Genomic DNA, 144179 nt, shown 5'->3' on the forward strand with positions numbered 1-144179 from the left:
CAAGTTCTATTACAAAATGGTAGTAATTAATACAGTATGGTACTGGCATAAAAATAGACACATCGATCAAGAGAATAGAACAGAAAACCCAGAAATAAACCATTGATCATGTGGTCAATTAATCTTCAACAAAGGAGGAATGGATCTACAATGGGTGCAATGGTGTGGGGAAACTGGACAGCTACATGCAAAAGAATGAAACTGGACCACATTCTTTCACCATACACAAAAATAAACCCACAACAGATTAATGACCTAAATGTGAGACCTGAAACCATAAAAATCCTTGAAGAGAACACAGGCAGTAATCTCTGTGACGTTGGCCATAGCAACATTTTCCTAGGTATGTCTCCTGCAGCAAGGGAAATAAAGGTAAAAATAAACTGTTGGGACCACATCAAAATAAAAAGCTTCTGCACAGCAAAGGAACCAGTCAATAAAACTAAAAGGCAACCTATAGAACGTGAGTAGATATTTGCAAATTCTATATCTAGTAGAGGGTTAGTATCCAAAATATATAAAGACTTGATACAACTCCGTACGCAATAAACAAATAATCCAATCAAGAAATGGGTAGAATGGGGTACCTGGGTGGCTCAGTCAATTAAACGTCTGGCTCTTGATTTAGGCTCAGGTCATGATCTCACAGTTTGTGAGATCAAGCCATGTGTCAGCCTCTATGTGCTGACAGTGTAAATAAACATTAAACAAAAAGGGCAGAAGATATGAACAGACATTTCTCTAAAGATATGCAGACAGCCAATAGACACATGGAAAGATGATCAACATCACTCATCATCAGGGAAATGCAAATCAAAACTACAATAAGATGTCACTTCATACCTGTCAGAATGGCTAAAATAAAAAAACACAAGAAACAATAAGTGTTGGTGAGAATGTGGAGAAAAAGGAACCCTTTTGCACCATCGCAGGAATGCAAATTCTGCAGCCACTGCAGAAAACAGTATGGAGGTTCCTCAAAAAGTTAAAAATAGAACTATCCTATAATCCAAGAATTGCATTACTGCGTATTTACTCTGCTAATTCGAGGGGATACATGACCCCTATGTTTATTGCATCATTATTTACAATAGCCAAACTGGAAGCAGCCCAAGTGTTCATCGACTGATGAATAAAGAAGATGTGGCATATATATAATATATAATATATAACATATAAGATGTAATATATATAAATGAATGAATGAAAGGAAGATTATTCAGCCATAAAAAGGAATGAAATCTTGCAACAATATGGTAGAGGTAGAGAGTAAGAGAAGTAAGTTATTCAGAGAAAGACAAATGCCATATGATCTAATTTATATGTGGAATTTAAGAAACAAAACAAGCAAAAGGGGAAAAAAGGAGAGAGAGAGGGACGAACCAAGCAACAGACTTTTAACTATAGAGAACAAACTGATGGTCACCAGAGGCGAGGTGGGGGGGGGGGGAATTAAAAAAATAAGTTATGATTGTAATACAACAAGTGTTAATAAGAAGGAATCAGAGGTGTTAAGAGAGACTATTTTAGGGGTGCCTGGGTAGCTCAGTTGGTTGAATGTCTGACTCATGATTTCAGCTCAGGTCATGATCCCAAGGTTATGGGATCCAGCCTCGTGTCAGGCTCTGTGATGAGCATGGAACCTGCTTAAGATTTTTATCTCTCTCTCCTGCTGCACCTCTCCCCTGCACAATCAATCAATCAATGAATAAAACAGACTGTTTCAGGGGGACATAACTGAGGCTGGATTATGGGATGCTGGTTATCAGGCTGAGCCCTGAAAGTGGATGGATGGACTTTGGGGGACAAGGGAAAGCCTGGAGGGAGGAGCACAGTCTTAGCTAGTGGGAGGAGCCTGTTGAAGTAAGATGCTGAAGGGAGGAGGTTAGATACTGAAGAACAGAGAGCAAAAAGAGAGTGGTCAAAGAAGGGATCAAATCATGTATGGCTTCTAAGTCTTGTGGAAAATTTTGGACTTTGAAGCAATAAGAAGTAATTGTAAGTCATTTCAAACATGGAATGACATAATCAGATATGTTTCTTAAAAAATCATGGAGGCCATTCCATGGATATAATAGATGGTCCAAAATATTCAATGGGCTTATGAAATTTAGAGAATATCTTAAAGGTGCTATTTGTTACAATAGCAAAAACATTGAGCAATTTAAAACTCTTGTTGAGCCAAGATCATCTTTTTAAGATCTTTTTGATATCATTATTTATGCTCAGACACAAAGCTGTCTGTTGGATAGTTTGAAAAATATATTTAAAAATAAGTTTTCCTCAGGGGTGCCTGGGTTGCTCAGTCGTTTAGGTGTCCAACGTCTGCTCAGGTCACGATCTCGTGGTTCACGAATTCAAGCCCCGCGTCAGGCTCTGTGCTAACAGCTCAGAGCCTGGAGCCTGCTTCAGATTCTGTGTCTCCCTCTGTCTCTATCCCTCCCATGCCATATTCTCTCTCTCTCTCTCTCTCTCTCTCTCTCTCTCTCTCTGTCTCAAAAATAAATAAAAACATTTAAAAAATAAAAAAGTAAGTTTTCCTCAACTTAAGCAGTAGTTTAGAAAATTTTAAAACCTTTATTATACTTTGGAAAAGTAATCCCAATAATTTTAATTTTTAAAGGTTTCATTAGTGAAATAGGTAGGAAAGGTGGAGTGGAAACAAAATGAGAATAGACTTTGGAGTCAAACAAACCTGAATTTGAAGTCACATTGGCCACTTATGAGGAAAGTACCTTTACATGTTTTATTTTGAAGGTTTCTTATTGACATTTTATGAAGATTTGGAGTAGTGGTTAAAGCAGGAATTTGGAATTCAAAGGAGAATTGGAATGCTAATTCCATTCTTTATTATAAGCATGAACCTTGAGGCAAATCACTTGCCCTTCCTAAGCCTCAGTTTTTTCAACTATAAAATGGGAAAGCTAGTATCTTTCACAAAAAGTTTTTATTCATAGAAGTTGTCAGAAAACATTGCATGTTGTAAGGTTCTTGGCAAATGTTAGCTATAATGATAGTATTGTGTTTCTGGGGTCTTGGCGTATTAGGAAAAGGATTACGAGAGTTTAATATGTTTTTACCTTTTAAAATATAATAGATTTAGTGCTCGCTTCAGCAGCACATACACTAAAATGTCACAGATTTGGGTTTAGTCATGAATAACTGATATGAAGTGCCTGTTGTGTACTAGACTCTGTTGTAGGTGCTTTAGAACTGTTGTGTAATTTCATTTCCACAGTGAATTTCAAAACAGGGGGTTGTGCTCCCCATAGTGCAGATGAGGACACAGGTGCACCCCGTTAACATGTTTTGCCCCATGCCATGGTGTAACTGAGAGATTATCCAACACTGAGCCTTGTTTTGTGTGATTTCAAAGCCATTGCTATTGCTTTTATTCATGCAATCTCATTTTTCTCTATATCTACTGATGAAAGTATATTTTGATTATAGGGCAATTTCACATTTAGCTTTAAGCTAATTGTCCCCTACCAAAGCCCAATGGCAAAGGGTCTGTTGTATTGCACATGCCCCAGTAATAAAAATATGGCTGTATTATATCCATATTGTTTACATAAATAATCCTCAGTAGTCCATTTTTATATTTAAGATTCCAGCATTTAGAAAACATTTTGGACAAATGCTGTAAAAGTTATTTCATCTCTACCCACATAACAAATTTTCTCTTAACAGAAAACATATTCCTACCCACATAACAAATTTTCTCTTAACAGAAAACACCTGTAGTCTCTTTTGAATCATTTAAAGATGGATTACAGCCCATTTTATAGTTCTTATTTTGACTCCATATATTATTCATGTTTATAAGTTTTCTTGCTCATATTGTCATAAAAATTATAGACTTAATTAGCCTCATGACCACTCTAAGAAGTCAATAATAAATAACCCACATTTAATAGATGACACAAGGAAGTTAACTGATGGCTGTGAGAAGCCACTTTGAATAAACCCAGTATTTAAAAAAAATTTTTTTTATTATTGAAGTATATTTGGCATACAGTGTTATATTAATTTCAGTGTATATTAATACAACACAGTGATTTGACAATTCTTACATTATCTAGTGCTTACCTTGGTCGGTGTAGATGCCATCTGTCACCATACAGCATTATTACAGTATTATTGATTTATTATTGATTATATTCCCTAACTTGTACTTTTCATCCTTGTGACTTACTCATTTTATAATTTGAAGTTTTTACCTCTTAATCCCCTTCATCTATTTCACCATTCCAGTACTCTTGACTTTTATTTATGACTGCCCTATTGATCTTGGTAGAAAATAAGAAGAGTAGACTTTCCAAGGTGATTTCTCCATTAAAAATGGCGAAACATTAACACACTTCAGTAGATGAACTTGTATAAGATTTTGATTTGGGGCTAGGTTACCTGGGGACCATATTATTGGAAACATTTTCTTTTCTCCAAGAATGTGTTTGACTCTCTCCAGGAGCTCATAATCCTTTAAAAATCACACACTCATACAGACTTCCACTTTATCTTTCACCAAAATAACATCCATTTTTAAGGCATATCTCCCAGAAGCCAGTATTTCTTCTTAGGTGATAGCTTTCCTCCCTCCCTCCAAACATCTGTCATTAGATAGAAAATGGGGTCAGAAAGATTTAACTAACAGCCTTTAAAGGACTGTGAGCATTATTATTCTGGGTATGGAACCACTCCTTTTCTGCTCACAATTACCCTTGGTGAGGATGGTCAAAATACATGACAAAGCATATGACTCAGGAATTTGATAGTTTTCCCCCCTACAGAAACAACTCTTTAAAGTTTACTGTTTAGTTACTTCCTATGTTTAAAATGACCTTAATTAAACACTTTTATAATTAAAATTAATAGAGAAAAATTCTAATTAAAATGCTATTTAAAGAAATGTAATGTAGCCCTAGGAATATATCGATGGTTTTCCTTTCACTTTTATTTACTGGTTGTTACCAATTCTTTAAAAAAAATTTTTTTGAGTAGAGTTGACACATAATGTTACATTAGTTTCAGGTGTATAACATAATGATTCGATTTCTCAATACATTATGCTATGCTCACGACAAGTGTAGCTACCATCTGTCACCATAAAATGCTATTGCAATATCATTGACTATATTCCCTATGCTGGACCTTTTATTCCTGTGAGTTGGTTGTTAACTAATTCTTTATTAGATTGCCAGTTTATTCTGAGTATTTTGAGAAGCTGTAAACTTTCCTTGATTATGGTAGGAGCTTTTATGTTACACACACACACACACACACACACACACACACACACCTTTTTTTTTAATACTTGGAATAATGAAGTATCATGAACTGTAAATTTGAATGGTGAGCCTTCTCAGATACCACAGACTTTATCTGTATTTTTCCTTCTAATCCAAGGACCTGGACTGTCTTTTCTTTACTACTTTTCTTTTCCTATGTGTTTAAAAATAATTATTGTGACACCACACGCCAGTTTGTCTTTTCAGCTGTAAGAAAGTTCCTGAAGAACTAGGATATGAGGTATACATCTGCTATTACCTTTGGTGTGCTCTACCAAGCTAGTTGAGATTTACCCAAGAAACAAAGACATTTCCCTGGTTACTCTGCTTGCACTTAGTTCTTTTGGCTTTATACTGCTTTAGTATAAAATGAAATGTCTCCAGTGTTGCTAAGTAGGTAATTTTTCATGTTCCAGCTTTAGGTGCCCTTTCTTTTTTAGTATTGTAGAATATAACAATTGGACACTGTTTAATATATAGATGGATACTGGATATTTGGCCCCTTTCTAATTGCTCCAAAATCATCTGACAGTGGTTATTGACAAAGGTACAGAACCAATCTTTGAAAAGGCAACTTAATGATGAATATATCCAGGCTCAATATTATAATGCTTTTTGGCCCACACTGGTAAATTCTTGGGTTTCAAAGCAGAAAGGAACGATTAAGTGTTATCTAGTGAGTTAACTCCACGTTATAGATGAAGAAAATTGTTAATTAGTAACATTCATTCATTCATTCATTCATTCATTCACATAGCAAACATTAGATAAAGAGCCCTTACCCTGTGTGGGTCCTAGAATTATTAATTCTAAATAGTGTCCATTGGAAGAGGAAGATTGACAAATAATTAGCATATCCAGTGAAAACTTACATCATAAAGACACACTTAAAGTACTCTGAGGCCACACCTTTGACTGTAGAAGTGTTGACATATGCAATAGGAGTTTCATTGTAAAGAATGAGTAAGTATCTACCAGGCAGGCCAGGGAGAGAAGGCATCTGGGCAGAGCAAACAGAAGTCAGGGAAGAGCACAGTTACTATGACAAATGCTTAGTGTGTTAGTGTGACTGGAACATAGGACTTTACAATGAGGGGTGGTGAAGAATAGCCAAGTTATCACTGTGGGGCAGTGTTATTGGGAACAGCTCATACAGAGCTAGACATTCTGTCAGGACAAGAGGGATGGCTTTGTGAGTTGTGAAGCAATTGAAATACTTCCAAACTGGTTGATAAATAGCCACTGATCTGAGACTCCACCTCCCAGAAGTCCTCACATCCAGTGATTCATCAGTTAAAGAGTTGGCAACTTACAGGAGGTCTCTAGGACCCCTCCAGTACTAAGGTTAGTTAGGTAGTGCTGATTGTTCTTCTTCTTTTTTTTTTTTTTTAAATTTTGGATAAAAGAGAGCATGCATGTGAGCCAGGAAGAGAGAGAGGGAGAGAGAGAAAGAGAAAGGGAGGGAGGGAGGGAGGGAGGGAGGGAGGATCTTAAGCAGGCTTACACCCACCTCGGAGCCCTACCCAGTGCTCCAACTCACGAACCCATGAGATCATGACCTGAACTGAAATCAAGAGTCCGATGCTTAACTGACTGAGTCTCCCAGGCACCCCTGCTTGTTCATTTTTTGAGCATCTCTTCTCTTGTATGCCATAGTAAAGAATGTGAACTTTATCCTATAGGGTAGGACTTAAAAATTCAGATGCTTCCAGGGGGTCAGGCAGGCTACATAAAAATGAATAAAGCAAGTAGGTACATATAACAGGGAGAGATGAGGACTGTAGTGAATTGGAGGCATCAAAATTAATTTTTAAAGAACTCTGCATCAATAAACACAGAGTTTGGTGATTTTGACAGATGGGCTGCCAATGCTAAATTCTGCACTATAAGTAATAGGAAAACCTCAGTAGGGTTTCTTTTTTGATTTTCCTTTTAAACTAGGGGAGTGATATAAGCTTTATTTTTTTTAGAAAAATTGCCTAGAGGCTTTGATAGACAGAGATTACAAAAGAAAGAGATATGAGACCCAGAACATGGGCTGTTACATTTGCAACAACGTGGATGGTTCTCACTCATGCGGAATTTGAGAAACTTAACAGAAGACCATGGGGGAAGGGAAGGAAAAAAGTAGTTAGAAATTGAGAGGGAGCCAAACCATAAGAGACTCTTAAATACAAAGAAAAAACTGAGGGTTGATGGGGGGGCAGGGGTGAGGGGAAAATGGGTGATGGGCATTGGGGGCACTTGTTTTGATGAGCACTGGGTGTTGTATGTAAGTAATGAATCATGGGAATCTATGCTGAAGTTAAGAGCACATTGTATACTCTGTATATAAGCTAACTTGACAATGAATTATATGTATAAAAAATTATCCTATGGACGTAGAATAAAAGGCTGGTTATCTTTGGGTGATGGAGACTATGCCTTATTACCTCTTTTATTTTTGCTTATCTTTTTTCCCTAAAATTTCTAAAATAAACCTATTTTGTGGGGAAAAAAAAAAGAACAGAGGCTGTTACTAGTTCAAAGATTGGATGAGAAAACCCTGGCTTAAATTAAAAGATTTTGGATTGAATATGAAAATAAAGTTTTCTTTGTGTAATAAAACAATAGAAAGGATTATTAAGGAAAATATGCAATCTCCATCTTAAAACGTTTCAAGTACTGAAAGACAGTGTTAGAAGCTAAACCCCGTGATTTCTCAGGGAACTTTCTAGGTCTGTGATCATCTGAAGCACAACTGAGGCACAATGTTTGTGGAGGAAAAACAAACAAAAACTGTGTGGGTGGTGAAATGGAGTGGAAGAAATGCTGAAAGAACCCTTTTATAATACCCTGCAGGGGATTTGTGTGGTGATGTTAAGATGTTTTCAACAATTCTGAGGTCTATTCATCAATTTAGTGAATTTGAGTACACACTTTATGCTACACACTGTTCAAGGCACAATATTAAATAGCACTCATTAGTTCATTTCTTGAGAATTGACTACATATTTAGCACACTTCTAGACATTGTGGATAAGCTAGGGAATAAAACCTACAGTCCCTGCCCTCTAGGAATATCTATTCTAGGGGAGGAGACAGACAATAGACCTGATTGAAGGTCAGGTTATGGTGAGCAAACCTCAAGGGATGGATTGAGGCTGGAGAAGATTTGAGACGGAAACCAACTAGGTATGTAATATCTGGGAAGATTAGAGTGTAGGAAAAGTGATCACTCTACAAACATAATGGAAGAGTCTTAATAGACCTAAAGCTAGCAGAACTTGGAATGTAAGGAATGTAAGGGAGCAGAGGTGAAGAGAGAAAGTCACAGTTGTGAGTCTAGGGTGTTGAACCCTTATAGTAGCAAAAGTTATGTGCTAGTTTTGACGGCTGAATTTGAGATTTTGGTGAGACCCCCAAGTGTAGCTCTTTCCTCAGATCAGCATCTCTCAAACTTTGGTGTGTGTCAGAGTCACCTGAGAAACTTGACAAAAATAAAAAGATCCAGGGTGTATTCCTTCAACCAGTCTGAGACTCTTTTCTTTTTTAAATTAGATTACCAGGTTATTCTCCCACAAAGTTTGTGAACCACTAGCTTAGATAACCAGGGATACAAACCTGTATAGAGGGATTGAGCTAAGGGCTGGAGATGTATATTTTGTATACAAAAATGTTGAGCCTTATTGGATGGATCAACTCTCCCAGGTGATGAGTATTGTTTATTGATGAATCAATGCATGTATGAATGGCTATTACAAAAACTAAAAAAAAAAAAAAAAAAAAAAAAAAAAGCTAGAAGGGAAATTTTAGGAGAAGGTAGGCAATCCTATCAATTGCAGTAGCCTGAGGTCAAGAAGCCTGAAATATACAGGAGTGCTGGTAGACTGAGTCAGAAGGAAGCTATTGCTATAGAAGAGATGGGGTAGTTAAGCACAATCAGTGAATTTAGGCTCTGCCATCATTTATAGCATTCATCCTGAGCTGTTGATGAGCATTGTTAGGGCAATAAGATATATATAAATATTCACACACATATATATACATATATAACATATATATATACACACACATATATATACATATATATGTATATATATGTGTGTGTATATATATACACACACATATATATATGTGTGTGTATATATATACACACACATATATATGTACAATATATATACACACACATATATATACATATATATGTATATATACATATATATACATATATATGTGTGTGTATATATATACACACAATACACATACATATGTATATGAATTTATGTATATGTTTGTGTGCATGCATGTGTATAAAAGTATAGATGTTTAGCTCTAGAATCTTCGTTGTGCCCTGTTGCTATGTTGATGTCCTTATAGCCCCCTCCTTCAGGTTGTGAATCTTGTGGGAAGGAAGGTCTCTCAGGAATCTTGCAGGCTGTAGAGGGATGTCTTGGGGAGGCTGGAACACAGACAAAGGCAACCAGATGCGAGGATCATGTCTCCAATAAGCTGCATACTCCACTTGCCACTCTGTTTTGCAGTGGTTCTTTGCTCCCCAAGAATATAAATGATTTCTAGAAATCGCACAAAAATATAAAATCTTACTTTAAGATCTGTTAAAAGCTTTTTAATTCCAGGCACACATCTCCTTTGAATGGATAAATCTTTGTGTCATGAAGCAGAGATGCTTATTAGCCTGCTCACTGGGATCTGCAGGTTCGTAGATGAAGCATCCAACCTTTCTTGTATTTTGAAATGTCATGTTCAACTGCCTCTTAATGAAGATTCATTTATCCTTTTCACATTGTTAAGTATGGTCTATGGGGATAGACTTCTCTCAGTCCACATGAATAGAGCCCATTACTGCTGATGGAAGTTTTGCACATGCCTGAGTAGGTGAATAGGCATTGAAATAATCTACATTTAGATTTCCACAGTCATTTTTATTTAGCTACTTTCAGACTTCAATGATGATCTCTTTTTGTCTCCAAATGTTGTTTGACATTGATTATAGGTTATCTGGTAATGGGTCTGAGGTTGTTACTTTAATAGGTGTAAGTATTTCTTTCCTCTGTTTCAGCTGAGAAGTTTTGAGAGTGAACTATTCACAGCCATTAAGAGATCTCCAATTTAATTTGTCATCAAATTAAAAACTATTCTGTAGTTCACATTAAGTCCAGAGTACTGAAAGAACTGAACAAGTGGACTTGTAGACATCAGATAGCTGGCCATGGTGTTGGCCATGGCGTCCCAGGATGGTCAGAACTTCTTCCAGCCTCTCTCTTCCTGGATATCTCGGGTTTATGAAGCTCTCCAGCAAGCAGGAGATATGTTATCTGCTTCGCTGGTTAACTTAAACAAGCAAGACTCTAAATTAAGTGAAAAGCTAGACCAGGACTTAGATGATATTCAGATTCAGGAAACTTACTTTGAAGATGAAGAACAAGGCAATGATTGGCATCAAGAGGATGAAAATCCCTTGTTTCTTGAAGTGGATCATTTCTCCTGTTGTAATAGTGATTTGCAGGACTCTGCTCAAAGTTCAAGCCCCAGACTTAGCCATCCTGAAAAGGACTCCTGTTCCATAATGTCCCAGTGGCCCAGTCAGACCCTTGATGACCAAAAGCCACCACATATGCTCTCTTCTATTGCTGAGGAACAACGTCACCTTGAAAAGCAAAGAAGTGGTCTTCAGCACAGCTTTGACAGCCAGCTCTCTGGTATTTTAGAAAATGTTAATGGAAAAATGCAAGGTAAGGTAGCCAGTGATTATTTTCTCTGGGTTCTGCCAAAGGACATTTCTACTAATTTTATTTTGACTTGTTTTAGTTATCATATGAATTTTATTTTTCTCTCTCTTTAAACGTTTCCACATACTGGCTTCTTATTGAGAGATATACTCCTTAGGAATATTTTCAATGTATAAAACGTTGGGAGATCTGTATTTGTGGGTTCCATACTCCAGAACAATAGTTCAGAGCAAGCAAAATGGTGAAAACAAGTTTGTGGGCTCTGTTTGAGAAGCCCTTGTGCATATGTTATGCTTTTAAAACGATCTTTTAAAATGTTCTCTTTTTTTCACTTGGTTAGGAATCTCTAGATGTTACTATATTATTCGGTGTGAAATCCTGTGCAAAAAGCCATACTTGTTGCAAAATTTTTAGTTGATAACACTCCAAGAACACTTTTCACAGTGTTTCACTGAGACATGATGTGAGATGACAGTAGATAGGAAATCTCTGAAATAAGAATAGCTTGATTTTCTTTAAGCCCTGAGTGGAAAGGACACATTTACAACAAACTGTCTTTAGAGCTTTATCCTGTCAGATATGTTGAATATAGTGAAAATGTAATTAACTCTGTAAAAGTAGCTATAGTATGTCCTGGCATGAATTTCTCATGTTTCTAACGCTCTAAGCCTGAAGTAAGAACATTCGACTTGGTTGAGGGACAGAGGTACCTGACAGGCCAAGAAAGGTGTTGGGTGTGTATATGTGATGTGTGCTTGTAATGCATACATATATCACCAAGATTCTTGGATCTCTTATGTGACTTAAAGGTGATGTCACTAATTCCTTTCTTTTTGGGGGAAGCAGACTCTTCTGGAATACTTCACAGCCTCTTTATCCATTTTCAGTGATTCCTCTTAGTTTATCTTTTTAAGGAAACATTTTATCCAGATACATGAAATCTTAGAAAATGAGGAAACATAATTTCATATTCTTTTTATAGTACTTTCTTGATACTCTTACTTAAATTAATGTTGAAATGCTAGAATAAATTGGTAAAAACAAGGGAGGCTGATATTCTTTCTGAATATGACAAACTTATAAATAAATTCAATTTCAAGCTTTTAAAAATTATCTGTAGAGATAATTTTAGAAACATCTGGGCAACCAATAGGATTTCTTAGATTTGACTTGAAATTTCTATTCCTAATTTAGAAAATTCTTGCTAAAGTTGAACTGTATTTAAAATGATTAACATGAATTTGGCTTAATAGTTGCTTGAAATTGGATTTTTAAAATTTGTGTAATTGTTGTAATAATCTAATGGCAGTAAAACAATTTATTGGTTTATTCAGGGGATGTTTATTCTGTGGATCATAGCCTCCCAGAAGGCAGGAGCCACATCATAGATTAATTTTTGTATCCCTAACTTCAAGCATAATGCTAGGTGTATAATAGGACACCAAATAATAATTAATGATGGAACATCATTACAACAAGGTAAGCTAACAACTCTAAGACATAGATACTATTATTTTTCTCACATCACAGTTGAGAAGATTATGCTTAGAGAACTTGAGAATATACCCAAGATCCATATTTAGAAAGAGGCACAGCTCAGGAAGTCCAATTTGAGAGTTTATACATATTATTTCTCTTTTTTTCCTCTCCCTTTTTCAAGTTATAATTTGCATATAGTAAAATTCATCCTTGTTAGTATATGGCTCTGTTTTAATACACAGTCTTGTAACCACTGCCACAACTGAGGTATAAACCATTCCATCACCTCAAAAAAAATTCCCCCAAGTCCCTTTGTAGTCATTTCTCTACCACCAGCTCCGGGAAATTGCTGGTACATTTTCTTTCTATCATTTTGTCTTCTCCAGAATGCTATATAAATGGAAATATGCAGATGGTAGCCTTTTGAATCTGGCTTCTTTTATTATGTGCCTACAGTAATGCATTTGAGATTCATCCATGTTGCTGTGTGTTTCAGTAGTTTGCTGCTTCTTTTTTTTTTTAATTGCTGAGTAGTATTCCACTGCATGAATGCACCACAGTTTGTTGATCCATTCATCAGTTGAGGGATATTTGGGTTGTTTCCAGTTTTTAGCAATGTAAATAAAGCTGCTGTAAACATTTGCGAAACAGGTTTGGGTGCAAATGTAAGTTTTCATTTCAACGAGGTAAATACCTAGGAGTAGGTCATATGGGAAGTATACGTTTAATTTTAAGAAATTCTGCTGTTAGCTGAATACCACTTCACATTCCCAAAATTAATGCAGTCACTCATTTTCACTTTACCACAGTGTTATCATAAAATGTTTTTCAGCCATTCTCACAGGTGTGTACTGATAGCTCTTATTGGGAGATCACTCTCCTCTGGTCTCCACTCTGTCCTATGAGCAAAGTCACAAACCGCCTCTTATTTTAGACTATCTTTTCTTTTTTTTTTTTTTTCTTTTTTTTCTTTTTTTTTTCTTTTTATTATTTTTTTTTTCTGAAATTTATTGACAAATTGGTTTCCATACAACACCCAGTGCTCATCCCAAAAGGTGCCCTCCTCAATACCCATCACCCACCCTCTCCTCCCTCCCACCCCCCATCAACCCTCAGTTTGTTCTCAGTTTTTAACAGTCTCTTATGCTTTGGCTCTCTCCCATTCTAACCTCTTTTTTTTTTTCCTTCCCCTCCCCCATGGGTTCCTGTTAAGTTTCTCAGGATCCACATAAGAGTGAGACCATATGGTATCTTAGACTATCTTTTCAAGGATGTTTGTATGACAAAGAGCCTTGGAAGATAGAGATAGCATCTCTCTTCAGAGCAGAGAGAAGATTTGTTTGCCTTTCAGTCTAATAAAGATAATGTCTCTCTTCAGGGCAAAGCTTAGGCAGATTTGCTTGCAAATGGTAGAGATTTCACAAGCTGGGTCTTCCTTGGCTGTGACATGGCTTCCATGCTGGGCATCTATCTGAGCCTGCCTCTGCATCGCCCCCGTAGTACTTGGAGAGTGGGGGACTGACGTGAATGTGATGTTCATGTTGTATGTGGTGCTGTAATAAAACATCCTTTGTCTCTGACTCAAGTCTTATGTCTTCTGCCAACATCCATAAAAATTGTAGCAGGCAAAGTTGTTAGTGTGCAAGTAGGATAAAATCTCAAGGCCTTTCATAGGTTTTAACTCTTGTTTTGATTTTAATTTTCATTTCCCCAATAACTAATGACTTCGAGCATCTTTTCATGCAGTTATCTATCATCTGTGTGGCTTCTTTAGTAAAGTCTTCAAATCTTTTGCCCACTGTTATAGAACTGCTTTTTAATCTTCAAGACTTGAGTGTTATGTTTATATTCTGAGTATGAGATACTTTTCTGGATCTTTTCTATTGGTCTACAATTTACAAATATTCTCTCCCTGTTTTGTGGCTTGTCTTTTCCTTCTCTTAATGGTGTCCCTTGAAGAACAGAGATTCTTAATTACATGAAATCCATCTCATCAAGTTTTTTATTTTTATGAATTGTGCTTTTGTTATCATATTTAAGAAATCTTTGTATAGCCTAAGGTTACAAAGACATTTTTCTGTGTTTTATTCTGGAAATTTTAGAGATATGGGCTTTACATTTAGGGGTATACATTTTGAGGTAATTTTTAAATATGATATGAAGTATGGATGAAAGTGTTTCCCTCCCACCCTCAATATAGATGTCCATTATTCCTATCTCATTTGTTGAAAGGATTATCCTTTTTCCATTATGTGCTTTGGGATCTTTGTCAGAAATATATTATCTATACATGAGTGGGTCTATTGCTGGACTCTATATTTTCCGAATAATCTATATTTGTATTCTTTCTCTAATATCACACTGTCCTGATTCCTATAACTTTTTTTTTTTAATTTTAGAGAAAGCGTGTGAGCAGGGGAGAGCGGCAGAGAGGAGGAGGAGGGAGGGGGAGAGAGAGAGAGAGAGAGAGAGAGAGAGAGAGAAAGAGAGAGAGAGAGAATGAATCTTAAGCAGGCTCCATGCCCAGTGTGGAGCCCCATGTGGGGCTCAATCGCATGACCCTTGGATCATGATCTGAGCTGAAATCAAGAGTCAGATGCTTAACTGACTGAGCCACTCAGGCACCCTTGATTCCTATAGCTTTATAATAGGTCTGGAAATCAGGTAGTGTGGGCCCTCCAACTTTATTATTTTAAAACATTGTTTTGATTATATTTGCTTCTCCATTTAATTTTTATTTTTTTATCATTTTAATTTAGATTTTAGTTAGTTAACATATAGTGTAATATTGGTTTCAGGAGTAGATTTTAGTGATTCATCACTTATATATAACTTCCAGTGCTCATCCTAACAAGTGCCCTCCTTAATACCCATAACTTATTTAGCTCATCCCCTTACCCACCTCCCCTTTGAGCAACCCTCAGTTTGTTCTCTATCATTAAGAGTCTTTTGTGGTTTGATTCCTATATACATTTTAGAATAAACTTTTGATTAAAAAATTATGCTGGGAATTTGATTGGAATTGTGTTGAATCCACAGATCAGTTTGGAGGGAATTATATGTTGATAATATTTGTTTTTCAATTCATGAACATGGTATATTGCTTTATTTAGTGCTTGGATTTTTTTTCCATCTGTTTTGTAGTTTCCAGCATAAAGGGTCTCATACATATTCTGTTAGATTTATACCTAAGTATTTCCTCTTTGGGGATGCTTTTGTAAAGAATACTTTTAAAACTTTAAATTTAAAACTGCTGCTTGCTAGTATGTAAAAATGCCATTGACTTTTGTATAATGGCCTTATATTTTGCAATCTCTCTAAACCCACTGTTAGTTCTAATTGTTTTATATAGGTATTTTGGGATTTTCTACATAGAAAATAATACAATTAGTGGGAAAAAGGACAGTTTTATTTCTTCCTTCCCAATATCCCTTTCTGTTATTGATTTATCTTAACTGATTGTGCTCTATTGAGCACTCTGTTGAATAAGAGTGATGAAAATGGATATCTTTGCCTTGATCTTGAGCTTACTAGAAAAACTTTGTCTTTCACTATTACTTAGTATTTAGGTGTAGGTATCTGTAGATGCTCTTTATTTTATTGAAGAAGTTCCCTTCTATAGGTTTGCTATGAGTTTTTATCAAAAAGAAGTTCTGTAAAATGATGTTTTGCAAATATTGAGATGATTATGTGATCTTTCTTGGTTAGTCTGTTGAAATGAATTACACTGATTAATTTTTGAGTGTTGAAGTTGTCTTGCATACCCAGGATAAAATCCACTTGATCATGGTACTGTTCTTTTCATGTATTGCTGGATTTGTTTTGCCATTGTTTTGTTGAGGATTTTGTTTTCCTTCTGTTTTCATTAGGGATAGTAGGCTGTAGTTTTCTTTTCTTGTACTCTTTGTGTAGTTTTGGTATCTGGATAATGTTGGCCTCACAATGAATTCACAATGAATTCTGAAACATTTTTCCTTTCCTGTAGTCTAGAAAAATTTGAATTAAACAAGCATTATTTGTTTCTCAGAAGTTTTCAATAGTTTTCCAGCGAACCCATCTGAACCAGGAATTTTGTGTGTTGAGAAGTAGGGATGGGGAGGGGGAATATTTTCAACTACAAATTCAGTTTCTTTAGTATGTATAGGATTATTCAAGTTATATGTCTTTTTTCTTGAGTGATTTTATGCAGTTTGTGTTTTTCAAGAATTTTTAAAATGTCATCTATGTTGTTAAATTTATAGACATAGTATTTCCTTGCTATCTTTTAAATGTTTTAAATTTCCTGATATTGGTGATTTTTGTCTTCATATTTTGCAGAGGGTGTGGTCTGTCTGAGTAAATTATTATCTAATTTATATATCTTTTTTTCCAAAGAACTAGTTTTTGGTTTTATTAATTTTTCTCGATTGTTTCTCTGTTCCTGATTTTATTGCTTTCTACTATTATCTTTATTATTTTCTTCTGCTTGCTTTCGTTATAATTTGTTCTTACTTTTTTCTAATATAATTATTAAATGTATACATTTCCCTATAAGAACTGCTTTATGTGCATCCAATAATTATTAATAACTTGTCATTAGAAAATATTTTCTAGGGGCGCCTGGGTGGCGCAGTCGGTTAAGCGTCAATTTCAGCCAGGTCACGATCTCGCGGTCCGTGAGTTCGAGCCCCGCGTCGGGCTCTGGGCTGATGGCTCAGAGCCTGGAGCCTGTTTCCGATTCTGTGTCTCCCTTTCTCTCTGCCCCTCCCCCGTTCATGCTTTGTCTCCTTCTGTCCCAAAAATAAATAAACGTTGAAAAAAAAAATTAAAAAAAAAAAAAAAAAAGAAAATATTTTCTAGTTTCCCTTTGACTTTTTTTGATACGTGGTTTACTTAAAAGTATGTTGGTTATGTTCCAAATATTGGAAATATTTTAGATAACTTTCTGTTACTAATTTCTAGTTTAATTCAATATGGTCTAAGTATATATTTTATATAATTTTGTGGGTTTTTTTAATTAGTTAAAGTTTGTTTTATCGTTCTGAATATGTTCTGACTTGTTGAATGTTTCCTTTGTACTTGAAAAAGACTATGTATTTTGCTGTTGTTGGGCACAGTGTTCTATAAATTACTTCACGTTTTTTGAGGATGTTTTTCTCAGATTTTTTTTTATATACTTATTTTATCCACTGATTTTGCCAACTGATTTTGTTTTGTTGATTACTGAGAGAAAAGTATTGCAGTTTCTAACTCTTCTTGTGGATTTGGCTATTTTTCTTTCCAGTTCTAGCAGTTTTTGCTTCATGTAGTTTGAAGCCCTGTTATTAATTCCATATACATTGTAGAAATATGTGCTTCCTTGATGAATTGACTTTTTGCTCATTATGTAATACACCTTTTTTATCCCTGAAGTCTATTTTGATATTAATATGACTATTCCAGCTCTTTCTTTTTTTAAATGTTTGTTTGTTTATTTATTTATTTATTTATTTATTTATTTATTTATGTGTTGAGAGAGAGAGAGAGAGAGAGAAGCATAGAGAGGAAGAGGAAGCAGGCTTCGTGCTGTCAGCAGGGAGCCTGATGTGAGGCTTGATCTTACCAACCGTGAGATCATGACCTGAGCCAGAATCAAGAGTACAATATTTGGGGCGCCTGGGTGGCTCCATCTATTAAGCTTCCGATTTCAGCTCAGGTCATGATCTCTTGGTTCATGGGTTCAAGCAAACATTAAAAAAAAAAGAGAATATGATACTTAACCAACTGAGCCACCCAGGTGCCCCTCCAGTGTTCTTTTTTTGTTTTAATTTTTAAAAAATGTTTGGTAATATTTGAGAGAGAGAGACAGAGTATGAGCAGGGGAGGGGCAGAGAGAGAGACAGAATCTGAAGCAGGCTCCAGGCTCTGAGCTGTCAGCATGGAGCCTGATGTGGGGCCCAAATTCAGGAGCTGTGAGATCATGACCTGAGCTCAACCGGCTGGGCCACCCAGGAGCCTCCCAATATTCTTTTGATTAGTGTTGACATGTATATTCATTAACTTTAAATTTATTTTTATATTTATAGTGGTATTCTTGTGCATGGCATAAAATTGGGTCTTTTTTTTTTTCATCCAATCTAACAAATTTTCAGTTAATTGGTCTTTTTTTTCACTGTTTCGTTGGTCTTAATTGTTTATATTTAATGTAATTTTTGATATTGTTGAAATAAAATCTGTCATTAGATTATTCCTATTTGTTTCACCTATTCTTCATTTCTTTCATCCTATTTTTTTTTCTGCCTTCTTTTGAATTGACTATTTTTAAGATTCCATTTCCTCTCCACTCTGGGCTCATTATTTATATCTCTTTTTTTTAATTAAAAAATTATGTATCTTTTTAAAAAATGTCTAATGGTCATGCTAGGATTTACAACATATATCTTTAATTGCACTCTACCTTGAAAAAATGTTTTACTGCTTTAGGTATAGTTTAGTGATGCTACAACAGTATATTCCCAATTTTTCCCTCAAGTCCTTTGTTTTATTGTGATACATTTTACTTTTATACATGAAAGAAATACTCAATACATTGATGCTGTTTTGCTTTAGATGGTTGTCTCTAGATTGGTTGTCTCTCTGATTAAAATAAGAATGTTTGCCTCATTTATGCTATTTGAAGTCTTTAGCTTAGGCGTATATGCTGCTAATGAATTATCTTAGTTGTTTGTCTGAAAAATATTTATTTTTGAAATAGATTTCAGCTAAGTATGGAATTCTGAGTTGACAGTTATTTTTTTCCCCAGCACTTTAAGGTTGTCATTTCACTGTCTCATGGCTTGCATAGTTTTCATATAAGAAGTATGCTGTAATTCTTACTTTTGTTCTTCTGCATGTAATGTGTCTTTTTTTTCTATTGGATACCTTCAAGATTTTGTGTTTATCTGTGGTTTTCAGCAGCTATATCTAGGGGTGTGTGTGCATGTGTCCGTATGGTGTTTATTTGTCTTGGTGTTCTCTGATCTTTTTGTGTCTGTAGTTTAGTGAGTTTCATTACTTCTGGAAAATTCTTGGCCACCATCTCTACAAATATTGCTTCTAATACATTCTTTTTGCTCCTCTCTCTAGTATTCCAATTGCACAAATATTAGACATTTTGATAACGTCTCACAGCTCTTGAATGTTCTTTTTCCTTCACTCTTTTTTCCCTTTTTGTACTTCAGTTTAGGTGGTACAATCCAATGACATCTACAAGTTTACTTTCTTTGTGTCAAGTCTGATGACGAGTCCACTGAAAGTCTGACGATGAGTTCATCTCTGTTACCATATATTTTTATTTCTAGCATTCTGATTTGACTTTAAAAAATAATTTCAGGGGCACCTTGTGGCTCAGTCGGTTGAGCATCCGACTTCAGCTCATATCATGATCTCACGGTCAGTGGGTTTGAGCCCTGCGTCAGGCTCTGTGCTGACAACTCAGAGCCTGGAGCCTGCTTCAGATTCTGTGTCTCCTTCTCTCTCTGCCCCTACCCCGCTCACACTTTGTCTCACTCTGTTTCTCAAAAAATAAATAAATGTAAAAAAAATTTTTTTTAAATAATTTCAGTCTTCTTTGCTGAAATTTCATATGAGTTTATGCATGTTCCCCCTTTTCCCACTATGACTTTTAATATGTTAATTATAGTTACTTTAACTTTCCTGTCTGGTAGTTCCAACATCTGAGTCATCTCTGAGTTTGGGTTTTTTGATTGCTTTGTCTCTCGATGGTATATTTTTCCTTTCTTTTTATTTTGCTTGTCTTGTAATTTTTGATTCAAATCAAACATCATAGGTAGGGAAAGGAAATAGTATTTCCATCTGGAAGTAAGATTAGCCTTTTCTTAAGCCATACAGAGAAAGACAGATACCATATGTTTTCACTCTTATGTGGATCCTGAGAAACTTAACAGAAACCCATGGGGGAGGGGAAGGAAAAAAAAAAAGAGGTTAGAGTGGGAGAGATCCAAAGCATAAGAGACTCTTAAAAACTGAGAACAAACTAAGGGTTGATGGGAGGTGGGAGGGAGGGGAGGGTGGGTGATGGGTATTGAGGAGGGCACCTTTTGGGATGAGCACTGGGTGTTGTATGGAAACCAATTTGACAAGAAATTTCATATATTGAAAAAAATATTAGCCTTTTCTAATGCTGGGAGAAGGTTGGGTCAATTTAGTCAGAATTTGATCTGGGTATGGGTTTTGCTGTTATTGTTAACCTCAGTGTTACATAGGCTTCAAAATTCTCTATTATTACATTGTGTTTAGGGTAGGGGCTTGTTTTCTACAGATTTTTGTGAAAATCTGCTCTATCTTAAGCCTTGGGTCTCCTCTTTTTGCCTGTGCCTCAGAAAGGGTCTCTCTCTTTAGGCTTTTGTCCCTCTCCTTAAGGAGACTTCTTTCTTCTATATTACTTGGTATTTGCTAATGTGGTGTGGTTGTGTTGGAAATTTCTGTTTTCTGCTGTTTTGGAGCAGCCTATTTTAGGCAGTTCTTATGTCCCTGTGTCACAGGGTTAGGGCCTTCTCAATAATTTTGCCCCTCCCCTGATGGTATGACCCTAAGAATTCTTTCTGCCCTTTTCCTAAGGTGGAATTTTTAATTTTGTTTCATTCACTCATGTTAATGTGTTTTTATCTGTGGTTTAGGAGTGACAAAATTTGCTTCCCTTCCCCAAGTAGCTTAAAGCCTTTGTTCCATAATGTAAATATCATAGAAGAATTTTGGCAAGACTTCTTACCTCTCCTATAGTAGCCACTCTTCCCCTCTTCCAGGACTGCACTATGAGAGAAACTTTCTTTACTCCTGTTGTGCCCTGCCTCCAGTCTTTCTCATGAATTTTGTGGAGAAGAGCTTCTAAATGGGTTTCGATTTTCCTTGGATTTGTGACTCCTATGAGTTCTGTACACTTGTGCTTGTCCATAGTTGGCCTTTAGAAATTCCTTGAAAATATTAGCTTCTTCTTACCATCTTGCATAAATCCAGCATCTGCCCCTAGCAAGGCAATGCTTGAGTCCTTTATTCCTTTGAAATAAGTTTTCTTTTTTTTGCTTTTGGACTAGTTGTTTATATTATGACTAGAGCTCTCTGATGAGTTTAAGAAATGTGTCATTTTACAAATACCTATATTTTATTGTTTTTGTTGTGAAAGAGTGGGAGCATTATTTCCAATGTTCTACATCCTAAGTAGAAACTGAGACTTAGAAAATACACACTTAAAACTATATTCTAAAATTGAATTGGACATTCTTATTAATAGAGTAGCATGTTTGGGCTGGGAGATAAATGTACAACTAAGATATTGGTTTTCCTATAATGAGTTGTGTAATGCCTAAGAGTTACTCATATGTAATGAGTCCTATAAAAAAGTTTGTGTAAAGTGACAACAACTAGGTACATGGTAACTCTTGAGATAATTTTATCAGAGATGGTCAGAAAAGGTTTCACAAAGCAGGTGATATAGGACTACAAACTGTAAGCATGAGTCAGAATTTAACAGGTGGATGGAGGGAGAAAAGCATTCCTTTTAGAGGAATGGCATGAACACAGATATGTGGACAAGCCTGACATTTTCAGGGATGGAAAATGAGGCTAGAGCTTAGGTTGCAACCGGGAAGGTCTTTGTTTTTTCTGTGTTAGGGATTTAGCTTTTATTTTGTAAGCAGTTGGGAATCTCAAAAAGATCATAATCATAAGTGACACCCACAGAGCCTTGTTTTAGAAGGATAACTCTAGCATCAGTTTGGAGGCTAAATTGAAGGGAAGAATGTATGTTGTCTCTCTAGGGAGCTACTGTAAGAAGAAATGGTATCTAAAACAGTATGAATACATATAGAGAAATAGTTATCATTATTTTCATGACACAGTGAAGTCATCAAAAAGGCATCTCAGAAGGAGAGTCTTTGACAGGGCTCTGAGAGAGCAATGGGGGCATTGGCTTATTAGTGGAGGCAGAAGTCCAGGTTTCCCTCTTGGCCTCCTTAACTCTTGAAGGGGTGGTCCTCATTAATGTTGGGTGAGGATGGGAGTTCTATCTTCCCATGTGAGTTCCACTAACACTGAGTTGAGGGTAGCCTTAATACTGTTGGGTGATGGTGAAAATCTTGTCTCCACTAGAGCTCCTCTGTTACCCCCCAAGTTGGGAGGGGCAGGAATGCCTCAATTCAAGTCTGGGTCCAAGTTCCTCATGTGGCGTATTCTGATAGAGATAGAGGATGCTTATTATTGGCTATCAAAAATGAAATTCCTGGATCCCTACTTTGCCTTCTTTGGCACCCTCTGGTGGGGATATTGATCAGGGTGCCTCATTATAGCCTGGTGAGGATGGGAATGTAGGCTCCCCATTTGGACTTTGCTGGCATGGATGAGGGTAGGGAATAGTTTTTTTCTTTCTCTTTTTCTTTTCTTTTTTTATTTTTTTACTGTGCTGTTTAGCTAGAGTAGAACATTGATTATCTGAGTTTTCTGTTTTGCTAGGCTGCCCCTTCCCTGGTCCTTTGCATAGAAAGAGCGGGCTTTTCTTGGGAACTTTTTTGTCTGTGCCTGTTGGCATTTATGGGTTTCCAGCTTCTTCGGCTTCATGTCTGGGCTATGTGTGACAAAACAACCCAAGAAACTCACCACCATGCTGTTCCTTGAATTTCATGGTCCCTGGCCATTCTACCATCTTCTCTGTACCTTTTAGTCTTCCTATCTTTGTTTTATATACAGTGTCTAGGGTTTTTGATTGTACTTAGGGGGAAGAATAGGGAAAAGTACATCTATTCTATCTTCCTGGAAGTGAAAGTCTTCCATTTAGTCCATAACAGTATTATGACTAAATCTCACTCACTTTTTTTGATTTCACAGTGAAACTAAGAGCAATAGAATATGACAAAGGGAGGCGTGAATGTATAGGTCAATATGGGGAGAAAAATTTCTCTAAAAAGAGAGGTTTTGTATGATGGCTTTTCTCACTTAATCAAATGCTTATTGAATGTCTACCATGTATACAAAGCACTATGGGGAGTGGACAAGTATACACACGTATAGATCATGAGCCCCTCCTTCAGATTATTGCAAAGCGTATGCCATTTGTTTAATATGTTCCAGAAGATGCACAAATGCTTTCAATGTCCTGGCTGTTGGTGGTGGTGGGAGTTGGGAATGCAGTAGAGACCTAAAATGAGACAGTCTCATTGGCCCAACTCACTCATGACTTTATAGGTGGGGGAGCTTTACTAAGTTGCCTTTAGGGAGTTTCCATCTTTGTCTCTCTTCCTGATGTGATATAGCCCACTAATTTACTTCAAATGCCTCTTAACCAGTGAACAAAGACTCTTGTTCCTCTTTCCTCAAAATATGTACATACCCTGAGCCCTCTATGAAACCAGGATAAGGGACTGGACTCTCAGCTGTATGACTATTAAACACTTGGTTTTTTTGGGTCTACCTGCTGGCTAGCAGTCTTAAATTATCATCAGTGCTCAGTTTTCTTTTTATTCCACCGGATCACGGCAGCTGCAGTACATGGCTGCTTTGCAGTCTATTAAAGAGATGTATTTGGAGATACACTAGGAAAAGGCGGCATTTTAATCAGTGATTTATATGCACTTTTTAAAAAGCCTTGTCAAGTCTGCTTTTCCCATTTAACCTTGAATTCTTTTCATAACATTGTATCTTGATTTTATGTTCCTTAATGTGCCATATTTTTTCTCTACAATAGATTTTAAGCTAAATTGGCCCAAAACAAGAGGGATGCTGAATGCTTTTTGTAACCATGGAAACATTTCTGGGCACTTACTGAGGATCTGGTTGCCAATAGTAATGTAACAGAGAAAAGAGATACACTTCATTTAGCAGTTGCCTATGATTAAGAGGCAGATAGACTCCTTATAGTGATATCTCAAGATAGGTTTTTTTGGTTTAAAGACCCAAATCCAAAACACCAACTTCTCAGTCAAGAAGCAGTTATGACACTTTGATATGTGATGGGAAAGAGTTCTAATTGCATTGAAAATCATCTTTGTTTTCAGTTTTTCACCTCATACTTTTTTTTTTTGAGACTGTTTTTTAACCACATGTATTTGTTTCCAAGAAATATGCTCACTATTTCCTGAAATAGCCTGCTAATGGAATTAATGTGTTCCAAGTACACTGGCATATAGAACTTTAGATACACTCTTTGGCTAGATGGAATGAATTAAAAAAAATAGAACAGCAGGCTTTGAAATCATGGTGACATAATTTGACTTTTTGGTCAGATTATGAGGCTAATATAACATGAAAGGGAAAATCCTACAGTGTTCTTAGTTACTGGTTGGTCTCAAGATTTTATGGATTGGGGGTATTTTGTTCTGTCAATGTTGTTAGGATTGCTTGTGGCAATTGAGACTAAATGGCATCAGGTAATATAATGCAATTGATTTATAAATCATATGGGCTTTATTTCTTTTCTGTAGGACATGTTATGGCACATGAGATGTTGCATCCTGCCTTTCCTTTGTTTGCAATACTTGAACTTTGCTTTTGCATTGACAAAGTGCTTTCTTGAAAGTAAACTTATCTCTAGTTAAATTTGTCTTCATTCATTAGTCCTTCATTTGATAGCATATGCCATCACATTCCTTGGTTATCAAGAATTGGTCATAAAAAAGTTTAGTATTCTGCAAAATCTTCAGAATTTGTTTTCTAAAAACTTTTTGAGGTTAATTTTCTTGATATGTTGACTTGCATGTTTTAGAAAAAGTAGGTATTAATGAACATGCTAGGAGCTGATGTACGGTATTCAGAGTCTTGACATTGAAGGCAAGGAGACTTATTGCTACTGCAATGTATTTTGCAATTTTGTGTCATTTTTAAAGGAAATTTTAGGCATGTAACAAATTCCTGCATGGACGGAGTTGGAACGTATGACTTATTCAAATGGTCAGAATGTGGATTAAATTTTTACCTTGATTTCTGGGTATTATAATAGAATGCTTGAACATTTTTAAGGGCAGCTTTAAAATGAGGAAATAAAGTCCTTTTTTTCTTTTCCTATTCTTACCATCATTAGGAATGGATTAGAGAGATAGGAGGTAAATTATACTACAAATGAGCTTAAGTTCCATTTTTCCAATTCCCAAGGAACGAGGAATTTTTCTTTAATAATGGAATTACTTGATAATGAAAAAGCTCAGGGGTCTTCTCTGCCCTGAGACTCAGACAGTAATAGAGCCAGGTGATTCTTTTTTGCAATTATCTATCCTATTAGGGTAGAAGCTGGAGCCAGGTAGGAAGTACAAACTTAATAAGACCTTTTCTTCATTTACTATCTGGTTTTCTCTTGCTGAGCGAGATTTTTACCTGTGTGTTTGTGTGTTGTTTATTCATCTTTTAAAATGCCATAGAGATACTATCTTTTTTTTCCCTCTTGTATTCTCCTTCCTTTGGGAAATCCCCCTTCTCCCTCCCCTGGTATTCTTGTTAGATATCCACCTCTGAGGAGAAATGGTCTTGTTTCTGAAAAGGAGCCTTATAAATAATGGAGTTTCTGATTTGTGATGATGAGTTCCTTTTCCCTTTGAGCTCTTGTTAAGTGTGCTCAGGGGTGGTCTAGGCCACTGCTAATGGAGTTTTTAGTGCCCTTTACATTTCCTAGTTTTTAAATTTATGAAACATTTCAAAACACAGAAAAGTATAGCATGATATAACAAACATCCACAAATCCACCACTTAACTCTGCCACATCTTAAAGTTTTGCCACATTGAACTCCAATTTATTTTAAAGACGCCATCCAGGACCAATATGATTGGAACCCTCTGTGAACTCCTCCTTGTTTTCTTTCTCTTCTCTCCTCTAGGAGTAAAACAAGTCTAAATTTGGGGGCGTGATTCCCAGCGTGTTTTTATTCTTTTGCTGCAAGTATTTGTATCTGTAAATTTCACACAACATAATTTTGCATGTTGGAAAGCTATCCAAATGATATGATATTAACCATGTTATTCTGCAACCTGTTTCTGTTTACCTCTCAATGCTATGCTTTTGAATGATTCAGACCCATGTAGATTTAGTTTATTTTAACTGATGTATAATAGTCCACTGTATTAAATAACATGCCATTTATCCATTTACATGTTGATCCAATTTATCCATTCTTATTAACACCTAATTTATTTCCAGTTTTTCACAATAATGAATAATTCTGCCATGTAAACTTATCTATGAGCACATATACCAGAGTTTCTTTAGATGTCATATATGAAAGAGACAGTGCCATTTTGAGCCCCTTGCTTTAACTAGGTAATTTCTTCCTGGGTCGAGTCACCTTGAATAGATTCCTTGGTCCTCCCCCAGTTTTTCTTGAGGTGGTTCCAATTGGTTCTGTAACCAAGAGAGTTATAACCAATGGTGTGCTGAAGGCATTAAAAGAATCTAAGAGTTGTCTGTGCTTTCCATAGCAAGTTTAAATAATGAATGAAAACATGGGCAGTGACACCAAATTTTAGGGGACTTACAGGCTCCTTTGAAACTTTAACAAAAGTTATGAACTACTTTTTCAGAAAACACATGCAGGATATACCAAAAAATTTTTATAATGAAATTTCATGGGTTCATGGACCACCCAAAGTATATCTATGATATTTTAGATTAAAGTCTACAAGGTGTACAAAAACAGCTAGTGATGATACAGTCAGGAGTCAACCACTGTACCGTTTCATTTTAAATTTGACTTTTTTCCTAAGAAAATAAAATTGGAGAAATACATTAAGATCTCCATTGGTCTTCAGGTATTCTCTCTCTGCTCACGTCTATTCTGCTTTGTCCTGCTTTGTATGTTGAGGCTGGTATTCTGCAAACTACAGTTTTCTTTTGCCAGGGGTATTCTCCTATGTTGTGCCAAAAGGAGCAGTGGAGGGATACTGGAAGATGGAAGGAAGAAAGAAAGGAATTCCTTTTTCCTGCTTTTCCTTACTGTTCTGTTACAGGCACCACAGTAGAGCCTTCCTTATTGCTACCAGCAGTCTGGGTTCCAGTATCCACTTTCTTTCAGCATTCCAAAACCAACCTCATGGCCTCCCACTTAGAGGTGACTACCCTGTCTAGGAAATTTTCCCTCCCCAGAGTCTAGACTCCGTAGAGCTCCTCTTCTGACACCCTGAACCACCACCAGCAGCCTGACCCACTGTCTGAGCCTCATATTCTTGAAGCCTTGTTTCTGAGCTTCTGGTTTCGATAATCTTCATTGCTTCCCTTTGCTTCTCCAGCTTGAGGGGTGGTCGCTGCTTCCTGCAGTTACAGTCTCTTAGTTACTTCCTGTTCCTCTTTCTATTCATTCAGTACCCAATAGCTGTAGAACCAATTTTCTATATTAAATTCCCTCTATTGAAATACCTATTGTGGTTTTTGGTCTTCTGATTGGATCTTGACGAATATAGTAATGAAAGTGTTGTCCAAGCAGTTGTATAGATTTTGAAGTGGTCCAGACTAATTGTGGAAGAGCTAGAACGTCCATGTGGACTGAGGCTTTCTGGAGGAGATAGGTAACTGGTAAAATGGGCATCTAATTCTTACCCATATTTGATATTCACCAGGCAAACAAATGTGATATGACAGGTAATAAGTACCATGAGGAAAATTAAGCAGGTTAGGGGGGTAAAAATTAATCAGGTGAGTGGAATTTTATATAGGATGGTCTTAGATCTTATATACAATGATCTGTATTTTACATAGGTGGTTTTATACTTTGTATATGTGGTGCTATATTTTATATACTATGACCTCTCCAAGAAGGCAGCAGTTAAGCAGAGCTGTGAAGGAAGTGAGGGAGTGGGCTATGCAAAAAAATGAGGGAAGAGCATTGTCAACAGACGGAGAAGTAATTGGGCAAGCCATGGTATGGGGTGAGAAGTGTGTTTGGCAGATTGATTTTAATCTTTGTTTATTTTGAAGGGAGAGAGATTCACAGAGTATGAGCACGGAAAGAGCAGAGAGAGAGGGAGACAAGAGAATCTGAAGCAGGCTCCAGGCTCTGAGCTGTCAGCACAGGACTTGATGTGGGGCTTGAACCATGAGATCATGACCTGAGCTGAAGTCAGACACTTAACCTACTGAGCCACCCAGGCACCACTGGCAGATTGATTTTGAAATGTGGCTTTGCCCAAGCTTATCAGCATCTGGCCATTGGTAATACTGTCCATTTGTTACTCCAGAATTTTTGCTGTTTGTGAAATTTTCTGATGTTTCATAAATCTTTTGCTTAAAGAGGTCAAGTATGAGATTTTCTTAGGACACATTCTTGTTCACAGAAAGACTTCAAAAACTTTTATATCATCTCAAAAATCAGTTTATTTTCAGGGAGAAGGTAGGAAGAAACATGAAGTTGAAATTTTAAGCATTATCTTCTTAAGCTGTAATGTAAGAGCATATTTCAAAACCAAATTCAAACTTCAGGTTTTCCTGTTTTTTATTGTGTTTTGATCTTGCAATAAAGTAGTCACTGCTAAGCTTATGTGTGGATAGTTGGAAAATTGTTCTCTTGCTTTTAGACCCATAATGACACACAGTTATTTTTTTTAAGTATGTTTATTTATTTTGAGAGAGAGAGAGAGAGAGAGAGAGAGAGAGAGAGAGAGAGAGAGAGAATGAGCAGGAAAGGGGCAGCCAGAGAGGGAGAGAGAGAATCCCAAGGAAGCTCTGCAGTGTCAATGCAGAGCCCGATGTGGAGCTCCTTCTCACAAACTGTGAAATCATGAACTGAGCCACAATCAAGAGTCTGACATTTAACTTACTGAGCTTCCCAGGCACCCCCACACAGTCATTTTTATGTGATCACTTTGCATATAAACCATTTCTGACCCTTTATACTTCCCTTTGCAAGGCTGGACTTCCTCTTAACCATAAAATGGCATTGAGGCAATATTGCTTGTGTCCCAGAAACCATGCTATTTACATAATTGAACCAAATTAAAGTTATACTGGGAATTTCTCAATTTCTTACAAGCAAAGAAAAAGAGGGAGTGAACTCAAGTAACTGATAAATTTGGGAGTAAATCTGGCTTTCTGAGTTCTATCCAGGAGTTTAGATGTTATCTTTGGGACCTGATTTTTCTTCCTCTACCTCTGGTCTTGTGTCTCTGTCTCCATCTGGGCTCCATCTTTGACTCCCTGTGTAGTGATATGGTTGTCAGAAGCTCCAGGTTTGTATCTTCGTAGGTTGTAATCTAGTGGAAAAATAAATTCCCCTTCCTGGCAACTTGAAAAAGAGTTTTGGGGTTAGCACTAATTGGTTTGATTTGCTTGTCTTGTCTTGGCTGGGCTGGAATTATGTGGCAAATCTTCGCAATCACTTAGAAATCAGGGACGTGTGATGCTCTGATTGGACAGACTTATGTCACATGTCACTCCTGAAGTTGGTAGAGAGAGACCTTTACCAGAAAAATGGTCTGAGCATGGAGGAAAGTGGTTTACCAGAAGAAAAATCAGAATTCCAGAAGTTGGAAGAATAGATGATGGATGGCCAAACAAACAAAAACCCAAGAGCTTTATTACAGGAGTCAGTGTCTTATGGATCTTTCCACTGTCTGTATATTGTACATAGATTCCTTTCATCACCACATATGCCTTATGTCACCACAGGTGCTGTGGATACCTGCTTCTCAGTGCTTAGGGATGCATGTCTGCTTCAAGTCAGAAAAAAAAACACAATTTTTCATTTGATACTTCTTTTTTTTATTTAATACTTTATTTTTATGTTTATTTATTTTTTAGAGAAAGCGAGAGAGCACATAAGCAGGTGATGAGCATAGAGAGAGGGGACACAGAATCTGAAAAAGGCTCCAGACTCTGAGCTGTCAGTGCAGAGCCCAACACTGAGATTGAACCCATGAACCATGAGATCATGACCTGAACTGAAGTTGGATGCTTAACCGATTAAGCCACCCAGGCGCCCCTTTCATTTGATACTTCTGAACGAGATCATGGCTCCTCTCCTGGATGTTAGCAGATCTTCCTAACTCACACTTTTAGATTGGCTTAGCTACACAATTAACTGTATGGGATCTGTATTCGTTATCCATTGCTACATAATAAATTATCACAGACTTAGTGTCTTAAAATGACATGCATTTATTATTTCAGGTTCTATGGTTTAGGGATCCAGATATAGGTTAGATGTGTCCTCTGCTCAGGGTCTCACAGGCTCAAAATGTCAGATGGGCTACATTCTCATTTGGACGTTGGACCTGGGAAAAATCCACTTCCTAGCTTTCTCACGTCATTGGCAAAATTGGTTTCCTTGCAGATGTAAAACTGAGGGCCCCAGTTTTATGCTGGCTGTTGGTTGAAAGCTGCTTTAGTTCCTAGAGGCCATTCCTGGTTCTTTGCTACATGGGCTTCCCCGTTGTGGTTGCTTACTACATCAAGCTAGCAAGGAAAGCCTCATGGCAAAGGAATCTTATATTATGCAGTGTCATTATGAGTGTGACATTCCATCACGTTTGTCATACTCTACTGGTTAGAGGCACATCACAAGTTGCAGCCATACTGAAGGGGAGGGGATCATACAAAGGTATGAACACTAGGAGGCAGGGATGGGGGTATAGATGACCACCATTTGGGTCTGACCCACCACAGGATCCTAGGTTGGCTATTTAAATAAAATAGAGAAATTACACAAAAGGTGGGAAATACTTACATGCCTTCTTTTGAGTTATTTGAACTTATGTATTTTTTTCAAATGGGGAAATTGTATTTTTATCTTAAAAGGCAACTGTTCCTTTCTCTTGGCTGCTCTGCAAATGGTTCATCCAGGAATTGTTCATAAAAAGATTTTGGTTAGAAGCTAAATCTGTAGACCTGAATTGATTTTGAAATGGTGAAGAGTGTAAAGGGGATGCAGACTTTGCAGGAAAACTCTCCACTGGCACATATTCTCTCATGGGAAGTGCCCAAGATACCTTGCCAAGAGTCTTTATTGATTTTGTAGATCACCCCAGGTGAAGAGTTTCTTGGTTGCTAATATCAATAATAATAAATGTAACAGTTATAGGTATTCAGTGAAGTATAATCTTGACTATGGGTTAGATATTTTATAAACATTGTATCTCATAGTCATCATTTTGTGAAATATGTCTGTGGGTGGGTAGGTGGATGGATTATTATTATTTTTAAAGAAAAGACAAGACTTCAAAGGAGGCTCAGTTACTTCTTAAATGTCCCTAGCCTGTAAAGAAGCTCAGATTCCAAACTGCACATGTTAACTGAAAACATCAAGTTTCTTTCCTCATGTAGCCACTGTCCCAAAGTAGGTCGAAGTGCTCTTACTTCCATCTCACACCTCCAGCCCCACATCAGTGACTGGCAGCAAATCCCTGGGCATTACAGTTTCTGACAGTGGACTCCTAAGTTGAGCTGAAGGAATTAATGGGAGAACAGGCTATACTTGAGTCTCCATTTCCCTGGCTTCTGCTTTCTTTTTTACTCACTGCAGTTTGCCTTCCACTCTACCACTGCAACGAACATGCCCTTAGTTATATAAGCAGCACCTCCCCTCTCCATTCATAAGTCAAAATAATAATTTGACTTATTTTGGCTGTGAACATTGCTAGATATTCCTCCCTTGAAACTCATTCTTCACCTAGGTTCTGGATTCCATGTGTTCCTTTTCTTCTTACTACATCTAGTCACTCCTTTTCTTTCACCTTCCTCTGCCTGTCCCTAGAGTATTGGTTTCCCTCCTAACACAGTCCTCCACGACTTCCACTTCAGATCTGTGTCTCTAGTCTGGACCTTTCTCTCTTGAGCTCTGGGCTCATATATCTAACTGCCTTCACCTGAATGGTATCAAACATCCCAAATTCAACATGTTGAAAAACATGACTAATCATCTTCCTTTGTTATCTAATTTATGGAAAGCTAATCATAAAAGTAAGATAGAAGTTTCTCTCAGTTCCTTATCCCTCTCAGCTCCCCTAACCGACTTGTATTTTTTTCAGTATGTACTAAATCCTATTGATTCTATTTCCAACTTCTCTTGTGTCTGTCCAGCTCTTCTCTATCCATCTACCTTAATTCAGATATATAGCCTCTTCTGCTTGGTTTATTTCTTTTATTTTTTTTTTACATTTATATGTTATTTCTTCTCTGTGAACCTGTCTTCGTTGATAATTTTTAGGCACATGATACATAATCACAGACCGCAGAACTAAATGAAAAATTAGGCAACAGTGAGAGCCAAGTTCATGAGTAAATATTTGCACATTGACCCTACTCTATCTTCCTCTTCTTGATCAGTTATTCATTTTCAGGTGTATGAAGTTTTGCAATAAGAATTGGAATTTTTTTGTCAGTCATTCATAAATTTTAATATTTTGCCCATGTGGAATCCTGGAGTTGTTGTTAATAATGGCAGGGACTAAACACCTGAATTTGAACTAATGTGATATAGTAATGCTTTTATTTCTAGTCAATTCACGCAAACTCTGCTGAAGACTGTGTAATGTTTGTGGGTTGTTCACTCTTGAGCAATGAATAGATCACTGGTTAGGTAAAAAGAATTGACCTCTTACCGCCAGTCATTCCTGGATTCCGTTATCTAAGAACAATCTTTCCATTCTAGAGAAGGAGACATTTGCTTTCAGTTACCAGATCCGGAACTAGATGCCTTTTTAACAAAAATCTGTTAATAAAGATAGCCAAATATCTGTTATTATTGGACTTACTCTTCAGTACAAACTTTCCTCTAATTTTATTTTATTTTTTTATTTTTATTTTTTCTAAACCAGACCATTTGAATATATTGCTAAAATGCAGATTTGTGATTTGAGAACACATTTTGTCATGTTGAATAACAATGATGAAGCATTGTAACTTATCATGCTTGGTCTATTTCAATAATGTGGTAACTGACCTTTCTGTTTCTATGTTCTTTCCATCTCTCTCTATTCTCAGGGTTCCCCTCTGGATGTTCATTCTGGACTCTGCATCAGATTTTACACCTTCTTATACAAAAAGCCTTCCAGGACAATTTCTTTCCTTTGAAAGATGCTTAGTTTTCAGGGATTTGGGCCCACTGTCTTCCAGCTTCTGGAAACACTAAGTCCATTTCACACCTAAACATTTGGTTTCTTTCTCCCTACTCTTATGCCTGCTTAGTGAACATTTCTTGTCTTTCAAGAGCTATCTCAAGTATCATTTTCTCTAGGCAGCTCTCTTAGTCCATTCAGGCTGCTATACACAAAATACTATAGACTGAGTGGCTTAAACAATATTTACTTCTCACAGTTTCAGATGCTGGGGAGTCCAAGTTTAAGGCACCAGCAGATTCTGTCTGACAGGGAACTTTCTGGTTTATAGATAGCCATCTCCTTGCTGTGTCCTCACATTACAGACTCTCTGGTCTCTTTGCTAAGGGCACAAATACCATTCTGAGGGCTCTACTCTCATGAGCTTATCACCTCCCAGTGGCCCCACCTCCTAATACTATCACATTGAGGGGTTAGGATTTCAATAGAAGGATTGAGGGGAGTGGCACGAACCTTTAGTTCAGAAATGAATCCTTCTATTCTAAATTCTGTTCTATATTCCCCACACTACCTCCCCCCTGTGCCCCTGCTCCCTACCTTTTTTCTGGCAGTTAGCTGCTTCCTCATCTGTGTTCCAATAGCTTATTGCACTTGTCATTAATATAGGCTTTATATTATATGTAACTTTAAAACAAATAACTGTACTCATCAGAGTCTATAGGCTCTTTGATGGCAAAGCTTTTTAAAATCTTTACATTTGTAGGGGCGCCTGGGTGGTGCAGTCGGTTAAGCATCCGACTTCAGCCAGGTCACGATCTAGCGGTCTGTGGGTTCGAGCCCCGCGTCGGGCTCTGGGCTGATGGCTCAGAGCCTGGAGCCTGTTTCCGATTCTGTGTCTCCCTCTCTCTCTGCCCCTCCCCCGTTCATGCTCTGTCTCTCTCTGTCCCAAAAATAAAATAAAAAACGTTGAAAAAAAATTAAAATCTTTACATTTGTAGCAGTTAGCACACATCAGTTTCATCAAATGAAAAAAAAATGATCTAATTATTGAACATAAGCCTAATCGTAGCGGTCACTACCACATCTCTTTACCTTCAGGAAAATGATCAGCCTGTAACTATCCTACCATTAACTATTGATGACATATTTTTGGAAGACTATAGTCACTGACACCCTCTAGGTTTCTTAACACTTTTGACACTGTATTGAGAGATACAGGCAAAAAGACAGTATCTCAAGATTTGCCTTGACCTTCTCCATCCATCATTAATGTAAGTGAATGCCTTTCACAAGGCAAGTGAAAATGAATTCCAAATGTTATTGTGTTAGCCTTCACTTGTAGTTGTTCGTTGTTTCTCTGAGATATAAGGCAGGACCCATGAGCCGTGCCTCTGCAATCGAAGTAGGGAGCTCTAGGGAGGCTACTATGGCATCATCATGCAAAGCAGCTGTGAATGGACTGGCTCAGACAACTTGGCAGTAGTAAAGCCATTACAATGGACAGCCAACTGATATGTCCTGGCAGCATCTTCTGAGCACGCACCAGGGACAGAAGATCAAAGAAGCACCAGCTCTTCTCTGGCACTCCAGCTGTGGAAATGAAGTCATGCCATTTCAGTTCTCACTGGCATGGGCCCAAGTCACTTTCATAAGAGGTGTCTTCTTGTCAAAAGATTTTTAGCTAAGATGAGAGAGATGTTATATATATATATATATATATATATATATATATCATACATATGTACATATAACATACATATGTATATATATGTTATATATGTATATATATGTTATATATATATAGTTCATTCAGTATTAGTAAAGAAGAATATTTATTTTGCTGGTTATGAGCTGAGTCTGAAATATTTCAATTATATTTTTGGTTTATAGTTATGGCATTGAGGACAATGGAATTCTTGTTGAACTGTAAGAATTTGACCTGCAAATGTTTTTTCTGAAACTGCTGTGATTTTGTCCACGTTAACATTCTATCATTATTCTGATATCATGCTTGGGACCTTCCACTAGACTGTAAATTCTTTAGAACTTGGACCATGTATTAATCATTCCTGTATCCCATCAGGACTATATTCAGTGCTGTGACTTGCATATTCTAAAGTCCCAATAAATGTTTCACAATTAAGTTAGTGGAGATGTTAAACTTTGCCAAGGTTCTGGCATAGCTTTGCAGGCAAAATAAAAGACTCTGGGGGGACACGTTGAAAGAATTCTTAGTGACTTTATCTTTTGGTCTGTTCCATGTTCAGAAATTTTTTAAATGTTGGGATTTTAAAAAAGAAAATTGTGGAAAACTGATATTCATCAAACACCTGTCTTATTAATGATTCTTTAAAGATCCAAAAATTACATTGTTGGTGTAGGAATGTAAGTGCTTCCTTCTACTTGACTGGCTGGTTTCTCTTCATCTCCTTGATCTTCAAAATCTCCCTGACATCTAAATGTCATGATCCAGGGCTGAGTCTTTGGACTTTTCTCTCTTCCTAATCTCATCATATCTCAAGGTTTTAAATAACATTCATATGCTAATCAGCCTACACTCTAGTCTTGAACTATCTAAGTGCTTGCTTGCAACTCTACTTTGAGTCTAATGGACATCTCAAATCTAATACATCCAAATCTGAATTTCTGGTCTCCTCTCAAAATCTGGTACTTCCCACAACATTGCCTGTCTCTAAATAGCAGCTTCATCATTCCAGTTTCTCAGGCCAGAAATCTTGTAGTCCTCATTCACACCTTTCTCTCCTTTCCTACATATCATCCATCAGCAAATCCTATTGGTTCTACAATAAAAATATATCTAGAATCCGGCTGTTTCTTCCTACCATCATTGCTACCATGGTGATTTAAGCAGCCATTATCTGTGTTACTGAGTTTATATCCTGATTTCTCTGTATGCAGCTTTCCTCTCCCATGGCCTGTTTTCAACACAGTGCTCAGTGTTCCTTTTAAAACTTAAGTTTCCATCTGATTTAGAGTGAAAGCCAGAGCCTTTTCAGTGGCTACATTGTCCTTAGGAATCTAGACCCATGCTATCTCTCTGACTTACATTTCACTATTTCCCCCCTTGTTTACTCTGTCCCAGCAACTCTGGACCCTCAGATCTTCTTCTAAGACACCAAGTGTGCTGCTACTTCAAGGCTTTTTCATGAGCTGTTTCCTCTGCTTGGAAGGCCTATCCCCCAGGCCCATCCTCCATCATGTTTGGTCCCTCATTTCACCCAGGTCTTTACTCACATGGCCCCTCTCAGAAGCCTCTCTGACCACGTGAATGTAGTCTGTACCCATCCTCTTTTCTATGCTATTTTTTTTTCTTCACAGCATTCTTCACTCTTTGACCTGCTTTGCTTATTTGTCTCCATGAGGACAAGCATTTTTATCCATTTCATTCACTGATGTATCCCCTTTATCTAGAAGTGCTTGTCTTATGGTGGTAAGAAGATGAATACTTGTCAAATAAATGGATGAATACTTTGTGTGTGTGTTTGGCATACCCTCTTTTCAAATAGTTTGTTCTGACAGCATTCACAAATTGAGTGGTAGAATTTGGTATGAGATGCTTTTAGATTTGTAACAGGTGGAATAATAAGCTATTGAAATGTAAGGATTATAGTTTTTATTCAGTTTTTATAAGTATTAGAAAGAAGTAAGCTAAAACTTTAACAACAGAAATAACACTGTATAATATAAAGACTTTATTGTGAGGCTTACATTTTTAACAGACCATCAAGAAGAATTAGAATGTGCTTATTTCTTTTTTTTAATGTTTTATTTTATTTTTGAGACAGAGAGAGACACAGCATGAGCGGAGGAGGGGCAGAGAGAGAGACACGCACACACAGAATCCAAAGCAGGCTACAGGCTCTGAACTGTCAGTACAGAGCCTGACACGGGGTTTGAACTCGTCAACCGCGAGATCATGACCTGAGCCGAAGTCAGACACTCAACCGACTGAGCCACCAAGTGCCCTTGAATATGCTTAATTCTTAAAAGAATCTAGGAACATGGAAAAAACACACAAATGAAGATATTTTATACCTTTATCCTCATGAAAAAAATCAGTTCCATTTTCTGAATTATCACATTGAGCTGTGTCTGAAGACTTTGGTCTTGAACCATTTGGGTTCAAATGTCAAACTGCTACTTCCGTGTGTAAGAAGGAAAGATTACTTAACCTAAGGAGGACCTTTTTTTTTTTCATCTGTAACAGGGGAATGCAGTATCTAGTTAAATGTGAGAACTCACACAAGACCAGGCACAGAGTTGGCCATGTAACAATTTTCTTTTTCTCAAATATTCTTCTCTTCTCTCTCTCTCTCTCTCTCTCTCTCTCTCTCTCAACCTCTCTCTCTCTCTCTTTTGGTCTCTTTATGATCTTTTTCAAATAGAATCTTGGAGGAGATACTCCATTCTTCCACGTGTTCATTTCATGTGATACATTTGCAAACACAGTGAGTCCTCTTTTGCTAGCTGGCGATGTAATCAGGCAGTATAAGGAATAGAATCTAAGTCATGGGAAACACCCTTGTTTGGTCTTTGGGAGGAGCATGCCAAGAAGAAGGGACATTAGCCTTTTTTTCCTGGGGCCCCTGTTGAAGATGAGCTGCCAATTGCATCATTTCAAAGTGCTGGTCCAACACTGTATTCTAAATGGTAGTCAGATCATAATCCCATCAAAGACTGTTATTGCAGTGTTTGAAACCTTGGAAATAGGATGCAGTGAAAATTAGTAAAGGGAATTCTTTTTTTTTTAATAAAGAAAACCTTTTACTTTTTCACCCCTAACTTATTAGTTAGAGAATACACTTGGATTAGCAAAGGCAGTTGGTTTTATCTGGGTCATTTCATAAATCAAACTTAATGGTTCCTAAGGAAATTGGCCTGACAATCTTGGCATTCTTGTATTGAATTCTGAAGATTTCTTTACTTTGCGATTCTTTATTTTATCAGGCTGGAAAGAGCTTACAGATTCTAAGACCTTTAAAACCCTCACTGCTGTCATTTTCTTAAAGAGTTTTTCCTTCTACCTAGTAGATAGGTAAAAGTAAATTAACATAAGATCTCACTCAAGTTTGCATATTTTTTTCTCTATTCCTATTACCTTATTTCTTTTTTAGGAGGGTAGCTATAATTAAAAAAAAAAAAGAAGCTACAACACTAGCACCTCTCTCTAAAATGAAAATGAAAACAAAAACACTTCATTCTGGGGAGCCTGGGTGGCTCAGTTGGTTAAGTGTCTGACTTCAGCTCAGGTCATGATCTCGTGGTCCAGAAGTCAAGCCCCACTTTATGCTGACAGCTCAGAGCCTGGAGCCTGCTTCAGATTCTATGTCTCCCTCTCTCTCTGACTCTCCCCTGCTCATTCTCTGTCTCTCTTTCTCTCAAAAATAAGTAAACGTTAAAAATAATTTTAAAATTAAATTAAAAATTTTAAAACAAAAAAATAAAAAGAATTTAAAAAACCCACTTCATTCTATTCTTCTTTGGAGAGTTCTGAACTATACCTATAAATCTGCCAAGGAAATGTTGAATTGAATTTAGAGAGCTCACTTTCAAAGCTGTCCACATTTTATAAGGGATAAGGCAGGCAGGAAGTAATTGAGATTCCATGTCATCTCCCAAAAGCCTCCATGTTTTTTTTTCCCCTCTACAATTCATTTTCACCAACCAGCATCCCTGGCTCTCAGCAGGAACCTCAGACCCCAGCCTTCCTGGTGGTGGGTGCATCCACCCTGAACGATTTTTTGTTCAAGCACACAGAGTCTCTGCAAAACTTAGCTGAAATTCCCAGTGAGCACCAGGAACCTCCCAGGATTATCCTGGACATCACTAAATGAGCTGGGAATTTGGTCCTCATAGGTTCAGCAGCTAAGAGGGCCATCATGCTGATTAGGGAAACCCATATCCGCAGAGCCTGTGTGTGTAGCTTGCATCTTTTGGTGGTGGCCCCAGGTGCAGAAATTCATGTGGACATGGCCAAGGAGGGTTTTTGCTGGAAACTCTAGTCCAGAGTTCTCAGGCTACAGGTGGTAAAAGAAAAAAAGAAAAGTTGTGAAGGTTCACACTCATAGGAAGTGGCGTTTTGTTCTTTCTTGGAGTGTGAACTGTTCGATTTTTTTTTATTTATTTTTAATTTTTTTAAACATTTATTTATTTTTGAGAGAGGGAGAGAGAGAGAGGGAGAGAGAGAGAGAATGAGAATGGGAGAGGGCCAGAAAGAGGGAGAGAGAAGTTCCCAAGCAGGCTCTGCACAGTGAGCATGGAGTCCCATGGGGGCGTGGGGTCTCCAACTCAGAAACAGTGAGATAATGACCTGAGCCAAAATCAAGAGTTGGCGGCTTAACCGACTGAGTCACCCAGGAACCCCTGATTTCTAAAAACTTGTCTACTGACAGTCCACATAGATGCCCTTCCGGTGGTTTTATTCTTTGTTGGGGGTTTTCTTCTTAAGTCATCCCCTCCTAAGAACTCATCCTGTCATAACTGTTACACTTTTGTCATATTTTGCAAATACTTTTCTAATATGCTTTTATACAATGTCAGTTGGCCATTTTGGGGGAGGTGCCTGTTAATTGTTTTTGTGTTCAGTATCATCAAGAAGGAAGAATAAAATCCCAAATCAGTTTTATGTAAAATCCTGTTTTTAAAGTTATCATTCTGAGGCAGGAAGTTGCCATGGCATTTCACCGTCTGAATTTGAATTCTGGTCCAATCATTTATTTCTTGTGTGATGCTGGGTCTGTGTTACCTCCTAGTTGTATTTTGTGGGGGCTGTGTGCAAAGCATTTACGGTGGTTCTGACCTGCATTAAGTTCTTAATAAACATTAACCATTTGAAGTTCTGTCAGCTGAATATTTACCTACATTTTCTTTCAGCCTCTTTGTCCATGGTTGGTGGGAAGGGGGTTGTTTTTCATTTAACTTTGTGATCCCTTAGGAGTTCGTTTTGGTATATAATATAAGGTGAAGTTCTAACTTTAGGCTTTTCTGATGGGCAATATATATATCAAATATATATTTATATTTTCTGATGGGCTGTATAGTTCGTTGAGCAATTTCTTACTTCCCTGTTGATTTTTGTTTTTGTTTTTTCTTCAAGCTTATTTATTTTGAGAGAGAGAGAGAGGGAGAGAGAGCATGTGTTCACAAGCAGGGTAGGGGCAGAGAGAGAGGGGGGAGAGAGAGAATCCCAAGCAGGCTTGGAACTGTCAGCGCAGAGCCCAATGTGGGGCTCATGACCTGAGCTGAAATCAAGAGTCAAATGCTTAACCAGCTGAGCCTCCCAGGCACCCCTATTGATATTTGTAAAGTTAACTCCCTTTATCATTTATCACATTCTGTCTGTTAATTTGTTTTAGGGATGCCTTATCTAGTCCATAAGCTGTTTGTCAACTCTTGTTCTAGTATTGAGGGTTTCAATTTTTTAAAAAGTTTGTCTTTTTATTTACTCTTTTATTGAGGTATAACTTATATCCAATGAGGTGCATGTGTCTTGAAGGAGGTTTATTTATGTTTCCACTCTTGTAATTGCCATACACATCAAATCAGAGACCCCAGACAGCTCCCTCATGCCTGTCCCTAAGGCAACCACTGTTGTGATATCTATCACCATAGATTAAGGAAATCTCTGTCTATTCCTACTTTGTTTAGGGAGAGGACAGGAGATAAATTTTATTACATGCTTATTCTGCATCTATTGAAATAACTACATGATTTTCTTTCCTTCTTTATTCATTATTGGGTAGATTATGTTGGTTGATTTTCAAATGTTAAACTAACTTTGCATGTTTTGAATAAATCCTACCTGGTTATGATATATATAAATTTTAAATATCAAGGGATTTGAATTTCAAATATTTTGGCTATGGTTTCTACATCTTTGTTCATGAAAAATATAGACCTAACATTTTCCTTTCTCGTAATGTCCTTTTCAGGTTTTAGTTTCAGGGTTATACCTGTCTCATCACATGATTTGGGCAATGTTTACCTCTTTTTCTTTTCTCTTATTGTGCAAGTTTGGTATTATTTCTTCTTTAAAGTTAGTCAGATTTCACCAGTGAAGCCATCTGGAACTGCAGTTTCTTTATAAAAAGAAATCAAATAATTGATTAAATTTCTTTAATAATGAACCTTAAAATTTTTCATCTTCTGTGACATCTTTTCTAACATATAACTTTTTTTTCTTAGTTTAAATTTTAGTTAATATACAGTGTAATATTGGTTTCAGGAGTAGAATTTAGTGATTCATTATTTACATACAACATCCAGTGCTCATCACAATAAATGCCCTCCTTAATACCCATCACCCATCTATCCCATCCCCCCACCCACTTCCCCTCCATCAACCGTCAGTTTGTTCCCTTTCATTAAGAGTCTCTTATGGTTTATTTCCCTCTCCCCCCCACCACCACATGTTCATTTGTTTTGCTTCTTAAATTCCACATATGAGTAAAATCATATGGTATTTGTCTTTCTTGATTGACTTATTTCACTTAGCATAATACATTCTAACTCCATCCACATCATTGCAAATGACAAGATTTCATTCTTTTTGATGGCTAAGTAATATTCCATTGTATAGATATACCACATCTTCTTGATCCATTCATCAGTTGATGGATATTTGGGCCATTGGCCATGGTTTGACTATTGTTGATAATGCTGCTATAAACATTGGTGTTAATGTACTCCTTTGAATCTATATTTTTGTATCCTTTGGGCAAATACATAGTAGTGCAATTGCTGAGTCATAGGGTAGTTCTATTTTTAAATTTTTGAGGAAACTCCATACTGTTTTTGAGAGTGGCTGCACCAGTTTGCATTCCCAATAGTGCAAAAGGGTTCCCCTTTCTCTGCGTCCTTGCCAATACCTGTTGTTTCTTGTGTTGTTAATTTTAGCCATTCTGACAGATGTGAGGTGGTATCTCATCATGGTTTTGATTTGTACATCCCTGATAAAGGGTGATTATATAACTTTCTTATCATATATGCATATAAAGTTATGCTTCCTTAAAAACACTATGTTAGCTACCTCTCACAGGTTTAGTATGTTGTATTTTGCTTCTAATTAAGCTCAATATATTTTCTAATTTGACCTAAAATGTCTTCCTGGTTATCTTTCTTTTGTTGATTTCTAGTTTAATTGCCCTGTGGTTAGAGAATATACCCTTGTGATTTCAGTCCTTTGAAATTAGAAAATTTGTGATGCTTTCTTTATGGCACAGCATATAGTCTATTTTTTTGGATATGGTCCATTTTTGGTAAATATCCCATGTAAATGTGAAAAGAATGTATATCATGAAGGTGTGTGTGATACATATATATGTGTATATCCTATATTAGGGTGATTTATTTAATCATGTTCTATTTTTATATACTCTTATTTATTTTCAGTTCTATCAGTTTTAGAAGAATGTTAAAATCACGAAATAAAATTACAGATCTTTTTCTTTATATAATTTAAAATTATTTAGGGTTGCTATGTCTTCCTATTAAATTGACCATTTTATTATGAAATATTGTTTCTTATTTTGAATACTTCTTGCTCAAAGTGTTCACTCTGTTTGATATTAGTACAACTGCACCATATTATTTTTGGTTATTATATACCTGCTACATCTTTTTCCCCCCACTTTTATCAGATTTAAAGTGGGCCTCTTATAAACAGATACAGTTGGGTTTCCTTTATGTTTATCTAGTATGATGATATTTATATTTTAAGTGGAGTATTCAGCCCATTTACATTTCATGTAGTTATTGATACAGTTGGATATAAGGCCTCCTCCTCTTTGTTTTCTGTCCTTTTCCTATCTGTTCTTTGTTTCGTTATTTTTTTCCTTGCCTTTGGATTAATCAAACACTTGCATTAGTCTAGTTTTCTTTAGCTTTTTTAGTTATATATTGTTTTATTCTTTAGGTGGTTACTCTAGAGATTATAATATTCATCATTGACTGTATAAAATCTACTCTAAATGAGTACTTTTATCACTTCCTGAAAAATGCAAAAACTTTATAACATTTTAATTTCACATATACCCACCTTTGTACTTTTGTGTTTCTGTTGTTGTGTCTTTTATTTCTACACATATTTTAAATTCCCAAGGGATTTTAATTAATTTTGTTTTTTAAAGTGTAATTTAAATGTCTTTCTTAGACTAACTGACTTTGCTTAGCATAATACACTCTAGCTCAATCCATGTTGTTGCATGTGGTTGTGTTTTAAACTAAGTGAAATAAGTCAGTCAGAGGAAGATATGATTTCACTCATATGGGGAATTTAAGATACAAAACAGATGAACATAGGGGATGGAAAAAAAAGAGAAGGAGGCAAACCATAAGAGGCTCTTAGTTATAGAGAACAAACTAAAGGTTGATGGAGGGAGGTGGGTGGGGAATGGGCTAGAGGGGTGATGGGCATTAAGGAGGGCACTTGTGATAGGCACCGTGTGTTATGTGTAAGTGATGAATCATTATATTCTACTCCTCAAACTAATGTTGTACTGTATGTTACTAACATATGTTAGTTGAATATGAACATAACTTGAATATGTATGTTCCTATTTACTTCCTCTTACCATTCATCATCATTTTGCTTTAACATATATTCGGAATACCCAAGATATTGTTATTATTTTTGCTTTAGACAGCTATATTTTAAAAAATTAGAAATAAGGAAATGAATTTTTAAATATCCCTTCATTGATGTCACTTCCAGTACTCTTCATTTCTTTATATAAGTTCAAGTTTCTATCTGTATTTACAGTTCTTTACTCTGAAGAACTCAGTCTTTAGTACAGGTATGCAGCAAATGATTTCTCTGTTTGACAATGTCTGTATTTCTATTTCATTTTTGGTAGCTATTTTCATTGTTTGGTAGTTTTGTTTGGTTTTGTCTTTTCTCTCCACACTTAGATGCCATTCCCATTGTCTACAGCTACATAGTTTTTAACAAAGAATCTGTCAAAATTTTTATCTCTGTTCCCCCGTATGTAATGTGTCCCTTTCTCTCTAAGCATTGGCAAGAAATTTGTTTAACCTTGTTCTTCAGCAATTTGAATATGAGATGTGTGTGTGTGTGTGTGTGTGTGTGTGTGTGTGTATGTATTTCATTTATCTGGATTCATGTTTTTTAGGCTTCTTGGATCAGTGTGTGGATGTCTCTTGTGCCCTAGGGGAGATAGAAAGGAAGAATCTGCATGGACTTTTCCACAGTGGCTGCTCTTTGCTTCCAACAAGATTGCACCAACAAAGAGGCTTTCTCTAGTTTCTCCCTCTGCCTCCAGTCTTTCTTATAGGACTTGATAACCATAGTTAAGAAGGGCCTCTGAGTGGGTGTAAATACCTTTTGTGTCTGCAGCTCCTAGAGGTTGTAGGCTCCCATGCTAGCTCGTACTTGGTTTTTAGCGATTTGTTAAAAGTTTTAGCTGAATTATTCATAATGGTTTGATTGGGATTCAATGTCTATCTCAGGTAAGCAAGTTTTGGTCTCTTGAATCTTTTTGGAGGTTCCTGTCTTTCCTTTGTCAGTTGGATTAGTTGGTTGTCCTGAAAGATAAGCTCTCTTTAATGGATTCAAGAAAAGTTGTAATTTTGCGTTGTCTTTTTTTTTTTTTTTGCAGGAGTAGGGAAGAATCTATTCTAGTGGAAAGAATATTGTAGTATTATAGTTATTGTCAAAGAGGCAAAATTTATTCACCCATTCCTTTGTTTTTAATTCCTCTCCATCTCCGTAATTCCATATAAGATCATTTGCCTTTAGCTTTAAGAATTTCATTTAGTATTTATTACAGTGCCAGTTCACTGGTCATGAATTTTTCAGAATTTATGTATTTGAAATGTATTTTCCTTTCTTTTTGAAGTTTATTTTCATTGGAGATAAAACTCTAAATTGGTGTTTCTTTTAATTTTAGTACTTTAAATATGTCATTCTGTTGTCAGCTTTCAATTTTATTTTTTAATGTTTAGACTTTAGGGGTGCCTGGCTGGCTCATTTGGTATATAGCATGTAAATCTTGATCTCAGGGTTTTAAGTTTGAGCACCCAACCTTAGTCTTAATGTTTCTCCTTTGAAGCTAATATGTTTTTCTCTGACTGCTTTTATGAGTTTATTTGCAATTTTACTACGATATGTTTAGTTGTGGTTTGCTTTTTCTTTATTCTGCTTAGTGTATAGAAGGCTTCTTGAATATGCGGTTTGATGTCTTTCATCCATTTTGGAGGATTTTGAGCATTATTTCTTCATATATTGTTTCTGCAATATTCTTCTTCTAGGATTTCAGTTACATATATATACATACATACATGGTATGCATTATATATATAAATAAACAAATAGCATATATATATATATATATATATATATATATATATATATATGGTACTTTGACTTTTATTTTGTATTTCCAGTCTATTTCTCTATGTGTTTCAATATAGGTATTTTCAATTCACCTCTGTTTTGCTTTGTCCAGTCTGCTATTGAGCTCATCAATTGAATTCTTAATTTTAGTTCAAATTCAAGTTCTAGATTTCCCATTTCATTCGCTTTTTTTTTTCAAGATTTTTCTTAAGTTTTTTTATTTTGTGAGAGAGAAAGAGAGAGACACAGAGAGAGAGCAGGCAGGGAGGCAGGGAGAAGGGAGAGACAGAATCCCAAGCAGGCTCTGCACAGTGCAGAGCCCAACATGGGGCTTGAACTCATGAACAATGAGATCATCACCTGAGCCAAAATCAAGAGTTGGACGCTTAACTGATTGAGCTACCCAGACACCCCCTATTTGACTCACTTTTTAAAGAAACAGATTTCAGGTCTCTGTCTAAATATTTAACCTTCATATTCTCAGGCATATAACCTTAAACATTTTAAATTTCTTGTTTGATAATTCCATGATCAGAATCACTTGTGGTTCTGTATCTATGAACTGATTTTCTCTTTGTTTTGGTGTCATTTGGTTTTGTATGTTGTATTTTAGTAAACCAGATAGGAACTGAATACCAAAATTATGGATCCAAAATTGTAGAGACTCTGGATAATTTTGTTTTCTTCCAAAAAAGGCACATTTTTCTGCTGTCAGGCAGCTAGAGTACTGGTGGATCATCTTGATATTTGTAAGAATTTATTTTCAGGCATTGGGAGACAGGTTTTTCAGTCTTAACTTTACTTCTTGGAATGTTTCTTATTCCTAATCTGTACTGCCTCTAAGGTCTCACTAAAAAGAGTGTTTATCAAGTTTACTCTGCCTTCATGGAGCTTGATCTCCAACCTCTGTCTCTCCTAAAACATGAAGCTGCTAAAAATCTATGTCTAGCTTTTTAACCTCCAAGCTATAAGCTGTCTTAAGTGCATGTACAGCTTAGAAATTGGCCAACAACTTGAGGAGAATTTTTTACACAGATTCTTCTGAGACTAGTTTCTCCCTAGGATTTTGCCCCAGAGCCTCAGCTGCTTTTGGCTGCTCTAAATCCTGACTTTTTTCTTTCCCTCTAGTTCCCAATCCTGGGATTTTGAAAAGTACTCTCAAGGAGGTAATAGAGGTGAATGTGTAGTTCACCTTCAATGTGTCCTTACTTTCGAGAATCATAGACCCTAATCCTACCTATGTTGGTTGTTCTTGAAGAACTTCAAACATTTGTTCAAACAGTTGTTTTATGTGCATATTTGTTCATCTTTTGTAGATGGTTTTTGATTAGCAAACTATTCCTTTCCCTTAAGTCTCACATAGTGTATAGGGGGCAGACACTCCATTGACTCATGTTTTTCTTATAAGGAGGTATATTTCAAACTGTATTATAATTACTCATTATTTTCTCTTCCTTTCACAAGCTCTGTGAGAACTCTGTGGAGGCAGGCATCCTATCTGCCTTGTTTACTTCCGTAACACCAGAACTAGCACACAGCCTGGCATGTCGTAGGTGCCAGATAAAACTTGATGAACAAATAATCTTTATTTCCTTCTAAGAATGTGTTAGGGTTTTCCTTCAGGACCAATTATATGATCTGTTGTAAGTTCTTTATTGACATTCTAAAATAAGGTGTCTGTTCTGCTTTTAAGATGTGGTGTTTGATGTATGTGGAGTTACATTCATAGTTTTGACTACTTTTTGCTTGCTTGATCTGTTAAAGACTGGGAAGTGTTTTTCATCTGTATATTAAAATATTTTTTACTTAAATGCTGTGTGTTCTCTACAGCATTGTTCATAATGGTGATGTCTTCATTGTAGATTTCCTCTTTTATCATTTGTAAAACTAACTTCTCTGTCCATTTAATGCTCTTTGCCCGAAACTCATCTTTTCCTGAAATTAACCTGTAATTTATTTCATTAAAAAATCTGTGGGAAAAATGGAGAAAGTTCCCTGAGAGTGTGTTGAGCATTTTACTTTTCCTGTTTTCTCTTCTAGTGTCTGACTTTATCCATAAGATGCAGTACACTGCTTCATATACCAACACAGCCTTGGCCATGTTGCATTCTTTTTGGAATGAATATAGACCTAATGGTATCAATGTGGGACCAGGAAAGAGAAATGATTTTAGTCACCTCAAAAGTACAGCCCAGGTTGTCCAGTTTGTTGGCATATAATTTTTCATAGTATTCTCTAATAACAGAAGACCATGGGGGAAGGAAAAGGGAAAAAATAGTTTCAAACAGAGAGGGAGGCAAATCATAAGAGACTCTTAGATATAGAGAACAAACTGAGGGTTGTGAGGGGTGAGGGAGAGGGGAAAATAGGTAATGGGCATTGAGGAGGGCACTTGTTGGGGTGAGCACTGAATGTTGTATGTAAGTAGTGAATCATAGGAATCTACCCCCAAAACCAACAGCACACTGTGTATACTGTATGTTAACCAACTTGACAATAAATAATATTTAATAAAATAAAATATACTTGAATAATAAAATATGTAGAGCCCAAGAAGGGGGGACTGTGGTCTGAACTGGAGAGAGAACTTCTTTTCTGGTTGGTGGTTCTAGACCTGTGTTTCCTAAGAGTACATGGCAGGGATGGGTAGAAGAGCTTTACAGCCAGAGATCCCTCTGATTGGTTGGTGCCAATGTCTTATTGTCTGTTAAAAATGTTCAAAATCCTTCTTTCACTGTAATATTCTGCTTTTTTTTAGTTTGAAGCATGAGTTTGCCATCCATTGTATTTCAATCCAGCCTTACATGTACTGAATTAATACTCCCAGAGGTAACATTTCACTGATCACTGTCCTTTGATTCCTGCAGTGTCATGACCTTGCATGTTTGATGTTATGTTGGGAGTTGATTTCTCTATGACCTTCCCATTGAGTCAGGCTTGGGTACCTGATTGGAAACACAACTCGGAAGTCTCAAGACAGCCATGTTAGAGTCTTCTGTTCCTTCTGTTACCTCCCCCAAACTGCAGAAAAGGAGCCTTTGTATTTCAGAGGGAATTTTATACTTTATGCAGTCAGTGCATCCCTGAAAAGTTGCTCATCTTTATTGCAGACTTCTTCACTGTTGGGGTTATAAAATGTGCAATATTACTCCTTAGGTAGGAGAAATCTCCGGGTTTTGTGATTTTTTTTTTACACCAAAAAATGTTGCTGTATCCTCCTTGTCACTGAAAGCTTTGATGTTCCACCTGAACGTCTTTTTGTTTAGGGACCATGCCTGTGCTGTTTGTCTCCTGGTGGGGCTTTGGAAGGTAGAATTTGCTCAATCAGGGGGCATCTTGGTGGCTCATTTGATTAAGTGTCCAACTCTTGGTTTCAGCTCAGGTCATGATCTCATGGTTTGTGAGATTGAGCCCCATGTGGGCTCCATGCTGACAGCACAGAGCCTGATTGGGATTCTTTCTTTCCTCTTTCTCTTCTCTTCTCTTCTCTTCTCTCTCTCTCTCTCTCTCTCTCTCTCTCTCTTTCCCCACCCCCCAAAATAAATATATAAAATTTTAAAAAAAGAATTTGCTCAATCGGCTTGTGCCACCATGCCATGCCCTGAATAGTCATTTATGTTTTGCCTCTGCCTTCAACTGGTTGTCTTGAAACTGTTTGATCAGAGCCTCAGATAAATGGATTACACACTTATTAGACAGGTGATGATGGTGATTAAATAGATATCATTTCCCGAACGCTCACTGTGTGCCAAGCAGTTCTAAGTGCTTTAAACATATAATTCTATACGTACTATTATTGACTCTACTTGACAAAAGAGAAAACTGAGGCACAGAGGATTTTAAACCCAGAGTCATATAGCTAGTATGTGGCAGAGGAGAATTTGAACACAGGCATTCTGACTCTTAACCACAATGTTATGCTACCTCTATAAATAGTTAACCCATAGCATCTCTCTGTTTAAACTTTTAGGTAAGTTGGAGGATATGTTATAGGAATGCTCACATTAATTATTGTCAAAATAGAATTAAGAATTACTTGAAAGGACTGATTAAGAGCAGATTTTATTATTGAAAAGTCACCAAAGCATAGACATCTGAATGGCTGAAGTCTTATGTTATAATTACAACCAGTGTTGAAATATGTGTGTATGTGTATTGCAGTGAATTACACTAATATTTTCAACTGAGCTTAAAAGGCAATTTTAAAAGGGAACTTGAAAATTTATAAATGCAAATTTGAAAGTACTAAGTATATAGACAGTACCTTGAAGTATAATCAAGGAAAAGAAGCAGGTGAAACTTAGTGGAATTTACTAGTATAATAAAAAAAACCATAAAACCTTTCAATATCAAACTCTGGGAATTATTTCTTTAAAGCAAAAGTAGCTATGTCTATTCCTCAGTGAAAAATTCAGGGGCCAGAGTTTCAGGCAGCATGTGATGCTTTGCACAATTACCTTTCATCTGAGTGGCTCCCATAGGGACAGTCTGAATATCACAATTAGGAATGAAGTGGCCCTTTTAGAGCAAAGTCTTGGTTGAATGTGAGGTGAAAAGGAGATACAAAGAGCATCTATCACAGTCTTCCAGTACTTGTGGCAGCCATAGTTCACACGAGGAACAGACGTCAGACTTCTCTGCTGCACCTGTGAGAACAAATAGTGATGCCCACCAGTGGTTTTACCATGATTGTGAAGATTCTTGATGAGTGTATGGAGATCATGTGGAACTCTAAAAATGATATGTTACACTCCCTTTCGGGAATGCTATTCCCAGAATAGCACAGTTCTTTGAAATCCTCATTTGAATAAGCTTCATGATTTGTGGAAGGTGAGAATGCTCACACCTGCTTTGCAAATTGATAAGCTATGCATGAGTTTGTAACAGGTGGTTTGCTTGAAGTCGGTGATGAGTCATCAGTGGGACTACCAACAGAATCCAATTATTCTGTTACCCGACGACTCTCTGATCTCCCTTTTAATTACTGTTAGGGTAATTAGGGGGAAAAAAGCTTAGTAATAGGGTTGTTGGTTTATCAACTTGAGGGCATTGCATTTCTGTGTGTGTACACACTGGTGTGTTTGTGTGTGTTTCTGTGTTTGCCTGTGTTTTCTGAAACATTTTTGCCAAGTGGTATCTTCTTCCCACTTCCCAGATGGTAGTTGTGATTTTTTTTTCTTTTGGAAATTGCTCACAAATCAGGACGCTTCATTTGCCAGTTGACAGATTTTAACAGCAGCTGGTAGGTGACCACCCTCCACCACAACTTCCTACCCTCCTCCATGGCTAGGCATCAGCAGTTAGCACAGAAAAGCTAGGGGATGTTTAGCTCCTTTAGGGAGGTTTGGACAGTGGGAAAGTTTGACCATTATTGAAAAGACTTAATACAGAGTCAAACTGAAGTGTATCTTTCTACTCAGATTAAGACCATTTTTGCCAATCTCTCTTTCTTTTTAAATCTATTTTCTTAACAATAGAATGGTAGCTTTTTCCACTTTATATTGTGCTGCTCAGGGGAAAAGGAATTTTGAAAGTGTTATAAACAGAATCTTCTCATATAATATTGAAGATTCACCCATGGCATAAAGTGATGAATACCTTGCATAGAAATAATTTTGAAATGCTTCTGATTGATGAGTTGTACGAGACCAGTGTGAGTCTGATTTACCTTAATTTGTTGGAAAATAAAAGATCCACAGAGGCCATCTCCATACTAGTTCAAGTGCTGTCTTGTTTGGTAGACAAGTGCTGTAAATTCTTTTTTTTTCCTCTCACTTTCTCTTTCACAGTTACAGTTGAACTACCTGTTTCACTTCCTTTCCAGGAACAAAATGTAGCTTTGATCAGTCTGCAACAAGGTTACAGAGATTTTAATTTTGCTATTTGTTAGTCAGATTCAAAGGTGGCTTGAACCTTTCTCTCAGTTAGTGAATAGAGTGTTTTATCATTGATTGAAGCCAAGCATAGATGAAAGAACATGGATTTTTAGACAGCGGCCTTTTGTATTAAAAAAATGAAAAGCTGCAAAAAAAAAAAAAAGAGAACTAAGGCCATGATTTATCTATTGCATTTGGTTATTAATAACCATCAGAGATGCCGTATCACTTGATTTCAAGTTGAACTTGTGATGTGGAATCAAGCCTAGGTGATTTTAGGCATGATAACCTATCACCTCTGTGCCTTAGTTTTCTTATCTATAAAATGGGGGAAATAGTAGTACCTGCCTCATAACCTTGTTGTGAGAATATCATGAAATACTGAAAAGCATTCAAGCTACATAGACAAGATTTTCTTGAACTATTAACACCTACGTAGTTTAATATTTTAAAAGTTTGCTTTAAAGCCCCTTTGAAAATATATTCCATGTGTTAAAAGATGGAAGGTTTGCACAATGTGCAAATAAATACATGCCTTCCTGTATTAAACACAACTGTGTCCTCAAAACCGACTCCTGTTCAGTTGAGTTCAGAGAAAGAGACGTGCCGATTTGGGTTTCGAGTGAGCTACACTGCATTAATTTGCAGGTCTATTCACATTTAGCACAAACACTATAGTTAGAAAAACACTGTGGAGCTGTTCAGAAATGGAGATGATGTTCACAGTATATTTTGAAGGTGGGAAAAAATAGTTCAACCTCATTTGAAAGGCAAATGGCTACTAATCTACATGAACAGGTAGTTGAACTTTTGGGCATCTTTTCTACTAATCATGAAACCAGGAAAGGCAAATGTGAGCTTGCAAGTGAAAAGAATGGTAGTGAATTAAGGCTAAAAGTGACTTAGAAACCAGAAGAGTCCCCTTATGTCACAGTCCAGGAAACAGACCTGGAGGATATAGTGAACTTGCTCTAAATCACATGAAGAGGTGGTGACAGGGGACACATGTCATGACCCATGCAATGATTCAGTATCAAAATTGCCTCCCTGGGTAAATTGGAAAATCTTGATAAAGTGGTAACTTCTAATTCAGTGATCCTTGACATCAGGAAGCCAGCCCCCATACTGAAGATACGAGTATGTGAGATACTTCTGTGTAGCCTGAAGAGGAAGGCTTTGGATTTATCTGGCACTAAAAGACTGTTAGGACATGAGGAAAGACCTATATAGGAAAGATGGACCTCATCTGAACCCTAAAAGCAAGAGACTGCAGACAATAAAATCTGAAAAAGGCAGCAGCATGATTTTCAAATGATAAAAATGGAAGGGAATTTAATGTAGTGTAGAATAGCAGGTGAATTACCTTGGCAATGGCTGAAGAAGTTAGAAGGGACTTTGGTGGTTTGGATGAATAAAGCAGGAGTGACAAGATAGTTGACCCAGTAAGCTGAAAGAAAGGTAAGCATCGGAAGTAGAAGAAAGTCAACGTACAAAAGAAACATGGTAGAAACCTAAAAATAAAGAGGGTGAGTGTTGGCATTATTGCTAGCAACTGAACATCTTAATAAAACTGAAAATTTCATAGAAATATAGGATGCTGGGGCGCCTGGGTGGTGCAGTCGGTTAAGCTTCTGACTTCAGCCAGGTCACTATCTCGCGGTCCGTGAGTTCGAGCCCCGCGTCAGGCTCTGGGCTGATGGCTCGGAGCCTGGAGCCTGTTTCCGATTCTGTGTCTCCCTCTCTCTCTGCCCCTCCCCCGTTCATGCTCTGTCTCTCTCTGTCCCAAAAAATAAATAAAAAACGTTGAAAAAAAATTTAAAAAAAAAGAAATATAGGATGCTATTAAGATGACTTGTCATTTTCTTTATTATGTAAAAACAATTTAATCTTTCTGGGTTTTAATTACTTTTTCTGTAAGATAAGAATTAAAATAACATGCCATCCTAAAGTTCCGTTTTTCTAGGACATTTAGAAGAACCAAGGATCGTTTATTTAAAAATTCCTTCAAATAGCTATAATTTCAATTCTTTTGTAATACCTATTGGCTTGAGATGCTTTTGTTTATCCAATATATAGCAAATTCTAATGAATTCTTAAATATTTATGTATTTGAGTTTATAAAAATGAATCTACATAGGATAATGATATTGAATCTATATAGGATAATGATCTTTTGGCTCTAAATTCCTGTTTGGTTTGCAAGCAATGCTCTTATTCTTATCCAGAAGTTTTGAAAATCTGATTAAACATAACATTGATGGATTCAGAAGCTTCTAAACTTAGTAAAAAAAAATTAAGATACATGTATCTTAATGATATATGATATATGCATCAAAAAATTTAAAAACATTTCATTGAGGGGCTCCTGGGTGGCTCAGTCAGTTAAGTGTCCAACTTCAGCTCAGGTCATGATCTCACAGTTTGTGAGTTCAAGCCTCATGTCCAGCTCTGTGCTGACAGCTCAGAGCCTAGAGCCTGTTTCAGATTCTCTGTCTCCCTCTTTTTCTGCCCCTCCCCTTCTCATGTTCTCTCTCCCTCTCTCTCTCTCTCTCTCTCTCTCTCTCTCTCTCTCTCTCTCTCAAAAATAAATAAACATTAAAAAATTTAAAAAGCATTTAATTGAGGAATGTTGCAAGTGGGGGTGGTTGATGGTTTTCTCAGGAAAAGAATATTTTGGTAAACAGAAAATTTTAAGCCCAATTACCTAATGAAAGTGTCATTTCAATGGATGAAATATTTGTCACTAATTATTTCAGGTGTACTCATATAAGTTGGTTCATTTTGAATTCTGTAGTTTTAGAAATACACCAATTAAATATGAATCTAATTCTAGATCACAAATTAAGCACAACCCTTGACAGATATTACATTTCGTGAAATAAAAGTGTGTATGATGTAAAATTAGCATCATGAACTTAAGAAAAATACTTTTCTATAAATATTTTATTTGAAAATATTGAGGCAAAAGTACATCTCAAAAACCATGGGGCAATTGAAAAGTAGGTGCCGTGAGACATTTTATGAAATCAGAGATAAAAATACATCTTCAGATTCTGTTACTAATGAAATAAGTTGAAATTTCTCCTTGTGCACATCAAAAATAGAAGTAAAATGTTTGACAATATGAAGAATATACTAAGTATAAGTTTTGGTTATCAAAATTTGTGCCCCAATGCGCAAAGCATAGAAACTAGCATAGCGTACCTCACTTTTTAATTTTCAAAGTAAAGACACACATTCTGGAAGAAATTTAACAATCCTGTGTCAACTGAATTGTTTAACAAGAACAAGTTCATTAGCCATTATACAAAAAGAGTGTATTACAGCATGAGCAAAGTGGAAAATAAAAGATGTCGAGACACATTGTAAGCTGTAAATATACAACTAACATCCAATTAAAAAACAAAACTAACGTATAACTCTAAATGGGTCATAGACATAACTGTAAAGCCCAAACTATAAAACTCTTGGAAAAAAACCTGGGAATAAATCTTAGGATGTTGGTTTAGCCAAAGTCCTATTAGATATGATACTAATATCTAATTAGATTAGAAGTGACACACGCATAAACTAAATGCATTAGATTTCATAAAATGAAAAACTTCTGTGCTTCAAGTGATATCATCAACAAAATGAAAAGACATCCTAAAGGATGAGAGTAAGTACTTGCAAATTGTATATTTGGTAAGGGACTTATATCTAGAATATATGAAGAACTCTTACAACTCTTACAATTCAATAAAATGAAAATATCCCACTTAAAAATGGGCAGGGACCTAAATAAGCATTTCTTCAGAGAGGATGTATAAATCGCCATCAGCGCATGAAAGGATGCTCAACATCATTAGCCATCAGGGAAATGCAAATTAAAATCACAATAAGACACCACCTCACACCCCCAGAATTGGCTATAATAAAAAAAATAGGTAATAACAAGTCTTGGTGAGGACATGAAGAAATTGGGACCCTCATACACTGCTGGTGGGAACGCAGAATGGTGCAGCCTCTTTGGTAACGGGGAGTTGTTAGCCTATGACCCAGCAATCCCACTGCTAGGCATGTATCCAGTGGAAGTGAAAACATATCTCCACACAAAATCTGACCCTTGAATGTTCATAACAGCATTATTTGTAACAGCTAAAAAGTGAAAACAACCTAAATGTCCATCAACTGAATAGATAAACAAATGTGGTATAGTCATACAGTGGAATATATTTGGGCATAATGAAGTACTAATTCATGCTACAACAGAGTTAAACCTTGAAAACATTATGCTGATGGAAAGAAAGCAGTCACAAAAAACACATATTATATGGCTCCCTTTATATGAAATGTCTGGAACAGGCCAATCCATAGAGACAGAAACTAGATAAATGGCTGGCTAGGGTTGGGGAGAATAAGGTGATTGGTGGTGGAAGGGTGATGGGAAAGAGAGTGAAGGTTTTCTCTTGGGATGTTGAAAATGATCTAAAATTGTGATGGTTGCACAGCTCTGTGAACCCCTGAACTGCACACTTAAAGTTGGTGGATTATGTGTTATGTGAATTATATCTTTGTAAAGTTGTGTAAAAAATAACCTTTCTCACAAACAAAATAAAATGAAAACTACTCCACATAGACATCTTCTGGCAAATGACAAAAGTTTTACTGTCAACGGTGGGATTGACTGAACGTCATACCTGCAGACCACAGGTTTTTTCAGTTTGCCTTGAGGCAATTCCTTTTTCAGCAATGACAGATGCAATGTTTTTTGAAGTGTCCTGTGTGTGTGTGTGTGTGTGTGTGTGTGTGCATGTGTGTGCGCACACATGCATGCACATGTGCTTTTCTTGTGTAGACAGTGGGTAATTTTTGATTTGAGGATCAAATCTTCAAGGGCACTTTTGGCATCTGGTTCCCCATGCAGGTTATTCTGCATATTGCTAGACGTGGTAGTCTCCTCAAATCCAATTTGCATCATGATCAGTTTTAGCATATGTTCTAGAACTCAGCATTAAGTAGTTCCAAGGGCCCATAACCCAAATTCTTCAGTATCTTACTTTTGAAAATATGAATTCTTTCCATTTGTGCTGTACACAGCCTTGATTTTTACCTTGTCGTAATTATTTAGTCAGATGATTCTGTTCATTTTTTAAATCACATAATAGATACTAATAAGGTTGAATCCATTTAATTAAGAAAACACCCATGAAGATAAAGAAAGGAAGGACAGAATACAGGGAAGAAATAATGAGAGAAAATATTTGCAATTCCATTAAAGATACAAGTAGCTGTCCATTGACAGGTTTAGTGAAAAATTATTTTTTTTAATGTTTACTTATTTTTGAGACAGAGAGAGACAGGGCATGAACAGGGGAGGTGCAGAGGGAGACACGGAATCTGAAGCAGGCTCTAGGCCCTGAGCTGTCAGCACAGAGCGCAACGCGGGGCTCAAACTCAGGAACTGTGACATCATGACCTGAGCTGAAGTCGGACGTTTAACCAACTGAGCCACTCAGGCGCCCTGGTTTAGTGAAAAATTAAAATAGATTAATAGAAGCTAACTTTTATAAACAGTGTGTCCCTATTGTACATACGGCTCCCACTTCCCAAGGAGGTGTGTTCCAAGGGGGCCTTTGTAAGCTGTTTGGAACCTGAGAGACATTTTCCTTTAAAAGTTGGGGCTCGGGGTGCCTGGGTGGCGCAGTCGGTTAAGCGTCCGACTTCAGCCAGGTCACGATCTCGCGGTCCGTGAGTTCGAGCCCCGCGTCGGGCTCTGGGCTGATGGCTCAGAGCCTGGAGCCTGTTTCCGTTTCTGTGTCTCCCTCTCTCTCTGCCCCTCGTCCGTTCATGCTCTGTCTCTCTCTGTCCCCAAAATAAATAAACATTGAAAAAAAAATTAAAAGTTGGGGCTCAAGTCCAGATCACAAAAGCTCATTTAATCAATACAAGACAGAGTCCTATAAATGCTAATAAAATATACAACTGATTCATTCAGCACATCTGTGTTAAGCACCCACTCTGTGCCTGATTATGGTGATAGGTGCTTTTGGGGTTCCAACTCCCCCCCCCCACAGCAGTGGGATGGGGCTAATTAATTACTGCTCTCAATCAGTAAATAGTTATTGAGCAGTTGTTTTGGGCCTAACCCTACACTGTCATGGTTCTGAGGATGCAGACATAGGGACTCTGCTCCCACTTTTAAGGAGGCATCAGGCTGGACGGAGCACATACAAGTAAATGGAGAGTTTGAAATGATTTTGAGAAGTGCTTCCATAGGGGTAAGCATGGAGGGCAAGGAGAGCAAGAATAAGAGAAAGGTTCAGATTTGTCTTTTGCGGGGTGGGAAATAGATCCTGCAGGATATGAAGCCGGAAGCACTTTGAAGAATGAGGTTGAATTGGGCATCAAAGTTGGGGGCAGGCAGAGGTCATTGTGGGCACAGAGGCAGAAGGTTGAGAATAAAGGAAAAAGATAACAGATTGGGGAAGACGCAAGCAGGATGGGCAGGGCAGGGGTTGTGGGGAAAGCCGGCCTAGAGGCGGATGTTGAGTACGTTAATGTAGAGCTAGTAAAGAGGGCTGACGGAGGTGTTTTACTGGTCATCATTGTGGATGTGGTAGCTGCAGCTATGGGGGGTTTGCAGGGATAGCATGTGTACTGAGCAAAGTGCTCAGGTGGAACCCTAAATACTGGTGCCCCAGAGATGAGCAGGAAGGACCAGGGTGGAGGGTGGGGGTCTTGGGGCTGCTTTGCTGTGGAAGACTAGGGAAGGAATGTCCTCAGTGGTGTCACATTCTGTGGGGGAGTAGTCAAGTAGGACTAAATAATATCTGTGTGTGCAGCAACAGGGATAAGTCAGTGCCCTTCTTAGACACCTTTGCCTCTGAGCTACAAAGGCAAATGTGAGAGGCTTTGAGAACACTAGTCCCTACATTAAGTGATTTTTCAGGAGCATAAACTTTTTGCTGCTCCAGCCTAGTTATGGCAGGAGCCCTGTCCACAAAGTCCTTTCAATTTTCTAGGATTTCCTTTGTGTTTGTGAAATTTCCTTACCTCCTCTGTGCTATCTCCAGAACTAGAACTGGATATTATCCTACAAATGGGCTTCTTTAATATTTTAAAATAAGAATTTTAGAATTTCTGAGGTTCTGCATCTTAAAAAAATACTAATTTATCAATAAATCTTGTGGGAGAAAAGATTTCCATAGCTTTATTAAATACCAACATATGTCTTGTGATGTCTCTTCTAGAAATTAGATACGTAAAATTAGCTTTTGTCCTCAACTGATATTTTCAAAATTAGCCTTCATACAAGTGTCCAAGCCCTTGTCCTAAATTCTAAAATCAAAAACATTGGAAACTGGGGTTGTTTCATAAGGCTGAGGATTAACTGAGGTGATTTAGAGCCTTTACTCATCTCTCAGAGTCAATATTCACGTTTTAATTATTAATGCATTTTATTACAAGGTGTTGCTCCAGACTCTACTGCATTGTTAAATGGTATAGTGTATGTGCACCATACCGGCTTTTTAAAATCCAAGCAAACCCAAATTCTGAAATATACCTAGCCCCAAGTGTTCCAGCAATGGACCTGGCAGTATCAATACTGACCCATCGAGGCCGTTTCTGCTTGCTTGATTGAGCCTACTTTTTCTGCCTGCTTCATGGGCTTCCATGCCAGGTGAGGGCCAGCATCTGGGTTTGTGTGTGTGTGTGTGTGTGTGTGTGTGTGTGTGTGTGTGTGTGTGTGTATGGCTTTTTATTTTAATTTCAGTTGATTAACATACAGTGTCATATTAGCTTCAGGTGTAGAACATAGTGTTTCCACAATTCCATACATCACCCGCTCATCATGACAAAGTGCTGCCATTACCGTAATCCCCATCCCCTACTTAACCCACCCCCCTCCCCCCTCCCCTCTGATAACCATCAGTTCTCTATAATTGTCTGTTTTTTGATTTCCCTGTGTCTCATTTTTCCCCTTCACTCACTTGTTTTGTTTCTTGAATTCCACATATGAGTGAAATCATATGGTGTTTGTCTTCCTCGGACTGACTTATTTCACTTAGCATTATACTCTCTAGATCCATCCATGTGCAAATGGCAATATTTCATTCTTCTTTTTGGATAAGTAATATTCCATTGTATATATAACACATCTTCTTTATCCATTTGCTGATTGGTGGACAGTTTGTTCACCATTATATGCTGACATCAGTCCCAGGGCCTGGCATGTCATAGGGTCCATACTGCTTATTAAGCAGATGGACTTTTAAATGAGTGAATTTTCTTCCATACTCTTTTTTTTCTATCGTGCTCCCAGGCTTGGCTATAACTCTGCTCTGCAGTCTCTGAACATGATAGAGGCCGGGTCTTTACAGGGCCCAAGTATGGCCAGTAGCTTCCTCTTGCAGGTAGCTGTGATGGGTGGATTTTGCTGTTTGGAATGATGTTTGCAGATTCTGAAACCACACACAAGCTTATCAGGCAAGAGTGTCGCATCCAGTGACTATCCTCTGCTCTGGGTAAGGAGGAAAAAATTGTAATGGCACATGCTCCATGATTTTGCCAATCCTACCTACTATGCATAAGCGGGGACTCTGGGTCCCACTTTGATTTTCTTTTGTTCTTTGTCATTTTGGTTTTGAGGCACAGACTATTGTATTTCATAGTTTTCTGACACCTGGGGAATGGAACACCTGTTATTTGCATATAACTTTTGTATTTACCAAGTAAAATAATGTGATGGAGGGAATATGGACTTGGGAGTCAGAGTCTATAAGTTACTTAATAGTTGGGGACATTCGTAATTTTATCTGGCCAGTGACGATACCATAGCTACCTCCAAGGATATTATGTTTTCAGTGGGATATTATATGTAATGTAATGAGTGCATTATAATGTTTAATCAATGTTGTTTGGAGTCCTTATTTGCCTATAAATTATTGCTTTTACTGCTCACAGTAACCTTAAAAAGTAAAGAATCATTGTTTCCATTTGTATGGAGAAAACAGAAGCTCAGAGAAGTTGAGTAACAAGTGGTAAATCACAGCTAACAAGTGGCAGAACCTAAAACTTGGGTCTTTCGTTTCTAATTCTCTGCTCTTCACTTCTTTTCTTCTTCGGTGAAAGAGAATACATCTGGATGTAAAGGGAAATTTGAATAGATTTCGGTTCAATTCAAACAATTCTTTCAGTATGTGGATGGTGTCAAGGCCCCTATGCTCCATTTTGGGGGCTATAAAGTCCTAGAGTGGACTCTGCTTCCGGTAACTCATGGTTTTTTGGGGATAAGCCATGAGACAGCTTTGTCAATGTGAGTAAAATGCTGTAGAATCAGAGAACAGTCACGATATTCGGGGCCACGGGATTCTTATAGAATCTTAAGTTTGTTTTAAACTGAGAGAGCCCTAAAAGATCAGCTGACTCATCTTAGGTGTGCTCTGTGTGTATTTGGGTTCAGGGGAGCAGCATCAGCTATGTGTGAGGAGTCAAGGACATATAATCTGGTTGGGGAAGCAAGACTAAATAAATAAAATATTAATAAGGACTTAAATAGCTAGCCAAGAGAGAAAACCTATCATGAAGCAGTACATACTTATTTGCTTAATGAATTATGCAGATAGCATTTATTGTAGGAATTCAGAGAAGAGAGAGATAAAGTTCCTTGGCCAAGATTTTATAATTTTGCGTTGAAAGAGGCAGATCCAAAATGGAGATCCAAAATGTCACCTATGATAGTCTTTACACTTTACTAATGTATTAGGCACAATCCTTCTGAGTGCAAGTAACAGAAAATTCAAAAGGGGCTTAAACACACACATGCATGTGCACACAATAGTTTATTGGCTCATATGAAAAGGCTAGTGAATTATTCTATATACAGGAATGATTGGCTCCTGTTCACAATGGGTATTAGGAATGTACAACTTTTGGTTCTGCTTTTTTCTGCATTAGCTTCTTTCTGAGGTGGATACAGGCTTACATCCTATTAGATTACCAACCCCAGCTGGAGGAGTAGGAGTGCTCCTTTTCAATATTTCCAGCAAAGTCTCCGGGGCCAGCTGCCATTGACCAAATTCAAGTTGTTTGCCTATGCTAAAATGAAGGAATATGGGGTCATCCTCACTCCAACCTTGTGGATTGAAATTTGGAGAGGAGTGGTTTTCCTTAAAAGAAAATCTTTGGTAAAGATGTCATTACCAAAACAGAGGGAAATATTCTAGAAGGTCAAAACACCTGTATAGTATAACACATATAAAAGTGTGTTACTTCTTTTTGAAAGAAATTTTAATACTAAGAACCCAAGTTTTTATGTATTTCCCCACATAGCGGGTGCTCGGCTTTTCATTTTGTTGTATAGATGCACATTTGTATCCCTTTTCTGTTTGAAGGACTTCTTTTAACATTCTTGTTTTGTTGTGATGAATTCTTTCTGAAAAGTCTTTATTTTCCCTTTGTTCTTGAAAGATATCTTCTCTGGGTATAGAATTCTGTCAGTGTTTTTCTTTCAACCCTTTAAAACTATTTCTTCACTGTGAGATTTCACAGTGAGAACCCTACTGTCCTTATCTATACTCCTCTGTTCAAGTGTCTTTTTTCCCCCTTTGACTACTTAAACAAAATTAATAGACTATTTTTAGAATGGTTTTAGGTTGATAGAAAAATTGGGCAGAAAATAGGGAGAGTTTCCATGTACTCTCTGTCCTCCTGCCCTGCTTTTCCTATTATTAACATCTTGGATTGAGTTGGTGTGGTACATTTGTTACAACTGACAAAGCAATATTGATACATTGCTAGTAACTATAGTCCATAGTTTACATTAGGGTTCCCTCTGTTGTTTTGTCCCTGATGATCTGTCACTGGTTTTCAGCTATTTGATTATGATGGTGTGCCTTGGTGTGGTTTTCACCATACTTCTTGGTCTTAGGATGTGTTGACCTTCTTGAATTGGTGGGTTCATCTTTTTCATCAGATACGGAAAACGTTGTTCATGCTTCTTTCAGATTTTTTTTCTGCTCTTCTCCTTCCTTCACAGTCTCCAATAACATGTATTTGATGCTGCCTGAAGGTGTCCCACTGCTCTCTGATCCTCTGTTCATGTTTTTGCAGTGATTATATTTCTCTGTTTCATTTTGGATAGGTTTCTATTGCTGTTTTCAAGCCACTAGTCTTTTTTTTTTTTCTGTAGTGCACAATCTGCCATTAATTCCAATCAGTGTATGTTTTCATCTTAGTGTAGTTTTCTTCTCTAAGTTTTGTTTGAATATTTCGTATTTCTATTATGTTCAATCTTTCTTGTAGTTTCTTGAATGTATGGAATACAGTGATATTTACTGTTTTAGCGTCCTTGCCTACAAATTCTGTTGTCTGTACGATTTCTTATACCATTTCAATTGATTGAATTTTCCCCTCATTATTCATGATATTTTTCTGCTTCTCTGCATGCATAGACATTTTTGATTGGATAGCATACATTGTAAATTTTACCATGTTGCATGCTGGATGTATAACTGTTCCTTGAGCTTGGTTCTGGGATGTGGATAGGTTACTTGGAAACTGTTTGATCCTTTCGGGTCTTGGTTTTAACCTTTGTTAGGTAGGGCTGAAGTAATGTTTTATCTAGCGCTAATTGCTCTTTCCTAGGAGGCAAAACTCTTCTGAGTAGTTTACCAAATGCCCCACTAATGAGGATTTCTATGCTTGCTAGTTGAACCAGGCACTCACTGTTCCTGGTTCTGTGTGAGCTCCGGGTACTGTTACCTCCAATCATTTCCATTAGCTTTTTCCATGGCTGCAGTATTTTTCCTCACATTCCCTTATCAGCATTCATCCGAAGACTTCAACTACAGCAGGTCTGTAAGTTCTTTTTGTGGCTCTGTTCTTCCAGACTGTTTGGGCGAGCCCTGACAGCCTTGGCCCCTAGATCCATATCCTCAAATCAGGGAGACCATTAGCTTTGCCTCAAAACTTTCTCCAGGCAGTCAGTTTGGGTAAGCATAGAACTCACTTGCTTATTTCTCATCTCTCAGGAATCCCTGTTTGGGGTTGCATAATGTTCAATATTTTCAGAAACATTGTCTATGTCCAGGTTTTTAATTGCTTCACAAGTGAGGCTAAATTTGGTACCTGTTATTTCATCTTGATTGGAGGCAGACGTCCCCTTGATGAACCCTTAACAATTTGAAGGTTGACCTGGGCTTCTCATGGATTTTTTTTTAACCTGGAAATTTCAATCTCTTGGCATTTCATTTCTTGCATTACAATATACCCCCTTCATTTATTTTTTGTCTTATAGTGCTTTTGAGATCTCCAATACAGAATTGCAAGGAAGTGGTAACAGCAAGTGTTCTTGTCTTTTATTGTCTCTAAGGAACGTTAAAATTTACTTTTGAGTGTGATGCATGGCATATTTTCTTTTTCAAGTAGAGCAAATTTTCTTCTATTCCTAGTTACTGAGAATCATTGTCATGAATGATGTTGAAACCTCTTTAATAATTTTCCACATCTGGTGAGATGATTATGTTTTTCATCTTTAATCTATTAATGTGGTTAATTACATTTAAGAGATTTTCCTGATACTTAAACTTCATTGCATGTCTGTTATAAATTCTTATTCTCAATGTGTTTGTTTTTGATATATCACAAATTTTATTTGCTGCTTAGTTTACAATATTTGCAAGTAGCATCATAAGAGATTGATCTACTATGTAAATTACCTTACTTGAGTTTATGCTATCCTTAAAAAATGATACAAGAAGTTTTTCCTTCTAGAATGGCTTATATAAAAGAACAATTACCTGGTCACTGAAAGTTGGAAAAAGTCATATAAAACTGTCTGGATAGATGTGTCACTCTTTGAATTTTTTCTATTATTTCTTTAGTAGTTACTGGTCTATGTTTTATCTATTTGTTCTTTTTTAAATTGTTTAGACTGGTTTTTGTTCTTTTCAGATTTTTAAGTGTCCATTATATATGTAAATGTATTATTTGTCTCTGTCTTGCCAATGGCTTATCTTTAAGAGACCATTTTCATCTTGTCTAGTTTTAAATGTTTTCTTTATATTAACATTTATATTAATATCTGCTTTTTATCTTCTCTATTTCTTCCATGCATTTTGGTTTGGTTTAAACTGTTGATCAATAACATCTTAAATTGACCATTTATCATATTAATTTTTCAGTCTTTTTCTTGATTTCTAATATATACCTTAAATGAATCCATACATTTCCTTCAAGTACCACTTTAAATATATCCCACAAGTATATGATACATGATGTGTTCATTATTTTTCAGCTATAAATATTTTATTATTCCAATTAGGTTTCTTCTTTGACCCATCAATTATTTAAAAATGTGGATTCTGGTTTCCAAAAGGCATTTTTATAATTTTTAAAAAGTATTTTATATCTAACCATATTGAAATTAGAATGTGATATGTTTTTGAACCTTCTTCTGTGGCCTAATACATGGCTAATTTTTGTGAATCTTCCACATAGGATTTAAATTACTGTGTGTTCTTAGATTGTTTTCCATTTCACCTCAAGCTAATTTAATTCCTCTTGTGTATTATATTCTGTGTGTTTGTGGTGTTAACTCATCTTTAGAAGGGGTGTGTTTTTGCTTGGTGAGGGGTGTAATCCTGTGTATGTTGGGTTATGGAAATATTCCTATAGAGCAATTTTGCATTTGCTTCTACTGGGTCTCCTGGATTTCGTAGATGCTTACCCATTTCCCTTATTAATTTCTTACCTTCAGATATCTGTGCTTCACTGATACTATATCTCTGAGAGAGGTAAAGACTTGATGTTTTTATTTGTCATAGGGTAATTTTTTTCTCATTCACAGCCCCAATAGATAGTAAGCTTCCTTGCTACTTCTCTAAGTCCAAACTGTTAGATGAAATTTACTAGTCCCCTTTTCATAGAAAGGGCGGCCTTTATTAAAGAGTAGTAGTTTTATGCTAGCGTCCTTATTCTACCCTTGCATGAACCCAAAGCCGTTGATATCCTAGATATCAGCCAAACAAGTTGGTTACTCCTCTGGGTTAATACCAGGTGTCTTTCTAATTTTATCAGTGTTTCTATGAGTTTGTGGCAGAAAGGGGTTCTATATGTCCTCAGGCTTCCATATAGCCAGAACAGAAAGTTGGTCTGATTTTTAAAGGTGTATAAACTAAGGTTCATGAAGATCACCCAACTGGGAAGTGTCAGTGCTGGGATAAAAACCAGTACATGACCTGCTTCTTTTTGGCATTCTTCCTGCTTTGCATTTGGCTTTTATCTGATATTTGTGATGGTTAATTTTGTGTGTCATATGATTGTGCCATGAGGTGCCAAAATAGTTGATCAAATATTATTCTGGGTGTATCTGGGAGGATGTTTATGAATGAGATTAACATTTGAAATGGTAGACTGAGTAAAGCAAATTGCCCTCTCTAATGTGGGTGGGCCTCATCCAATCAATTGAAGACCTGAATAGAAGAAAAAAGCTGAGTAAGAGAGAACTTTGTCTGCCTGTCTGCTTGAACAAAAACATTGGTCGTCTTCTGGTCTTGGTCTAGAACGTACACCATTGGCTTTCCTTATTCTTGGGCCTTCAGTCAGCCTGGAACTAGACCCCTGGTTCTCCTGGGTGTCCAGCTTGCCACTTGTAGATCTTGGAAATTGTCAGCCCCATAATTATATGAGCCAATTCCTTATAATAAAAATACAAATAAATATAAATACATATATAAATAAATATAAATATAAATACACATATCTCCCCTATTGGCTGTGCTTCTCTAGATAACCTACCCAATACACTATTGTATTAATTTAAAATTCATTTGTTTATTCATTTTTGAAGGACCGTTTATTCCTAGCAGTATGTTAGACACTAAGGGGATAGAGTAGAGAACAATGAATTAAGACCACAAATTTCTTGAAACATGTTAGAGGAATTACAGCTACATAAACCCACTTAGAAAATGTAAGTAAGATAAATATCAGAAGGTAAGCTCTACGTGACAGTTAAGAATATGGTTGGAACAAGGGACATTATTATACCCAGGGCAACATTTCTAATTCAGTGGTGCCAGCTTTGTTCAGGTGGTTCAATGCCAAAAATGGATGTGATTTTTGTGGCACCCCATGAAATTTTAATGTATTTATTTTCATCACAAAGCAGGAATTATTTTGCCAATGGAACTATGACTAGATGTTGTAAGCCATGTAACAAACACAGGCAGGAGCATGCACATCCATGACAAAACAAGCTGAGGAAAGAAGCATGATTAACTATTTCCACTTTTTTTTTTTTACTTGCTTGCGCTTGTCAGCCTATGTGTGATAACAGGAACCCAAGGGACAGAACCTTTATGGGAAAAGTCAAACATTTAGAAAATTTTCCATCAACTGTTCTGCAAATGGAGAAAAGTTATTCATTATCTGATTTTATCAGTGGCATCATTGAGGGCTGCGATTCCAATATATGCATACCACCACTGAATATATGAGGTATGAATTATGTGACTTTTCTTGGAATATGGCTTTTAGTTGTCTTCTAAAAAAGCTCTTAGCCAAGTGAGCATTTTCAGTCCATGCCTTTTCAGTTATCATGATATATTTGGATATATTTACTGTAGATTCGGTGCCAGGGAGAGTTTGAAACTGCCTTATAGATATTATCCCAGTAGCCTGACTGGACTCTGTTGCAAGATAAAACAATAACTTTGGAAACTGCCTTGAGAATGATTTGCAGCATGGGATAAGAAGAAGAGTGAGTGGAATGAATAGCTAGAATTTCAAAAACTCACAACACCTGCACATCTCAAGATCTGTCCATTATCTCTCTCAGCCTTGGTTATCCATCCCAGGCCCTTAGTATCCATGGCAATGGAATTTTTTTTTGTCTTCCTAATCAGAACATTTGTAAATTGTAATGTAGGTTCACATTTGTGTGTAAGGATTCATTGGAGTGATAGAGAGCTCTTGGGGGTTGGAGAAAAGAAAGCAAGAGCAGCCATTCTGGTTTTATGTTTTCTCTGCATGTGCAGAAATTTAATTACCAGGTCACCGCAGTTCTCAGCAGAGTAAATTATAGTCCTGGCCATTAATTTGTATGTAAATGCCACTGTAGCAAGAAAACAACACAACACTTGGGTCCTATCAAGAAATTCCCTTGTTGGAAGCATACAGATTAGAGAGCAGAGCTAAAGAGTCAGGGAGATTAACAGTTTAGCACTTGCTCTTGTCCGGATGAGCCCTGTTGTAGTCATGAACTTCAAAGTGATTGTCAAAGTCAAGTGTTCAGGAAACACTTGTAGTTGAGAGAGTCAGATAATGAGAAATCAGGGTCCAATGAGTACGGACACAGGTCTGTTTAGAATACTACCTATTATAGTGCAGCCTTTGTGTAATCCCCATAGTCTGAGCTAATCACCCCACCCCTGATGCTTTCATGGTGCCTCCTCTCTATCTTGGATGAGAACAGCCTGGTGGGGAAGAGAAATAAGTTCCTTTTTGTTTCAGCCCACAATTAATTGTTGATTCCTTTGATCTGGTGGAGTATTGGCTTCATACTTTGTTCTGCTGAGTTTGTTTCAGTTTTACATTTAGTCTTAGCTCAAAGGTTGCTCCTTCTAGAGTTTTAATGGAATACCTGAGGTGTGTACTAAGCCTCTCTAACTTGGCCAGATTCAAACTCCTAATTCAGTCTCCTCTGAAATAGTCTGCAGCCAAAATGTCTGTGTAGATTTTTAGCCCTCTAGCTGTGACTTTTAGGGGGTTCCTTGGATTCTTCCCTATGCAATCATATTTCAGGTTGCAGTCAATTGTTTGAGCTAAGTTCACATGCAGATTTTGGAGTTCTCTCTCTGTGGTTCCTTCCTTTCTGGAGTTTTCCCCTATATTTCTTTGAATTCTGTCCTCCAACATTTTAAGTCAATAAGGCTTCTGATTTCTTCTGAGTCCTAGATGCCCTGTGCTTCATGGACTTGGTGGTACTTTTAACAGAAAAGCAATGTAACCATGTATCTCATCCAGTGAAATTTCCTTCTTTCAAAGATTGGATCCTCTCCAGATCGTCCCTGCTCTTGCTCACTCTCTATGTCTTCAAATAGTTTGTTTAAATTTTTTTTCATGAATTTATAACTGTTATTCGTAGATGAGTTCAAATCACTTATTCTGCTGTTATCAGAACTGGAATCTTTGAGGGGTGCCTGGGTGGCTCAGTTGGTTAAGCCTCTGACTTTGGCCTAGGTCATGATCTCGCCGCTCATGAGTTCGAGCTCCACGTCAGGCTCTGTGCTGACAGCTCAGAGACTGGAGCCTGCTTTGGATTCTGTGTCTCTCTCTCTCTGCCACTCCCCCACTCGTATTCTGTCTTTCTCTCTCTCTCTAAAAAATAAATAAACATTAAAAAAAATTTTAACGAACTGGAATCTTTGATATTGTAACTTTTCCCTAGTATAGTGATCTGTATGTTATTAACTTTAATTTTTTATTTTTGACTTACTCATATCTGTTACAAGCGGCATCTCTTTGTAGGAAATAGAGTTGTCAAAATATCTCACAAAGGTACAGGATAACAAAACAAGTGTGCACAGGAGAACCCAATGCTAATTCTTCCTCTGCCACTAACCAGCTATTTGACTCTGGTGAGTCCCTTAAGTAATCCCAGACTCGGTTTCTGTTCTGTAGAATGAGAGAGTTGCGTTATATCAATGTTTTTCAAACTTTTAAAAAGTGTTGGGACTTCTATGTTTTTTTTCTCAACAAAATCTCACAAAAATGTAAACCATATTAGGGCAAAATATCCTTGACTGTAGAGGGTGCATAGCTCAACCTGCTCAGTGCAACCACCCATATCTCCATGTTGATAGTGGTATTGAAGCTCCTTTGTGGAACCCTAGACTTCCACAGAACATAGTCTGATAATAGTTAAGGCTGGGTGATTTATAAAAAATCTTTTTCTCTCCTGCCTGAATCCAATAATGGCTGGATTGTGCTTCCAGAAATGTGGCCCCTTTCTTAGGATCTGAAATGGGCAGTTGTCTCATTTGACCTCCTTTCTGCTTTTTCACTTTAACCAACTTCTTATTCTTACTTCCAATCTTATCCAGCCACCACGGGCAGGCATTCATTGTGGGTATTTGAGAAATCTAGTATGTAAGGGATTTCCTGCAATTGTAGCTAAAAGTAACACCCAGGTACTGCACTACTGAGTGCAACCCACCCCCACCTGTCTCCACTTCCCATCCGGAAGATGTGAGCCGTACTTCCCTCCACCTAATTGCTCTTGTGTGGGTGGGAAGGAATTAATAAGCTTGGAGCTACACTGATCATTTATAAATTCTAACTCCATCTGTAAAATAGCAGCAGACAGGCTTAAGAAATCCTCCCTTTGTATCACCAGTTGGTAGTTTTGTTGCCTTAAAAGAAACAAGAAAATGAGCAGGTGTTGAGCACTGCCCACAGCCAGACAGCATTAGCAACTCATAGAGTGCTCCACCTCCAACTTGGGAAAAAGGATAGTGAGGAAGGAAAGTGACACAACTCCTATTATCAGCTTAATCTTTTCCTCCCCCAGCCCTTGTTTCTTCCACCTTTTCCTTACAAAACCCTGATGATGAGTTTCCAAGTTAGACCCTGCAAGAACAGGCACATTCTTTCCTTTGTATGTAAATGTAAGGCTTCCTGAAAGGGTTTCCACCTAGGGTACTGCCATGATGGGGGATAATAATAATAATGAACAAGTTTGAGCATATCAAATACCAGGCATATGCGAAGTGTCTTTACATGGCTAATCTCATTTAGTTCTCTCAACAGTTGTAAGAAGTAAGGAATCTCAATAAGGACACTGAAGTTCAAAAAGAATAAGAATTTGCTTCAGTCTCAAACTAGTGAGTGGAAGATCCCAAATTCAAACTCAGGCAGCTTGACTCCAGACTTACACTCTTAACCAGTCTAGCCTTGACTAATGTTATACCTGACAGCAGTTTCTGTGGCCCTGCCCAAGCCCCCCTTCTTTACTTAAATGTGGAAGATAAAGATGGCATTGGCTCTGCCCCTTCTTACTTAAACAAGAAAAAAATCATTACAAATTAGAGTGAGGGACATTCTGACTCCATTGTGGTAGGGATTCAATATTGATGGGTCATCAGTTAGCTCTCTGTACCTGTCCAAGTCATGAACTTGCTGTCAGTGCAAGAAGCCCACAGTAGCACCTTGATAATGTATGAACAAAGGGGTGAAGCCAGGTGGCCATGCATCAGAAAGGTTGCAGAAGAGTCTAACTTCTCTTTGGTGGTGGATATTTGGGTGCTATCTATGGTCTGTCTGAATTCTGTGATTGAGTAAAATGAACAATCTCAACTTCAAGATGTATCCACATCCATGGTAATTGTGCAATGTTTTCCTATTATTTTAGCAAGCTAATTGGATGAAGAGGTGAAGATTTTAATACAAATGCCCATTGTGCTGTTTCACAGGTACTTAGCTTGAAAGGGGTTTAAAGTTTATGTTTATACAGTGTTTCAGAGAGTACTATATTATCTCTAAAATAAGCAACACAACTTAGATGAGACTTTGCAATTTAAAAAATTTAAGTTGAATGAAATCCAGATCAGCTATTTAGTTGTTGACATAGAATCATTACAAGGCAAGTAGCAGGGATCTTTAAAAACGATGTTCGTGAAAATTCTTTCTAACTCAGCCTGTGTAATTTTGTGTTCTTAGTGATAAAATACAGTTGTATCAATTTTGACCAGGAATTTAAAAAGTTTTTTTTTTCCCCTTGAGGCAGATGATGGTAGAAGGAGCATTATGTCCATTAACATTGACTTTGGAGCAATACAGCCTGGGTTTCAATCTTGGTTCCACTATTTACTAACTGTTATGAGTATGGCAAATTACTAACCTCACTTTGCCTCAGTTTTCCCATCCAGAGAATGGGAATAATAAAGTACTTATTCTTTGGGTTATCGTAAGGAGTAAATAAATGAAAATATGTAAAGTTCTAGAACAGTGCCTGCACATGATACATGCTCTATATGGGATTGCTTTTATTATTGTTATAGTACCACAAGGGACTTCTATTGCTACTCAGTGGTTTTTAGGATGGATGGCAGGTTTTGTTATTAGGTGGAGAATTCCCTGAGATCCTTGGGGTGTAAGACTTAGAATAGTATGTGCAGTTTTATTTATAATCCCCCAAGGATCCATAGGCCACTTATACTGCAGCCTTCCTGTATGTATTCACTCCCATGTGGACTCACTGCTCTTCTCTCCTTTCAAAGGAAGAAACTTCCTGGGCAGAGGCAGCCGGGCACCCTGGCCCAACTCTGACAACTAGATATGGCGCGAGTATTCTCACACAATAACATCTGCTGATATCCGCACTGGCTAAAAACATAAGTTCTATGTTCAAGTCCCACTGTGTTATTTTGCTTACTTTGTTGCCCAGGGCAAGTTACTTAACTGCTTTGTGCCTCTGTTTTCCATCTCTATGATGGGAATAAGAATCATCCCTACTTCCTGGTGTTGCTATGGTGGTTAAGTGGGGTAACCTATGCAAAGTCAAGAAGATGCCTGGTATACAGTGTATGTTGAATGAACTGGAAATCTTTTCTCTGTGGATGATTGATGACTCACTGGAGAAAAAAAATCAAGGATGAATTATGGTTAATAATGGTAAATTAATGAAGTCTAAAAAATATTAATAATTCTAATTATTGATTTTATAGATGAAGAAAGATCCATGGACTAACTCAATTTGAAATTAATGACTATGATTATTTACATTTTATTTATTTTTATTTTATTTTAAATTTTAAAATTTTTCTTTAAATGTGAAGAATTTAGTCATTTATTACTTATATATAACACCCAGTGCTCATCCCAAGTGCCCTCCTTAGTGCCCATTACCCTCCCTACAGCAACCCTCACTTTGTTCTCTATATTTAAGAGTCTCTTATAGTTTGCCTCCCTCTCTCTTTTTATCTTAAAAAATGATGTAGTGATACAGATGGAATGGAATCTCACACTTGGAAAGAGCTCCCATGTACACTTATTCCAACCACCCCTCCCATGCACATATCCTCCTAACTTTTTCTCAGATGCTTAGATGGTCCTATGCTCTAAAGGTGAAGGGAATTCAATTTTGCTCCACTGGTCTCTGGGTCTCTCCCATATGTGATGGTCTATCCCACAACAGGTGCTTTTCCCAGCATTTGAGACATGGGAAGACTGCCCCTTATGATCATTTTCTGCTGAGATGGTTTTTTAGCATTGGCATATCCAGTATGTTTTGACACTTAGCTTTTCAGGTCTTACCATGTGCTGGTCATGGCCAACAAAATTGAGTGAACTGACAGCAATGTGCTCTTGTATTCTTGGGCCAGCTGCTCCATAAAAAGCAAAACAGATCCAGTATACATGTTTGTTGGGTAGGAAGTTTGGAGGCAGAAAACATAGATCTAGAGAAGATCTGGGAAATGACCCAGACATCAGAAATGATCCAGAGTGTTTAAAGGATTTGACCACAGGGATTGAGCTAGTTGATGTGAGCATAGAGAGTTCTTTCCACTCTCTGTCTCTCTGGTTCTTCAGCATAATGATTAGAAATGTAGCCTTTAGAGACAGACTACCTTGATTCAAATCTCCATTCTACCCCTTATTGGAAGTATTATTGTCAGCCATTGTAGACATCTCTATCTCAGTTTTCTCACTTGGAAAAAGAGAACAATAATGGTGTTTCATGTATATTCTGTGAGCTAATATGTGTAAGCACTTAGGACAGTTCCTGGCACATAAAAAACAAACAAATAAGTGTTTGTTATTACTACATATCTTCTTAACAAACTCAGAAATATCAATTCTTAAATAAGAGAATAAATGTTTTGATCAGACTGGTACTTAAAGTATTTTCTCTCACTTACAAAATGGCTTTATAATTTCTTCTTAGCTTCTGAATCAGATGGAATCTTCAGGACACATCTGTGAATTAACAACCATACCCTTCCCCAGAATTACTATATGACTTTTGGATTGGAGGAGCAAATATCTAAGAAATAATTCCTGTTATTTATTGTTTCCAATTTACTTTCAGCAAATAGTTACAGAGTAGCCTCCCATGTGCCTGGCATAGAGATAGGGTCTTGAGGGATACATAGGTGGGTGGTCTGCTGTGCCCCTTACTCTCCTGATGTGTGCAGGCTAGGTGGAATGGTTGGAAATTAAATAGGTAAATCTGTCACAAAGCCAGAGGGAGCACTGATAGGGCAGGACTGAGCTCATGGAAGAAGCCGTGAACCTTATTTAAGGGATCAGTGAAGGGCTTTCTGGAAGAAGTGATGTCTATGGCAAGTCTTGATGATGAGCTAGATTCTTGACTAGTCTAGAGGGCTAGAGGAAACTAGTCCAGGCACAGGGAACCCTGGGTGAGTGTGTGTGTGTGGGGGGGGGGGGGGAGAGGTGCTCAGGCTTGGAGAAAGCATTACATCTTCATCAGTTTATTCAATATTTAACAAGTGTTTGTTAAGCACTTACTATGCAACAGACATTGTTTTACATAATGAAGAGACATCAGGTAACAAAACAGGTGATGTCTTTATTTTCATGAAAGTCATAGGGGAGAAGAGAGAAATAAAGAGAATTGCTTAAGGTGGGGCAATGGGGAAGGGTTTAGTGGAGCTGACACCTCGGTGGTGAGAGGACAGGAACCAGCCAGGTAAATACCAGGGCAGGAGAGTTCCAGGTAGAAGGAACATCAAAGGCAAAGAACTCAAAGGGAAGAACTATCTTCGCTTATTGTAGAAGCTGAAAGGACCAGTGGGCTGATATGGACAAAGTGGTATAAATAATTCAAAGGGTATTTGAGTTGGGTCGTTGGTGCTGAGAAAGGCATCGGAACACAATAATATAAGCTAGTTTTGTTTTGTTTCATTTAAATTACATATACTACTATGGGTGTCTCTTCAAAACTAGGATACTTTTGGAAGATCTCAGTTGCAAGTAGGTCTGTTCTGGAGTGGGGCTTGGCTCTTTGTGTTTTAATAATAGAAATGAGGCTAAGAGCATATTTTCTGTCATCATTGACTAGAATGAATGTAAGTCAAATGTCCTGTTCCCAGTTATAAGCACGTCAGCAACACAAGAAATCAGCAGGGCCTCCCTGCTCAACAAGAGGTCTTATTATGTCAATTAGGGGCATCCCAATGTTTCCTCCCGGGTTCTAGTCATATATTTCTACTTGCCCTCGTAAGCTTTCTTTTCCTGTTTTATTCCTTTGGGCTCAAATTTGTGTTTCAATAAATGCTCTAAAATCTTTCTGCCTGGTGTAGGCTTGCTTTATCCAGACTCCTCATCCATGTTCTTCTGTTTCTCCAAATTACCTATCTCTGTATTATTGTGGGCCCCCCATGAAACTCATGGCTCTTGTTTGCTCCCAGTTAACAGCTTTGGAGATGATGAAGAGCCATGCACATCTTCTGACAGTGACGAGGAGGTGATCAAACAATTTGAGATTTCTGTGTCCCGGTCCCAGAGTTTTCGTTCAGAAGCATCTAAGAAAGGCACACAGGTGGGATTGGAGCAGAAATCAAAATTCAGCCACCTTCTCTCTACCCATGAAGAGGATAACACAGAAGTGTCTGCCTGTGAAGGTATTTGCATGAAACCCTTCCTTTATCTAGAGCAGGGATGGACAGTCGTAAGAACAGCTTTGAGTCACTTGATTACTACACTTGTATCTGAGGCTCCTGAGACGAAAAGAAAAGGGGGTGAGACCCAGAGGCTGAAACAGAGTAGAGGGGGTCTTACCAACCTCACAGAGGGGCTGTCATGCAGGGAACTGGGAGGAATGAATAAGAAGTGCCAAATCCTTACCCCTGATTTGTGGGACCCCTTCCTTCCTTTTAGGTTATCATTTTGTATATTTTGAACACTGATGGCTAGAATTAGAATGGTATTTATGAAGCTTTATAAAATCTTGTTCTCTTCTGATAAATACAAATATTTCACATACCTGTTTGCTGACATTGAGATTCTGTCATTTTTCTCTCATTTGGAATCCTAGAGTCTATTTTCCATATATGTATATGACCTCAGAAAAATTTTTGGAGACTTTCTTTTAGTAGTTGATGTTCTTAAAACAATATGTGTGTTTTCTCTTTCAAATAAATATATGTTTTACAATAATATCAAATAGCCTTTTTCAGATAACACATACCTTGTACATTTGTCCTCATTTTCTGTAGTTTCTACCCTCCCCCCCGCCCCCCATCCTACCCCTCTGTTTCCATCCTCTGCCACATGAGAATTGCTTGCTGGGCAAGAGCAAAGTGTTCTGCCATTCTCTGATGCCTTCAGACTAAGTACCTTCCACAAAGGGGAGGGAATAATACTCTGAAGTAGATCAGCACAGCCTGTGAGTTGTTATAGTAGGTAGACCTTGTTAAGAGTCCTCCTCCTATCCCCCCACGTACACAAAATAACCTGGAGAAAGAACGGTGCATTATTTCTTAGTGCTTTTCTAGTGAAGGTCAGGGATCTCTCTGAGTCCTTTATGCCTGGAACCCTGAATAGGCATAGGCTATTGAAACAGGGAAAGGTCTATGAATTGTAGTTGGTAAAAAGCTAGAGAAAAAGAACATTGTCCACTTTAGTGACCCAGTCTAAATGACCTGAGTTCTCTAATCTTTTCCTTCTTTCCTTTGGACATGTGATTAGTCAAACCAATGGAGGCATAGTTGCAGGTCTTCCATATTTTTCCACACTTAGCAATAGAAAGAGAAAAACGAGAGCCTGGGATTGAGAGAAGGTAACAGAGAAGAAATTTCTGACTTGACAAGGTGGATAAGGCTGGCCAAAAAAAGAACAGCAACAAAGAATATACAGAAAAAACCTTACTCTTCAGCAGAAATATAACAGTTTGCTATCCACCATGTAATTTTACTTACTGATATGAGCCACATAACATATTTTATTGCTATTCCTTTTAGCCCAAGGTAAGAGAAAAAATAAATGCGTGATGTAACCAAAGCATAGTAGCGGTAGCTACTGCCCTCCGTCATTTCGTTACTCCCTCTCTTGTTTTCTCTTTTGCTGGTGTTACATCACAGCCTTCCCCTCTTCCACCAGGAGGGCAAATGTTAGCTAATGAAAGTTAATAGCGGTTGATTCCCTGGGAGCAGCGTGTTGCATTCAAAAGCTAATGGCCCCATTTCCCAGAAGCCCAAATGTCTAGTTTCTGATTTATACGAATGGCTCCTTTTCTGAGAGTTCTGACAACCATTCCAAACTTACCCTTTCTGGAATTAGCAATAACCTCAATTATAACTGGGGATTCTGAAATTTTTGACAGATAGTGACAGAAAAGATAAAATTACTTTCGCTATTGGAGGGAGGGAAAAGCACACCGCATTGGATAATACAGTAAATTATTTGTAGATTATGAAGAAAATCAGGATTTTCATAGGAAGGGATAACTGCATGCTAAATTTTAGGTTATCAAATGCCATGGAAATGTTAATGTAATTTTTATTGCATGATGTTTTTTTCTGTGTCACTTTATTTTCCAGCAAGAAAGAATAAGGAAGAGATTAAGCATTCATCCCAGAGAAGATTTATGGGTTTCTTGTCTGTTCTGCATCTACTTAGCTTTTTTTTACTCTACCTTTTTTATTTAAAAAAATTTTTTTAATGTTCATTTATTTTTGAGAGAGAGACAGAGTGAGCAGAGGAGGGGCAGAGAGAGAAGGAGACACAGAATCCAAAGCACACTCCAGGCTCTGGGCTGTCAGCACAGAGCCCAGTGCGGGGCTCGCGGGGCTTGAACCCACAAACCGTGAGAACATGACCTGAGCTGAAGTTGGAGGCTTAACAGACTGAGCCACCCAGATGTCCCTTTCACTCTACCTTAAACATGATTTTCTAAGATAAAATTTAATTGTAGACAACTCTTACACTTTAAAAATATGTTCAAAATGTTCAACCAGTGAAAGTAAAGGTTTCATGTTTCAAGTGAGGTTCTTTATTCTAGATGGAATAGTGAGGTTATTAGAACCAAGAAAATGCTATCTTCATGTTCCTGGCAGGTTCTCTCTTGTCTCACTTATCTGACTTAGTGTGGTACATTGATTGACACTGTCTCCCCAGTAATGTCAAAGAGGGTTTACGTGAAGTGATCCACCTCGGACTTGAGATTATATCTATATCTATATCTATATCTATATCTATATCTATATCTATATCCATATCTATCTATCTCAAGGTGATATTGGGGTGCCTGGCTGGTTTAATCAGAGCATGCAGCTCTTGATCTCGGGGTCCTGAGTTCAAGCCCCACATGGGGGATAGAGTTTATATAAGAATAATTTTTTTAAGGTGATATCAGGATGATATATATATCAAGAGATTTATTGCAAAGAATTGGCCTATGCTATTACTGAAGCTGGCTAGAGAAATATAGAGCTCTGACATCCACAGGTAAAATTTCTCTGTGTCCAGAGAGGCCTCAGTTCTCCTCTTAAGGCTTATGTAGGATAATCTCCATTACTTAAAGTCAATGCTTAAGGGCTTTAGTCACATCTATAAAATACTTCCATAGTATCACCTCAATTAATGTTTGATTAATTAATTGAAGCCTATAGCTTGGCCAAGTTGACACATAAAACTGACCATCATCGTAGATGGTGAGAAAAAGTATTTGTATGTGTGTGGGTGGTGGTGGGAGGGAAGGGTTTGGGAGTATAAAATAAAGTAACTGGATAATAGGGTTATGCCATGGCGAGGTGGGATATGGATTAAAAAGTGCAAAAAAGTTTTCTGCTAAAATAAATATGGTTTATGTGACATAATTATGGCCTATAATTTCTAGGAAGCTAGGACACATTTCTCTGACAACAGGCAATTACTTTCCTGTATGTGTTTAAGGTGACATGATCTTCCTTAACTTACAGGATGGGAAGACGGCTTTATGTGATGGTGAATCCTCTTTCTTTCTCCTTCTCCTTGTGACTTGTACCCTAGCTTTGCTTTTCTAATTCAGTCCTTGCTTGTCTGTCAAAGAAAATGGTTTGTTACATTAATATGGTTCTTATGTTTTTCGGTTATGAATAGCTTTTCAAGGTTTAATGTAGCTTTTGAAAATTCCCTTATTACTGATCTAGGTATTATCACTGTAGGAGTTAAAGTCATGAGACAGTTTTATAGGGGTAATTTCTTGGCAAAGTTAGACTTTGTGCTGAAATCCTGCTGGGTGCTACACACGTTGATGGATGACCCACTGTTTAATAGGACATTTTAGTGTTCATGTATATGAGGAATGGATGTGCTAATTAGAGCCTTAGAAGAAAATTCTGCTTTATGTTGTAGGGTTTTGCATATGGAGTATCTCTCGTTCTGTCATTTTCTGTGGCCTTTTAAAAGTGTGTTTGCCAAATAACTGAGTGTGTGAATATAAAAATGTTATGGTGTCCTATGAAAGTGTTTCCAAGGGGACTGCACTGAATTATTAAGAATAACAAGGCAGATAGGGGAACTTCTCAGTGGATTGCCATGGTGTTGCAAAATCCCAAATCAGGAGTCTGAAGTTGGGCTCTGAGTACCAAGACCACCTAAAGATGTTTTTGTATAGTCTGCATAGGGTGATAATATAATTTTAAGTTTGCATGTTTACTGCAGGTGAGTCATAAACTGTCTGGTAAACTACTGTCACCACTATTCCATATTGCTGCACACCCGGATGCTTCAATTATTTGTTACCTGCCTAGCCTGGAAAGTTGTTTGAGGGTTTAGTGAAACCCACTGGTGGATAAAGACTAGAACGTATTTGTATGTGGCTTAGTACCTTCAAGGAGCTTATATTCTCACTGAGGCTTTAAGACCAACAGCTGACACGATTGCTACCACACAACATGTAAATGAGAGCTGAATTTATCATCTCTACTTTGTCATCCCACTCACTCATCCCATCTCTATCTCTAATTTTCTCTTATCCTGGGATTGTGGCTTCTGGAGGAGATTGGAGAACAAAGAGAGAATACATCATTGAGAGGAAAGTCAGGGTGAAAACTATTGCTTTGGAAGACTCTTCCAGTTTTTCCTTACTGTCCAAGGGTAACCTAGACTTTAAAGAAGAGGAAGGGATGGGGCGCCTGGGTGGCGCAGTCGGTTAAGCGTCCGGCTTCAGCCAGGTCACGATCTTGCGGTCCGTGAGTTTGAGCCCCACATCAGGCTCTGGGCTGATGGCTCAGAGCCTGGAGCCTGTTTCCAATTCTGTGTCTCCCTCTCTCTCTGCCCCTCCCCCATTCATGCTCTGTCTCTCTCTGTCCCCAAAATAAATAAACGTTAAAAAAAATTTTTTTTTTAAAAAAAAGAAGAGGAAGGGGATGCACAGATGATGAAGGGCTGAAAGAGAAAACAGAATAACACCAAGGTCAGGGGAAAACACTGAGTCCAAGGAGTCAGGGAAGATTCAGGAGTTATTGGACTTTGGATGGAAAGGAAAGATGAGAGGAGAGGGGGTTTGGGGACCATCGTGAAAAGAAATACACAACTTGTGTTTTCATGAGCCCATGAGGCCACAGGTGACAGCAAGGTGGGAGGCAATAGAAAATTGGGGTTTATAGGGTTGGAAGAGGCTAGTTTGGGTCAGACAAACAAGCAAGGCTAATATTTATCGAAAACCTAGTGGCTGCCAGGTGGATATTATTTCATGTGCCCTCATGACTCTGTGATGGCTCTTATCATCATTTTATGGATAAGAAAACAAAAGTTCGGACAGTCCAAATATTGTGTAAATTCTTAACACGGAGCTAGGTTTTAAACACAGATCATCTGAATCCAAGTCCAGTGTTCCATGGATCAAGTAAAGAATTTTTTACTTGAGAGAACCACTGAAGCCTTTCAAGGAGAGGGTAAGATGGTGAATGTGAAAGAGAGAAAGAAGAATCCTAGAGTCAGGAGACAGTATGATCTCCATAGTAAATTGTTGTTCTCGCTTTCTAGATCCATCCCCAAAGTCTTGTGTTCATTAGTTCCGACAAAATGCCAATGTGTTTTTTTTAATATAAGCACACATCCTTTATATTCATATTGTTAGAAAGTATTAAACCTTTGTATATTCCATGATGAACTAATGGTCTTTTTGGTTATCTAGACCAAGTTTATCCACTCTGTGGATAGAATTATATTTCTGTTGGTGTTATTTGATGGGTTTTGTTTTTGAGATTTTTTTTTTTTTTACTTAGAGAGAGAAAGAGAGAGAATCTTAAGCAGGCTCCACACCCAGCATTGAGCCTGACATGGGGCTTGATCTCACGACCTTGAAATCATGAACTGAGCCTGGTGACTGAGCCACCCAGTGCCTCTGTTTTTGAGATCTTGATTTGTGTTGTTGCTACTGCTCAACTTCTCTAGGTAAAAAGGTGTAAAATAATAATACATTTGAAATAGTCTCCTTATTGCACATTTAGGTTTGGATGGAGCCAGCCAACCAAACTATTCTGAGACTCTGTCTTATGGTGAAGATGATCCCATCTCTGCCCACTCACAGTCCCCATGTGAGGTGGGAAACACCAGGCACCAGGGTGCATCTCCCCAAGAGACCAGTGTGCCTCGCAGCCTTAGTCGCCAGTCCACAGAAGGCAGCTTGGAATTGGAGACAGCTTTTAATAACCGGGGATTTGAAGACTCCTATGCTACTGACAGCAGCTCCATGTGGAGTCCAGAGGCAAGTTATTTGTTTTCCATTCTTTCTTTGCTTGAGTATTGGGTGCTCTCTAGTGAGTTCTTGCTTTCCTCTTCCTGCTCATGTCTTAAGAAAAAAATTTCTCCAGAAAGGAAGCAATGCCTTGAAAAACAAAGACCTAAAGAACCTTTATTTATAAGAAATAAAAATTTTTCAGGTGACTAAGTCACAGCTCCTATGTATACCAATAAAAGAATCGTAAATAAATTTCTATCAAAGTGGGGGAAAAAAAGAAGAGTGGCAGAATGGACCCAGCAGCAATCAGGCTTCTTGTTTATATAAAAGATTTTTTAGTTCTTTAGAGAAGACTGGTTTATTTCCTTCATGGTTTCAATTAAGTGGAGTCGATTTTTATTTACCCCAATCTTGAGTTATAATTATTTGAATATGAGAATTACTTGAAAATTAAACTAAAATACAGTGGCCCTCCAAATGAAATGATGCAAAATATGATGAATATCTTGCAGTATAGGTATGTTTGTTAGATTTGCATTGAATTCAAGATCCAGGAGATGGCATTAGTTTGTGATGACCCTCTGGCCATTGACTTTGCTTTTTGGAATAAACCTCTGATAAAAGATGCTCCTTCTAAATTTATTTTTTAATTAAAACTTACTCCAGAATATTCCTAACCACCCAGAAGTACGATTGGAGGTGATTATTACAGACACTACCATTTATTGAGCAATTACTATGTGCCAGGCACTGTGATAAAGATTTTACAAACATTATCGTATAGGCATTTATAGTTATTCTTTATTAGCTGGATGTCTTTTATTATGATTCTATAACATTAGGAGATATTAAATAATAATGTCTACTTCCTACTTTGAAATTAATTTTGATGAAATATGTAATATATGTATATAAAATATTCATATAATTTGTGGGGCAAGAGGAAGGAGAAAAGTGAATGGATTTTGTTAACATCAGTCTGCTTGAGAAAATAACCAGGTGGAAGCTCTTAGAAGGACCTGGACTGTCATACACACCAGATGCTCATCAAGGAGAAGGAAAAAAAATCACAGAAAATAATGTTCCAAAGTCTTATAGTTGATGCACTGGGGTGTATAGAGAGAGCATAAGGAGGTGTGTGTGTGTGTGTGTGTGTGTGTGTGTGTGTGCGCGCCCACATGTTGGTGTCATAGCTGAGGATGAGAAACAGTTATGCAGATACATGGTTTGTGGCTTGTCAAGGGCATTCCTACATATAGAGACACCCAAAGCCATTAACCGTATAAGTTTTGGGAAAAATTTATGCTTCCCAGTTGATTTGCTGCTGACAAGTCCTATCAAATCCCACACAATAACATTGAATGTTTAAAAATATTCTTTTTGGATTCTCACACAAAAACAAAACAGAAACCGTTTACCTGCCTATTGATACTCTGTCCTCTTGATAATTGCTCCCTCAGGCTTGGAATTGCCAGGTAACCTCCCATCTGCCTGACTCACAGAGCTGTAATAGAAGACTTGGTGTTGAGAGCACTAAATGTTCTCAGACTCCAAAAATACCCAGACATCTCTGTGTGCTCCATTCAACCTCCTATCTATTTTGAGACAAAAACTGTAATTTGGTGCTCCTACAGTAGAACCTCAGATGCAGCTCGGAGGCAGTTCCTGTAACTGCCTGCTTTGCAGGCTTAGCTTGCCTTTTAAGAATTGATTTATTTGCCTCTTAACTGTATTAAGAACCCAGTCTTCCCCTGTGTATCTGGCATTGGGAACATATTGCAGGTCTGTTTACTTTGGGCCACACAGATGACATCAACACTATCTTACTAAAACACAAAGGCTTTCAATTTGATAGAAAATCTTTAAACCTACGAGGGTTTTGACAACGTGGCATAAGTATTCCCATCTTAGAGAAAAATCAGGATCTTAGAGCTAAAGGAATCATTTCTTTTGCCTTAGAAGGAAACCAGTCATACAGTGTGACTACCCTTTAGGCTGATGGATTTTTGAGCACCGCTCTTCTCTGCTGGAAAAGGCCGTCAACTTTTTCCTGCCGACCCAAGGCTTGGCAGGGAAGACAATGGACGGGTGGCTGGTGATTTTGAGCACACAGGGAGGCAGGTGTCCCACTTTTCATCTCTGCTTTCTACTGATTAACTGGTTGGCCTTGAGAAGTTAATTAAAATCTGCCAAATGGGGATAAAAATGAAGAGATTTTTACCTTGCAGGAAGGTCAGATGGATTAGTGGTATTAACAGTACCCGCATGAGGAGAGCCTTTAGTTGCCTGGTGATAGGTAAAGTGTGTTGAAATAATTAATTGCTATAAAAATACCAGCCTTCACAAACCTTTGTTTCAGATCAACCCAGGAAGGGGCCACAGAGCCCAGTTTCCCTGTGCCACAGCTCGGATCGTCCCCGTCCAGAGCCTGGCTAGGGCCTACAGCTCTGTTTTATGCAGGGTTCTTAGGAGAGTTGTTTCAGAGACCTTCAAAGGGCTTAGCACAGACCTGCAGGTGGAGTGAGCATTTGTCTGAATAGATAGCCCGATGGATAAGTGGAGAGATAAGTCACTGACTAGAATATTTTTACCTTGGCATTGAAGTTGCTGACAACTTCTGCTAACTATTATGAAGGGCAGGGACCTAAAAGGATGTGAAATTCAAAGTAGTATGTGTTTCCATCTCTCCTTTTACTCCAGCCTCACCCCACACACTTACTACAAATATAAATAGCTGTGGTGAGAGGCTTGGGGGGAGGGGTAGAAGGGAGTCATCATGGTTCAGTCTAAGGTTTGGGATTTTGAGCATTAATACTGGTAAATCCTGCATACCCTTGGTAGGGCATATGATGTTGGGAGCAGTGAGTGGGTTATTTAGTCTTTCTAAGCCTTAAGTTTCCTCCCCCCACAAAATGAAGATATTAAAATTCCTACCTTGCTAGGTTAATGTGAATATTTTAAAAGATAACATTTCTTAGGTAGATTCCCAAAAAGCAGAGCCTGTTTTGTCAGGATGTACAATCCCTGAGAACAAGAGTGAGGGACAAGGGGGGGAATGAAGCAGGGTAGAAGGGAGAGCCAGTATAAGAATGTATAATCAAGTTGGCCACCACTAAGTGTGGCTCATGGCTTGATCCTGTGGGACTGCAAGAAGCTGTGCTAACTCATCTCAGGACATCTGTCCAAGGGGACACAAGTTTATTGCATGGGGCATTAACCTCCACGACACTCTGGACGTTATATACATGAATGCCATGCAGCATTCTGTAACATTCCAATCCTTGACATCAATAGAGGCCTGTGGTGGGAGTTGAGAGTTGCATTGCCTGGACAAGCGGTAAGACTTTGTTGGGCTGTGCCAGGCTGAAGCTACTTAGAGCCCAACAGTCTGTGCCTGCTGGAAAGCTGCAACAAAAGGTGAGGCCGAGAAGGTCTGAAGTGCCTGAAAGTGGGCTTTTGCAGACCATAAAGTGTTTAGTATGGTACCTGGCACAAGAGACAGCTTAGTAGATGTTAGCCCTGATTACTTCTTATCCAGCAAGCAATATAGAGATGATCAAGAGGAGGCTAAAATAGATGGGAGTTTTAACAGAAGACTGTGACTTGATTTCTGAGTTAGCCTAACTCCTTAGAGACTTGCTTCTAATATTAAATCTACACTAGTCAGTTGTATTCAGAAGTCTCTATAGCAACCACTTTTATCACTTGAAACTAAGTACCTCTGAATAGAAGCACTCTCACATGAATGCATGCTGAGGAAAGAATATAAGGAGCTTCCCTTATTTTGCAAAAGCCTAAATTTTCTTGGTAGACGAATGTGCATTTTAAAAGAGAAGACATTTATTCCATGTCTCCTGTTTGTCAAGTCCTTTAATTTTCACAACAATCCTGTAATTGGTTTCATCCCCCATTTTACTGTTGAAGAAAGCCACAAGTGGAAAGATTAAATACCTTGTCCAATGTCATAGAGAGAGTAAGTGGTAGACCTGGGTCGCCTAAAGATGTCTCATTCCACTGAACTGTGCACTTTCACCTCGACTCTGTGGGGAAGTTTTGATGATGAATGCATGTTTTTGAGGTGCTTTATCATACATTTTAAAATAGTCTTTAGATTATTGAAGTCTGGTGTTCACTCACATAAATAAGAATGGGTTCTGATTTATAATAAGAATCAGGCCAAAGTTTAGTTATGAGTAAGTATCATGCCTTCATAGAAAAAAATCAAATTATGTTGACATTCTTTATAGTTTGTTGGAGACTACTTCATTATAATCAGCTCAGTTCAGTGTTCTCAGTGAGGTCATCAGATCTGACTGGCTATGGGTGAATTGTTGTCGAAGGGTGATATTGTATAATGAGGGGGGCCATGTTTGAAAATAGGTATCATCAGTCCATTGATGGGAATAGGTATTTATGGAGTCTGGTCTGAGCCAGGTGTTTTTCCATATCTCTTAAAATCTCGCTGTAACACTCCATCAAATAGGCATCTTAATGCTCATTTTTCAGCTAAAGCACAGAGAGGGTGGCCTATTTGGCCAGGGTCAAAAAGCCAGTCCATGGTAGAGTTATGATTTCAACCTGAGTTCTGTCTCCACATCTGGTATTCCTGTTTGCTAAGTGGCTGCTGAGGATGCCCTCCTAAACCCTCAGTACTCAGAATGTGGTTTGAGGCCAGTGGTGACATCCTTGTGACCTGAGAAATGCAGAGCCTCAGGCCCCACCCCAGTCCTACAGAATCAGAAACTCTGAGTGACTCAAGTCCACACAAATGTTTGAGAAGCTCTACCCTAGACATTTTCTCCCATGTAGCTGGAAAATCTACTGAAGAATCACCTGTCTGTGACCCCCATTAGGATTCTCATCTGCAGGAAGTCCTGGCTCCTGGAGCACAGGCCCAGGCTCCACCATTTTTCCTGGGAACTCCAGAAAAAGTTCTCTCTTGGAAGCTGTATAGGTGACTAATTTTAGACTTTAGACCTTGGTTTCAATGATAGTGGTCAGGTGTGCTTTTTGAGAGTGTATATGACAACACTTTGTAAAATATAAAAGCTTTGTTCATTCACTCCAAAAGCATTCGTGAAGATTCACCTTATGCCAGGTGCTGTACCCCCAAAGAATTTACAATCTAAGGGAGACGTACACCAGTAAACAGACCCTTCTAGTGAAGAGGGATGTGTGCTAGCAGTCAAAAAGTACAGTGTTCTGATGGAGCACAGAGGGGCTCTATCTCACCAAAATGTATTTGGGCATTATCATTTCCATTCCTAATCTCTTCCTCTATCTGCAACAGGAACAGGATGGGGCCAATTTTCAGGTGCCAACTGGGGCCCTGGAGCCCATCTCAAAATGTGGTGACTTGGATGTCATCTTTGAATATAAAGGTTCCAGCCAGAAGCTCACAGTGACCATTGTGAGAGCGCAGGGCCTCCCAGATAAGGACCGAAGTGGTGTCAACTCCTGGCAAGTTCACGTAGTTCTGCTGCCCAGTAAGAAACAGAGGGGAAGGACAAGCATACAGAGAGGCCCCAACCCTGTTTTTAAGGAGAAGGTCACCTTCACCAAGCTGGAGCCCAGAGATGCGGCTGCCTGTGCTATCCGCTTCCGCCTGTATGCTGCCCGCAAGATGACCCGTGAGAGAATGATGGGAGAGAAGCTGTTCCATCTCAGCCACCTGAACCCAGAAGGGGAAATGAAAGTGACTCTGGTTCTGGAGCCAAGAAGCAATATCAGTGTGAGTATGTTAAATGGTGCTGCTAATGATGCGGTATGTTCAAGGATCTGGAATTGTCAGCTCTTGATTTAGTACTTTCAGCCTGTGAATTCAAACACCTTAATTTAATTTTCCATTTGGCTCTCCTCATCCTTGTAAGCCATGATTTGCACTTCATGGTACAATGGGTTTTTTGTGCCCATCTTCCCTATAAGCTGATGGATGTATTCCCTGTCCATTTCTGGAAATGACAGCAACAGTGTGGGGGAAGGGCTTAACCTGTGAATAACTGACCTGTAGTCTGACGATGCTCCTCCTTTCCCACCCTTAATGTGCATTGTGAATCTCAGAGATGGGACTTTCAAGGGGAGCTCCTTAACGTGTGTTTGAGTAGGCTACAACAGTAGCCCTGATCTCCAGCCACTTCTAAGACCTGCCATTCATATGACTGGCCTCCTCCCACGTATCTTATCCTCTGCATCCTTGCTGGGGTCTTGAGGAAGGACAGTGTGGTGTGTATGTCTACAAGATGGAAAACCCACTATTGATGGGGGTTAAGTGTCATCTAGTATGTGGGCCTTTGAAAAACCATGTAAAAAGATCACATAGCAATCTTGGGCTCTTGGGCCAATCCGTCATCCATTCAAAAATGTTTACTGAGTGCTTACTATGTCCAGTACTGTATAGGCAGAAGGGATGTAGGAAAGAACAAAACGGGTGATGCCTCTGCCCTCAAGAGCTTCCTGACTGGTAGAGGAGGGGAAACAATAGCAGACCAGGTACACAAGGGGAGAGAGAGAGTGATAGAGTTTGCTGTTGGTTTAGAAGGGTCAGAGAATGTGTCTTTGAAGTGGTGATCAAACACAGAACAAGACTGGTGACATGTGGATAAGCAAGGGTTCCAGACAGAGGGAATGGCACATGCAGGCATCAAGAAGCGGGAAGGAGCTTGTTCTCAGGATGAGGAAAGGAGCCAGAAAGTCTGGAGTGTAGTGATGGGAGACCCAGCCACTTAAATTTTTAATGGATGTCTCAAAATTAATATCCCCAGACTTGTCTCCCTAAATCTACTCTACCTGAAGCGTTTCCATCTTGGCTAAAGGGAATTTCATTCTTTTAGTTGTGAAAAACCTTCGAAGTCATTTGTGACTTCTCTCCTTTCCACCTGAAATCCCATTGACTCTATCTTCAAACTATAACCAGAACCTAACTCTGCTGGATTACTGAAATGACCTCCTAGTGACCTTCCTGCTTTGCCCCTTACAGACTATTCCCAAAAGAGGGGCCAAATGAGCCTTTTAAAACATAAGCCAGATCATGTCTCATTTCTGCTTAAGTCCCTCTTTTTTCGTAAACTCTGAGCAAAGTATGTCTGAAACCATGGAAAACAGAAGCCAGAGGAGGTCAGAAGGAACATGCACTTGAAGGCATGAGAATAGGTATGATCACACCCCTACTTCTCTGTGCCAGGCCCTGTGCTGGGGCCACAGAGTTGAGTGGGGAAGATGTGCCCGTGTGAAAGAACTTTAAGGTAAAAATTCTTCCATTCATCAGATACTTGTTGAGCATGTTTACATGTCAGACATTGGTCTATGCACCAGACTGAGTGATTTGTAAGGATTCAAAATGTGATGCAAGAGGCAAGCTCTGTAGTGATAGGTGCCTTGGTGGATGCTTCTGTAGAGACACAGAGGAGGGACGATCCTTACCCCAGACTAAGCAAATATGTCGCTGTTGGATTATCATAAACCTGACAGCTGGGGCTATATGGTACCTATCAAAACCAGCTAGCCCTATAGTTTACAAATTGTGTTTCTTGAAAGCCCAGGGCTCTACCATGGCCTGGCAAATAGGATATGTTCCTACAGATGTGAAGAGTACTTAATTCCTTTTAACGTATTTTGTTGGGGTTTTGCTAAGAAGTTTTAGGAAATGATTTAAGATGTTGAGAAGAAATTGTGAGCTAAGTCTAATGCAGTGGTTTCTGGTGGAGGTGTTGGTGGTTCTGGGAGGCTGGCTCTCTTGCCCTCACAGTGCCATTGCCCACTGCATGCTTCTTGAGTGAGAGTCAACATCCTGGCCTACTTTGCTCTTCTCCTCCCTGTATGTCTGGTGTATAAATGTGGGTACTTTGGAAAAGCATGTGTGTGAATAAACAGGACCGAAAGCATAGTCTCTCCCCTAGGCTCACCTGGTACGTGCAATGTCTCTGAGATCCACAGTCAATGCATTGGCTTTTTTTACGAAGCAGTCATAAAAGTGCTCATTTTCAATGTAATTCATTTCCTCAGGGGGAAAAATGTAGCATCCGGCATATTGCTGACAACCCTAGGAAGCAGAACTAGGGGCCAAATATTCTATGTGGTAGTAGACAGTAGTGGTCATTTCTTTTTCTAGTGAAGACAAAGTGCCTCCTGTATTGCTACATTCATCAGGAAGCTGCAGAGAACAGAAACAAAACTCATGCCTAGAGTGGATGGGTTCCATAGAAACATTCAAGCACAAATTACACAGGAGGGAATTTTGGTCTATATTAAATGTATTATTAGCTCTTCACATATCTTAGAGGGTTTGATTTACACTGGTAATAACATCTTTGTCCGTTTTGTCTTTAGAGAGGAAATATTGAATGGAGACGGCTCTTGAAGCAACTATGTCAGCTAATAATGCAGGGAATCTCATCCATGACTGCGCTCCCCAGGCCCATTATCATTCACACCAAGTGCGCCGTTAGTAATCTTTGGCAGCAGTCGAGATTGGGCCGCCATTTCACCAAACATAATATCGGCTTTCTGTAAGAGAGTAGTACAGCGTGGGCCAATGGACTCTTTGTTGTTCTTCCCCTCCAGAGTGGAGAGTCTCCGCTCAGCCCATCTGCAGTTTCTCACAGTGATAGTGCTTCATCCACGCAGTCGCTGTCTCATGGAGGGGCGCCAGAGCTGTTGGTGGGGCTGTCCTACAATGCCACAACGGGGCGATTATCTGTGCAAATGATCAAAGGCAGCCATTTCCGAAACCTCGCTGTTAATAGAGCGCCTGGTAAGTGCATGTCTGTACCCCCAGCTCTGGGCCTTCCAGAGGCAAGTAGAAGGCTGTGTTTGCTTTGGTGTTAATTCTTCAACTTTTGCAGAGAAATTATCCTGGTATGACTTAGACATTTTTTTTACAAAGTGATACCTCTGGATATTGAAAATGCATTTCTATCTCATTAAATCGAAGGCTTCTTTGATATCTGGATATATCTTGATGCAAAATAGGCTGGCCTCTACATGTATATTGTCAAAGGGAAAAAAGTGGTATGTTTTCAGCAATGTAATGTGTATGGGCAATTAAAATCTGCTAATAGGCTCTAGGCCTGCAAATACCTTAAAGAGGCAGAGCATAGGCTTTGGAGTGAGGCAGATCTGGGGTCAAATTCCAGCTCTATCCACTTACCCATTGGCTTTGCTATGATGCAGTACAATTTAATTCTTTTTTCTGAATCTCAGTAGACTCATCTGGAACAAAGGGATATTAATAGTACCTTCCTCGTGGGTTGTTTTGGGGTTTAAATAAAATGATCTCTACGAAGCAGTTAGCAAAGTGCCTAACACAGTGAGCATACAAGAAATGTTAGTGGTTATGATGTTGACAGAGGAGGAGGTGGACGAGAAGGATTTTGGGCAATACAAGTCTGACTTACCAAGAGAACTACCATTTTGGAGATTACCACTGGAAAGAGGGGCTCAAGACACTCCCATAGCCGAAGTCCTGGGTTTAGAAAGCCAGAATAAAAATACTGCTGGAAACAGCCACAACTTCCTATCAGTACCCAAGAAGTTGGAGATTGAGCATTGGAATAATGCTGCTAAAAATTAGCTCTCCTTTCATGATTGTCAGCAAAAATAGCTTAAAAGAGGGCAGGAAGATGGTTTCTGCCTCACTTCTGCCCTCTAGATCTCATGCAAATACATATAACCAGAGGAACCTAATTTGTGTCTAGAATTCTAAGCCGCTAGAGAGTCTGAAAAATGTTGTTGAATTTCCAGCCTTTCAAGTTCAGAGGGTAAACTAGAAGGAGTAGAGTGGAGGGCTAGTGAGCCTGTCTGCCCCAGGGACTGGTGTCTTACTGAAATAAGGATGAAGTGGATAACAGCGTGGGAGACTGCAGGAGTCAGTCGATGGACTCTAGCCTCACATGTGAGCATTAGGTGAGGAGCCAGCCAAGCTGGTAGAAAAGGGTCAGCTTCTGTAGCCAAATCTAGGCTCCTAGTCTTCTTAGTCTTTACCTGTGCTGCAGCTTTTAGTCAGTCTGTGTTAAACACCATTAGAACAAGCTACTAAGGAAAATCCAGTCCTCTGGACCACAAGAGAACAGGTCCTTAGGCCATATTTTGTGATGATGCTCCTAGCCACGTGAGAGCCATTTAAAATGCATCATAGGTGCTGATTATTAGTTGCACTGCTAGTCTCTTTGCTAGACACAACTTTTCTTTTAATAGTTCTATCTGGATTTACTGCTTTTCCTTTAGAGCTTTTGCCAGTTTCTTTCCCTGTCCTCCTGAAATTTGGTGAGATCTGGACAATTACTTGGGAAGAACATGGTGGAGCTGCAGAGAATGATGAGGAAGTGAATCACACAGTTATGACCTTTTCCAGTCCATGCTGGGAAGCTTTCAGCTGTGCAGAGGGTAGCAGTATGGTGGCAGAGAAAGCATCAGCTGGAGGCTAACAAACTAAGGAGTGAATTCAGGCTCAGCCACTTACTAGCTGGGAGTTATTAAACTATCCTGAATCTCAGTTTCCTCATCTGTAAAATGGGATTGTAATCATATACACTTTCTAGGTAGAAATACTACATAGAAAGCTGTGATGTTGAGGATGGTACTATGTATCATTATACATTTCTCTATAAAAGAAAACATGCCAGAGAGGAAATTCTTATAACAAATATTTAAAACTGAATCGGGGAAAAAAAAGGCAAGTCCTAATTTAGAAACTGATCTTATTCCAGGAGTTTAAGTCAGTTTGGCATTTCCTACATGATTTTTCATAGACATGGTGTCACAATTTAATTTAAACCCTAGCTAACATGCTGCATCTTTTTAACCAAAGTAATAGGAGACAATGTTGCTGTAACACTATTCATTAAACCAGAAACCCAGTAGTGAAGACAAAAGGTTTTTTATGTAGAATGCTGGTACTTGAGGAAAAGCCTGTTTCATTAGGAGGGGTTGAGAAAGTAGAAGGTTCCTTTGTGGAGATTGTAAAAGGGATCTCTTGGTACTTTCAAGGGCTTCAGATGTTGATGGCACTGGTTCTTCATGATGTCTCACTTTATTATGCCACACACTACTTTGGCAGTCATCAGGCAAGCTTAGGCTACATTTTTAGTTCCCATATGGAAGAAAATAAGAGAGAGAACAGGAGTTTTATGAGACAACTGAGCAAAGTTGGAACAAAGGGAGAGAAAAGAGGATGCAAGCTGGGGGTGGAGGGTGGCCGAGGGAGACTGCCAAGTGCGCTGTCCCCACAAGGCAGAGGGAGGGCGGGAGGTACCACCAGAGCCCTGCATCAGAGGTCAGAGTCTGCCAGGAGGTGCTGCCTGCCAGGGCAGAGGCACGTGTGGGAATACTTGTGTGAGGGTCCTAAAACCCTGTGCATGAGACTTTGGACTCAGGGACAGTTCCCTCTTCCAAAAAGAGGGAGAATCAACCCTGCTTTACAGACTAGCTGTGATAATCGAAGAATGGTCCTCCAGGAAGCCTGAAAGAGAAGAGGTTGAGCCTGAATATTGGGAGCTTTTCTTCTCTGAATACTGAAGTTTCTAAATATTGCTGGAAGCTGGGAGAAAGACTGGGATTTAAAAGTGAGAATCTTTTGGGGCGCCTGGGTGGCGCAGTCGGTTAAGCGTCCGACTTCAGCCAGGTCACGATCTCGCGGCCTGTGAGTTCGAGCCCCGCGTCATGCTCTGGGCTGATGGCTCAGAGCCTGGAGCCTGTTTCCGATTCTGTGTCTCCCTCTCCCTCTGCTCCTCCCCCGTTCGTGCTCTGTCTCTCTCTGTCCCAAAAATAAATAAATGTTGAAAAAAAAATTTTTTTTAAAAAAATAAAAGTGAGAATCTTTTGCCTCAAAATATATCATAAAACAAAAGATAACTTTGAACTTGCCAACTTGATCCAGTTGATGACTGTTAAGATATTTTAAACTTTCTTCCTAAGCAACATAGAGGAAAGATGGGCAAATAGTAGACGGATGTCCTCTTCTCTATTGGGGCCTTAGAAGAAATAAACCACTGAAATGTAAGGCTCCCTTCTCAACTGCTGAGGTAAATCCTTGAGGGAGAGAAGTCAGAGAGGCAGGTTTTGCTTTCATGGGCAGGAGCTAGTGAGAGTATTCTTACGTGTGAGTCTCCATGACACCTGCCAGAATGGCTGAAAGTAGTGTGGATTCCACTAAGTGTTGCTGAGGATGTGGAGAATACTTTCTTCGTGGGAATGGAGCAACCACTTTGGGAAAAGTCCTGGAAGTTTCTTATACAACCAAATTTGCTCTGAAAATCCAACAGTTCTATGTTTGGGCATTTACCCATACATTAAAAAAGAAGGAGAAGGAGAAGGAGAAGGAGAGGGAGAGGGAGACGGAGGAGGAGGGGGAGGGGGAGGGGGAGAAGAAAAGACCTGGACAAGAATGTTTAGAGCAGATTCATTCATAATGATGAAAACTGCAAAGAGCCCTCATGTCCACATGAATGAATAAACAAGTTAAGATATATTTATATAGTGGAATACTATTCAACAACTAAAGAAGAATGAAATTAACATGGGATCTCCAAAACATACTGGATACCTACTACATGACTCCATTTATGGGGAGTTCTAAAGTAGGCAAAACTAGGGGCACCTGGGTGTCTCAGTCAGTTAAGTGTCTGACTTCAGCTCAAGTCATGATCTCATGGTTCATGGGTTCGAGCCCCGCACTGGGCTCTGTGCTGACAGCTCAGAGCCTGGAGCCCGCTTCAGATTCTGTGTCTCCCTCTCTCTCTGCCCCTCCCCCGCTCATGCTCTGTCTCTCTCTCTGTCAAAAATAAACATTAAAATATTTTTAAAAAATTAAATAGGCAAAACTCATCTATAGTGAAAACAAAAAGCAGAAGAGTGGTTGCCTGTCAAGATGAACTGGGCAGGACATGAAAGAATATTCCATGGTGATGGACATATTCTATATTTTGATGGGAGTATGGGTTAAATGGGTGTTTGCATTGGTCAGAATTTACTGGACGGTACTAAGCTTTGTTCATTTTACTGTGTGTAAATTGTACCTTAAAATAGAAAAAACAAAGTATTGAACTCTGGTTAGTTAAATTCATGCTGAAATGTTTAGGTACGGGTGAAGAGCAAGGATGAATATGGCTAAGATGGATTGATGGGTAGATAAATGCAGATATGTGAGAAAGAAAATTGTCTGAGTTTGGGCTACTACAACAAAAATACCGTAGACCAAGTGACTTCACAGAAATGTATTTTTCGCAGTTCTGGAGGCTGAAAAGTTCAAGATCAAAGTCCATCTGGTTCGGTTCCTGGTGAGAACCCCTCTGCCTACTTTGCAGACAGACACCTTCTTCCTGTCCTCCCATGGCAGAGAAAGAAATCATCTCTCTCATGTCTTTTCTTATAAGGATACTATTCTCATTCATGAGGGATCCACCTTCATGACCTAATTTCCTCCAAAGGTCACACATCCAAATACCATCACATTGGGGATTAAGGCTTCAGCATATGAATTTTGAGAGAATACACACATTCAGTCCATAACACAAATAAAGCAAAATATAACAAATGAAGATCCTGGGCATAATGTGTATGGGTGTCCACTGTACAAATATTTCAAATTTTCAGTGTATTTGAATATTCTACAATATTGGGCAGAAAGCCTAGTCTGGTCTGTAATAGTTCAGCTGGGTCAGGTGGGTCAAAATAAAATGTGAGCCTCAGCTTCTGTGTTTGGAATTACATTGTTTTTGGTTATGTTGATATCTCAAGGTCCAACCTTGTTCCCCTGACTCAACCTTGGACAGGATAGAGTACCAAGCACCTACACCTGAGGGCATCTTCTGTAACACCCTCCATAAACCACATCCATCCCAAGAGAAAGTATGTGGCTAAGGCACTGCTTGATTTCCAACGTTAACCTTTTCTCCGTTCATCCAATGGGTAGATGGATGGGTGGACAGGTAGAGCTAACTAGCTAGCTAGCTAGGTTTGTATATCTATATTTACATCTATCTATATATATTTTTCTACCTTTCTGGAAAATGCCCATGTTATAAATTGCTGTGTTTTTTTTCCAAATAATAGGTGGTCTAGGGATGATAAAATGGGCTATTTGAAAATCACTGAAACTATCCCATAGACCTCTTCAGAAACAACATATTAATGAAGTAAGAACATGAACTAATCTTAACAGTGTGGCAAGAATCATGCCAGGCATTTTCAAGGCAATACTTCATTTAGGATGTGTGGCCAGTGTTCAAAAATATTGTCATTATTGCTGTTAAGGTAGTATAGGCTAGTCTGCAACCTGATGGTAAGGAATAGTCTCTACATCTGTGCATGGAGGATGGTCCAGGTGAAAAAAAAAGCAGTTTATAGCATCTGGTGGACATAAGAAATCCTAATATGCATTTACAAATGATTTTGAAAAAGTTCCCATGGAGAATTAGAAACATTTGATTATCCTTCAAATTTGGCTTCATGGGAAAGCAATTCACTAACAATTTAGCAGCTCTGTTCTGCCTGCCACCTAATTACTGCATGGCCTCAACATTTGACTTAACCTCTCTGAATTTCATTTCCTTCCCTATTAAATGAGGTTAACAAGCTGATGTTACTCATACAAGTGCTATGTTAAAAAGTATATTAGCTATTCTGTTGTCAGGTTCTCTTTCTCCAACTTTATTTTCACTTTGTCTCCTTCTACAGTGCATTGCTGCATTGTGTATATGTGTGTATATAGACACACATATAATGGTTCTTGTCAAAAACTATCATTAAGATGTCCCCTCCAGTTAAAAACAACAAGTTCCCAGCCTCTCAGCATGTGCATGATTAGCCACATGTGATAATTACATCCCAAATGATAATACTTACAGCAGCAGCATATTAACCTTATTAGGCACTCACAATAGCAGAGACTAGAGCAAAGGAAAACAAAAAAGCATAGCAAGCCGCCTCATGTCGAGTGTGAAGAACACGTGGGATATGGGGGTGGGAGGGGGTAAGCTATACAAATGGAGTACAAGGGAAAAAGGACTAAATGAAAATAAATAGATATGGAGCATACCACCTTCTTTTAAAGTTCTGGTGCCAGTTTCAGCTAAATATAGTGTTTATTAGTAACCACTATATGCTCAGAATTATGGCCAATTCAAATGAAGATTTATATGTGGCACTAACTTAGTGCATAGGTGATATTCCTTTACTTAATTCCCACGATAATATTTTTAAATTTTTAATGTTTCTTTTTGAGAGAGAGAGAGAGAGAGAGAGCGAGAAAGAGCGAGCAAGCAGGAGTGGAGGAGGGGCAGGGAGTGAGGGAGACACATAATGTGGAGCAGCCTCCAGGCTCTGAGCTGCCAGTAAAGAGCCGGATGAGAGGCTGGAACTCATGAACTGCGAGATCATGACCTGAGCCGAAGTTGGGTATTTAACCGACTGAGCCACCCAGGCGCCCCTTTTAAAAAAAATAATAAATTAATGTTTATTTATTTTTGAGAGAGAGTTTTTACATTTTTTTAAATGTTTGTTTATTTTTGAGAGAGAGAATTCCCACAATAATATTAAAGTTAGTCAGAAAATCTAGACAGAAAAGCAACAAGGGGGAAATATGGTTACCATGGTATATGAATTATATCTCAATCAAACTGGGTTTTTTTGTTTATTTGTTTGTTTTTCATTGCTTTGGTTTTTTTTAACCAAGTTACCTGCAGAAGAATGGCAGTAAGACTGAGGAAAGACTTCTCAACAGCAATGACAGAAGCCAGAGGACAAGGGGACATTATTACCAAAGTCTCAAGAGAAAAACATTCTCAACTTAGTGTTCTGTTTGAGTGAAGGAAAAATAAAGATATTTTCCACAAAGTTTGAAAGAGTTTGTCACTGAAATAACCACTAACTGATATATTTCAGGAAGAGAGATTGAACTTAGAAGGAAATAGTGAACTTTAGGAAAGAATAATGAACAAAAATTGGTGAACATATAGGTAAATATCAGCATGTATAAACTGCAAAAAATAAAACAACAGGAAAATTACTAATATATTTGGAGTATAACAGCAAATGGAAATAAAAATCTAGGTAGAAATAACATGAAGGTTGAGAAGGGGAAGCAAAAATCAAAGAATTCTAAGATCCTTATATTGCTTAGAGGAGGGTAAAAATATTAATTTTAGATATTAAATCAAGGTACATGTTGAAATTTTAATCTAACTTTCAAATCAATAGAGGGAGTAAATTAGAATAAAGATAATTCAGTGGTTCCAACAGAAACCAGAAAAGGCTATTTAAAGGCATAGAAAGTGTAGCATAAAAAGCAGAAACCAAAACTATAAAAATAAATCAAAAGATATGTGATATAATAAATGTGAAAGGACTACAATTGCTGTGTAAAAGATAGAGATAACACTGGATTGTTTCTCTTGCTCCCAATCTCTCCCTGTTTCCCCTCTGCACATCTTGCCACTCACACTGTAGTTTATGTTGGGCCCACCTAGCCTCATAATGTATAAGGAAAAAAAATACTAATTACTAACACACTGAACTTGGCTCAAGAATACAAGAAGGATTTAACATTACGAAAATATGCTTGTGTAGTTCACCATATTAACTGATTTATGAAAAACCATTAGGATTATCTCAAGAGGTACAAAAGAAGCTTTTGATAAAATGCACTATCTATTATTGATAAAATTTCCTGAGGGGGCTCCCTTCAGGAAATCTAGTATAGACGTCACAGGAAAAATGCTGAAATGGTCTGAGCTGTGTGTGCAATTAGCACACACAGTGATTCTCGTAAGGACGGTTGAACACATGCGCAAAACCCCTACTTTGCCATCTGCTAATGCCTAGACACGTGCCTCTGGAGAGATGTGGCTCCCTTTTTCTCCTACCTTCCAGTCTCAGACAAGTAGCTTTCATTTGTGGGATCTTACTGGCAAAAGATTTAGGGAAGTGCAATTTTAAGTTTTACGCCCCTTTGGTACAGGAAAGTGCTTAGAATGGTGGAAACAGTGTTAAATATCAACAGCTAATATGCAATATGGAAGAGAACTTGCTAAACCTTGATAGTGGGCATTTAAAGAAAATCTGCACTAAGTGTCATTCTTAATCCTGAAATCCTTTATTAAAGTCAGGAACAAAATAAGGATTCCCACTGGCATCACTCTTACTCGATATTAGACTGGAGGCTCAAGGCAATTCAGTAGAATAAGGAAAAGAAATAAAAATTTAAAACATGAGAGGAAGAAACAAAGCTGCCATTATTTGTAAAAGTATGATTGTCTACATTAGGAAAATCTACAAACTTAAACTAATAAGTTTTTCATACAAAACCAATTATTTTCTAATACATCAAGAGCAGTTATAAAGTAGAGTTTTAAAACACTACTACCTATGACAGTAAGAAAATATCAAAGGTACCAAAGGATAACATTAACAAAAGACAAGAAAATTATGGGAAAAAAATACAAAACTTTTTTAAAGACACAAGAGAACACTAAATCAATAGGTAAACTATGTTCATTGGTAAGAATGTTCTATACTGTGAAGACAATTTTTCCCAAGTTTCTATCCAGTACAATCTCGATCAAAATCCCCGGGTGGTGGGTGGTGTTTGTTTGTTTGTTTGTTTGTTTTTGGTATATTTTGCTTTATGTCTTCTAATAGAACTTTATAAGCCGATTATATGTTCATATGCATAAGTCAGCTAAACCAAGCAAGAGCTTAAAATAATGAAAAATTTAAAAAAGACAATAGAAGGATTCTCCCTAGCAGACAGCTAGGCATATTATAAAATGATGATAATAACTATTATCAGGTGAGCCACTCAGGCTTGGAAATTTGGTATCTGACATTGTATTACAAATCAGTTGGGAGATGATGGGCTATTTAATGAATAATGCTTCCAGTATGGAAAAAAAAATAGATCCCTACCTCACACCACATGCAAAGATCAATTTCTGGTAGATTAAAGATTAAATATGAAAAATAAATTCTTATGACTCATAGAAGAAAATATATGAGACTATTGAGTTTGGGTAGGATTTCTTAAATAATTCTGTTAATGCATAAACTAAAAAGGAAAACATTTATAAACATGACTCCACAGAAATTTAAAGCAGTTACTCTACAAAAGTCACTATAAAATAAAAAGGTAAGCTACATGCAGAGAAAAGATACTAGCAATAAATATAAAAAAGATATTTATCTAGAATTTATAAAGAACCAGCAATCCACTCCTACATATATACTGGAAAAATTCTCAAATTTTGGTAGTGTAAAATATAGAAAAATACTCACTGAAATCTTTTCAATTCTTGGTTATTACACACAAATATCCATTAATTAGGAGAATGGACAAGTGAGTTGTAGTTTAAACATTATATATCTGTTAAAATAAAGGAGTCACAAGGATATATATCAATACAGATAATATAAAAAACTTAATGCTGAATGAAAAAAGGCATGTTTTCAGGAATAAATACAGTAAAATGCTAAGTACTTTAAATGTGCAAAATACTATTAAGTATATTTTGTGTATATTTATTTATGTCTATTATATGGTGAAAGTCTAAAAATATACATGAAAATGATGAACTCCAAATACAGACTAGTAATTACTATTAGTGAGAGAAGCAATCAAATAGGATCAAGGAGGAATACTCAAGGATCTTCAATTATAATATTTTATTTCCTAAAAATCCAACAAAAAGCAAAAGGTCAGTGGTAACTATAACAAATGCTAAATACCACACATCTGTGTGATGGGTATTTGGGTATATGTAATATTGTTCTCTATTCTTTTCTGTATGTTTAAAATATCTTGTAACTATGATAAATTAAAAGAGAAGGGGAGGTTAAATGACTGAATTCCTTTCCCTTGCCTGGTCAATCACAGTACCCCACCCCTGCCCCAAGGCAGAGTCTATGGTACTGCAAATAGGCAGTGTTTCCTATGAGCTCTATAAGTAACCAGTAGGGTATTGTGCTGTTTCTTTGGAAAAATGACTTCTGAGTTTAAAATGACACAGTTTTGTGCCATGATAAATTGAGGATTATGTACTATTATAATTTTTTTTGGTATGCATGGCATCTTCCTGTATGGAGAAGGAAACAACTGGTAAAAGAGACAATGACTGGTAAAGCAGTTGACACAGCTGAGTCAGAAGAGCAGCATCCAGTTCTATCAAGGAATCATGACCCATTGAAACTTTAAAAAAAATTTCTTTTTAATGTTTATTTTTGACAGAGAGAGAGTGGGGGAGGGGCAGAGACAGAGGGAGACACAGAATCTGAAACAGGCTCCAGGCTCTGAGCTGTCAGCACAGAGCCTGACGTGGGGCTCAAAGTCACAGACAGCGAGATCATGACCTGAGTCGAAGTCGAGGGCTCAATCGACTGAGCTACCCAGGTGCCCCAACCCATTCAAACTTTTGATGATGTTTTTGAGTTATTAGTGCCACTGTGGGGCATTCTGAATACTCATCCATCAGAAGATAAAATATTGCTTGGTGGTGTTTTGTAGCAAGTATTATCAATTCCAAAGAATTAAAACAGAATTCAGTTAAGTTGTATATTTACTTGAACCTTTCTTTGTCAATTCTGGCTGGTGCTCATTGGAATAAGTCATCGAACCCCCAAAACCCCAGCACTGTTTCTCACAGGTAGAATTTCCTGGGCACAGCCTTTGCTCTGGACAATTAAAAATAAACACATGGTTGGGGCGCCTGGGTGGCTCAGTCGGTTAAGCGTCCGACTTCAGCTCAGGTCACGATCTCGCGGTCTGTGAGTTCGAGCCCCCGCATGGGGCTCTGGGCTCATGGCTCAGAGCCTGGAGCCTGCTTCCGATTCTGTGTCTGCCTCTCTCTCTGCCCCTTCCCTGTTCATGCTCTCTCTCTGTCTCGAAAATAAACGTTAAAAAAAAAAAATTAAAAAAAAAAAACACATCGTTAATGCTGAGGAGAGGTTCCCTGGAACTGGAATAATCAGCAATGTTTCTCTTCTTTTGGTTAGGTGTCCTCAGACTGGATTGTTCATAAAATAATTATTGCCCTTTTTTGTCATACGCATTCAATTCAGCTTCGGTGATGGTGGTTTAGGAGTAAATGGCCTTTCTTGTAATTAGAAAGGGATCTTGTGATGGGATAAAGATTGAAATTGCACTTTGTGAAATGAGCAAGTCTTTGTTTGCAAGATGATCTCAATTCCCACTGCCATAACTGACAGCAGAATTGCCAGAGCAGTTCGGTGACTGGGTTGAACTTTTCCGGTAGGAATCATGTAGCTGTACAGCTGCGGAAACACAAATTCACTCCTCCATTGTTGGTTTTCTGACAGCTTTCTCTGTAGAGCAGTTTGAAGAGTGGAGAGCCCTGTTTCTGAGACAGAGAAGTGTTTTCACACCTGAAGTGTAATTTCACACCTTGTGTTTCTCAGCAGATAAGTGAATAAAATAACACATCAAACCGGAATAGAAAAAGATCAACATAGAAAGAAAACTGCAGGTTGTAATTTGTTTCCGATCTTACAATGCTCTTGTAAGGAACTGTAAATTACAGAGATCTGGATTTACACTTTTAAAAGTTTGACTGGTTGGTAGGTGGGAAAGTGAGCAGTAAACACTAACCAGCTTTCAGCCTTCATTGAACAGAATGTACAGAATGATAGAATTGGGGAAACGCCCTAACGTTTTGTTTTGTTTTGTTTTCTAAAGAATAGGACACAGAAGTTAGTGGTAAAAATCGTAGTTAAGGGGTGCCTGGGTGGCTCAGTTGGTTGGACCTCTGACTTCCGTTTGGGTCATGATCTGGTGGTTTACAGGTTCGAGTCCAGCATCGGGCTCTGTGCTGACAGCTCATATCCTGGAGCTTGCTTCGTATTCTGTGTCTCCCTCTCTCTCTGCCCCTCGCCCCTTACGCTCTGTCTCTCTCTCCTTCAATAATAAATAAAACATCAAAAAAATTTTTAAAAATCATAGTTAAGAGAGGGTCAATAAATTGATAAATCAAGTGATTTTAATAAAATATAATTGTAGGGATAATCTTTGTAATTATTCAGGAATTTTAGCAGAAGGAGAGACTATGTTAGTAAAATTTGGCTATTTCATTTCCTTTCCTTTCCTTTCTATAAGTTACTAAACATATGAGGCTAGTCACCATTTTATAGCATTCTAGTACAAGGGGGTATAAAACAAGGGGTTTATCTTCATTTTTCAAGTTTGAAAACCCAAGACCAAAAGAAAAAAGAAAGTCAAGCCTCCTGGATAGTCATGTACATTCATTTCAAAATATTTAATATGTATTGAATGTCTACCATGTGTTAGACACTAGGCCAGGAACCAGGGGTACAGTCATAAACAAGGCAATTCCTCTCTCACACTGATAGCCTTGCAGATGAGTAAGCAAGCAATGACAATGCTGGGTGCTAAGTCATGAGATAACCTGAAGCTAGATTTTGATGGACCACACAGAAGGGTTATCCCGGTCAGGGCAGGGGCTTGTGGTCAGCAAAAATTCTTGGAGACAGCCACGTCCAAACAAAACTAATGAATAGAAATCGTGGGAAGATAAATATCACATGGTATCAGAGCATGTAGAGTTTGTGCAGAAGTTGAAAGGGAGAGAGCAGGGTGGGTTGGAGGGGTGAAGGTACTTCAGTGTAGTGGGAATGAAGCATATAAAGGCAACAGTGATGCATAGTAAAACTGGAAGGTAAGAGGGTCAGAGTGTGTGATTTATACCAAGACATTTAGTTTTGATCCTGTGACTAGTGGGAAGTATTGAAGCCTTAGTCTTTGTCTATTAGTGAGTGACATGAACAGATTTGCATTTTACAGAGCTCCTTCTGGCTGTGGGATTGGGCAGCCCAGGGATGGGAGATGAATGAAGAGACCTGCTGTATTGCAGGTTCTGATAGAGGCTGGTGACCCAAGCTTGCAGTGCATGCAGAGTTCAGTGGCTTCGGGAATGGAAAGCAGTGGGCAGAGTTGGGAGCTATTTAGGACATAGAATCAACAGAACTTGGTGATTGCTTGGCTAGACTAGGGGCGAGGAGCCAGTCTTGCCAAAAATGTAGTCCAGTAGTATTCCATTGTGTTTATAAACCACATGTGGTTTATATGAGAAAGAATGAGATCCTGCCGTTTGAAGCAATATGGATAGAACTGGAGGGTATTATGCTAAGTGAAATAAGTCAGTCAGAGAAAGACAGATACTATATGTTTTCACTCATATGTGGATCTTGAGAAACTTAACAGAAGACCATAGGGGAGGGGAGGGGGGAAAATTTACAGACAGGGAGGGAGGCAAACCGTAAGAGACTCTTAAATACAGACAACAAACTGAGGGTTGATGGGGGTGGGAGAGAGGGGAAAATGGGTGATGGGCATTCAGGAGGGCACTTGTTGGGATGAGTACTAGGTGTTGTATGGAAAGCCAGTTTCACAATAAATAAATAATAAACAAACAAATAAATAAAAATGTAGTCCTGACTCCTGGTTTGGGTAATTTAGTGGATGATGCTACTGTTCACAGAGATGGGGAATACTGGAGCAGCAAGTTTTTAAAAGCTGGGGACACGATGAGTGAGAGGTGTGTGGAATGTCCACAGGAAGAAATGTGGTATTGAGCTGGATCTTGAGCTTGGGAGAGAAGTCTAGGCTAGAGATACAGATTTGGTACTTGTCATTGAGTGGATAAGATGGTCCAAAGACTATAGAGAGAGTGAGAAGAGAAGGCAGTCTGTGATCTTGGCATAAAACAGTATTTTGACTATTAAAAGAAAACACTCCTGGAACAAAATGTATATATTTATCTTGTTACATAAACAAAATGTGGATGAAGAACCATGCATGTCCACAGACACCATTGCACATATACTTAGGCATGTATACACCTCTGTAAATGTAGAGCTTCTGATGAACATCAGCAAGGTGCCTGTCGTGGGCTACATGAAACATTCAACGTTGAAGCTAATAATCCCTTTCCTTAATAATTCATGGAAAATATGTTAGCCCTGCAGCAAACACCAGGCCCAAGGATGCTGATCAATGTGTTAAAAAGGAAAAACTTGGAGCCCATGTAAGTATTACAACACAACTAGCAGAAAAGAAAGCCCTGATGTTTTCTTATTTGTTTTGTTTTTTTTTTTTCTTAGATACATACGGGAAGCTCTTTCTTCTCAATTCTGTGGGTCAAGAGATGTCCCGCTGTAAGACATCCATTCGACGTGGTCAGCCCAATCCTGTCTATAAGGAGACCTTTGTTTTCCAGGTGGCCCTCTTTCAGCTCTCTGATGTCACGTTGATGATTTCCATTTATAACAGGCGCACTATGAAGCGTAAAGAGATGATCGGTTGGATTGCTCTGGGGCAAAATAGTAGTGGAGAAGAGGAACAAGACCATTGGGAGGAAATGAAGGAAACAAAAGGTCAGCAGATCTGCAGATGGCACACCTTGCTCGAATCCTAGTTCTGCCAACAGGCATTTGTGTGCTACGTATGGCCCGGTGACCCGCATTTTAGCCACTCATACCAACTCCGCATATGCTGGTGGGCTTTTTAAAGACAGGCTTACAAATAGGGATTAGGGTCTTCTAACCTCTGGGACATTCTGGGCAGGGTCTTTGGGTCTCTCGAAGGTTTGATTTGAATTTAAATATTGTAATTAAAAAAAAAAAACCACATACACATGGTCATGTGTACTTGATGGAAAATTAACCATAGTTGAGAACAGTGATGAGTCAATTTGTGTTCATAGGTTAGTGTATCTGGGTTCAGCCTATGGAATAAAGCTTTTCTTGCTGTCTCTGTTTGCTTGAAGAATAACCTGAGATTTCAGGGGAGCTGTTAAATCTTACTATTTGTACCCAGGTATGTGTATGAACCAGAATTTTGTTAATATGGTGCCAAACCCCCCCAAATACAGAAACGAATCAGATGCTGAGGCTCATAAAAGAATGTAACTGTCATCTATCATTCCCTATTTCACATTTTTGTCTTTATGAAAACACCCCTTATTTATTTACCTAATAAATAAGTGTTATAAACGTGTACTTATACAACACACTTGTATTCATTATATATATACCTTTCTTTATCTCACTTATACATTGTGGTTTCCTGTGAGATTTTGTAAAATGAATCATTTTGAAGGTTAAAAAAAGAGTTTAAAAACACTGTTGAAAGACAACTTGTCTCCTTTTCATTTGTAAGATTTCCAACTTGTAATTTTCAAGGGTTTTCTGCCATTTTTCTTACCTAATATATTCTTACAGAATGAGAAGAAAACCAAAAATACCTATTGAAGTCATGGATTTGCTGATTTTCTGAATCAGGCGTTTTCCTTTAGATTACAATTTTTCTATATTCGTTGGAATATACCCATACATATATTTTGAACATACACCTGCATGTAAACCATATTCTTTTTCATGCACTATTTTCCATGATTAGAGCATAGTAAGTGGTACACAGTGGGTCTTTAATAAATGTTGATTTGACTGACTCTTAGAAATGAACATGTTATGACACCTGTGAATGAAGAAATATTTGCAGCTTGTATGAAATGACACTGAGTTCTTTTTCTGAGCATTTGAAGTGCCTATAATTGTCATTTCTCACGGCATTTGCGGTAGCATATATTAGTCACTCCTTGCATTCCGGGCATGTGCCATTCAGAACGCTGATCTTGTGTGGTTATGAGCATGAAATTTTATTTCCCACTTTGACATATTTGTGCAGTGCATGTTTCTTTTTCTTTTGCTTATGTCTGCATCCTTAACTTCAGTTACCTTAAATTGTCAGTAATAAAGAAAGGGAAGGAATGTGTGTCCGTGTAGAGCCGGTGCCTGTCGCACGGCTCTTCTGAGCAATTGCTCAGTTGCTTATTTTTAGCTTTTATGTTTCATTGTTGACTTTTCGCTGTCTGTGGGGAGAGTGATAGCTAGTGATGGATGTATACAGTGAAAAACACAGAACTCCTCCTCAGCTCTACATTTTGACAGATTGTAAACGTAGGCTGTAACACTTGAAGAACATATTTATCCCTCGCAGTGCAGTGTGGAATGGTTATCCTGACAAGAACAGACTAGGGCACTGGCTAATTCTACTGTGATTTCACATACCAACTTGTGAAATAAGTGATTTCCTATGGAAGAATACGAATTAGCAAAATAAATTAATACCTTAATTTCTTTTTAGGTCACGGGAGTTCCATCCACAATACTGCTTCGTTATTGGGAATAAGTAATAAAACCATGCTCCTTTGGGTTTTTACCCTACCTTTCTTTGGAAGACCTCAAAGTGCTTTTCCAACATTATATCCATTAACTGCTGAGTGGTCTTTGCAGTGTGGCTGTGTCATCGAGTAGAACTGAGTGCAATTGATTAAGTAGCGGCACAAAGAATTGGCTTTTCACAACCCTTACTCTCTTCATGTGCTTGTGTTTAAAAGGGAAGTAAAGCAGCCTTGTTATGCTTTCCTTTATGCAGAAACATAAAAGCAGCATTCACTTTAAAATTTACATTTGAAAAAAAACCTGCATATATTGTACTGACAGTCCTGGATCCCCCCCCCCACCCCACCCCCACCTCATATTTTCCTGTTCTGTGTTTTGCTGCGTCCCTTGTTTTATGGTGCCCAATAATCACCTAGACTTCATTTTCTGCCTTGACCCACCCACTTTTAGGGCTTTCTGCTGGTGTAGTGAAGATATCCTTGTGTGTTTGATCTTTTTTCCAATAGTCTGTTTATGAGACAGTTACAGGAATGTGCAGCATTTTAAGGGATGAGATGCCTGAAAAGCATTTTTAATTTTTTGTAATTTTACTATGTGGGTGCTATTCACCATGTAGGATGCGTGTACATCTTGAATATACAGCAATCTGAGGCTGATTGTGTAAATATGAAATGCTAATGACAAGATACATTAAAATATGAGGCTGAAATTTTTTTTACATTGATTCGAAATTCTGGTGTAGCAAGATCTTTTGATTTTGTACGTTTTCTCTCCCTTATTTGCTTGGCAAAGTCCAGACACAATGCACTTAACATGTTTTTCTTTTCACTAGAGCTCTTACATCTACCTTCGCTTTTTAAGAGTTATAAAAGGTAATTAGTTGGTTCAGCAGTGAAAAGGCTGCTTTTGCCTGTTTTATCTAGCTAACAGTTAATATCCCATAGAGACATTTGAGAGTGAGGAAGCACCAGTGTTTGTTGCCTGAGTAGTTCCTTCCATGATTTTTCCTAAAGACAGTGCTTTTTAAATAACAGGGTAGAGGGTAAATGATGCTCTGGGTTTATGGTAATCTGCTTTCTAGCCTCTCTTCTTTCAGGGCATTGACTTACACTGGATCCAGAAGTGCTGGTGTCACCAATCACGGTGGTAACTCTTGTGCCCCCTGATCCCCTCTGACTATTGTTGAGTTTGTAAATGGGCCATTCACCAGGCAGGGAGGCATCTGCTCCCGCTTCCCTCTCCTTCACTGGCTCCCTGTGTGATGCAAGTTGTTTGGGACCGTTTTGGCTGATGTAGTGTAGCTGTGGAGGGAGGTCTTGCCTTCCTTAATGGAAGAACTTGTACCGCCATTGGATGTATTCTGCTTGGCATCTGCCCGCACAAAGTTGGAGAAAGAGTCCGCGCCATGATGGCAAGGGGGAGAAGAGAGCAAGCTCCCGCGTCTTTGTTCACGTTAGGCACCGTGTCCTCTGCTCCTTCTTCAATGACAGTAACTGATTGACTTCAGCACTGATGCTCTCCATAGTGTGAGGTGCCTCAGCGAGCCTGAAATGGCCTCTGCCTTTGCAGGGTGGGGGCTTGCGCTGTATTGTGCAAACTGTTGGCACCTCTCAGGCAGTCACTGTACTTTACGTCCTGCTTGTCCTAGATGGTCTTATCTGAGAACCAAAGTTATTTTCTTTTCAAGTAAAGCATCATTTAAGTTGCAGCCACCATCAGGTTAAGAGAGAGTGCTTCTCTGATGGCCACAAATTTTATGAAACTGATGGTTCAATGTGGACATTGAACTATGAGTTGCCCCAAGGCCTGGCTCTCCTCTTGCAGCAGAGAACTTAGTACAGTAAGATCAGAAAAGTGATAGAAAAGAATTATGTGTAGATGACACAAAACCACATGGAGGAATAAGCTTTAACAATAAACAGGACTAGAAAACACATGCGGTATCTGCTCCCACTTTAAGGGAACTGTGGCCAAAGCACATTCTGTTCCATTTGATCCACAACAAAAACATGATAGATAATCCGGAAATGGCAAAAGCATTTTGTCTTGAAAAAATCATGCATTTGTTCAAAAGAAAAGCTAGGCAAAACTGTAGAAAACAAAGAAATCATGGAGTTTGCGTAGGGAAGAATTAAAGAATAAATACATATGCTGGACACCTTTAGCCTCCACTGGCATATTTTCAAGAAGGGTAAAACCAACAAACCAAAAGACATTTCAGATTAACTAGCTATCATTTTTTCACAAGTTGTGGGATTCTCAAAAACACTTAAAGATGAGGGAAATGAGACTGGTCTAACATAGCTCGAGGAAGTTGGCATGGGCTGCGGTCTCAGCCTGGGTTTGAATGGAACTCCACTAGCTATGTGGCCTTTTGAAAATTAGTCAATCTGTGTCCCTGATTCTTCAACTGGAAAATGGAAAAGATATCTACCTCATGAGGTTTTTGAAAATATAGTAATGAAATAACAGCATTGAGCCTGACATATAGTAATTATTCAATATCCACCCCACCCCAAGCCATACTTAAAAAAGAATAAAGCATTTAAGATTTGTTTCTCTGTCTAGTGAAAGTAAGAGTAACCGTAGAAAAAGGCTAAAAAACAATTTTCAGATACTTTAAAAAGGATAGACTCATAAAGCTGGTCTGAATTTACAAAGGAAAGTAGTCTTAACGGGTAACCTAAAAAGAGATAAGCCTGGTATATTGAGTCTTAATAAATCCCAAATGAGATTTAATAACCAAATCTTTTTGTCTTTTACCCCCTTAGTCTGGAGGGGATGCAAAACCTTGGTGCTTGTGTGCACATCTTGCTAAATTAGACACCAGGCCTCTCTTATGCCCATTTCTTTTCTACAAGACGTACATCAACCATATACCCATGAAAAGAGTGACAACTTGAGTATACATTTCAACTTTGGTATGAAAAAGAAAATAAAAGAAAAAAAATAGTGTGGCAATTTACTGACACACATTTAAAAACAATTTTTTAGCCCATGTTATACACCCTTATAATATCTTCATAGGCAAATTTTTAAAACTGATCCAATAGGGGCGGCTGTGGGGCTCAGTCAGTTAAACGACTGACTTCTGCTCAGGTCATGACCTCACAGTTTGTGAGTTCGAGCCCCACATCAGGCTCTGTGCTGACAGCTCAGAGCCTGCAGCCTGCTTCAGATTCTGTGTCTCCCTCTCTCTCTGCCCCTCCCCAACTATTACTCTGTTTCTTTCTCTCTCAAAAATAAATAAAAACATTAGGGGCGCCTGGGTGGCACAGTCGGTTAAGCGTCCGACTTCAGCCAGGTCACAATCTCGCGGTCCGTGAGTTCGAGCCCCGCATCAGGCTCTGGGCTGATGGCTCGGAGCCTGGAGCCTGTTTCCGATTCTGTGTCTCCTTCTGCCTCTGCCCCTCCCCCTTTCATGCTCTGTCTCTCTCTGTCCCAAAAATAAATAAACGTTGAAAAAAAAAATTTTTTTAATAAATAAATAAATAAAAACATTAAAAAATTTTTTTTAATAAAACTGATCTAATAATGCAGCTGTCAAGTCATCTAACTGTTTGGAAAGTTCTTTCCAGGACCGATTATTTACCACTGTGTCCCTTGGGAGATCACGATGGAAGGCATTCTATCAGAGTTCATACTGACTCCTTTTTGAGAAGGGCTCTAAAGAGTGACTTGTTGATGTCATAGAAAGCATGTTGCGTCGCTCTCAAGTGTTCAAACCACGAGTAAGAAGGAGAGTTCCCGGAGAATTTAGAAGAAGGTTTGTGAACATTTGGTCAGCAGAAGCGGTCAGGAACACACCGTCTCAAGTTTAAGGTAACCAAGTGCCAAGAACCAGTCATGTGCTACTTGCTGTTTTAAACCGAGAGTGATTCTGGGATGGGCAAGAATGAGCCTGCATTCCCAATATTGCCAGATCGCCAAAGTGCTGACTCGGGTTCTAGGATTCCCAATTAAGGAGAAATGGGAAGACTGGAGAAGAATCACTTAGCTTAGGGGTTTTTGTTAGGAATAATTCAGCAGGTAGGGAAGTTATGGGTGACGGATGTCTTTGGTCATGTGGGCACTAGTCAGAGTCACCATCTAAACCAGGTAACAAGAGTTTAACTTGGATATAAGGAGAAGGATATGAAGATGGTTTTGCATTCATTCAAAAATGTGTTCCTTGGATTTCCTTGTGTCTAGCACCTGGTGATTTGGGCTAGTGCAGGACCTAAAATCTTTTTTGGAGTAGTGTGATTATATACTGAAGCAATTAGTCACCATGATAAAAACAATGTTTATCAACAGTTACTCAATTGGTCCGATCATATGACACAAAAAGCAGAGCTTCTTGTTATGGGTTATCGTTGGAAGGAGGTGAAACGTATTGACAGAATGTAACAGAGGCCGTGTCTAAGAAGCCAGGACCTGAGGTAGGTCTCAGTCACATCGGAGGGGTAATTGTCCAGGGAGAGCACAGAATCAGCTTTGGAAGGCTTTTAAATAGAAACCTCTGGGTGGGGTGTGGGTTCTGTCTGAAGAAGAACAGAAGGGCACCCGGGAAGACAGTCTTTTTAAAGTTCCTCCTAATTGTAATATTTTGTGTTTAACCTCCAAACAGAATCAACAAAAACAACACTCTAGGCCTCTCCTCTCCCCCTTTGGACATTGTTTCCACATTGATTTTTCTGTGCATAAGAGGAGGTTTTCTGTGGGGAGTTCCTGTTTGGGCCTTGTTTAGGTGACTCTGGGGATGCCTGTAGGCTCTGGGTGAGTTTCCTCTCCTACGGTGTTTTTGTTTCCCTTGGGTCACAAAGCAGTATCCTGAGCTGTATTTATAGCCACTGGGGAACCTGTAAAACAGCTTGCGGCTTTACAAAATGAACTCAGAGACAGTCATTGAGGCCCGTGGACAGTCTTAGAATAAACCACCCCCGGATGTTGTTACCTGCTCACCCTTGCTCACTAATGCTGCCTCAAACTATCTTCATAGGAGTTTTTACTTCATGCCTTTGAGTAACAATGCTACCTACCAACTCTACTTTGAGGACTGTGAGAAGGCTGCCTTCCCATTGAGACCACCATATTTGTACATTCTTTTTGTCTACTTCATTTACCCCTTAAAGTATCTACTTACTGTTTTTTTTTTAATTTTTATACAAAATGTATTCATTCAAAAGATAGTTATCCCAGACTCTCGACTAGGGGCTGCAGAGTAGTAGATGAGTGAAATACTTTGAGTTCAATAATTACTTTTGTTTCTAAATATTCCATTTTTTTAAACTGGGTAAACAATAAGATCTTTTATTACTCTTTAATTTTTGTCTAATGTATTTCTGTAACGATTTCTTTCCTCCCTGTGGAAAGGGAGAAGATTTACGGAAAGTGGGAGTTATTACCCTGCCTCTAGTTAAGAAGTAAACGTACTGTTTGTCAGTCTATACTTCCCTTCAAAATAAACAGATGCGTTTTACAACTGAGGGAAGAAATGCACCATTCCATTCGAGTAATGAAATAAGTTCTAGCTTGAAGTAGAAGTTGGATATTTCCTATTTTTCACTTTTATAATTGAATATTGAATACCTTTTGTAAAGCAGTAAGCGGGTCAGAGCCTGGAATGCTAGGTCTGTACAAACAAATGTGACACAGTTCTTATAAGCTCCATGTTTTAATAGCTGAAAGGCATTGCTACCTTTTACTTTTTTTTGGAATAGTGAACTGGAAACAGTAGCTGCCAGAAAAAGGGAGGATAAAGGCATGAAACAGAGATCCCTGCTTACCTCTCTGTTTCTTTGGATTAAAACTTGTCTTAGATATCACACACTAAACACATTTGGGACATCCCTGTCAAATGGGTAGAGGTCAACATTGGGAGTGTCCCTTCCTTGGCAGATGAGCCAATAATTGTTTTCTAGTCTTAAATAAGTTTAAATTGGTCTGAATGTAACTCTTAATTTCAATTTTATAATAGGAGACAAACGTGGTTTATCCAATGGATTTTTTGCTTAGTTACAAGATCATAGAAACTGATCTCACATATCTACTAAATATGTCTCAATCCATGATTCCAGGTCAGAATCTTTGATGGCCTAAAAATTCTTACTGAAGACGTCTTTTAGTGTTGCCCAGTTGATGGTCCATTATAAAAAAAAAAAAGTTTATATCTCTTATTTGATGAAGACCTTGATTTTGGGGGAAAGATATTAAAAGGTTGCCATGAAGAACATTGGTGAGATTGGTACACTAACAGAAGGATATTTCCATGTAAGCTATTCTGTGTACTGTGTTCACATTCTAGGGCCACACGTCTCTCTTAAGAGTTTGTCAAGTTCCTTATAGGTGGCACTTGAGCAGTTTACTAATGTTGACATTTTCCTGTGGGCCATGCTAATATTTATTAATTCGCAACTACACCAAGTTATATTACAGTCTTTTATTATGCCACCATACCAATGCAGCTATGAATTTTGTTATTGTGAAATATAAAATGTTTCCCAGAATTTAAAATTTTAATTTTATTGCAGTCTTTATTATTTTAAGTTTGTAAATAAGAAGTTAGTATTTGCATACTTTAGTGTGACCGAGACATTTCTGTAATAATGTCTTGAATTAAGGTTTGACCTCTATTTTCAGAAAAAGGCATAATGGCTTTTGTGATCTAATTGCTTTTTAAAAAATTAATAAATTTTTTTGAGAAAATTTTAGGTTCATAGCAAGTTTGAGTGGACTGTAGGGTTCCTATCTACTCCCTGCCCCCATGCTTGCACAACCTCACCCACACTATCAGCATACCCCACCAGGGTGGGTCTGTTTGTTACTCTGATGAGCTTACACTGGCGCATCATTACCACCAAAATTCCACATTTTACATTAGAGTTCAGTCTTGGTGTTTCACTACCCTAAGAATTTTCTGTGCCCTGCCTATTTATCCCTCCTCCCTAACCCTTGGCAACCAGTGATCTTTTTATTCTCTCCATAGCTTTGCCTTTTCCAGAATGTCATATGGTTGGAATCAGACAGTATGTAGTCTTTTCAGATTGGCTGCTTTCACTTAGTAATATGCATTTACGTTTCCTCCCTGTGTTTTCATGGCTTCGTAGTTCATTTCTTTTTAGTGCCGCATAATAATATCCCATTGTCTGGATGTACTGGTCTGTTAATTATCTGTTTATTTTTATTTTTAGTTCTAATTGCTATTGTACATTTTGTTGATGTGCATATTCTCAAGAAAAATAGGTGGATCGATCCATGTGATGCAATAACTAAAATGTAGCAACTTCCAACCTAGCATGAATTTCACCTATGTGATATTGGGCTTGTTTCACCTTTGAGGAGAAGATTCCTGGAAAATATTACATGATTTCACAATTGGAATCTAAGCACAGAAAGTTCTGAAGGCAGAGAGGATATGATCCCCAAATTTAGTGATTCTGTAGTATTTTTTCTTGCTGAGCACTGATTTAAATACACATTGATAAAAAGTGCTAATTACATTATTACTGATTCAGGATAAAAAACCACCTTCTGTTACTGGTTTATATGACTTTACATTTACCACTGCTGCCAAGAGAAAGGAAGTTTCGGGATTGCACCCTGTCATAGTCAATGGTGCAAATGAGCTAAAAGTGAATATAAGATCTGGATCATACAGGAACTCTGAATTTTGAATAGAAGGATGACCCATGGTAATGCATAGGCTGAATGAGCACGTAGTAGATATTGGAGTAGTAACACTGATAATCACGCTGGGTGAATGGGGAGATCTGACTGATGATCAATATCTGGGAAACATTTTGACATTTTCACGTGCACTGACTGCCCTTTGCTTTGTAGCTGCAGCAACCTGCGGAACCGGGGCATTGTTGCAGAGCTGAAGGTGTGGTTGCGGAAAGAATATTGGGTTAGATTAAAATTAATGAGGACTGTGTTCTATACCAAATCTTCCCCTAATGAGCTCTCAGATCAATGTCAAGTCACAAGTTCTCTCAGCCTTCAATGTTGCGTCTGGCAGATGGTAATAGTAATACTCATTTTATTTATTTTCACCAGGTTATTATAAGATTCATTCATTCCTTCATTAAAACCACAAACACTATGTACCAGGGCCATAGGCATGACAAGGTAATAGGTGGAAATCCACTCTGCAGAACTGAAGAGTTTTTGAAGGCTGTGAGATATTTTATTATTTTTAAGGCCAAATCAGTTCTTTGTGTCAGTATATCAAAGTAATTGACACTTCTAGATCTCTGCCAATCATTGAACTATATTCATAGACAGTTATTTGACTAAAACTTACAGTTGGGATGGTCTTTAGCCCTTCTGCCTCTGAGAAGATAGAAATGAAGTATTAGGCTCTAATTCTTTTGTTTAGACACCCTGACCACAGAACAAATTGCGAATCCATCTTTTCAGCAGGCTTGCCAATCTGAGTTGAACGCAGACCATTCTCCTTCAGAACAATTTAACTTCGAGTACCGAGAAAGTATTAAGTTATGCATTTTTTTTCCACAAAAATGGAATTTGAATATAGCATTTGGAAAGATGTTTCCCCCAGCAGAAAAGGTCCTGCCATCTACATTATTGTATTTCTCTTGGAGAATCACACTTCTCCAGCTTTCCCCTCCCAAGTGATTTTCCTCACCCACATAACCATTCTTTTCCTAAATACCACTTATCATCTCCCAGAAAAAAGTAAAGATTAAAAAAAAAACATGTTCAAGGTACATCCAAGATTTCATAGCAATATTTGGTGTTCACAGTGCAAGATAAATCTGACTCTCAAGTTTTTTGGTCTTCATATGGCATCCGAAACAGTTGTTCATATTCACACATTTATGTTTTACCATATGCATACTGTGTGCAACTCTGTTGTTTTAAAATATTTTATTGGTTTTCCTTTATATCTTAAGTTTTGATGGGTGTCCTTGAAGAACTTGCATGCCAAAAAAAGTAAATGTGAATGATTCATTCATTTTGAATATATGAAACTATTTTGGGGAGTTTTTACCCTTACATGGAGCACACTGTTCTCAGCAGAGAATGTACTTTGTATTTCTGTTCAGTTCACAGCTGGATGCTAGAGTTGTATTAATATTGTTAGCCTGTACCTTCTACATCCCATGTTTACTTTCGTGAGTTATTTATATGTACTAGACTGTCCTGAGTTTTTGGTACTTGCGAATGGTGGTCAATAGTTTTACGGATTTCACTTATGGGGACAATTTAATGTAACATGGCTTACAATCTGGTCTTCCTTTAGAAGACCTTTAGTCACAAGAAGGCTTTCATGGGCAAATTCATTGTTTCAGGCCAGACTTGTTAGTGGTAAGGTAGGAGCTGCCCCAAACCTGTCCCATCACTTCATGGGCATTTCTAGATCTGGCTGCTATTATATTTCTTCCTCCAACGTTTTCCAGCAGACAATCAATCCCTGGGTGGTCCAGAATTTCAAGAGAGAAGAAACAAAAAGTATTTTCTCCTACAAAAGGTTGAACTCTCATTTTAGAAACTTTGGAAATCTTCAGAACATTCCATGTAGGTGTCCCTGTGTTCCTCACAGTATGACTTATTGACTTATGGTGTCTTCTATTTAAGAAGCATGAATGTATCTCCAGCTGTTACCAAAACAAACAGCTATAGAATGTAATGACCCACCCCATTTCTAAAATTACTTCTGTTGATGGAGAGTGTATAGGAAGACGTTTGGAAATTTTTTTAATTGTTAAACTTAAAAACTGGAATACCTTTCTACTTTTTGTAATGTCCCAGATTTCATAACACTGGTTTTAATGTATTATTGCTGCACTGTTACGTCTGTGTTTTACCTGGGCAAACTAGTGAAATATTTAATGTCTATACTCTTGTGATACAAACACCCTTGAAAATACATTAGAAAATATGAAATTGTTTACCTGTGATAGAGAATAGGTTTGTGATTAGAAGAATTATACTGTTTTTCTTGTACAAAGAATGCTTAAAGTGGAATTTCTGTCTCCCGGTGATGTTGGAAGCATATTTTATGCAGCCTAAAAACTCTTTCTGTATTAAATATTTAAATGCATGAGGATAAATTCGAATTGCTTTTTGTTTAAACCAGAAACATAGAAGAAGTATTAGCCCCAGTTTGTACAAAATGTCTGCTGCAACTGAACTCATGATAGTTCAAAACTGAAAATCATTCTAATTTTGTAAAACTGGTTTTATCAATAAAGTTTAAGCAGATGGCTTATATGTATATGTGTGAAATTTTTTTATGCTAAAAAAAGATACAGTTTTGCAGCATCAACATGCAAATTTTATGGGCCTGAATGATACTGCTTAATTTAGTATATACAGAAACCTTTAACTCCAAAACCATGCCAACTGCAATATATATATATATATATATATATATATATATATAAAAAATGATAAATGTTATATTTATGACCCCTATAATTTATTTTGGTTTTAGGATGCTCTAGACTTTTATGTTAAACACATATATGAATCAACGTATTTCAATTCAAATGATAAAGTGTTGAATATTGGGTAACTAAGGAGTTATATATACGTAAAGATCACCTGAAATAATTAAATTGCATCTGAAGAGGATTCTGAGAAGGGAAAATGTAAGTATTGCTCTACAAAAGGGTAAGTAATTGTTTATCAGAGAGGCTTTTGTTTGGAGTTCTGGCTTCTCTGTGTATAACCAGTTTGAATAGGTTTATAAGAATCCAGTGCAGGAAGCTAGAAATACCAGGGCAGGGCTATTATGGTCAGACCTCCATAGCTATAAAAACATTGTTGATGTCCCCTAAACAAACAAACAAACAAACATTCTCTAAATGTTACAGGGAAAATCTATTTTTACCATTTTTGCATATTGTATTAGTTGAAGTAATTAATGCTACTTGTTATAATAAACAACCCTAAATGTCAGTGAGTCAGCATAAGATAAGTTTATTTCTGACTAACATGCTTTTGCCCATGCAGCTTTCTTTATTAGCAGCATTTCGGGGACTGAGAGCCATCCCAGAGTTCTTAGGGCCTCTGAAGGACTATATGGCCAATCAAATGAAGGAGGAAGAAAAAGCACGAGAATCAAATGTACGTTCAAGGAACCAGGCTTAGAGGGTGCTCACCACCTCTGTGTAAACTCCTTTGGTCAGAACGAGTCACATGGCTCCACCTATATTTAAGAAGGCTAGGAATGGTTCATTTGCATGTACAGGAAATTGAATCCATTAAGATTCTTCTACACAGTATCTAGCACACAGTTTTCCTTTTTAAAAAACAATTTTATTTCAAATGTTGTAGCAGTGGTGATTATTTAAGGAAAACCTGCTAACTGTAAGCTTATCTGTTACTTCCTAACCCACGGTGGCACTAGAACATTATGGGCTGATTAAGGATTTTAGTTGCTCACATTAGCCATCGTAGAGCATTTCTACACTGTTTGGGGGTGCTTCTGCAAATAAAGATCACTTGAGTTCACATTTCCAGAGCCACAGGGCAGAGTTTGAGCTGACAGCCTGAGTATGGCGGAGCCTTTCTACGTGTGTATGTGCACTACACACATATGTAACCTGTTAAAAATACCAAAGCAAAGCATATAAAACTGTGAGCAAAAACAGAATATTGCAGAGGGAATAGAGTTTTAAAGTAAATCATCTGCAGAACCAAAAACTTGACAAAGGATTCCTATTTCTAACATTCCTTCAATAGAGATTTACCCATCTTTAAATGTTAAAATAATTGAGACAGTTATCTAGGACTATGTTTCTTAAAGTCTTTTGTAGTAATTTAAAAAAATCTTGAGTAACATTTTATTGATGAATCAAATCACATTATCTGTCTTATAAACTACATAGTGTCTTGGCAGTTTCCCTAGGGTTTCTGTAGGGAGATTCAGAGACATGGCTCAAGAAGAAACTTGGGTGACAGTTCGGAGCACTGATGAATTTTAATGTGCATTCTACTACATAATAAAACATCTCATTCTTTTTACCAAATAGATAAGGAGTAGGAGACAGGATTAGCATTACATCTGTGGTCGTCTCAAGGAGGGACAAGATTCAAGGGTTGTCTTGAGGTGAGACGATTACAATTTAGATTAATTCTAAGGTGGACTGTATGGTATTTAAGTATTTAATTTTAAAATCCAGAATGTTTAGTGAAAGATGTGCTCTGATCTCCTGCCAGGAGGATTGAAGAATTTTTAAACTTATATGTGCAGACATAAGTAGTCCAGTAAAGATTAAACTCATACCTGTGCTCTATTTCTGGCTTTGCCACCAAGCAATTCCGTGATCTTGAGATTTCCCTGACCTTTCCATCATGTTTCCAACATCTATTATTTTTCTTGAGGTGGTCCCAGATGAGGAGGGGATTTGGCAATTATTTGGAGAGTTCTATTGACAACAGAAGAAGGTTTCCTGGTCTCTTCTGATCAACTAGACTAGAAGTACTGTCCATATTGGTCAAGTTAGCTAGCTGCTCCCCAACGAGGTTTTTTTTTAACTTTTAATTTTTTGCTCCATAGAGATACAGCCTGTGATGATGAAGGCTCCTTTTTACCTGAGGTAGAGGAGCATTTTAAGGAAAGATGAAACACATCAGAGGATCCTACTTACTTTGGAGGACACAGAGAGAACAGAATTAGGAAAATATATAAAGAACTTTAAGGTTATTTCCCAATGCCAGTAAAATCCAGGTTGATAAATTTATAAGATGCCGTAAGAAGAAAAAGAAGTTGCTGTAATTGACATAATGTCTCATTAAGGGGAGAAAACAATGTCCTATGTAACAGGCTTTCCCCTCTCCTTTATAGCACAGCAACTAGCTGCTATCCTCAGGCTTTGTAAGTTCACCAGCTGATAGCTACATAGCTAAGGAAAAACCAGGCACCTTGAGCCAGACAGGGTGGCTCCATCCATTCACATGTGCCTATGCTTACCTCTGATGGACGAGGCTCTGGGTGCTCAGCACTGGAAACACAGTGTTAACAAGGCGGCACTAGCCGGAAACCTGGTGTGGTGATTCTGGTGAAACGGGGCCAGTAAGGTGATTTGGGAATGTAATTACGAGGCTAACCTAGCCAGTGGGAAGCTGTGAAGGAAAGCCACTGACGAGGAAATGGTGTTTAAGCTGTGACTTGAAAGCTGAGTAGCAGTAAGCAGGTAAGAGGGAGGCACGTGAAGGAAGCAGAAAAAGCATGTACAAAATACCTGAGACAAGTGAGAGCCTTCCTCATTCAAGGGAACAAGAAAACTAGTGTGACTGGACCTTGAGGTGTAACTGGCAAATAGAATTGTAAGATATTTAAAGGGCACCTGTGATGATTTGGTCTACATCGCTGTGGGATTCCTATAGTCAGGTTCATCATTAGCGCAAGGTGATTGGCTTTTCAAATCTTTGGGCTAACAGATTGTTAACTCTAAGTTTGGTCATAGGTGTTCAGTTGGTAATGGGTGCCTGAGGAAGCAGGGCCAATGAGATTTGTAGGGCCACTTTGTGTAGCCCCTTCAGCCTTGCAAAATATCTGCCATTGCAGAAGTCAACATGACACTGCACAGCAGCCCTGTCCTGGCTCTGAATACAGCAACTTTTCTTTTTAATTGATTCCCAAGTGGTGCTCTCTTCCTTCCAGGCCCTGGCCTGACCCTATAGGGAGTCAGGGAAGTGGTATATATCCTTCTTCAATGAGATTCCCTCTGAGGGATTGCCTCTCTGCTTTGGGAAAACTTTTTCTACTGCATCTGTCATTTTCCCTTCTTTAATTTGGCTCACTGGCTACCTGAATTTGTCCACTTTGACCTCATCATCCCTCCCTGACCAAAGAATAACAACTCCATTGAAAAACAGCAACAACAACAAAAAGCCATGATTAAGAAAGAAAGAAAGAAAGAAAGAAAGAAAGAAAGAAAGAAAGAAAAGAAAAAGCTTACCTTGAGTGCACTATCAGAGATGATACAATCAATCCTTTGGGTGAACTTATACTAAAGTGTAAATGACTGAAACATGAATACCTTCTCCAGTCTCCTTTGTGAAAGGTATCTTCTCTTTTGTATAGAAAAGAAGCTTTAAAGAAGCTTACAAATTAGCCTGAGGTTTTAATTAGCCATTGGAACAAAAATGAAGACTTTCTAACTCATAAAGGGAATATCTGAGACCACAGGGTCATTTTTTCTGAAATCCTTGGCACAGTACCAGTAGGCAGTCATAGCCAGTGCTATAAGGAATGAGACTCTGGTCTGATTTTCATGGATTAGATTCAAAATCTATCAACTGTTCAAACCTGAAGACACAAACTGCAACACGCTGGGGAGGAGAGCCCCAGAAGGCACAAGTTCCTATTATAGTCCCCATCCCACACCCCTCACCCCAGGCCATACACATACTCCTCCATCTCTCCCATTGCCAGGGTCCTGCCCCAGGGTGCAGAGCATGCCGGTGGGCCTCGGTGTTTTAAAGGCACCAACTTATGCTGCTTCCTCAGCCACTGAAAGCACCGCCCACTCCCATTCCCAAACCTGATCACCTCGGGCGACACCGAGCTGTGGCCTGCACCGAGTGACCTGCCTGGGGAAGAGCGGCTCCCATCACCTGCCCAGGCCCTCGGAAGCAGGGCCCCAAGGCCCAAGCGCAGAGCTGCGGCTCTCACCGACCTGCAGCTCTCCAGCCTTTCAGGACCCAACGTCGGCAGGAAAGGACCCCCCCCCCTCCCCCCCGTTTGGGACTCTTTGTTCGCTGCGCTTCCTCGTTCCTGTTCTCAAATCTAGCTCCCAGCAGCCCCCGCCAGCGCATCCGACCTACAGGAAAGTTGCTCCTGAGCTGTGGAGGGGCGTCATCGCCTCCTAGCAACGCTCCTAGCAACCGGGTAACATCTGCTCCCTCTGGTCCAATGCGAGCGGAGAACAGCTGCGCGCCCGCCTCGCGTTCCGAACCCGGAGCCGGAGGCGAGAGGCGCTTCAGAGACTGGAGGGACGGACCTGCAGGAGCCAGGGCTGCCCGCCGAGCTGCAGTTGCCGCTGCTGCCGCTGTCGCTGTCGCGCTGCCGCCGCCGCCGTTGCTGTCAGCGCTCGAGTGAAGAGTGACAGCGCCGCAAGAGCGGGAGGGAGCGCCGAACCCCGCGAACCTACGAAACAGGTGCATGCGCCGATCTCCTGGCCAGTGGACCCAGCTCGCAAGGTACGTCTGGACTCATCCAGCCATGTGCCTTTCTCTGAGGCTCAGAAAAGACCCCGTTTCCTTGAGGGTGAGGATAGGGACTGTTCTGGGATCCTACTCCGCTCCCGGTCATTGAAAAGCGGCCAGGTGGTGGTCCCGAATTACCTGGCTTCATATTTTAAAAATCATGGAATTGGTTCTTGAGGATTCCCCTGCCCATCGATACTAGGTTTGTGTTCGGAAGTTTTCAGCCCTCCGTGTTTTTCCTTTGACTTCGCTGCTCGTGTGTGTGGCGAGGAGAACGGGGAGCAGTAAGCCTGGGGTTAAGGCTAAAATGCCATCATGCAGCATGGACTAATTGAATCAACACGTATGGAGAGCAACAATCTTTTTAGGTCCTGCTCTGGAAAGGGCCCATTTGGCCGGGAGCAGCCGTTCACTGTTACTCAATCTCCTGAAAAGTAACCATAGTAACTCACCTCTCTTTTGATGGGATCCTCCTCATTGGCTGCCTATCTTCCTTTGGAAAGCTCATCTCTCTAAATATAGAAGATGATGAGATCTGTAAGCATACATCCATGTAGAAAAGGTGCAGTTAAACATGGCCCTTTAAAGAAAAACTATCTTCAAAGAAGAAGTACCATTTGGCTATTTCAAATCTTGGGAGAAATTGTGTGTAGTGCAGAGAATGATTGAGTTGCTGTTTTGAGTTAACTGATGGATTGTAACTTTAGAGAGAATGTATCTTGAAATTATACAACATCTGGCATTTAAAAACAAATTAAGTACATCTGACCCCGATTTCAAAAGAAAATCAACCTACCAATAACATCCCCCAAATAATCTGCCAGTAAATAATTGGAGAAATTGGTTATTCACTTTTTTCCAAATTTCTTAGGATAGCTAAGACTCCTTCTGTTTAAAATTAAATCTGGAGAACACGAAAGTAATGGTATGTGCTTGAAGGTTAATCTAGTTAATTCATCTGGTCCAGAACAGCTCCACCTTGAACATCTTTCATAGTGTCCCCCTGCTGCATGCGCTCTCCTGACTTGATAACCAGTTCAAATCAGCGCAGTCCTGGCTCTCCCCATGTTATTTTGCATCTGTCTCCGTTGTTTCACAATCTCAGGTTGCCATTCATGAGCCCGAGGCTGTGAGAAATGCTCGCTGTGCAAAGGGGAGCTCTCACCAGATTTTCTGAAGCTGTCCTAGAAATACACTTTTCAGATTGATTCAGCTTTACCAGGTAATCACTAGCTTAAAAGAAATTACTGTTTAAATATGTAGCCAAAGAAATAAATGCTAATGTAGCATTACCATAACTCACAAGATCAATATAAGGGGTTGTTTATATAGATGGTTGCTGGGTAAACGTCGATAAAGGTTTTCCGTAGAGAGGACATTTGTGGGCTGGCAGATTTTCCTAAGACCCAAGTGAATAGGGTGGGCCAAATTAGGTAGCCTGCCTTGGGGAGCATGTCAAGCGGAAGCCCTATGAGCAAACTGGTGCATGTCTGAATGAAAGAAATGAAAAGGAGTCTCCAAGTCGCAAAAGGAGATCTTGGTGATTTTTTTAAATTTAATTTGCACTAAGGTCATGAGGATAGAAACTTAGGAGTATTAAGCATCTGAAATCAAATTTTCAAGTCAGAATACATTTAATGAGTGCTAAGCTCTCCAGTGGTGTGTTTAACTTTCACATGTACAGTTCCTGTAGGTAACCGGCCTAGCAAATTGCAATCAAATTCATGAAAATACAGCAGGCTGCATTTCTTCCCTCATTTTACGTCTCTTTGTAAAAGTAAATAACTGAGCGGTTTTATTTAGAAACCTGTTTGAAAATTTATTCTGGTCTAATTGTAGGTTTTTTATGATTATCATGAGACTTTAAAAGTACTGGTGTCCATAGTCACTTATTGAAATACCTTTGGTAATTTTAAACATTAAAGATGACCACTAACACTATCATTTGCCTTTAGTACCACGACACCTTTTTCCTTTCTCCATTATAATTACTATATTTTATGGTAAGCAGCAAATCCAAGGAGACCAATAAGATTTAGTGTCATCTGCGATGAGATGTATGTAGAATTCTAGCCATGCTATCAATCTGAGGAAAGTTTGAATAAGCCACAAGTATTGGTTCATGCATATGCATTAGTCTTGTGCATTCGTAATTTATACACATCCTATCTCTTATGTAATATGCATAGGAGTTTAAAATCATTCAGTGCCCTTTAATTTACATGAAAAGGCCTGCCTTTTCATTGAGACCACTATTGCAATCAAGAAGGTCAAGTGAAAAGGGTTCTTAAATTTTAATTTTGATTCTATCCTGAATGTATAATGTGCAGAATATATCCTGTACACTTTTGATGAACATATCTGTTTGAAGTCATTCATCAGAAAATTTTATCATGGTAATTAGCTTTAAATAAATGAAACTAAATCAAATGGTATCATTATAATATCAACGCTTAATTCTAGGGCTATTGGTAGATCCTAAGGAAGAGTGTAAAAAAAATTCCACAGCTTTGTAGTTCAGGATATAGTCACTCTTGTCGATGGGAATGCCAGCTGTACTTGTACGTACAGTGAGTTCTAAAAGGGGGATGTCATTCGGGCTATAAGGCTTAGATCAAGCTGAGATCAAGCAGGTTAAAACTGAAACCGTGTTCCAATTTCAGTTTTTCCTCATATATTCTATTTGGAAGTGTTTATGTGTCTACGAACATTCCATGTTTAATTTTATGCCATGTTGCTTTCCTGGGATTTAGATGCTTTGAAACATGGAGAAATGTTGAAAGGTTTGATCAAGATGCCAAAGCCCTGGGCTCTGCACTGGGGACTCATGCCAGCTGGCTTTAGCTGTCAAAACACCGACACCCTTACAATAGCTCTAAAGCTGAGGCATAACCAGTTTGGATTGCTCTATTTGTCAAAGCAATATGCTTCAGAAACCTAGAGAAAGGTGAAATAAAATAATATTTCAGAAGCAGAGGGGTAAACTGACCGTAGGCATTCACAACTAAAACTGAGGAAGAAGTGCACCTTCCATTCTGGGGGGAGCAGCTCCATGTCAGTCCCCCCCCCCACCCCCAATCTTTCTAAGAAGTTGTCTGTTTAGCTAGTGTCAATACATTACTTTAACATTTCCCCTTTTTGGGCTAACACAAGTATTTCTAAAATTTTTCCTGATTACATTTATGTTAACAGACTAGTAACAGAGCCATCTAGTTTGTTGCAATATTTCTCACTGGGGGTCATAAGGGGATATTAATAAAAAGGACTAAAGGCTTGCTAGTATTATGTTCAGCATTATGATATAGCTTTATCACTAGAATTTTTTTTTAAGTTTTTTTTCATCTTATACTGTGCAGCAAAAAGTCTTCTTGGCAGGTAGATACAAGAGTCTTCTAAGTATCAGTGATGCTTAGAAGGGGAGGAGGGGTAGGTTTGAAGCTGGGAAATCCCCCCTGTGGTGATGTATCAGAGTAGGTATTCTTTTAAAAACCATTATTAAAAGGGAGCATGGGCTACAAACATCAAGAAAAGTTGGGGATGTTGCAAAGAGAATCAGCTCAAGAGCCTCAAGTGTCTATTCTGTCTGCATGGGCTACTTGCTTTACTGCTCTGTGGCTCGTCTCCCCATATCTGATGTGGGGCAGAAATCTAGCTATTAACTTAAGCAGAGTGCTGGGGTTGAACACAATTCAATTTAACGAAGCACCAAAGTTTTAGAGGAAAGGGAACCTGTGAATGAGGGACATTTCACCACCAGAGTAACTCTGGGTGGTGACACAAATTAGGCAATACAAGCGAAGGCAGAGAATCACCCCACTCTGGGACAAATTGTCCTATATTCTTAGTAAAGTTAATGATTAGTCCATCTTATGTTTTTCTACAACCCTTCTGGGGTACCTGGCTAAATGTTGTTGGCGATATACTCAAACCTGGTGGTGGCATCGAAGTGGAAGACAATGAGGGTGATATAGATTAAGTATTTCTTCATAAGATCTCTGCAGTCCACATATGGGGGATTGAAAAGCCCTCCTCTCTGAGCAACAGACCTGGGTATCTAAGGAAGTTATAACATCTCCCGAGACATCTCATCAGTAAGATATTTCTTGGAACCTATATCTAGCAATGTGAGTGCTTTGCCAATTTTCTTTCTGATTCATTCCCACTTTCCAAGGTGTAGTAAAAGGGAGCATCATCCTTTAAAACAAGGAATGGGGGTGCCTGGGTGACTCAGTCAGTTAAGTATCCAACTTTAGCTCAGGTCATGATCTCGCGGTTCATGGGTTTGAGCCCCATTGTCGGGCTGTGTTGACAGCTCAAGCCTGGAGCCTGCTTCAGATTCTGTGTCTCCCTCTCTCTCTCTCTCTCTGCTCCTCCCCTGCTTGCTCTCTGTCTTTTCCTCTCAAAAATAAATAAACATTAAAAAAATTAAAACAAGGAATGCACTTCTGAGGGGTGGTAAATCACTAAATTTACCCATGGAACTTCTTGCACTTGGTGTCTGTCAGTAGGGCCAGATCATGGCAAAAATTAGGCTTTGGTGCAGCAACTAAGGTAACTTCATGAAGGTAACTTATGAAATGGGATATGACCAGCCATGTAGTAATGCTCTCTTTGGTTCAGAGGTCATCAGCAGCGGAACAAGATAGGCTGTGGAAGGGTGGTGTTTTATTTATTATTCCATATGTACACTTGGGGCTATCCTGAGGGACGTGGAATCCAGTCCCAGACACTGCTTCTGGTCTTGGGAAACTTCTCCTTCTTGTTAGTATCCCTGGAAGTTCCTAAGAAACTTTGCCAGGAGCTACAACTTGTTGGTAATTCTAAACTGCCAGCAAAGTCAATCTTGTGCTTGGAGTGGGTGATAAATCTGTAGAAACAGATTGTTCCATTGATTGATTTGGAGCTAAAAACTGCCACTGAGTTCTGCTCCATAGAATATATTATCTAGAAGTGTGCCAGGCAAGGGGTTATAAGGGACAAAACTGATGGAAAATTGCTATCACAAAACTCAAGGTCTACAAAAGGAGCAGTATTGCAGCCTTGAATGTTGCTTCCATCTACCTCCTTGAGCGCACTTGTGAATGTTTCATGCTACTGTGCTCAACACAAAAGAGAGGACAAATGTCCTGCTCTAACACGGTACTGCTTAATAGGACATATATTTATGATTTCAAAAATGAGATCACTATACTCACAACACCTAAAATTTATTGAGTAGAAAATGTGTGGAAATGTGACAAGCCCTGGCTGAGTAAGTGCTTTTAAAATATCATCTCCCTTAATTCACATACAACTCAGTGAGTTTGATATTGTTCCTCCATTTAATTGATGAGGAAACTCAGGCTCTGTGAGGTTAAAGTCACTAAGCAAATAAATTGTAGAGTTGGGATTTGAACTAGTGCTGTTTCACAGCACTAGAAAATCCTGTTGAAATATTTTAAGCCATGTAGCAAGACTGAAGAATGCAGCTAACAGGGACAGATGATACAGCTCTTTCTAAACAAAAATGGTTGTTGCCTTTAAGGAAGGACGTGTTCTAGCTCTGCGACTAGCAAAACATTAGGTAGTTAGGTAGGGACATGTACTTTCTAAGGCTCACGCCAGGCTAATGCCACACAAAGGGAAATCAATGAGGGACCGGAAGTCGGGGCCCCGTGATTTGTACCCAAGTCAGCCGTTGATCAGTGGTTAGACCCCACCTTAGTCTCCCCATTGATCAGACTGTTCTTTTGTCTGTGGCTACAGAGGCACATCTACTAGGAGGATCTCAGCTCGGGTTTTGCAGTCTATTGATCAAGGTGTTGTGGGGAAGAGAATGGAAACATGGTTAAAATGAAGATATGTGAAAGCCATCACTTCTTCACCATCTCTCAGGCTTTGCAGGCTCAGACAAAGAATGGATCTCCATGACGGCCTTGTTCTTTTATTATTGTCTGTTCTCTCAAAGTGTTTGTAAATTAATTTGCTGATGATCTTTCCTTAATGTACTGCCCCTGGGCCGTGTACCTAATGAAATCACTTGTGCAGTAATAGGATTCCAGATGTCTGGAGGCAGGGGCAGAACAATAGGAGGAGCACTTGAGCAATCGTTTGTAATTACATTTGAAACATTTATTTTAAAAATGTGTATAAATTGTGCTGCTGGAACCCTAATGACGGGGGCGGTCATTCTGTTGCCTGACTTCTCATGTGTTGCTCCTTGAAGTTTTACACTGTGAAATGCGTTGGGCTGGACACAGGTATTTTATGTGTAAATATCCAAGCCAGAGTTAACCCTTTTACCTTTGGAGATAAATTTAGGCGCAGCCTAATTCTGTTTTGTAATTCATATGCTGTTCTCAGACCTCAAAACTGAAAATGAACACATAAAATCATTTTGATTTTTTCCTGCGTATCTCAACTCTCTGGATTGAGTTTGGCTTTTTAGTTACGGGAGAATGATATAAACAGATCTACGTGTGCTTGCTGGATCGTAACAGGCCAATTTCTTTGGATATCTGGAGTAACTTTAATTCTTCAAATGGCTATCTGGATGTTTCAAAAACAATTGACATTTGTTTCACCCCAAATGTATGACCAGTGGCAGTAAATTCAGAAACATTTTCTTGGAGTCGTCATAGAACCTGTACCGTATTTTTTTTTTCTCACTTGATCATTTGAAATATTCTTTTGTAGTCTTTTAACTCCCAAATTACCATCTAGTATCTCTGGGAGGAAGGGTAGTAGAAAGAGTCTTAGGGTCAGAGCTAGGAGGCCAGGCTGGGATTTGTGTTTGTAGGATAGGTCTGTGCCTGTTGGCACTAATAAGAGTTCAGATTTGATTGAGTGCTTACTATATGCTTGGCACAGTGCCAGTCCCTTTCCATGAATTATTTCAACAATCCTATGAGCCAGTGATATTTCTTTCCCCACTTTAAAACTGAGACTTGTAACATGTTTATATGATTTTCTCAAGGCCACACAACTAAGAAAAAGCAGACCTGGAATTCAAACCCACTTCAACCTGACTTCAAAACCCAAACTCATAGCCACATAACTGATTGTAAATCACAGAACCCTTCTGAGCTACAGTTTCTTCATCTGTAAACTTTGGAGGCCAAATCAGGTAGTCAATAAATAAATTTCCAGCTCTGAATTTTTTGAGTTTCAATCCAGCCAAGAAAACAGATGTAGGAACTTATGTTTGCTATATATTTTAGCCTCAAAGTGGCTAAAAGCATCCTCCAAAAACATTTATGCCAAAAACATTGCAAATAGCTAAACAGCCTGCAAGGAGGTAATTGTCAAACCAATACCAGCTGTGAAAGCTTTTCAGCATTTCAACAACCCTTGGGGGTGTTTTTTAAGAGCAATAAACTAAGTGGCTAAGTGTGTTGCCCATGGAGCTGAGACACAAATCTGGACCCCTGAGAATTTACTATGTTTTCAGGGTGTAATACATTCTGTATCTGAGGCTCACTTCTCCAACACAGCCAAACTAGATCTTAATGAACCTTGGAGACATTTAGTATAATTTTCTGGTCTTGATCTATTAATTAAAAGTACCTTCCCCAGAGCATCACTTGGTTTAGTTGACGTTTGGTTTTCCAAAGCTGCCACCAGCCTTGCCTTGTGTCATTCATTCAAAAGTTTTCATTTGGTCTTAAATGCTACAGGTATTGCATTCCTTTGGAAAATAAAATGAGCAGATGTTAAAAAGCAAAATATACATAGACAAAAATGTTTGCTATGGTAAAGTTGTTCTTCTTCTTTCCAAGTCTTTCATCTATCCTTTCCTACTGTAATAATCCTTCGGGCCTTATGTATTTATTTTTTTATTTTAAGTGACCTGTCCAGCTTTAATGCTAATAACAGTCACTGATACTTCTTAATGTGAACCCAGAATTTATGTTGAACAGTGACCTCATTCTTCCTTGACTATTTAGTTAAAAGGCACTCTGGCTTCGTTCATGATGCTACAGCATCGAAGCCAATGTAGCCAATGTTGCGATAGCAACACCACCACCAACAAAAATCAATCAAGCTGATTGCTTGGCATTCAGATGATAAGGCAATCAGTTGATGGGCCGAATGTTCTGCCTTTCTACTTGCTGTTGTAGTGCAACTGCCATGCCTGTCCAGTGCTCTCAAAATGTGGTCCCCACACCTGCAGGCTCAGGGTCACCTGGAAATTTGTTAGAAATGTAAATTTTCTGCTCCTGGTCCAGAGCTCCTGAATTAGACATTGTGGGGGTGGGACCCAGCAATTTGTGATTTGAAGAACCCTTCAGACGATTCTGATGCTCTCCAACACTTGAGTTCCATTGTAGCGTCAACTAGTTAAACAGTTAAAAAAGAATTCAGTCACAATAGCTAATTGTCATCACAGAATATCCCAAAGCTTCATGTAATTCTTTGGTTAAATGCTTTCAAAATACATGAAAGAAAACGCAGTCTACTAAAAAGAAACAAAAACCCCCAAACCAAAAAACAGCCCCTGAGAAAACTGGATTCCTTAATGCTTTTTGTTTTCAATACAATCCATTTTGTTCTTTTTTCGCCCCAACCTTTTGAAATCTGTGAATACTCCATATAAATTGAGTTCTGCTTATTGAATTCAGAGACCACGTACATACAGTGGCAACTGTTGTTTTTGCTTCAGTTGTGAAAGATCATCGCACATTTGTCTCCTTTTAGGTCAGACACACCAGTGTTTAAAATTCTTACTGCCCTTACAGATCATGCCCATTCTAACTGAAGACTCTTGGGTTTACAATTCACACTGGTATCAATGAACATTTGGAATGCTTTAGGTGTGATTTTTGTAGCTTTACCTACTGGTTTAGGAAAACCATCCAGCAGCTACCAAAGTTGCAGGAAGTGTTAAACAGATGCCGCGAAATTGGAAGAAAAGTTAGAAGCAGCAGGTTCTTGAAGTACACATTCTTAATATATAAGATTTTTTTTAATTTAAAATGTCAGAGGTAAAACATCAAAAGTCTTAATCGTAAATTTATTTAACCAACACATTAATAAATTACTCATTTTGTGAGTCAAATGGTTTCAATACCTAGCAGTATTTGAAGGTATGGATTAAAAGTAAAATAGATGATGTATAAATATGAGCATTTATTTTGGTTCTGCCCCCTGAGGTTGAATGAGCATGTACTCACCAGGACTCAATTTGTATTCTAAATTCATTCAGTGTTTTCACTAGGAAGCTACTTGTCCTTTGCTTTTAAAGTTGAACTTGCCTCTTTTGTGTGATATGAGCACCACCTACAGTACATAGTAGGAACTCCCTTCAAACCAAATGCTTTCTGAAAATCCACTTCCAGAACACTACTATCCTTCCTTAAACAAGGCAGAATCCTCAATTTTTTTAATGTTTATTTATTTTTTATTATTTTTGAGAGAGAGAGAGAGAGCTAGAGAGGGGGGGAGCAGAGACAGGGGAGACACAGAATCTGAAGCAGGCTCCAGGCTCTGAGCTGTCAGCATAGGGCCTGACATGGGGCTCAAACCCACCAACCATGAATAGTATTTTAAAGGAGAGAACAAAGTTTTCATGTTCAGATATTATACCAAGCTCAAGTTTGCTAGTCAAGATGCTATTTAAACCTCTCGTTTCCATATGATTAACCTCTGTGTTATGAGGATGGTCATCCCATGACCATATCATAGGGTTTGTCTATAGACACACATGATTTGCTTCTTTAAAGCGTAATTGGGTTACCAACCATTTTACACCAATTGGATTAACCTACATTAACCTAGCAACATTAAATTCCCTTTGTAAACTAGGGAGTTTAACTAAAAGAATGATGAAAAATGACTTCCCTCTTTCCATTGACTTTGTGAATCAACTTCAAATTGGGGAATATTTTGACATTAAATGGCATGAAATTAAATAGAGTATTGGTAAGTATTCATTTTTGAGGACCAACATAAGGAAATACATATAATTCATCAATGCGGAACATCTATTTTGGGTCTGAGTAGTGGCTATTACCTACAAACAGGCTTTTTGGTCACAAGAGAATTGCTACGGATGACTTTTAACACATTGCTTAGTAAATTCTTCATTTACTAAGAATTTTCTTTTCCAGGGTCAACCAACAGTTTCTTCTTATAAGTAGAATGTATAAAATGCTGTTTTCCACAATAAAATCTGACTTTTCTCTCATTATCTTATTTTGTTTAGCTTATCCAACAAAAGTATTAACATATACATTAACAACGTCGAAAGTAGCCTACTTTAAGAGAAAATATGCAGAAGAAGAAGATTTACATCAAGATTACCATGGGTATTTTCCAAAAGTAAGGGTTTGCTTATCATTATTTGTTCCTTTTTGAGTCTTGTCAATAGCAAAAAGCTCTAGTTTTCTTTTTTTCTAAAAATAGATAATGATGTATTTGCTTTCCAGCACCTGATATTGCCTGAGGACAGGACTTGCATTCTCAAACTTTCTCTGGAGAAGCTCAGGTTTCTTGAAGACCCAGAAACCTACTTAAGAAGGTCTGTGTTAATTAACAATTTGCTGAGGAAGATACATCTAGAGACGGAGAAAGAGAGCTATGAATACTTTAAAGAAGCTCCCTGTTATAAGACTGCTTATTCTGATACAAGAAAACGGCTGAAGTTCATGGTACAGGAATGCTGTTCTCAGTCTCTTTATTATGAAGAGCTGCATTCATATCATATTGTGCCTTATGCTTCGGAGAATGCCATTTATGGGATGGGCTACACTAGCAGCCACTTGGAGCAAAATTCTCAGTTGCTTATTTATAAAATGAATTAAAGTAACTGTTAAGTTCATTGATACTTTGTTTCTAAATGCCTGACCTGTTTTAGTGAAGATATTGAAACAAGGCACTAATTACCAGTGCACTTGAGATCAAAGATGGCATGCACGCTGAACTGAGTGGAAAGAACCCTGGTTATTACTCGGCAGTCCTTAGTATCGTCCAAATTGAAGCTATGTCCACATATTATAAAGCAGCAAATAAGTGCTGTAAAGGCAAAGATTTTTATGTTTTTTTTTCTTAAAGATAAGATGATGTGTACAAAGGGACCTATGTCAAGGTCTCATGTGAATTTAAACTTTTAAGCCCCCGTTTCCAAATTCTGCCATTCCTAGTGGAAAGTGACAAAATGTGACCCTGAACTGACAATGCAGGATCCCTGAATATTAAGGGTGGAATGAATTTACTTTTCCGTAAATGATGAGGGGAAGATAGGCTCTTTCTGAAAAGTTTTGGCTTGTCAAGCATTGTGCCAAATAATTGTTTGACACCATTCTCCTTCTATGGTTCGTGGCAATTTAAGATGGGGCAAACATATTGCAACTTAACTGCTGAATGTAACAACCAGATTACTCCAAACTGATCCATTTTTTTTTGTTTTGTTTTATATTTTTGGCTTGATAGACATTTATCTTTTAAAGTAAAATTTATTAAAATGAGCCTTGCAGATGGGCTTATCTCTGAGTTCTAGAGGTCATTTAAAATTTGTGGTTGGTCTTAAGGGTTTAAATTTTATTTATGATGTCATTTTTATAGGCTGTGAAGCTCAGGAAAAGGGTAGGCAGGTCAATTTGTTTTAATAGCTTGACAATTAAAAAAATCTTATCTGCAAAAATTAGTGAAAACCACAGAAATTCTACATGATGTTATTTCTTCATCGAAGAGTACTTTTAAGGCTGCCTGGACGAAACTTGCACTGATTTTTGTATAATAGCTGACCATTCACTATTTGACAAAATGTATCAGAATGCTTTTGGTGGTGAAGTTTAGATAAGTCCCTATATTTTGCAATTTGAAAGATAATTATTTAACAAGTTGGATAGTTTCCTGAAATTATTTGAAGTGGTTCATAATGTTCTTTGAGGTTTGAGTGAGATGTCTGATTTCAGTGTCCAGAGTCATGTCCTATGGAGCATATCATTCAAAGAACTGTCATTAACTGATAAAACAAGTGGGAAAACTAGGTGCCAAAGGTATATTCAAGAAAATACCAAAGACCCAAAGATGAGTGTTAGAGAGACTATGATAATGAAGGTAAGAGTCTAAAATAAGGATTCCACGGGACACAGAAGAACATTGTTAAAGGGTTTTAGAACGATGTGCTTACTAATGTGCTTTCACAGCACTTTATACATAATAGTGATAATCAAGGACACTGCTTTAAACAAAGATACTACAGGCCTTCGGTGATCGTATGTTTTCACAAATCTAACTATGGTGACTTGTCAACATTGTACCTTCCCTAGTTGAACGCCGTCTTGTAACCAGGAAGTCCTTTATTTATTCAGGACAATTTTGTTCTTAGTTTTGATTTACTATTTGTTCCTTCTAATGAATCATCAGGTGAGTCACATGGATGTGTTTGGTATAAAGATTATTGGCACCCTAATTAGCATGTGTTGTTGAAGATTCTATAGATCTATAACTGATAAAAGTATCAGGTTTGTTTTTAATTGCTCAATTAGAATTTGTAGAAAATACTTTAGAAAAAACTGAAAAATTATAATTGAGGCTAATTTTTAAAGGCAATTTTGTATGAATGGTAGGATAGCTTTGAAACAAAAATAAATATTTAAAAATTAATTTAACGATACAATTTGGCACCAAAGTTCAAAAACTTTCTTTCACTGTTTATAAAATATCTTATTTCTAACAACACTTCTTTTAAAATGTAGGTTTCTTAAACAATGAGGATATTAATTGAATAGGCTCCAAATTAGATGGGATGATTATACCACATATAATTTAAAAATAGAATTAGCTCTCTAACAGTTCTAATTTTTTTTACTGAAAGAAACATTTGGTTTAGGACAGTGTCTATAAGAAAAATACACCAGTGTGAATAGATGTGACTTATAAAGCTGGCACATACTGAAATTGAGGACAGAAATGCAACTTTGGAATAGAAAAGAGAAGGACAGAAAAAATTACCAAGAAAGTGTGAAATTATAATAGTTAGGGTATGTCACAAAACTTAAACAAAGTAACAGCTCTTGGGCAATGAACCAGTAACAGATGTAAAGTCTGTTTTATTTGGTGACATCATTAACTGAGCTCTCTGATCTATACACTCATATGTAGACAAGGAAATGTCTTAGAAGCCAGTGGTATTTGTGAATATGGTTTTTTTTTTAAGTTGATTTCAAAACAAGTTATTTAAAACTATCTTTAAGAGCATTTAATCTCTTGTCCAATAAACAATTCATAGATAATGAGTGGACTAATGTCATCTTGACTTTTTAAAAAATAACAATTTGTATTTAAATGATGTAAACTTGCCTGAGTCGACCAATAGATTGCTGTCATTTTACCATGGCAAACTGATATAGAGAGAGACTCTATATAGACCTGCTTTGTTGACCCCATCCCACATGCTGTATTATGGGAGAAGCAAAAGGTGAGAGACCAGTTTCAACTTTTTTGAACCTGGACCTCCTTTCTCTGGTAACAAAAGCCATCCTTAGATAAGAAAGACAGGATGAGAAATCTGAATGCCTTTGGTAATATTGATCATTCTTGTAGGTGCTCAAATGGCCTGAAGGCCTAGTAAAGAAGAAGACAATTTAAAAAAAAATGAGGAGAGGAAAATGAAGAGATGAGGAAGGAAAAAGGGGGGGGCATAAAAATGAAAAAAACATTATTAGTAAGTTAAAGGGAAAGTTGTTTCATTGTGAGGGTGGGTTGATTACTTGCTATACTTATTTTTGCTTCCCTGTGTCTCTGTACACTTCCAAAAGTGGTAGCCATAATATATTGATATTTTCTTTCATTCATCAATGATGTGTAAGACTAGATTTTATTCAGCGTATATTATTTGAAATGTGATGTGACTGTGAAATAACTCTTAAACTGAGTTCCCTGGGTAGATGAATAAAGGAAAAAAACAGAAAGTAAGTTAGGGGAAAGACTGATGGTGAGCCTGTATATACATGGATAAGCTCATACGTATGATCAGCTTTTAAAATGTGCAACCCAAGGTTTAACAAATTAAGTGCTAGAGGACTTGGGAAAAAAGTCTACGTCCCCACCATTTATTAAGCAACTACTATGAGCCAGACACTGTGCCAGGGTTGGATATGCAGAGGTGAAGAATACACAGTCCCTTTGCTCAAGCAGTTCACTGATGAAGGAGAAACTTGGAGATGTTTGGTTTTGTTTTAGAAGTAGTGAGAGGAACACCTACATTTCTCCTTTCTGGACTATAGGATGATTATCAAATGTGTGTCTCCAAAGGGGTTTATAGCTAAGAAGATGCACAGGGAGAAGGGAAGGTCTACTCATTTAGATCTTAGAGTGGAAGCAATGTACATTCTACTTTGTAACATATTTTATGCTTGGAAGCATAATAGAAAGCCACTATTGTGAGAGGAAGTGAGGCTGGCCTTGGCTTATTCCTGGAGCACAGGGATTGTAGGAGAGGTGGGGAGACAGGTGCAAGTACAGAAGAATTCCTTCTCTCCTGCTTCTCTAGCTTTCCTGTTCTTTTACGGGGGAAATCAGGCTAATATTAAAGTGAAGGACAGACTTGAAGGAGAGGCAGAATTGGGAAATCATGGCCTAAGAGTTGTGTATAATGTGGTCAAAGTTAGAAGGTCAGCTTTCTTCGATTTGCCTTGTGCTGAACTGCTTGAATGCACCTCTGGATTTCTTAACACCAGCTATGGAGCCATCTTCTTTCCCTCCACCCTGAATCACTCCAGATTTTGCAGTTGGCTGTAAGCAGTGGTTATGGTTCTAATTCTGCACCCTCCCATTCCCCGCCCTCCCAGCATTGATAATGTGTTTGCTCAAAGATCCTTGGAAGAAGACAACAATTTTCAGTACTGGTTGAACTCTTTTGAGAAAGGGTTTCCAAAGTATATCAACCTAGAATTCATCAGTTTCTTGATACAATTCTTTATAAAACTATTGTACTTAGTCATTAAATAATTGACTACTAAGGTATTCTTCATGTTTCTAGGGTTCAATGTAATAGTTATCACTTGTGTATGTTTTGCTAAAGAAAATACCTGGAGTTGGAAACAATGAAAGATTGTGTGCGATTAATTCAAGCAGTTCATGATCATTTATGTAATTTTGGAATTTTAAGCATCTTCTCATTCGCGAACTTCATTCTGCACATCAGCAATGTGACATGTTTCAGGTGTTTTTGTCTTTGTTTTTGTTTTTGTTTTTGTTTTTGTTTTTATTAAGTGGATCATGTCTCAAAGTTGTTACATTCGTAGTTGAACATTTTGAACAAAATTTTCCTTAGAGTAATTCTGTCTTTTCCCAGGGATTATTCTATAGTTGGGTAGATAAAGTCCATTCCTCTACACTAGCACTTCCCAAATCCTCTTGTGCATGTAAGTCCCGGGAGATCTTGTTAAAATACAAATTCCTTTTAGTAGGTCTGGGACAGGGCCTGAGATTCTGTATTTCTCAAGTCTCCTAGATGATGTGGGTGCTGCCTTGTCTGCCAACTACTCTTTGAATAATGAGGCCATACATCACATTGAGAAGCAAGCCTATATTCTGGTTACTTTCAAAGAATACGTGTTCGTGTCTGTTTTCTATAGAAGTTGTTAATCCAAAGAAATGAAAGATAAAAAGTAAATGCCATAAACTGGTTCCCAAATTGGCCACAAATGTAATATTTTATACAGCAAAATACATACAAAATGATTTCTCATATAGATTTTATCTGCATCAAGTGCAAAAAAGGGACACGGACATAGCCATGTACCACTCTTATCAGCCAAGAAATGACATATGGTAAATTTCTCTTCTTGATTCCCCCCCCCCCGATTATACCCAGATAAGTGAGCTGTATTTGGTAACACTAGAACAAAGATGAAATGTTGTTGACAGTTAAGAAGAATTTGGCAATTTCTTGTCTGGCCGAATGTGAGAAAACCTTATAAAAAACATTCTATATTAAATTCAAACTTGTAGGTGAATGCATGGCCTGAAGAATTTGAGAAACATAAGCTGGAAAATGGCACCTGGATCTTCAGCTTCTTGTTTTGAACTCTTTATTGAGCTTTATTCCATGAGAGGTCCTCCCCTTGTTACGGACTCATTGTTCCTCTTCAGTTGTCGGTGGAGGGTTGGTGTCGATGAGAGAGTTGCATAAATTGTCTAATTTGAGCATGCCAAGTGATTTTGTCAGGCTCTCCTTTGGTCATAAATTGTGGATATAGCTATTGTGAAATAATGCTGTCATAAATTTGTTATACACCATTAATGAAGGGTAAAGAAGCAGAAATTTAGTTCTGTGGGAATGCACCCAAATATCAAGCAGATGGTGTTCTACAACATTTATTTGGGAAACTGTGCGTCTGTTACATAATCTAAACTATGTCATTTTCACATTTAAAAATATCTGGGTCACGATTTAGAGTTTTTATTGGATTGTTTTTTAAACTGAGAGGAAGAAGAAAGGTAACTGTATTTTAAATCATATTTGACACGTTACTAATAAAATTTTATTTCTGGTGAAATAAAGGTGCCTTATTAAGTGGGGGGAGGGGGAGGTCATGAGCATGTGGCAGTTGCTTTATGTCCCTCGATTGCAGAGGCCTCATTTTAAAAGCATATGGTTATATTTCTTCAGCAGTTTGCTTTCAACACAAAATTTGCTTAAGTATTTGGAAGATAGTCCTAATTTTCTGGCAAGTTCTCTTCACTAAATTTGGCCTCAAAATGGTTTTTAGGTAGCATGAGTCAGAAGAACATGTGACAGAACTCACTCTAGTTTAGGCCTTATTCAAACAATGTAAGTATCAATCTCAGAGTCAAAGGTAATTTCCCATTAGACTAGAATGGCAACAGATGCCCCCATCAGTTCTCCAGAGATTTGTTAGGGGGAGGAGAGTTGGAACACACAAGGAAGGTAGATTTCTTCTCTTTCTCTTGGGAGCTGGTATTTATTAGTCAATTTTGCGAACCAGTGATTGTGAAGTTCCCTATAATGCATTGACTTAGGAGGGACATCAAAGCCCAAGTGTAAGGTATTTCCAAGAACACAATATTTTTCATGTATATCCAGCAAGATGATGGATTGATGAAATGTATAGTTATTTGAGCAACCCAGGAACAACCAACCCATATAAATAAAAGAGACTTACGTGTGTGTTACAAACTTAAGCACATACAGATGGACACATCTAAGATGGTAACATAAAGATCCAGTTGATCTCTTCCAGGAGTCAAAAAACAACCTTATATAGTATATAAGGGCATCAGACAGTTTCCAGTATATATTTGGTGGTAATGAATCATGTTGTCCAAGTGACTCTTAGATTTTTCTTTCATAAATAAATGCATTTTTTCCACTTGTGCTCTATTTGTGAATCCAAAAGTAGATGATTATGTTTTTCTTTCCTATTTGAAAGTTTATGGAACACACACACACACACACACACAAATATATACACGCAAACCACAGATTGCAGGTAGATGGGGTTTTTAAAAACCTATTAAGAAGTGAAAGAAATGAAAGAAAGGGTGGCATCGGGCTCTTTGCTGACAGTTCAGAGCCTGGAGCCTGCTTCAGATTCTGTCTCCCTCTGTCTGCCTCTCTCCCACTCCCACTCTGTCTTTCTCTCTCTCAAAAATGAATAAACATTAAAAATTTTTAAATAAAAAAAGTAAAAGAAAGAGTAACTCAGAATGCTTCTCTCAGGAAGCTTGGAATCTACATGAGAATTTCAAGCCGTATTGAGAAGCATGAATATAGTGGAGTTGTTGAGTAAGGACAACTTTAACCTCAAAACAAAGACCCACCACAAAACAGGTTTTTTTCATCTTTTTTCCTGTTCCCTGTTCCTGACATTATATCTCCCCATCATTCTACCCTACCTCCAGCCCAAGTCCTTTATTTGTGACCTGATTGCTATCCCCAAGATTAATACACGTGGCAAGCTCTACCAAGACAAATATTTATAAAGCCTTAGTTAAATCATCCCAGCCCCATGTCTTCATATTGTGACTATTTTCATAAAATTCTTTGATATGAGTCTTCTGAGTTAAATATATATTCCATAATGTGACCCACTCCCAAACTTTCACTTATCTGGAAGATACTTTTGCTCTGGCCCCATGAGTTTTATAAGTAGAAATATTTGTAAACAGTGCTGTATAAACACAAATTATATTGAATTACCATGACTCCTCTCAAGGGAAAAGAAGGCCTATCAATCTATTTCCTATGTTCATATGGACAAGTAGAATATAGCACCACTTTGACCAACTGTAGTTGTAGTTATTTCTATAGTTTATGAGGAAGCCAAATATGGAAGTTTTATATACACAGATATATGTCTTATATTTCCTTCTCATCAATTTGTGATACAAAATAGTTGACAATTTTTTATTTATCAGATTAAGACAACCTCACCCTCACCTGACCTCATTGGTAGGTCTTTCTGGTCTTTCTCCTAGGAAAATCCTTCCCAAGGTGCTCCAGGCCATTTCCACTGGTCACCAGCCAGCTATGGCCTGTCAGAAGAGAGGGGGACCTCATAGAGTGGCTCATTTTGCCATCAAAGGATGTAGTGACTCAAGTGTCAACATGGTGTCCTTGTGGAAACGAGGAACACCTGGGTTTGTAGTTACTGTGAAAAGGGAAACTGTCTCCTTACAATGGAACCTTATCCTGACTGCCCTATTTTTATAAAAGACACATAGGCTAGGGGCCCCTGGGTGGCTCAGCTGGTGAAGTGTCCAACTTTTGATTTTGGCTTAGGTTGTGATCCCAGGGTTGTGGGAGGAAGCCCTGCATCAGGCTCTGCACTGAGTGTGGAGTCTGTTTGGGATTCTTTCTCTCTTCCTCTCCCCTTCTTCCCTGCTTGTGCTCGCTCTCTCTCTCTCTCTTTCTCTCTCTCTCTCTCAAAAAAAAAAAAAACCACATAAGCTAAACTCCTCATGTGGAACTCTCCAAGGAAATGTTCACCATTGACATTAAATAATTGAGAGACTAAATGCACCAGCAACGGTTGTCTCTGTTTAGCTTTCAAAATAAGCCAACTCTAAACTCTTCTTTCTGCTGTAGTTGATAGGCTATTAGGAACTAGAAAAAAAATATAAAACACTAAATAGTTCACTGTCTCTGATTTGAATTATGTCCACTTTCCTGGATCCCTGCATAATTACATGAAATTGAATTGATGTAGTTCGCACAGATGGAGAGAGCTTTCTGCCTGGGGGTAAGAAACAGTCATGTTGTGGGGAGGCAGAATCACAGAAGCAACCTGGAAAGTGGGTATGAATGCACCAGGGACTTAAATATCTATTTCCATATTTAGAAGAAAAGGATCCTGGGCATGGGTCCAAAAACTTAGTGTTGTTTTTCCTTCTTTGAATTTGCTCTAAGAGTGTGAGTCCCTTTCAGACAAATGGGCTGGAATGATTGCTTCTCTCGCTTGTGTACTTCACAATTTATTTTCATTGGCTTGATTTCTTTTGAAGAAACTTGTATGTTTCTTTATGTACTGCTGGCCTGCTGCTTTATAAACTTGTGTCTTATAAAAAGAACGAAACCCTAGGCTTAATGGTTCTGCATATATAGTTTGATGTTACCCAGGGGAAGCCCAAATGAAGATTACAGTATTGGAAGAATGCTCCCAGGCAAGGTGAGAAAATGTACATTTTATATATAAATTATGACATCAGTTCGTTAATGGGTCTAGCCTTTTCTCTCATATCCAGTACCTTCCACCACAACTCAGCTTATAGGGTAGATATTGACTTTTAATCTTAGAGTCCCAGTCCAACTCTATAGGAACACTTATCACATTAAATATTTTGCTTTTGTGGGTATCTTTTGTTGCTTGGATAATGAGAAGCTATTTCAAAAATTTGGGTTCCTGCATTTTTGTTTACTGCCACCAATGGATCTCAGAGATTTGCTTCTCTTAGCTAGCTATTGAGTAAATGAAACCAGTTGAGAGCTACCTGGGATACTGAGGTTTTAAAGATACTATCCTGCCCTGCAGGCAAAAATATAGAAGGGATAATAAAAATATATCCCAGATTCTAAGTCAAAATAGGTTTACCTAAATTGCATGGAAAATACAGGATTGTCCTGTGAGAGAATGAGGAGATCCCATCTAGTTGGGAAGAACAGGCAGGTATTAATGAAAAAGTAGAGCTCAAAAACAACTCTGAAGAAAAGGTAAACTTTTAATAGGCAGAAGAAGGGGGTCAATGACCAAAGGGACAGAACTAGGAATTTGGGGGTATGATTGGGGGACAATCTGTAGACTGGATTAGCTGAAACAAGGGAAGCAATGAAACATGAGATTATGAAATGATTAGGGGGCATTTTGTGGAGGGTTTTGAGCATCAGGCTTAGGCATTTGAATACTCTTTGGTGTAATGGGGAATGATTGATGGTTTTTTGGTGGCACTTTGGGACAGTTAGTCTTGTAGTAGTTTATTTGATGGATTGGAACAAGGAAACAGAATAGATGGGGGATACGTGAGGTAAGGTGCTTGGTAGATAAAGAAATAATGTGGTAAGTGGAAGTGGCAAGATAGTTAGGACAGACATTGCAGAGACATGGTAAATGTTTGGATATGGAGGGTGAGGGATAATGAATGAAAGGTAACTATAAGGTCTAGCCCTGCATTGTCCAATATGGTGGCCACAGCCACATGTAGCTAGTAATCACTTCAACTATAGCTAGTCTAAATCGACATGTAGGTGTAGAATATACTCTGGACTTCTAATAATTTTTCACCAAAGAATGTACATATCTCGTTAATTTTTATATTGATTACATGTTAAAATGCGACATTTTATATATTTTGGGTTAAATACAACATTTAAAGATTAACATGTTTCTTTAAAAACTTTTAATGTGACTAGTAGAAAATGTAAAATTACATGTGTGGCTCACATATTTCTCTTGGGCAGTACTTGTTTAGACTCTAAAGAACTAGGAAAATGGTGGACTATCTATGGACATAGAGGAAAGAGGAGCAGGAGCTAGTTGAGAGGGAGAAATCACCAACTCAGATTTTAACATTTTAGCTTGGAGTGAATCCTTGAAGTGAAGTGTCAAGCCGTTGAAAATACAAATGTGGCATTAAGAGAGGGTTGAGTGGTCAATTGCTAAATCTTCCAGAACTACTAAGAATGACTCAAAAGAACGATTATCATTTTGAGTATATAACAAATAATTTATCCATCCTGGCATACCTCTTAAGATTCAATATGGCATATGTGGACCTCTTTGACCTTCCATATGGGCCTTTATCCTTACAAAATTCTCTTTAGTTTCAAATTCTTACAGAAAGAAATGATGTACAAAGTGCTGGGGACTTAGGACGGTGGGAGAGGAGAGTGTGCAGTGCGGTGTGCTTACACAGCTATATCCAAACTGATCGCTTGGGTGTGGCAATGTGAGCACTGACACTAAGAAAAAAACAACACATATGCTTTGGAGCATTTGGGAGGAAGCAAAGATGTTCTTTATGATATTATAATCTGATTTGTGGCCATAAAACACCACCAGACAGTGAGATTCTTCTTTGGTCCCAGTATATCTAGAGTATACCCAGGAGATGCTCCATATACTTTGATCCAATATTGTCTGTTCATTAAGGTGTCTCAGAATCCTCCACTGGATAGACTGTCTTTTTCACTTGAGCCTCTTTCTATTTGTCCTCATTGTCTGCCTTTTCTTAAACTGCTTAATTACATGTCTCTTTTCTCCCGTAGACATACAGAAACCACATATTTATCTTTATCTCCCCCAAAGTGTTCAATTTTCCTTCATTCAGCCAGTGCTATGGTGAATGAATAAACATTTAAATAGTTACCACTTGTTGAGTGTTTACTATATTCTGGGCACTGAACTAAATGCTTTGTAAGTACTTAATTTCCTTCTCACCCACCCTATGGGTTACATTTTATTATCTCTCAATTTACATAGAAGGGAGCTGAGGCACAGAGAATTTAAGAAACCTCTCTAATGCCATCCATGTGTTACATTGTAGAGCCAAAATTGGAACTCCTGTGGTCTGACTCCAAAGACTCCAACATGAGTGAAGATGTATGTTAGTTCTTAGGAAAATATTTTTCAGAGTCAGACACAATACCAAGTCTTAGTTCCACTACTTATACCTGCAGAGACTTGAGGAAGTTCCTCTCCAAGCTTTCTTTCCACTTGATTTTCTTCTATCTAGAGTAGGAGAACTGATTTCCCATAACTCTAAGGTTTATTATGTGAGTCACATGAATTAATGCATGCACAACATTTATTACCATGCCTGACTTAAGGTCTATGCTCAAGAAATTTTAGCGATGTAAAATAAATAATCATGTAAGATAAAAATGCCAATGCATTAACACAATTAAGTAAATTTGATACTAATTCAGAAACCATGAGAAATCTTTAGTGTTCCGTTTATCCTGGGTTCCCCACT

The 144179-nt window shown here is 38.2% G+C and overlaps 1 protein-coding gene across 1 annotated transcript; it reads left to right on the forward strand.

The window, feature by feature from the left end:
* Positions 1-10356: 10356 nt before the first annotated feature.
* Positions 10357-105410, forward strand: SYT16 (synaptotagmin 16). The gene is made up of 6 exons (XM_043556310.1): positions 10357-11023; positions 75139-75351; positions 81166-81422; positions 86686-87126; positions 89955-90144; positions 104514-105410. The coding sequence occupies exons 1-6, from the start codon at positions 10501-10503 to the stop codon at positions 104825-104827; spliced, it is 1938 nt and encodes a 645-aa protein (XP_043412245.1). The 5' UTR covers positions 10357-10500; the 3' UTR covers positions 104828-105410.
* The last annotated feature ends 38769 nt before the right edge of the window (positions 105411-144179 follow it).

This window comes from Prionailurus bengalensis, chromosome B3, assembly GCF_016509475.1.
Source record: "Prionailurus bengalensis isolate Pbe53 chromosome B3, Fcat_Pben_1.1_paternal_pri, whole genome shotgun sequence".
Lineage (NCBI taxonomy): Eukaryota > Metazoa > Chordata > Mammalia > Carnivora > Felidae > Prionailurus > Prionailurus bengalensis.

Excerpts from the sequence above, each read along its gene's own strand:
- SYT16 (XM_043556310.1), top strand. The coding sequence starts at position 10,501 with ATGGTGTTGGCCATGGCGTCCCAGGATGGTCAGAACTTCTTCCAGCCT. Across the intron at positions 11,024-75,138 it reads TGTTAATGGAAAAATGCAAG|TTAACAGCTTTGGAGATGAT; the intron begins GTAAGGTAGCCA and ends GTTTGCTCCCAG. Across the intron at positions 75,352-81,165 it reads AGAAGTGTCTGCCTGTGAAG|GTTTGGATGGAGCCAGCCAA; the intron begins GTATTTGCATGA and ends TTGCACATTTAG.